Consider the following 144,179-nt stretch of genomic DNA (forward strand, 5'->3'; position numbering starts at 1 on the left):
TGCCGGTAACCTGCCTCATCAACCTGCAACAGCTGATTTCTCTATAGACTCTGCATTCCATTCACTCAGCGGTGACAACATCACTCTTACGGTACTGCGGCATAAGGTTCAATAAGTACTATGCCTGGTGAATCATGTTAACCTCGCGCGGGGATATAACTTCCCTCTAGCGACCAGGAATTGAACTATGGTCGCCATGGAAACGATGTAAACAAACGGTGTCGACCAATACGGGAGGACATAGTCGCAATGGTGTCTAGACCGCCATGGGGTGAACTGCTGCTCTCCGATCACAGGAAAAATACAATGAATAGCGAAGAAAATAGATTAATAACGAAAATAGGGGATAGCCGAAAGTTGATAGTAAATAATAGGAAGAAACAGTTATCGATTTACTATATGTCCTCGGGAAAGTAGTACTATACAGTAGGTAGTAGCTAGGTAGTTAGGATGAAATAGTTGTAGAGGAGATGAGAACGCTGTGAGTTTGAGTGATCATTGAGTAAATATGAGACATTACTATAGGGTGATTCATAACTGAGGATCCAGACGTACATAATTATTAGTACTGCTGATGCCAACACGTATTTCGTATGCTTAATGATATTAATATAATAATGGTTGCCGTAACGAGGATGGCCGGCCCAAGAGCCACCTAGATATGAATTTGTTGAAGGTGTAGAAGCTCTCACCAACACAACAACCACACCCTCAGTTAACGAGCTGCATGACCCAGTGTCAAGGAATAGTCCGAGAAGACCGGACAACACGCCAACTGCACTGGCTAACCATTACCCTGGAATACGATCCGAAAATCGATTTACGTCCAGATTCCCAATTACTGCTGGGTAGACAGAGGCAAATGGCGTAAAGAAACTTGTCCATAGTTTCACCCTGCCCGGGATCGAATTCGGGTCCGCTCGCTTGCGAGGCGAGCGTGCTGACCATTATAACACAGGTCGCCGTTTAATGATATTCTCACACACACACACACATACACACACACACACACAGACACCCTCCCACACACACACACACACACACACAGACACTTCCACACACACACACACACAGAGACACCCTCCCCACACACACACACACACACACAGACACCCTCCCCACACACACACACACACACACAGACACTCTCCCACACACACACACACACACACACACAGACACCCTCCCACACACACACACACACACACACACACCCTCCCCACACACACACACACTCACACACACACAGACACACACACACACACACACCCACACACACACACACAGACACTCTCCCACACACACACACACACACACACACACACACAGACACTCCTGCACACACACACACACACACAAGAGACACCTCCCACACACACACACACACACAGACACCCTCCCACACACACGCACACACACACACACACCGTACGTCAGTGATGATGGTATACTCGTCACAGTGGTAATACGTCATTATTTTGTTCATTCATAAGTACAGTAGGTGTGAATGGAGGCCAGTCAACACGTACTCAGGTGGTGACGTCACGTTTATGGAGGTGTGACAGGTAAGGTGACGTGTTCTGTTGTTTCTTGGTTATTTTCAAGGGCTCGGATTAACCACCCTAGCACTAACGCTAACCTAATCTAATCTAACGTTATCCTAATCTAACCTAACGCTAACCTAATCCAATCTAATCTAACGCTAATCTAATCTCACGTTAATCTAATCTAATCTGACGCTAACCTAATTTGATCTAACGTTAGTCTAATCTAATACTAATCTAACGCTAACCTAAGAAGAATGTGTGTGAAACTAGTGGTAAATGGAGGTTGGTTGTGTAGTGTACTCGTGGTGCTGGCGTCCGGTATGGATAACATGAGCCTCGCAATGTCTCTCTCTCGCTCACCAACACAATTAACCCAACCGTATTAGGCTGTTCGTTGACACACCCTCTCCCCCCCCCCCTCACCTATACCGCAATAGAACCACAATAAAAATAAGGTTGTTACATAATACAGTAGTCAAAAATGATGATTATATTTTGTGGTTTGCTTTTGAAAACTTGTGAAGAGGATGTGTCGTCATGTCCGCTAGCAGTAAGGTTGATGGTGTGGAGTGCGCTGTTCACTGTTGGATTCGTGAAGGCGCGGTCGTCAAGAGCATACAGCATTTACTGGTCCTGCACTTTCATTTAATTTTTTTTTTTACACCTAGACTTCCTACCCTGTAATACTTTCCTTCCCTTACCTTCTTCTTCTTCAACAACTTCAGATTTCGTCATCGGCCGTTTTGCCAAGTGGAAATTATCCTCAGCCTCCATCTTCACCTACAGGAAGGACTTTTGGGTTCGTCTCCTAGATGCAAAAACGACAGGAAGGGTAAGTTAGGCATTATTCTCACACACAGTTTGCCTAAGCTTCACGTAATCCAATCTTTATTATGACATACAGTGAGGAGACAAAATTTGGCATGGGCGCTAACGTAAAAAAAGAAAAAATGCGAGATATTTCAGTGTCAATTAAAATAAATCTAATTAGTGATTATTAGTTTTTTGTACCGTATCTACGAACTGAGCTATTTATTACGACAAATAAAACACAAATCACCACAGGAACTAGAAACTGCCCGTAAAGTGTTATTTTTTTCCCGTATATTATTGCTTATTTCCGTGTTGTGTTAAGTCGGTTCTTTTACCTCACCCAAATTAATGATTCCTTAAGGTAAATGTAATGTGTGTTTTGCTTACCCTGTGATGCAAAGGTGAGGAACTACTGTACTTCGTGTGGATTTTATTTCATTATTACCACGTGATAGTGATTTTCTAGATTTTAAACATTATGAAAAAATAAAAAAAAGTGACACACAAAAAATCAAGTTGTCCTGATAAAGAACATCTTAAAAGGTTTCGTTCATAAAGGCGGGAGGGTCACCACGGCGGAATAATAAGTGAGTTTCGTCTCAAGATTTCGTCCGCCATTGTGAGTTTCTTCTCTTCATATCTAAGTTATACAAGATCATCATCAGCTCCCTTTTTTGTAGTTCACTCACGTATCCCTTTCTTTAAAAAATTTCGGTATTAGAGGTGCCAAAAAAACTTAATTTCTGACATAACCCCAGAAATAAAAAGGTCAAGGGTGAACGAGCCTATAATAATAATGGGAGCCCCTCGAAATCGAGGATGGCCGGCCCAAGGGCCTCCTAGGCGTGAATTTGCTAAGGTGTAGAAGCTGTCGCCAACACAACAACCACACCTAAGTTAACGAGCTGCATGACCCAGTGTCACGGAATAGTCCAAGAAGACTGGACAACTCGTCAACTGCACTGGCTAACCATTACCCCGGAATACGGTCTGCAAATCGATTAACATCCAGGTTCCCAATTACTGCTGGGTAGACAGGCAAATGGCGTAAAGAAACTTGCCTATAGGGTGTAGCTCACAAACAACCAAAATCCCAGTGCCGAATGGGATATTCTGGACACTGCCATGGCAAAAACCTGCAGAGAGACCCTCGGCCAGATCGAAAGAATACACCAGGACTGGTTTGAGGAAAATGACCCGGCAATCAATGTACTCGTCGATGATAAACGTGCTGCTTTAACTGACTGACAGAACACCCCACAGTCTCTGACCAAAGCTGATACCTTCCGCAAGAAGAAAGCGGCAGCCAAGCGTGAACTCAGCAATCTAAAGAACGACTGGTTTTAATAAAGCACGTGAAACACAAAAAATTGCATATCAGCACAAGATGTGCGAACTTTTCAATTTCATTAAAACATTTTATGGACCAATCACTCGTGGCGCCGCCTGCCTCCGCTCATCCGACGGTAACTCCCTAATTAAAGACGATGAAGGCATCCTTCAGTGCTGGAAAGAGCACTACCATTCACTGCTCAACCGAAACACCGACGTGGATGTCCTGACTACCCAGCAGGTCCCTCAGCACCCAGAGCTGACCCACCTCAGCTATCCTCCATCCTTGGATGAGGTAACTACTGCCACCAAACAAAAGAAAAAATAAAGCCTCAGGGCCTGATGGAATCCCAGCTGAGGTGTATAAAGCAGGAGGACCTCTGTTACCAGCCGTCTCCATTCTCACCTGGAGAATATATGGGAAAAGGAGGAAATCCCCCAATCTCTTAAAGACGCCTACATCGTCAATATTTATAAGAACAAAGGTGTCGGCAGCTTCCATTACTGAACTTCAGTATGCAGACGACTTCACCCTTGTTGCTCACACTGAACGCGACCTACAGGAGATCCTGAACACCTATGCAGATGTGTGTGCACACTTTGGCCTTGAGGTGAATGTAGGTAAGACTCAGATTCTCTTTCAACCTGCCCCTGGTTCAGCCACACCTCCACCATCCATCCAGCTTAATGGTACCAGCCTTTCAAATGTTAACCACTTTCGGTATCTCGGCTCCCACCTGTCCACCACAGCGGACATCGATGAAGAGATTCAGCATCCGATCAGATGTGCATCTCAAGCCTTTGGCAGAATCCGAAACTGTGTCTTCAGCTGTAGGGAGCTGAAATTATCTACAAAGTTACACGTATATCGAGTAGTGGTCCTCCCCGCCCTCCTATATGGCAGCGAGACATGGGTCATATACAGGAGGCGCCTCAAGGTACTTGAAAACTTTCACCAACGTAGTCTACGTTCCATCCTTCGAATTCGCTGGGAAGACAAGAGATCAAATGTCAGTATTCTTGCTGACACCAATGGTTAGAGCATCAAGGCTACCATTATCCATGAACTACGCTGGACTGGCCATGTTACCCGCATGGATGACAGTAGGCTACCAAAGCAGCTACTTTACAGTCACCTAACGAATAGTAAGCGTAACGCTGGTGGGCAACTGAAAAGGTATGAGGATAGTCTTAAGAAAAACCTGAAAAGTGCCAAATCGACCCCCTCACTTGGGAGACGATCACTCCACACCGTGACGCTTGGAGGAGAACAATGCAAGAAGGTGTCAATACTTTCGAGTTAAACCGACTGCAAAACGAGGCAGACAAGCGCCAACGCCGGAAAGACGCTGCCATCGCCCCTCCCGCCCTAGATGTAGCCCACCACATGTGCAACATCTGTGAACGTATCGGCCTCCTTAGTCACCTCAGAACTCACCAACCTTGGTGACAACCTTAATAACTCATATCATTGTATCATAGCTGGATGATCGTCATACTCGATTCCGAGTGACAGCAAAGTAGTGTAGTAGCAGCGTTTAAGATTATAACCCGCTGAAAATATTCTTGGCCACGTGCCGTTCGATCAAATCATTTTTGAAAACTTGAGGTATGCTTGAGATTACCCTTCGGAATAAATAATTAAATTACGTTAAGTGAGATTACGTCAGATTAAGTTAGGTTAGATTAAGTTAGGATATTAGGTTAGGTTTGGTTTGGGTAATTACTTTTTATCGAACTACACATGCTAGGAACATTTTCAGCATGGTAATAATCTCAGCACGTGACACCGGCTACACCGCCCTACCCAGCGACGAGGCAACTGACGGAAGAAATCGGTAATAAAAAAAAATATTACGTCTTCATTCATTATCTTCTTTCTTTCACAATTCTCACCAACATACCGACTCCTATATCCCCAGTCGCCTCTCTCTACCTTCTGCCTCAACATGGTGGACATTTCTTTGTTGTGGGAAAGAGGAAAACTTTTACAACGCCTTTTTTTACGACATATCTTCATACCTTCTTACTCAAAATAGTGGAAAAGATATACTGTTGGTATAGAATGAGAAGATATATAATTCAGCTTAATTAAATGATCTGTTGTCCTTGGTAATAAAAATCATTTCATTGATGCCCAAACCACAAACCTCAATACCACAAAATCATGAGCACCAATACCAAATTATTCCCATGTCGTGACTGTCTTGATAATACTAACTTACCTTTTTGTCTCGCAATAAAATGAGAAGGAATATGAAGAATAATTTAATCCTTGAAAATTTGGGTTACCATAAATTTTATAATATCGTAGCGTTTAAGTCAAAGGGGGTGACATCGTCGTTCCCAGGGGGTTAAATTATCGTTCTCAATCATCGTTCTAAAAGTTAAATCATTGTCTTTAAAGGAGATGATGGCAGTGATAGACCAGCAGGCGTCGTAGCAGACAATGCCAGTAATAAACCAGTAGTTGCCGCAGCAGATGATAACAATTCAGCAGGCGTCGTAAACAACAGATGGCCCCCCAAGCAGTCAACATGTTGGCTTTGTGTGCCTATATCCTGTAGAATGATGAACGGATGCACCACGCCTTCGGGAGGGATATGACGTACCCCCAACCACAGTTACACGATACGTAGACTTTTCTTAGACGAACCAAAAGAACAACAAATACACACACGAAAAAAAAAATCATACTGAAGTCTTTTTAGAAGGAAGCCATTTCGTAACTACAGCCTGATTATTTTATCTTCAGTTTCCGAGAAAAACAATTATTGTCGGAATTCACTCATATCGAATATCCTGACCTTTAAAAACGAAACGACACCACCGGAAGTCATACTAAACCTTGAAGAGAGTGCACTTTTTTTTGAGGGGGGGGGCACTGAATGCTCTTTAGTCAGCTGCCTGTAACACCATAACAACAACAACAACAACTCTTTACTTTCGTTGTTATTTTTGTTGTTTTATTTCTATTTTTCTATTTTTTTTTAGATATTTCCATCGAGTATAATTCCAGATTCTCTCGTATCCTGAGTACAATCTTGATGCTGAGTTAACACGAAGAGGGAGGTATCAGTGTGGATGATAAACTATTGTATACTGTCCTCGGAGAAAACAAACTAAGGATGCGAGCAAGTGCGTGTGTGTGCGTGTGTGTTCCTAAATTAAAACTTTCGACACGTGCATTAGACAGACCAAACAATCACTAACATTACCTTGCTAACCTTGAGTGCATCTTCTATTCCTGTCTGTCTGTCTATCTCTCTTAGGGATGGAGGTGGTGGTGGTCGTCAAATACTCATCTTGTCTCTGCTATTGGTGCTGCTGTCTGCCCAACCCACTAACATGCAGGTAAGTAAATGGTGATCGTTTTCTTTAGTATTATGGATTGATTAGGCATCACCGTTCATGTAATTTTGTCACCTGATGATTAAACACCTTTAACCTAATTTAAACTAACTTAACTTTCCCCATAACCTAACATAACTTAACCTAAACTAAACTAACTTAATCTAACCCATAAATTAATCTCACTCAACCCATAACCTAACTTAACCTAATCTGACCTAACATGGCCTAGACTAATGTAACTTAACCTAAACTAACCTAACATAATCCACCCAGGTAGTGTTAGAATGTTTAATTGCCAGGTGAGCTAAGCTGGGGTGCCTTATCTTCATGTCATTTTTTTCTATATATTTGGAACAATTTTCTTACAAAAGAAGAGTTAAGTGAGACCTACTCGCTCAGGGGCGCGCGCGCGCGCGTGTGTGTGTGTGTGTGTGTGTGTGTGTGTGTGTGTGTGGGTGTGTGTGAGTGTGTGTGTGATAAAACTAATAACTATATACAGAATATCATCATTGAAAATACGAATTAAATTTAATCTAAATGTATACGAGCAACTGTACAACACACCCACCCACCCACCCACCCACCCACACACACCCACACCCACCCACCCACACCCACCCACACACACACCCACCCACCCACACACCTGAGAAAGCTAATTATTATAACCTCTCTTTATTACCACCACATGCAGACAGACAACATGGAGGACACTGTCGTAAGCAACACAGAAGCCGAGAAGAATACCAACCTTTATGGCAGTGACACGCCCTTCAGTGACACGCCCTTCAGTGACACGCCCTCCAGTAACATGCTCTCCAGTGACACGCCCTCCAGTGACAAACTCTCCAGTGATGATGCACTCCAGTGACACGCCCTTCAGTGACACGCCCTCCAGTAACATGCTCTCCAGTGACAAACTCTCCAGTGACATGCTCTCCAGTGACACGCCCTTCAGTGACATGCTCTCCAGTGACACGCCCTTCAGTGACAAACTCTCCAGTGACATGCTCTCCAGTGACACGCCCTTCAGTGACATGCTCTCCAGTGACACGCCCTCCAGTGACATGCTCTCCAGTGACACGCCCTTCAGTGACATGCCCTCCAGCGACATGCCCTTCGGTACTACTACTGAAGTCATCAATTCCCTGGGTAAGTGAACTGTATATCATGTAAGAAAGTAATAATAATGATGATAAAGATGATGATAATAATATAATAACTTTGTCTGTCTGTCCCAAACAAAACCAGAACACCCACACCGTCACTATGTTGAAATGAACTGTAGTTTGAGCTTTTCCCCATCTAGTTATTATATATCTTATTTGTATCACTTATGTTACTTGTATATTATTTGTAATTCGAAACCCATTCCCCAAATATGTAACTGTATATTTTCAGCCTTCTGTAGCGCTGAACAACCGGACGCTACATGATATTTACTTATCAAATTTGAAGGGAAGTCACACACACACACACAGTAGTAGACAGTCACCAAACAGGGAGGTACTACCGCCTGGGAAGATATTGGAAGCATAATGTGTTGCCTAATGATAGACCCTGCTGCCATACGGCGTTACGAAAATTGTGATCAAGTTTCAAGTTGCTGATCTGACTTTCTGCCTCATTTACACTCAATTGCCAGGTCTCAATTGTTTGTTTCTCTTACCATTGACAACACAACATACATATATTGTTAATCATTTTTGATCTTTTTTTAATTTTTGTATTTCTTTATGGTTCTTTATTATTATTATTACTGCAGTGTTGTTATTATTATTATTATTTTTATTTATATATTTTTTATTATAAATTTCACTTATCTGAATTATTATTATTATTTATTCGCCTCTGGGCCCTGATTTGGGTCAGTGCCCTGTGCCTGGGTGGCTAATACCCTTAAAAAAAAAAAGCTAAAAAATTTGTGGTCAGTTTCTCATTATTTTGTCACAATCCTTATAAGATTCGCTACGAAATTATGCTGAAAAAAAAGTGATATCAACTTTTTTCTTCCAATTACCTGGTTTTAATTGTTTTAAAGGCATTTTCTACCACCTGAGCATGCTTTATCTATCATCACCTGAAGATTAGAAACCTCAGGTCATTTCCACCCTAAGATTAACCACCCTAACGAACCCTCACCTAATAACTAACTGTAAGAGTGTACCATCGTACGATATGTTTTCCCAGGTTGAGTGGGGGGGCTTGTCCTTGGCAGCGCCTGATGGCCAGTGCCCAGCTGACGCTGTTATAATAAAGTCTATAGAAAACATGGTCTATGACTCCAACCTCTCACATGGCGCACAGTGAGTAGGATATGTCGGGGCCCGACACGCCATTACAGCCCTGACAAGAACGCTGACATGGCCCCTACACGTCCACGATTCTCGACGCCCTCAAGGGGACGCCAGGGCTTCTCTACACCGGCCGGGAACACCACGCGCGCCCAGCAGCAGGCCATGAGTGCATTGATGGCTCAGATGGCGTCTCTAGGTGCTGGCGGTGGTCATGCTTCTATGCCGGTCATGAAGCCCTCAGCAGCTGTCGCTCCAGAGAAGTGTGAGGCAGAAATGCCAGCAGCTGCGTTTAGGACATGGAGGCGGTCCATGGAGTCATGGGTGCTGCTGAACGGGTGGCCACAGCTGGTGGCCACACTCCACATTCGCCTGAACTGCGTCCCCGCACTCCAAAGAGTGATTGACTCGAGATACCCCAGCGGTCAGTGGGAGCAGCTCTCGCCCAAAGAAGCCCTGGACGCCATCAGTGGAATGGTTCTTCAATCTTCAAACCAAGCTGTGAAATGGAACGAGTTTTTCAACAGCAAACAAGGTGAAGAGGAGCCCATGAAAAGGTATTTTCAATGATGCTTCGCAGAGGCAGTGGAGTGTGAATTTAAATGTCCCACCTGTGATAACGACCTCTCTGAGTACATGCTATTACGTAAAGTTATGGTGGGCCTGAGTAACCCAGTGTTGAAAAGGGAAATTTTCCAGGGGTACTCTAGTTATAATAGTGTTGAAGTGCTTAGAAACAAATGCATGTTATTTGAGGCAGCAGTGAGAGATGCTGGTGTATTGTGTCGTACGTCTGGCCAGGCAGTGGTGGGAACAGTTGCGGAGGCAGTGGCGGGTGGTGATGACGTCACCGGTGAGCCTGAGGTAGCTGCCGCCCGACCTCCACACCCAAGTCGAGGACACTGTGGTAATTGCGGCGTGTCACATGCACCTGGTAAAAGTAACTGCCCTGCAAGTGGGGCTACATGTCGCAATTGCGGTAAGGTTGGTCACTTCAAAAGGTGTTGTAGGAGTAAGTCAACCCTAAGTGCTCCTGTGGATGTGTCAGGCGCTGTTACAGTGGCAACAGCCCAGCTATCCCGCCACCCCAGGTTACAAGTGTTCGTGTCCCAGGCCGGGGGCAATTCCCCCGCCACCCCTGTGCTGGCTGTAGCCGACACGGGTGCTATGGTGTGTGTGGCAGGCGCATCCCTGCTCCGGGACATCGGTTTGTGTCCGGGGCAACTTCGGGCCCGTAATGGCTTAAGGGACGTGGCGAACAAACAGCTCAAGTGTCTGGGGTCCGCCCCCTGCCGCCTCGGTGTGGACGAGGGGTCCACCGTCCAGGAGGTCTACTTCGTGCAGACAGCCAAGGCCCTCTATCTGTCATTGGAGGCCTGCAAGTGCCTCAACTTGGTGCCTGTCGACTTCCCGCTCCATAGACGTGCTGTGGCTGCCGTGGGCGATGGAGGGGAGCGGCACACTGCCGACGATCTACCTCCGAACCGTTTACCTGAGAGCAGCCGTTTCCCGCCGAGGCCAGTTGAGATACCCTTGCCTCCTTTGGAGGAGAATGTGGCCAGGCTGGAGGCATGGCTACTCACGCACTTTTCGTCTACCGCATTCAACACCAGCAGGTCCCCACTGCCAGTCATGACTGGTCCCCCTCACCGTATCCACCTGACGCCCGGCACGACCCCCTACGCCTGTCACACACCCGCTCCCGTTCCGAAACACTGGGAAGCGGAGGTGAAGGCCCAGTTGGAGGAGGACGTCAGGAGAGGCGTCATCCAGCCAGTGCCTGCTGGTGAGGCTACGGAGTGGTGCGCCAGGATGGTCGTGGTGGCCAAGAAAAACGGTCAGCCCAGGCGCACTGTGGACTTCCAACGCCTCAATGCAAGCTGTCTGAGGGAGACGCACCACACACCTGCACCATTCGACATGGTGTCTGGGGTGCCAGTGCACTCGTTCAAAACCGTCGCCGACGCCTTTTGGGGATTTCATCAAGTGGAGTTGGAGGAGGAGAGTAGACGCCTGACCACATTCATCACGCCGTGGGGACGTTTTCGATACTGCAGGACGCCCATGGGACATTGCTCAGCGTCAGATGCTTACACCAAGAGGTTTGACGACGCTATTCAGGATGTGCCCCGCAAGTACAAGTGCGTGGATGACACTCTCCTCTATGACTCCAGTGTGAAGGGGGCGTTCTGGCACACTTACGATTTTCTGGAGACCTGCGCTCGCACAGGTATCACGCTGAAACCAGAAAAGTTCTTGTTCTGCAGGAGAGAAGCTGAGTTTGTGGGTTTCCTCCTGGGGTGGGACCTGTACCAGCCCACTGCCCAACGTCTGTCAGCCATCAAGGACTTCCCCATGCCGGATCAGCCATCAATCACTGACATCAGGTCCTGGCATGGCCTGGTTAATCAGTTGGCTCCCTTCCTTGCCACTGCACCTGTGATGGAGCCCTTCCGTGAGCTCCTCAAGAAGCCAGTGGGCAAGCAGGTGTATTGGGACGACCAGCTGCGGCTCAAGTTTCGCCAGGCCCAGGACACCATCTGTCAGTTGGCCAGAGACGGCTTGGTGTACTACGACAAATCCAGGCCTACGGCAGCTGTCACTGATTGGAGCAGGGAGGGCATCGGCTTCGTCGTCCTGCAACAATACTGTGCCTGTGCCTCTCCAGAGACGCCCTTCTGCTGCAGAGGAGGGTGGCGGTTGGCTCTGTGTGGTAGCCGACATCTGAGCACGGCCGAGGCCGGTTATGCTGCAGTAGAAGGGGAGGCCCTGGCTGTGGTGTGGTGCCTGCGCAAGGCCAGGCTGTTCCTCCTTGGCTGCCCGAACCTCATTCTGGTGACGGACCACCGCCCCTTAGTTGGCTTGCTAGGGGACAGAGCCTTCACGGATGTGGCGAATCCGCGCCTGTTCAGGCTCAAGGAGAAGACCCTGCAGTACCGATTCACGGTCAAATACTTGCCAGGGAAGCGGAACTGTGCAGCTGACGCCCTATCCCGCTTCCCCTCCCTCAGGGCGGCGCCTGATGCGGAGGACATGGACCAAGAGGAGGACCTGTGCGCTGCAGTGTGTGCAGTCACAATCGCAGCACTGGATCAGGATGGGTGCATCACTATGGACGAAGACACAGTGTGCAAAGCGGCTGCGGACGACCCAGTGTACCAGATTCTAGTGTCGAGGGTGCTGGCGGGCGACTGGCACCCCCACAAGTCACAGGAGGTGGCCTGTCTGCGCCCGTACTTCTCGGTGAGGGACAGGTTGGCTGTGGTCAGGGGTTTGGTCACCTACACCTTTGACCAGGGCTGCGTGCGCCTTGTCATCCCCGACTCCCTCCGCCACCGGGTCGCCGTTAACCTGCATGTGGGGCACCAGGGCCTCGACTCAATGCTCAGGCGGGCCCGGCAGTCTGTCTATTGGCCTGGCATGGAGGGTGACCTGCAGTATCATCGGTCCCGGTGTGCTGCTTGCGAGACCCACGCCCCTTCCCAGCCTCCGGAGTCGTTGGTTCTGACCCCAGCGCCAGACTATCCCTTTCAACAAGTGGTGGCCGATTTGTTCCACCTGCAGGGCCGCACGTACCTAGCATATGCTGACCGACTGACAGGTTGGCTGGAGATCGCCCACTTCCCCAACGAGGCCACCTCTGGAAAAATCATCGCCAGTCTGCGGGCCTACTTCACGAGGTGGGGGGTACCTGAGCAGATCTCCACAGATGGAGGTACCAACCTTGCCAGCCTTGAGATGACAGATTTCCTCAAGTCATGGGGGGTCGAGGTGCGCCTCTCGTCGGCCCACTTCCCCCAGTCCAATGGCAGGGCAGAGGCTGGGGTCAAGGCTGCCAAGAGGCTCCTCAGGGATAATACTGGGCCCGGGGGTAGCCTGGACTGCGATAGGACATCCCAGGCCCTCCTCCAGTACCTGAACACGCCTCTGCGGGGGGTGAACAAGTCGCCCGCCCAGCTTGCCACCGGCCGCCAGCTCCGTGACGGCGTTCCCGTGGCCAGACAGCACTATAAGGTGGACCAGCACTGGCGGCGGGCACTTCGTATGAGGGAGGTGCGCTTGGCCGAAACACAGGATGGGGTCCTGTCGCGGAGGGAGGTATCCCGCCAGCTGGCTCCCCTAGTCGTGGGCACGCAGGTGCGTGTGCAGGACGCAGCTACCAAGCTCTGGGACAGGACAGGCATAGTGGTGGAAGCCCGCCCTCACAGGCAGTATGCCGTCAGGTTGGGTGGCAGTGGCAGGGTGTCCATCCGAAACAGACGCCACTTGCGAAACGGCTCCACACCTGTGCCTACTACTCCGGTGGTGCACCAAGCTGTGCCTCCTGGGCCCCCTTCTGCTGTGCCCTCCATACCCGCGCCCTCCTCCGCACCCACGGCCCCTCCCCAGTCGAGCGCGGCCAGGCCCAGGAGAGGCCGTAGGCCTCCGGGCTGGTTGACGGACTACGTGGTGTAGTGTATGTGATGTAAAATCAGTTTAGAGTTTTTTTTTGTTTTTGTTTTGTTTTTGTTTTTTTTTCCCTTTGTTTGACTGGTTTTTCCTGCATTATTGTTGTTTTTATGAATGCATTGTTTTCCTTTTGTTAGTTCAAAGGTGCATTGTCATTTCCTTTTAACTTGGGGGGGAGATGTAAGAGTGTACCATCGTACGATATGTTTTCCCATGTTGAGTGGGGGGGCTTGTCCTTGGCAGCGCCTGATGGCCAGTGCCCAGCTGACGCTGTTATAATAAAGTCTATAGAAAACATGGTCTATGACTCCAACCTCTCACACCTAACAATCTAACGTAACTAACCTAACCTAACGTATGGGTTATCGGAATACATCATACAGCCTATAACGTTAAGTGGACACTGAATATGATAAATTTTCTTCCGTAGCTACGATAGAGTTACGACTGAGAGAAGATGACAACTGGCTGAGCGTAACATGGGATCCGACAGACCTGTCAGGAGAAGGGTAAGTCGTTCATTCAAAGCTTTCCCTACGTTATTTATCCATGTTTGCTTTCTATTTGTACAATACCCAATTTCTCCTTATCTCTCTCTATCTCTTTCTCCGTATGTGCAACACTTTTAGAATACCCTCTTTGTTTTCAGGCTATCTCTTCCTCCCCATTATCTCTATTTCTTTACCTATCTCTCTTTATCTCTATGTGCTACACGTCCATTTCTTATCCACATCCTGTCCTTCATTTAGTATAGAAGTTGACGTATATTCATCATTTAATAAATCCTTCAACTGCAAGTCTCCTTTACGTCCACATTCCAATCTCAGTAAGTTGTCTTCGGCTGTAGACATCTTCATTCATTATCCCTGCTAACCCTTCCCACCCAGCGTTACTTAAAGTTGAGAAATTAGGTTTTTTTTTTTTTTTACCAATTCTCATAATCCGTTTTGATATTCAATTCTCTACTCTTCCTCCCGACAGGTAATTCATCTTCATAACCCTCCCTTTCTTAATTGCAAATGCCTCTCAACAGGTAACCTCTGCCATTAGGTACAGGTAACCCAATTCAACAGGTTAACCCTCTCTCAACAGGTATAAAGTATGTGTCCTATGCCAGAGAGACGATGACCCTTGTAACTGCGGAAATTGCATGAATCCCCCAGAGAAAATCACCAACGAAACCACCATCAAGTTTCAGACCGAACCTAGCACCAATTATAGTGTGTGGCTCACTCCTCCTGACGCTCTGTGTAATGGTAATGGAAGTGATGTCTACTCTCTGACGACGAACCATAGCAGTGAGTGAGGGATGAACGTTGGGGGTGTTGAAGGGAGGAAGTGGGGGAAAGAGAGAAGGGGGTAGGTGGGAGGGTGATAAGGGAGGAAGGTAGTGGAAGAAGGGAAGAGGGAAGGAAGGAGGGATGGGGAAGAGAGTTGGGGTAGGTGGGAAGAGGAACTGTGGAAGGTGAGAAGAGAGTAGAAGAGGAAAGGTGGGAAGGGAGGGAGAAGGGAAGGTAGGGAGAAGGGAGGGAGGGGAAGAAATGAAGAGGGTAGGGAGGAGTTTTTTTTTTAGTTTAACAAATTTATTGGCAAAGCTTGTAGTACAGTTTGCCTATTCTGAGTAATTCAGTCAGGTCTTGACACTGAGGGTAGTATCACTTCTCACTGCCACGCAGGACAGAGGTTCACACACAAAGAAATACATCATATTCATTAACAGCTATATATATATAGAGGTCAGATTCATGTGGGTAATGTCACTGTTCACTGCCATGCAGGATAGAGGTTCGTACATAAAGAGATGCATCATATTCATTGACAGTATGCATACACACATATATATACACATATATATACATATACACACACACATACATAGGTCAGATTCATGTGGGTAGGGAGGAGTAGGGATGGGGAAAAGAGTAAGGATAGGTAGGAGAGAGGGGGAAAGAGGGACATGGGAAGGAAGGAAGGGAGGGGAGAGAAGGGAAAGGGGTTATATATGTACTGTACAATTAACCTAACTTTCTGTCATCTTAAAATATTCTTACCATTCTTTCCCCAGATCCAAGAGAGCCAAATGTCACGTACAATCGTGAAACTAGCCCGGTGCTAAGCTGGGAGACTGGCTGCCCTTATATTGGTCCTGTCAAATACACATTACTCATAGATGGCGTCGAGTTTAAGTAAGATGTTCGTCTGTCTGTCTCTTGTCTGGTTGTCAACATTCCTCGTACTGTTTATGTGTTATCACTATCATCTCTCTGTCTGTGTCTGTCTCTCATCTTGGGAATCTCTTTCTCTCAATGTTATAAAACCAAAACCTTGTTACTTTAATATTATTTTCGGGATCACCTGAAGATTAAACACCCTAAAGTTAACCTAACCTAAAATTACCTTACCTAATATGACATAACCAAAACTAACCTAATCTAACATAACCTAATCCAGCATTACCTTAACTAACTTTACTTAATCTAACACAACTTAACCTATTCTAATATGAGCTAACCTAGTCTAATTTAAATCAACATAAGCTAACCTAATCTAATTTAAATCAACATAAGCTAACCTAAACTAACCTAATCTAACATAACCTAAAACCTATTCTATCATAACCATACCTAATCTACAGGTAATATAACCCAACTTATTCTAACCTAACCCAACCCCCACAATTATCTTCAGCGTATTTAATCATGAGCTGAAATAAACAGAGGGGGGGGGTTGTAGGGGCATGAGATATTGGTTCACACTCAGGATGGGATGGAGAAAGGAAACTCACAATGTGCTCACTGTATACATATTGTATTGGATGTACAATGCAGCTTGTTGCTGGGTAGGTAGCATGGTAATAAGCGTTGAGTAGAGAGAGCTGGGTGGTGAGGGTGCCCGGAGTGAGGGCACGCGGCTTGAGGGACGCCAAGGTCGCTGGCGGGAGCGGCAGCCACAAGGCTGATGCGGAGGAGGAGGTGTTGCTTGCTGGTGGCACTGGGTAGAAAGAGACTGGTCACAGCGGTGTCAGGCCTTATAAGGCGGGGGTAGGCGTGGGTAGATAGTTGACCCCCGCTCCGTGGGTGGCGCTGGAGGCGTAGGCTGGGGAATTCGAGAAGGTTCGGTGCTTGGAGGGGAGGAATCCACTACAGGGTGTCCAATTTTCAGCACAACACATACATACTTCAGTTAACAAATCATCATACATTTCTTTTTTCTAATTTTCCTTGCAGAATACACACCAACAACTCCTGTAACTACGAAGCGAAAATCATGGAAAAGTTGTCACCTGCCACCCGGTATAACTACACCCTTAACACACAGATACCCGACTGTGTTGAAGAGATTAACAGGAAGTCAGTAGAAGGGTCAGGGTCAAGCAGCACTCCTTCCATGTCAGATGAAAATGAGTCGTACAATGGGACAGAGACGCCCGGAGTTGGAGACAATCCTGCCAGTATCTGTTATGACAAGTGTGGCGTATGCGGCCAGGGGACACCGATCATCACTCCTCCTAACAGTAAAGTGAACCTCAAGCCTTTGTACAATGCCCAATTGCCCATCTCACCCTTGTCCCTTTATTATTATTTTTTTATTTAACATTACTGTTCATTAGTTTAATATTGTTATTATTATTATTATTATTTTCTATTTGCTACTTCTTAATTATTACGATTATCATTGTCGTTTCCTTTATATAAATACTGTAATTTCTTTCTTCACCGCAAGTTAATATTATTATCTTGTTGCTCTGTCTCACACAAATACTGTAGGTCTCGTTTTGATAATTCGAACCTAACCTAACCAACTTAACCCAACCAATCCCACTTAACTTACCAGATCTAACTAATTAGCCTAACCAAACCTAACAAACTAAGCAAACCAAACCTATAAATTAACTAATCTAAGTAACTTAACTAACTAGTCTAATAAACCTAATTTAACTCACCTAATTAACCAACCAAACTTTAACTAACCAAAATCTAACTAATCAAACTAAACTAAACTAACCTAACCAAACCAAACGTAACTAATCTAATCTACTTGGTGCCTCAATCAGACGAGTCCATACCTCAGAATTTAATGAAAGAGGGGCCAACCTTAGCCGATGCAGACCCCAGTTCTCGCATGGTGAAACTGACCTGGAATGACCCTGTGCATGCCGGGGTAATGGACGAGTTTGTCTTGAAACTAATCCACAAAGAAAATGTTACGAAGGAATGCTATAGTAAGTATGTACAGTGAATCCTTTACCCATCCCCATCTCATTTTGTCCGGACTTAACCCTCTCTCTACAGACAATGAAGGTATACAGTTCAGCATGTATACAGACAAAGCATGTACAGTATATACATTATACATAGACCATACAGGTAAACAAACAATGGTGAACAGTAAGGCATTTGACCAAGGTTTGTTTCCAGTCAGGTTCCTTTGTGTACAGTACTATAGATGTGAGGTCAGGATGTAAGTGAATATTGTTATTATGTGTTGCATTTCTCTTGTTATCTTAGTCCATTCCTCTTATTGCTACATTTATTATGCACTGTTCTTCTCTCATCATACCTTCCTATCTCTCTTCTTCTCATATTATACCTTCCTATCTCCCTTCTTCCCCTCTTTATCAGCCCTTCCTACTTCCCTTCTTCCCCTCTTTATCAGCCCTTCCTATCTCCCTTCTTCCCCTCTTTATCAGCTCTTCCTACCTTCCCCTCTTTATCAACCCTTCCTATCATCCTTCCGAAAAAATCCCACCACTTACGAACCTTTGTGAATCGAGTATAATTATCATGTCACAAGAGTCCTATAGCTACCCCATAGAAGTCCTTATTTCATTCGTCAATTTTAAGACTAAACAAGAAAGACAGGTGTACTAAGTGATCTCTATTTACTTCCAGTTAGTAATAATGGCACGAACGATTGTGGCTGTCAACGGCACTCCTGTAGTCTTCCGGTGAGAGCCAGGACAACATACACGTGAGTACAACTTAAGAATGATACGTAATGTTTGTGTATTGATTTGATCTGATATGCCACGTTTACGTACTGTATGTTCGTGATTATTATTTATCTTTTATTTATATATTAATATTCTAATTATGTCATCCACAGAATAAATGTCGAAGCCTTGAATAAGGATTTAAGATTGAGAAGCAAGCCAGCAATAGATATTCTGCATGTGCAAATTGGAAGTAGGTGTTGAAGCAGTTTTCTCTTTCTCTCTCTTTAACTCACAATCACTTAATCTCTTGAGTATAATATGTTTAACCTTTTGAATACAATGAATTAATTCCTTGACTACAACATCTTTAATCCCTTGAATACAATATCGTTAACCCTTCAATATGACTTAATGAAGTGGGTTAAAAATTATCATTGTATTCACAGCTGTTCATTTTCCATATCTACGAAAAAGTAAAAATATATAATTAATCTATCTTTAGCGTTCCTCTCCTTTCTTCTTTACTTTCAGCGCCTTTCTTCACGGGCCCACCAATGTTTGAGTTTAAGAATGGCGACGAGTTTGATCTCCACAAAGAATATCCCATCTTGATAGACAGTAATACCTTCAGCAATGACAACGGCGAAGTTGCGTAGGTATCGAGAGAGAGAGGAGAGAGACCACTTCCAAAAAGAACACAAAAATCCAAATATCCGCCAAAGTTAAAAACTGTGTCAAAACTAACAATCCCTTTCTATAATAATGAATATTTGTCTGGTCTCTTGTATTAACTGGCCACATCAGCAACACCTAAATTGAAATCGTAACAATGGCCACAGTTACCTCCATCTAACGGACAACGATCTCCTAAATAGTCCTCCATTTAACGGACTACTGCATTTGGTAGATCACAGGCCATTTGATGTGAAACTTTCATTCAACTGACTATTTAGGAGATCGTAGCTTAAATAGTGCATTAAATGGAGTTTTCACACTGAGCCACTATAACCTACATCTACAGTACTGTATATATTCTTCCGTCTAACTAAATATATAATATATAACCCTGGGATCTCCTGAAGAATAGACACCCCAGCTTATTTCACGTGATGATTAAATACCCTAACAGCTAACCTAATCTATTCACGACTAAACAGACCCTAACCTAAGATAATCTAACAATATAAACTAACAGAATCTAAGCCAACCTAATCTAGCCTAACCTAGCCAAGTCTAACCTAACCTAACCTACTGTAAGCCAACCTAACCTAGTCAAGCTTAACCAAACCAATAACCTACCCAAATCTAAACTAACCTAATCAAAACCAATCTACCCTAGCCAAGCTTAACCAAATCTAATGCTAACCTAAACCCTCCAGGTGGTATTAGGGTACAGTACAGTACAGTACTTAGATCATCATGTGAAATAAGCTCTTTTGGGGTCAGGGGATGTATCTATGCTATTCTGGTGATCACGACCTGTAATGTCAGCTTACCATGGGTTCGATTACCTTACATGGAGGATTACAATTAACTATACCCATATTAAACAGATTTTAGGTGATTGGAGTGTAATGCCCACGTGTCTCTTACTCGACAGTGGATACAAGATATTTGTGGAGAAAGGACATGGTCAAAGGAATACCTACAGGTGGATGGTTTGCCACAATCTCATCAAGGATTTTAAAAAGTTGCTTATCATCGGTAAGTTTTGATGTTGTAATTATCACTCATCGGTGGTTGTTTACACAGCCACTGTCTAATATAATGTGAAACCTATATCTTTTAATGGATTATATGGAATGGGGGGGGGTAGTCCATTATATCATGGTCTATTAGATGTGACGCCACCTACTAATGAACTACGACTGTGGTATCACTGTATGAGGAAACAAGTGGTTGGCTGTAAAAATTGGATAGGTCCTTCACAACACCAGAGTAACCCTGAAGACACCATAACTTTGGACATATCACTTAACTTAACCTAATCTACTGTAAGGTAACACAATCTAACATACTTAAATTTAACCTAACTTCACTTCAAATTTCCTAAACTAACAGAATCTAAAAATAACATAATCTCAACCTAACCAAACATAACCTAAGCTAACCCAACCTAATGTACCCTAAGCTAACTCAACCTAATGCACCCTAAGCTAACCTAACTTTATTTAACCTGGCCTAATTCTCTCCCCAGGTAGCCTTTGGATGTTTAATCTAATCAATTCATCAGATGAAATGAACTAGGGTTGCCTAATCTTCATGTGAACTACAACACTTTATTTAGAAAAACTAACAGAATACTGCCCTCCTTCCTTTGCTATGCCCATCTCTAAATAGAGGTGGTTTCTACAGAAGAACTCCACCATACTGCACTACAAAAAAGACTAAGTGCCCACCTTACTGCACTACAAAAGAAGATTAAAAGCAAACCCAAAGTTGTTTTAATGATATCTATTGCAGGTGTTGGCTCACCACAGGACACTTGCTCAAAAGACAAGATCTGCAACCCACCACTCACCCCTTCTATCAACTACACTGTAACCTTGAGCATTTACACCAACAAGGCTTCCCAAAACTTCAGCCTGTTTTTCACCACCGCTGGCAAGTAGATTTATTCCTGAAACTTATCTCCCTCAGTTATAGTACGTGTATATTTATATTTCAGTTGTTTACTTTTTATATTTATTCTGAGGATTTCAATTATTTGTCTATACCAACCACTTAACACCTTATCACTGGTCACTTGCATGGGATTAGTGGTCACTCACTGGGTGTTAATGGTCGCTCACATGGTGTTAATGGTTACTCACAGTGGTTACTGGTCACTCACAGGGGGATTGCTGGTCACTCACAGGGGATTACTGGTCACTGACAGAGATAGCGTTACTGTCTCTTACTCAGGAAATGTTACAACCGCTCAAAACTGGTAACTGGAATCACACTCACAAGGGTACCGCACTAAGGATAAAACTCACAAGGGGTTAATTTATTCTTGTTCTCTCACAGCTCAACCAGTGAATTGGCTGACAGTCGTGTTCTCATTGATTCTGGCTGTATTGCTAGTGGTAGTGTTGTCAGCTGTGTCCTACTACTGGCAGCGGTTTCTTCCCATGTAAGTCCGTCTTTATCATCATAATCATTGTTAGAACTATCTTTATAACTACTATTACTATTCTTTCCATTACTATTACCAGTGTGGTTATTATTACTATTATTATTATTATTATTATCATTATTCTCATCTTGTGTTTCCAGGAAGCGTAGTGAATCCCTGGATATTCCAATGGTGGAGTCCCTGCCTCCAGACGTCAGCATGGAGCATAGGATAACTCTCTCACAGCTAGCCAACACCGTCCACAAGCTCCTATCCAACTGTGAGTCTTTCTATGATGATGGGGGTGGGGGGAGGTAAAGGATTGGCCAAAAGGGATAGACCCCGGGGACTTAAGGATAAGATATATCATGGAGGTTAAGGTCAGATGTTACCGGGGTTGTGAAGGTGAAGCTAAGTGTGTGTATGTGTGGTGTTACAGGTCAGATGGAACTCAAGAGGGAGTATGCCTTACTCAAGTCAGTTTCGCCATCAAAGCCTTGTGAGTATGCCAATCTGCCCTCAAACAAAGTCAAGAACCGCTACATCAACATTCTACCATGTAAGTACAACTTTGTATGTATGTATTCATTAAAAAACTACTACCATACCTATAAATATAATAAAGTACAGCCATGATTCACCAGGAACCATAAGAGTAAAAAAAGAATGATGGCGATATCATGAGACCGTATTTAAACAAAGCAACACAACATTCACACATTTAACCCTCCATAAACTCACATGATTGCTTATAATCGGCAAATAGTCGGTGTAATTAATGGTAATTAATTCTATAATGTAGACTGGCAAACAAGTATATTACCATAGCGCCCAAATTTAAGCTTAAAATGACGAGAGTCGAGCGTGATGGGTCAACTTGCGATAATTCTAAGCTTATGTTTCCTCTACAGTTGACGAATCGAGAGTAGCCTTGAAGGAGTACCGTTCCATCCCCTGTAGCGACTACATCAATGCTTCATATATACATGCAAGTACTCACTGGTGCCTCGACTATAATTTCATGCACATATATTGTACATCTTCTCAAGTATGCACACACACTCTTTAAAAGTATCTTTATGGAAGGGTCCAATGAATTTAAAAAAATGAACACTGTGACTCCTGTTGTCTCAGTAGGGTTGTCAGTGCTACGGAATAAGTACCAATGTGTGCCGATACTCATCCCCTTCCTTCCCCCTCCTCTCCCCTGCAGGGTTACAACAAGTCCAGGGAGTTCATCGCTTGCCAAGGTCCTACAGATGATACAATTGAGGACTTCTGGAGGATGGTGTGGGAGAAGAACGTTCACATCATTGTCATGGTCACACAGTGCGTGGAGAAGAACACGGTACGTATGGTGTGGGTAATGGAGGGGTTGTATGGTGTGGGCGATGGGGGTTGTATGGTGTGGATGATGGGGGTTGTATGGTGTGGGTAATGGAGGGGTTGTATGGTGTGTGTGATGGGGGTTGTATGGTGTGTGTGTGTGTGATGGAGGGGTGTATGGTGTGTGTGTGTGTGTGATGGGGGTTGTATGGTGTGTGTGTGTGTGTGTGATGGGGGGAGTGTATGGTGAGGGTGAGGGAAGTAGAAGAGACAGACCTCACTTAACCTTACAAAAGCATAAACTTGTACATTGACCAGCTTGTAAACCAGTAAGATACCAGTAAAATAATGAATTTCCCAAACTAAGAAAATGGACTAAATTCACATTTGTAGGAACCCAAATTTGTATCACCCTTGACAACTCAACCAAGTGCACACACACACACACACACACACACACACACACATATATATCAATGAACGGGCCTAATTAATAACGAATAGCTTGCTCTGAAGACTACTCATATACAATATTTTAAGCATTAAATTACAGCATATTTTACTTGTAGCTTTCACCTCTTATCAGCTTACTAGCTGTTTAAGCGGTTGATCTATCCAGTGTTAGTACAGGAGAAAACCAGAGACCAGGAAACCCTTGATGTTTGGTAGTGAGGGTCATACTGGGTAATACCCCTTTCACGTGGAAAAGCCACTTTTAGTATTCCATTTAGCTAACTCCAGGTCCATTTTATTCAGCTCAGGGGGGAGCCTGTACACAAGGGGTTATGAATAGACATTACATAAATAAGATGTTCTTCAGCCATAATACTGTACATTTCTCTTCCACCAGAGGAAATGTGCTAAATACTGGCCAGACAAGGAGGAGGAGAAGGGGCTGGTACTGAGGCAAGCCATGCTGAGAGTGACGATGCTCCACCAGGCCTCAAACCAGGGGGAAGGTTACATCATTCGTAAATTCAAACTCTCCAGGATACCGGTAATAAAATTATCTGTTCGCATCTTTCTCTTTTAACTTAACGATTTATCTGAGTGTAAATCCAGTACAACATTCCCATGGTAATCAAAGTATCCATTATTCAAATGTATGTTCTGGGCTGTTACTATTGAACTAGGGGTCCAACTCTTAGATTACTTTTGCTAATGGTGGAAACAAACTAACCAGGACTAACTTAACTTCTCCTAACAATCTTTGATTAACTTTGGTTTATATTCTATATCACATGCTGTGGTTCACTGCACATAGACACTGACCAGACCAAATTCCTGTGTGACAGAAGTTTAATTTGCTTGCAGGTTATGGCATACTCAATTATCAAGCAGAAATTATTTGAGAACCTGCTGCCCTGGGTTTGTGGACACATTCTACTTCTGTTTTAACTTTCCAGGACCTGTATATTATACTGTACAGTATGCAGACGTTTACGAGACTATTTGTAACATACACAAGGTAGTAGACAATGGACCCCAGTTCTAATATATTGTAGTCTTCAACCTATTATGATTGGATAGTTATAACAGGATTTGATTCTTACCCATTTTAAAAGTTAGTTTAGATTAAGCTGGGCCACATTAGGACAGGGTTTATCATATTAAGACTAAGGCATCTCAGACAAAACCGAGGGGAGCGGTAACAGGACTGACGGCTACTAGGATAGAGGCCTGTTAGTGCTAAGGCCCATTTAATTTACTTCCCAAGCATTCATCTTACCCATGACTTTGCAGAATTATAGTTCGAGGATTGTCCAGCACTTCCACTTCGTGTCGTGGCCAGACATGGGCTGCCCGGATACCCCCAACCACTTGATCAACCTGGTGGAGGCAGTGAGGAAAGCTGTCCCTTCCTCCAGTTCCCATGTACTTGTCCACTGCAGGTAAGTCCTCACTAGCCATCTTCTCTCTTACCATTTTGTCTCCCATCCCGGTCTCTTCTTGTTTTCTTTATCACAGATTGATTAATTGATTTCAATTCATTACAAGTAAAATAAAATACAGTATGGATATGATCAACAATTACAAATAAACACTTTATCATATAACACATAATAATCGAACTCCGAGGATTACACGAAAAGTTTGAAGATTTATTTCAACTGTGGTCCTTAAAAACAACAACTAAATACTGTACCAATAACCCTAAACTTTAACCTGACCTCCGTAAATGGACCTTACTTTTGACAACTAGATCTTACGAAAGTACAACCAAACCTTACAGAGCCATTAGACCATACAAAGCCTCAACCAGACCATACCGATTTACGACCAAACCTTACAGAGCCTCAACCAGACCATACAGATCTACGACTAAACCTTACAAAGACTCAACCAGACCATACAGAACTACGACCAAACCTTACAGAGCCTCAACCAGATCATACAGATCTACGACTAAACCTTACAGAGCCATTTCCCAACTTCATTAACCATTCACTCACTCACAACCCCAGCGCTGGTGTGGGTCGAACTGGAACTTTCATTGGCCTGAACAACATGATAGACGAGATAGCTGAAGAAGATAGTGTAGACGTCTTCCACACTGTGTACAAGATGCGCATGCACCGTACAAACATGGTCCAGACTGAGGTAAGACCCCTATTAAAAGTCTTTTATTTGGTTCACACTGAAAATTGGGTTTTGTTGGATCCTTGGGAGGAGAGAGAGGGGGGAGGTCATATCTAAGCTGGGTTGATGGTTTTAAATACATTGTCAGTTATAAATACTGTACACCATTGTTTACTATAAATATATACAGCGCATTACATTGAAGAAAAGGAACATGGATATACCTGTGATTCACTTTTTAATCAGTTTTTGTAAGGAATCATTTGGGTTAATATATTAGTATGTATCAGCTCCATTATTTTCCCTTCACTTCAGGCTCAGTATGCTTTCCTCTACAAATGTGTCCTCAAGTACTACAACAACAAAATAGGTGAGTCTTGAAATACTGTATACTACCTCAATAGCTTACTCATAACTGACTCAACAAAACACACAACCAGTTTAATTAAAATGAATCTAAAAATACTGTATATTCTTTTTAAACTCAATGAAAGTAGTAAAACAAGGAGAAGTTGCTGTAGATTGATCTTTCAAGTTTCATAATTTTTGGTTTGTTTTTGTTTTAGGAGAAACTGAAACTGAAATATTTGAAAGGAACAGGAATCAACCAAGGGATATCCCAGACGTGATTACCAATACCCCAGAAGCCAGAAATTCTTCCCCAGAGACCGAGAGTGACGACACTAGTAGTAAGACCTCGACACATGACAGCGCTGGTGTAATAGGCATAATACCCCTTTATTCTCAACTTAGTGAGACGGAATACATTGAGGACAAGGATCTAGAGCCACATTCAGATCTAGACGACGAAGAAGACAAACAACTGATTAAAGAGAGCCCTGAACCTGAAGACAAATCCAGTGAGCACTGACACCAATAACATGAAACTCAGTGGAAAGGTAACATCACAGGGAGCCATTTTTGATCCTATTACCTTTGTTGATAAAACAAAACAAGGGGGGGTGAGCTTAATACTGAGAAGGATTCACAGTAACTTTTACTTTTATCCTCTTCGCCACTGACAGGCCTGTTAGCCACTTGGGCAGTCGGTCACATCACTCTTACACACTGTTGGCAGATACTGGGCATGAACTGGCTCCTGAATCTATCGGAACCTGCTCCAGTGTTGGTCAAGTTTGGCCTTGTTTGGGCTCACACTCGGTGCGGCCACAACACTCTGGCAGATTGTTCCAAGAGTTCACAATTCTCACTCCGAAAAAGACACAAGACACAAAGTATCTTTTGTTATGGCCATTGTTTACTCTTCCAAACCTTGAATGTCTCTACAGTGTACAGGTACGTTAACACTGATACAGTACTGTATACAGTAATGGCCTTTTTTGTAGTATTGTTGAACACTGGTCAAATGCACAATAGTGTTATAACTAACAGCTGAAATTATGTTGCCAAGAGCACTAAAAAACACACACAAAAAAGCCCTAAACAGCAACAAATGCATTTTTGTAAAGCCTGTGTCAACTTCCCATTTGTATGTACAGGGTATTCACATATTATAAACTTGAGTTTTAATTAACAAATTAACAGCACTGTACATACAACATGGCTGAACTTCCAGGGTGAAACTATGGGAAAGTTTCTTTATGCCATTTGCCTCTGTTTACCCAGCAGTAATTGGGAACCTGGATGTTAATCAGTTTACAGAACGTGTTCCAGGGTAATGGTTAGCCAGTGCACTTGGCTAATTGTCCAGTATTCCCAGATTCTTCCTTGACACTGGGTCATGCAGTTCGTTAACTCAGGGTGTGGTTGTAGTGTTGGCAACACCTTCTACACCTTAAACAAATTCACACCTAAGTGGCCCAAGGGCCGGCAATCCTCGTACATGAGGGGCAACCATTTTATATCCACATTTCTTCTTGCAGGTCTTTAAGAATGTAAATACTGTATATATCTAGTATATTTGTATCATAACATGCACTGCACTTAAACCATTCACCACATCCTACAAGACTTTTCTAAAGTTTTGAATATTAAAAACACACAAGAAAAATTCTTCTTAACTGATAATTAATTGTTCCATAGGTCAGAATCACTCTGGACTCTCAACAAATGTCTGGATTGAGTTAACCTTCGTCTTAGGGATAGTAATTGATGGTGCAGTAAATGGCATAATATTTTTTAATAATTTTTAGTGTGTTGATTAACTTGTCTGTACACTATATTGTGAACTTTAACCTTTTATAGTACTGTATGTGCTTATTTTTTTATATAGAAATGTACATTAATATGAAATCTAAGTACAGTACTGTATAGTATTTAAATTCCAGTGATCTCTACCTTTACAATACTGTACTATGTATGTACAGCATTATAGAAATCTTATGAATCTATTGGACAAAGATCAGGAGTAGGAAGGGTTGAGCTTGACCCTAAAAATCAAATAAAATGAATTCCACAACAGGTTCCAAGAGTAAGTAGATAATGGTTTCACAATCTTGCCTTTACTATGCTAAGATCTGGGATCACATGCTAAAAGCATATGAAATTCTGTTTTTAACTTGTTTCCTATAATATTATAATTTTATATGTTACTGAGTAGTTTATAAATATTGTCAGGAAAGTGACATACTGTATTGCCCTGACAATGAACCGTATCAGGAAGGGGAACTATCACTCTTATTATGGTCATATTAATATCATCCTCTTCATCAGTGAGATAAAGAGTTTTGTATGTACACTGTATAGCAACATGACTAAAACAACCTTTCTTGTACATTGCTTGTATACATGTACTGTATATAAACATGCTGAACCAACAAGAACTGTTAAAGCTATTTTACATTACAGGTACCAAGTAAATATTTATCTCTATCTACTGAAGGGTATGTATACTGTATATGCATAACCTAGGTTTACGAGCTACATTTAAGAAACCTGATACACATAATATACTAATTAGTCAACTGCATGGCTCCATCCTTTCTTGTCATACAAAAGCTCAATGAACTAGAGCCCCGCCATCACCTCACACTGCCCCCCCCCCCCAAAAAAAAAGAAGTCCACTTACCAAGTTTCACTAAAATCCATTTCTATTAATTCAATCTATCGTGTTCATAAATTCCTGAACAGATGGACACAGTAGTATGTCTATGTCCCCTGCTGTTCACCTCTGGCATGGTGGGGGCAGTACTGTACTGTAAAAGAATAAAATAAGTCATAATGTTATCATCTGAATCCTATTTTAAGCATTTTTTTTATATATACATTAGGTTAAACATTTTTATTTTATGTTTACAGAATTTTATTTTCCAAGTCTAACGGGATCTGATTAGAAATAAAAATGGAAACAATCTGTGGTGAATCTATAAATTTGACATGAAATCTATTTTATTGTAGGTGTTTTATGATAGTACTGCCTGCCATATAAAATTGATAATTTCTGTTATCAAATGTAGACTATTAGATTAACACATTGAAACATTAATTTCATTAATGTACAGTACATGTACTGTAAATATTTAATAAATATTCATTAAAATGATAACTAAAAAAAGGGAAAGAACGTCCCATGATGTAAAACATCAGTATTACGACAATAAATTATCCCGACAAAATTTAAAAAATCTTAAATTTCTTTAAATTTAATTTCAATTGGATTCCTTTTAAAATATTTTATAACCTGTACTTAAAATTTAAGAAGTATTTGCTGACCATTCTTAAAAAGTTTCTCTACAACCACAGCCGCACACTTTCACCAGAGTCTCTATACAGTAGTAGATATTTAATAATGAAGTATTTAAATATCAACCTACAGTACTATTGTGCACTTTTTGCTTCAATAGATGCTTACCTGAAGTTGGTTTGATAATACCATCAACACTTTAAACATAAACCATCCTAACTACCGTAAAAAAAATAATAATACAAATAAATAAATCAATACATTACCAATATACCTTTTTCTTCTTATTTTCAGAAATTTGTCAGCGGGGGTCATAAAACATAAAATAAAAAATGTCTGGCCTTAGTTAAAACCTTGATTAGTTATAACACCCAATTTATATGCAGATTACATAAAGATACAACTTTTATATGTGGTGATAATATACATGTTGACAAGTACAGTACGTAACTGGAAATAACTTACCAGACAGTGAGGAAAATCACCAAGGTTTGATGATGTTCCTTCTTCAGACAACCTTACAAAGTGATGTTTTACCTGACAGGTGGAAGGACTGCATTGTACAATTAAAGGATCAACTTCTTGAATACTATTGGATTAGTCACCTGTATTGTGTAAGTGTATCAGCTAATTGAATAAGTTGATAAATTATTGTATGTTTTTGCTATGAAGATGATTTTTTATTTTTTTGTAATCATGTGTAAGTAATGAGTTCCACAATGTTCTGTAAATACATCGGTAATATTATATAAATGCTTCTATATGTGTATCATGTTACAGGATCACTGAGTGCTACACACATACAGTATATCCCAGCATTATGTTCGTCTTGTTTTATTATTTCATTTATTTATACTCGTACTTCAAAACCAACCACATTAGATGGATACTAGACATGCTATACCAAGTCAACTTGTCTATGGCCAGCTAATTCTGGTGTCCCTGGGATATGTGAATGGATGAATTCCTTGTATAATGTGGATAAAATAATTCCATACATGTGAATGAATGTATCAAAGAGAAATAATGTATATATCCTTGCATTTAGCAGGCTGACTAGTTATTGTGTCATATACCTTGAGATAATCAACCTTAGTGTTCATGTAAGGGTGACTGATCAAATGACCTGTTCCAATAGGTTCCAATCTCACCAATGGGACTGAGGGTCTACGGCTAATGATAAAATTTACCTGTTATATATATTAAAAGTTGATACATCACTTATAAAATGATAATGTATAACTCTAGAACAGTGGGTCTATTTATCCATTACCCTTACTTCTTTTCCACTTGCATAAGTTGAGTCCGTTATAACACAATCCTTGAGAAAAAAAGGGGAAGTGATAGTAGTAACTGTCTTCCATTTAACCCCTTCACTAATAGCAGATGATTTTATTCAGCTCAGAGATGACCTCAGACACAAGGGGTAAGGGTGAAACAGTTTTCTGCAATCAGTGTTCTCACTCATTTTATGCAAATAGACAAGTTAAAGGTTTCTTGAAGGGGGATCAGTTGCTCCTATATAGGGCATCATTTCTTTATACCGTGTAAAACAATATTAATAGTAATGATATTACTGCTGGTGCAAGAACCACAAACAGCCTAAGAGCTGACGCTTAACTGTGAGGGGCTGTGTTCATAATTATTTGCCAGCAGGTTGGCTATGATTCTAGCAACAGTGGCCGAAAGTACAGTACATTACATGTGGGTAGATCTATTACACTGTGCATAAAGTGTGCTGTCAACAATCATTTGTTCTGAGTTAATAACAAAATAAAGGATACTGGCAAAGGGTGGCCAGCATCCAGAACAACTCTCTCCTTTAAGCATTTACTCAAGGTATTGTAAACTTGTAACACATGTTCTCATATTGTGTTCTTTCCCATAACTGCATCAAACAGAATATGTCGAGAAACTGTGTTCTCTTTCTAATGAAATAAATCATAGGTTGGTAGTACTATCCACAAACCTCGTTTCATTTAATAATTAAAATGGTTACCGGTACCCGTTTCTTTTTCAGTAAAATTATGAGGTCATGGAGAAAATATTTCTTACAACAGCTACCATACACTATAAAACCACTGTAGCTCGTTAAATAAGGAAATGAGCAAGTATGTGTGGGTAATTCTGTTTATTGTCTTACCATTTTCCTGATACTTTTTTTGCACAACACTCCTGTTCCTGTACTCCTTGGACCATTCTACTCAAAAATGAGAGAACAATAATGATTATTATATTTTCTTTTGCAGGATAAAACTTTGTGTAAAAAATTAATAATATGGGTACATTAGCAACTCAAGAGAAAAATAAGTACAGTACAGTATTGCTGCAAAAAATGTCTATCTACTTACTTAATTTTAACCGATTTAATTGAGCATACTGAACAAAGGAGTCGGGCCTCTCCATACACCTTCATTAAATTGCTTAAATCTAACCAATGATTTTCTCCAATAAACTTTACTATCAATATTAATTTTCTTCACAAGAATTAATCGTGTAAGAGACAATGCAGATAATTCTTTTATACTGTAACTATACTGTACAAAGTAATTCCGATATATTCATGTTAAAGTCTTTATCCTTTACACAGTGATAAGTCATTGTATGTCTTAAACTATCATACTTACAACAGTACTGATCAACATTATTTATGAATCAAGATATATTTGGGATACAAAATACTGTACTATTGTTTCAATAGTAATAATACTCTTTATGAAGTGGCACTTTTCACTCAATTTATTTGTTATAAACTTAAATGCATACTACCAGTATAGATACTGTACTATATATATACTGTACTGTATATTAATATATATGCACATAAAATTAGACAAGTTTTAGCAGGTATAAATTATGTCCATTTTAGAATATAAATCAGTTTATCACAGAGCTTTGTGTTTGACAATTTTAATAACAAATTTCAATATAAAGAATAATGTAATTACTAAGGCTGCACATTAAATGGACTCTAGTTCCAACAGGGCACAGTCCTAATAGACCTGAATTAACCATATGGATTTGCCCTATTAGGACTGGAACCACTAAGTCTGGGTTCTAATCCTACTGGTTAGGTTGGGTTACGTCAGGGCCAATTAGGACTGGTGTCTATCTGACCAGTCACCAATTCTAAGACTACAATTATAAAAATATAAAGTACAGATATTCCTCTTCTCCCACCAATGGTTCATTTGACTGGCCACATCACAGTTCACTGCCACCTTCAAGCCATATAATGTAAAGGGGCTAATCCGGGACTTACAATTGGTGGCAATTCCTAAAAACTCAACAAATCTCACTAATACACATCTATAAGGGTCTGGCTAACACGTAATAACACCAGTCTTTTATTCCAATAACTTTGTGTTTATCAATGGCTGCATTGCATAAAAGAAAGTGAGGTGATACCTTGTTTCAACATGGGTCAGTGTTCCCCACATGCTGGAAATACCAAATGCAAGAATGGGTGGCTGGATTTGCTTCAGAGCTGCATTATTCTTATCAACACTGTATTGCACATCTGAGTGATCTGAATCTGGCATGGACAGTTGTTTGTTCATTCCAATCAAATCATTGGGTTTGTGTGTGTGTGGTTTTTTTTTATGGTCCAATTGATTCATATAAATTTTGGCCTCTATTAAATCTACTCAAGGAAGATGCATGTTCAAGCCAGACAGCACCCTTTTCAAAGTACTACTGTAAAGAACTTTGGGGTTAACAAACTTAACTTCTCTAGGGGATGCTATGGTAAATATATATACAGGGTGTACTGTAATTTCAAGTTGTGCTGTAGATAGAGACAGCATAAAGACTCCTATTGACACTTTGAACCGAGGCTTTGGAAACACAAGCCCATATTTCCTACAATAAGTAAACTATCAGAGTTTCCTATGTTTTACCCCTTCTGTCTTAATATTTATCCATTTATCTACAAATCTTCTACTGTTCTCTGTGTTTACTTGTATAACAAACCACCACTTTTTTCACACAATATTATTCCTAAAATGTACGCAAATGAGCAATACTTTTTGTAAATAATAGCCAAATCAACACAAATTACTTCTATTTGGTTTTAAAGAAGGGATAAAGTTATTTCCCTGAATATTCAATAAAATTATAATACAGTGCTTATTTATGCCCATGGATCCTTTTTTTTCACCACAATTGCTCAACAAAATATACACGATTAATTTTTTCTTTGGGTTTGTATAATATTTTACAAATCATCAGGCACAAATGAAAATCATCTTTCGCTACGAGGATACCGCCTTTGATATTTTTTTGAGCTAATGTCAGATGATTTTATTCAGCTCAGAGGCAGCCCCATACACAGGGGTTAATCTACTAGTTCAGTCAAGCACACAGGTTTTTATAACACTCAGCAGCTCCCTTTTCTAACACTGCAGTGGAGTCACTGGAGATCAGAATGCAAATTGCTGGGTCATTTTTGAAGAATCTGCAGAAGCTTCAGCAAATTCTTTGAAGGTAAGCTTGATTGTAATGATATATACTGTATATACACAGTACCGCATCTGTGTCAGTTAATGAGTGATTATTAACTGACGCACAAGTAATCCAAGTAACCTTCCCTAACATATTATACAATACAGTACCGTACTGTATTTGAGGCCAATAGTATGTCTTACTGGCAATTTCTTGAGAATCAGACCTCTATCACAAAAACTTCCAATGTTTGAAAAGGTACATCAACATTTCACTGTCTGCCACACTCAGCATCAGCAAGACAAAAAACATAAACACTTGCATCACAGGATCATTCGTTTACATCAATGTGATATTTCCTGACATACGTGGACCATTTATGGTACTGCACTTACTTCACTATGTGGTTACATCAGTAACCCCAGCATTCTCCAGTTCCATCAGGACACTGTCTAGATAAAACTCATCAGGATAGCCATGACCACTAACATTGGACAAGCAGTTTGTCTTGTGGTGAATGTCATTCCATGTGATCACATTGTGCAAACCAGTAGTCATGGATGTACCAACCGTGAAGATGAGACGCCGTCGCCATGCCTCTTGTAAGAACTTCAACACCTGCATTAGAGCCATGAGGTTTACAATTAGTATACTGTACTGTACAGCAATCCAAACATCAAAATACATATCAGCTGCTAATTCAACAAATTTTCAAGTCAGAATTCATTAAAATATTCCTAAAACAAATTGTCATTTCTATATATATACAGTATATATATATATATATATATGTGCGCAGTACTAGGCATCAATCTGAAGAATTTCAAGATTGTAGAAATTTAAAGATTCCTGATATATCACCTAATAACAAAACACACGAGCAGGCTAACTAATAGCACGAGTATCTACATGGAAGTAGGCGAGGATTAATACAGAATGAAAATCAAGGTGGAAGCATCGTTGAGATGTATTATTGTGACAGCATATGTAAACAAATTAGAAAATCAACCCTGCATTAATTACTTTATTCCATAAATTGACATGACAAATGGTGAAGACCGCTGCAATAATCAATCCTCGCCAATATAAAGTCACATACAATTAACAAATAACATATCAGATTTTATGAAATTTGAGGCTTGGCTGAATTGATTTTACTGATGCATAAACACAAGCTTGGGGGCACCACACACTTAAGACCAGTTGTGGAGATCCCTGAGCAAGTCAAACTTCATGGTAAAAATATGAACTCCACCAAATATGGCCTATGTTAGCCTTGACATAACAAAGTGGACATCTCACATAGCAAGATACTCGTAAAAGCATGCATCTGATTATACAGGGGATCCCCGGGATACGAATGGGTTCCGTTCCTGAGGACATTCTTAAGTCAGAAATGTAAGTAAGTTGGAGCACAAGCTATGTGAATACCGTACAGTACTTACAGAAGAATGTTTAAAATCCCACTACTTTATATAACAGTCGAAGTCCTTATATACATCTAAAACCACTTAATTTAAGATAAAAGAAGAAATAGAATGACAAAACACAATAAATGAAAGTAAAAATTAAGTCATCAGGTAAATAAAATACAGGTATTGTAAATTTTAAGTTTAACCCCGACTGTATCAGTGAGCGTTTGTAAGTCAGGGACCCCCTGGACCCCCTGTATTGTAAATAATGAACTCTATAATCTTATTAAGCGTCAACACTCTGTCTATAACACAGGCTATACACATACAGACTCAACTATAGTATAAAGAACAGTATATATCTACCTTGTTTCCTTTATAACTAACTATAGTATAAAGTACAGTATATATCTACCTTGTTTCCTTTATATCTACCTTGTTTCCTTTATAACTATCGGGAAGAAAAGCAATACGGGGGAAACCAAAAGCTGTGTACATCTCTCCTGGATTTGGGTGCTCTGGTCCTTGTGTACCATTCTGAAAACTGAATAACATGGACTTTTACTTTGTGGTGTGTTGATTTTTCTGAGAATAGAAAATCAAAGGATTTCATGAATTTTGTTCAAAGAAATTACATATTAAGTTTGATTGCAACACACCTAAAAAATTTAAGTTATTGTGTATACAGTTTGTTTACTACTGAGCAGGGTTTAAAATTACTAGAGTACCCCAGGAATTTTTGGTTGGGGGTCATAGTATTAAATGAGACAGACCCACATCAGCATTACTAAATTATAAAATTCCCAGAAGACATCTTGAATAACTGTGTTACCCTAGAGGGCCTTCATCACTATTACAGTATACACAGCCACACACACTCAACACCAATAGAAAATTTATTAGATCAAATACAATCTTTGGATGGGAAGGTTTACTGGCTTCTTAAAAAGTATCTAATATTTTCTGTCTACACTAACTTCCTTGGTCTACTATGGATAGATCAAGAAGAACAAGAGGACAAAGTCATCTTCATTCCCTGATATTCAAATTATAGCTTCCGTACTTAAATCAGCATCTCCTTTTCATCAACAATATAGTAATAAAAAAAAACTATCAGATATTTGTAACAGTTATGCTACACAAAAGAAACTTCAATGTGTGTATTAACCGACCAACGTACGGACACCATTTCTAAGGCCCCTAACAACTTCAGTGAATCATATTTAATCTCTCTCACACAGACATCAAATTCCATTGTATGACAGTTAGAGTTTCATTGTCCCCCCCAAAATATAAATCCCTCATACATTTCACACCATTATGATCTACAGTACACACTTAAACCCAACAAATAACAATGCTTGTACTGTGTGTGTATTATTCATCTATTTATCCTGCAATAACCTGTCTATTGTCTTTTTTTTTATACAGTACATTGGAATTTCCACTACTTTAAAACTTATCACTAATCTTAGATCAACAGTATGGGCACACACACTCCAAAAAGTATCTTTACGGAGGAGTCCGATGAATTTCAAAATGAACATTGTGACTCGTGTTGTCTCGGTAGGGCTGTCAAAATCTTTCGTCCGTTGTGTCGTACTGTCTGCCACAAAATCATAACGATAATTTTTGGAGCGTGTGTAACTAATTCTTATTTACATTACTAATCTAACATAATCTTAACACAGCTATTAAGTACAGTACAACAGTATGACCACCTTACCTATACTCTATGATAATTGTGCCACAGTCAGAATGCCCTGGAAGACTACGACGTATTCTACTGGTTTTCATTTTGCCTGGAGGTTGATTACCTTCTCTAACTCCATGTATGTTCTTGCAGTATGGACAACGTAAGTACTTAGGAAAGGTTTCCACCATTTGTTTCACACAGGCAAAGTGGAAGATATGGTTACAGTGGACCAACTGGACAGCACCACCGTCATCACAAGAGTCTGGGAAATTTAAAAGTTTTTGCTAATTTACAGTACTGTACCAGAGTAGACCTCATCTGGTGAGAGAATAAATACAAATACAATGAAACTAAAACAAAAACAACAATAATAATAATAATAATAATAATAATAATAATAATAATAAAAATAATAAAAATTACAGTATAATAAAAATTAAATAATAATAATAACCACGAATATAAAAAAATAATAAAATAAAAATAATCAAGAGTGAGAAACAATATATAGTATGTACTGTATGTTGTGTTGTCAAAGTAAGAGAAACAATTAAGACCCTACAATTGTGTGTAGATGAGGCAGAGAGTCAGATCAGCAACCTGGGACTTGGTCACAATTTTCGTGATGTCATATGGCAGCAGGGTCTACCATTAGACAACACATTATGCTTCCAATATCTTCCAAGGCGGTAGTACCTCCTTGTTTGATAGTTGCATACTACTGGTATATACTGTACTATCTAAATCATTATACAAAATATGGAAATAAGTGAATTTCCTTCACTAGTTTAATATAGAGCCCAATTCTTAGTAACCTGAACCCCACCTGGATGATCCAACACTGCCACTTGTACTTTACCAAAAGGGCTCGAGGAAAACGGTGAAAACTTACCTTGTGACTTAGATGTATTCCCAGTAGTATTTTCCTCAGTTTCTTCCTCAACTTCACATAAACCAGAAGCCTGCTGCAAGCTGACCATACATATTGAACACAATTCTTCTGGTGGTGATGATACAGGTCGAGTGTATTCCGTCAACAACTGTGGAGTTTATAGTACAGTACCGTATGTCTTAACAGAATTCAAAATCTTGTGTACATGTGGTTTTGATGGATACAACATGTAAATAAATGTGGAGAGAGAGAGAACGAGAGAGAGAGAGAGATGCATTTTAAAATACAAGCCTCAACTTCTCACAATACTGTACAGTATATCAAAGATTAAGAGGGAAAAAATGAAATCAATCAATACTTGGAATTGTAATACTATATAGCCATATAAAGTCATGTAAACAGTAGAACTGCAACATATTGAAGGATAAACAGGTGTATGTACTGTATAGTACAGTATTTACATTACCTTATCTACACCAGATATGGAGCTGGATCCTTCATGGTCTTTTAGGATGATCACCTCATCATCTCTGTGCAATAGACTGTTTGTTAAACTTGGAGTTCTGCTTCTTAAGTTGTAGGAATTTGTTCTCCCGATATTGGTCTGCAATGCATTAATGTAACCGATTAATAGACACGGCTAATATTCCACAAACACTGGCCAGCGTGCTTAAATCATAAGCCAGTGTCGGTTTATGAGCCTAAATTGTATGCCAGTGTTTTGTGGCATAATTACCATACCCAGCAGATGAGTTAATGGTCAGGTTAGGTTCTTTTAGTTATGTTTTTAATTCCATATTTTCCAAATGCTTTGAAGTGCTGGCCACATCAACACTGACAGGGTGAAAGTGGGTCCCATAGGCATGGCTGCCCATTAAGGAAAGTGTAGATACAGTACAGCACACCGTGTACTAAGCCTTCAATATAAGAGGAGGCAACATGGCCAGTACTACACTCTACTGCATTCACTTCCCCAATTTGTAAACTTGGTAACCATTTACGGCTGGGGGAAAAGAGAGCACCCAGGTATCGAACCACTGACCCCTGGAACAAGAGGCAAGAGCTATATCCACTCTACCACTAGGAAGGGTCATAACTCAATAATGATGCATTTCTCCAAACCTTCATTATCGCCAATAGCAATATTCAGCATTAAAGGCTGGATTAAAAAAAAAGGTTGATTTTTATGCCTAAATTATTTGCCAATGTTTGCAGAATAATTACCAAAGACATTGGACAGAAATGATGGCAATAAAATATCTAAAGTAGGTTGGGTGCTACCATAGCATGTGGTCAACATTTGTCCAATACAGTACTTTAGAATATATATAGAATCACAGTTTTCTAAAGTGATTTACTATTTTTAATACAGGTACAGTATTTAGTATTTTTTAGTTAAGGATAGGTTAGGGTAAACTAATATCTTTGGAGTCCGCAAGCTACTGAAGTTTTCAGACACCTTTGGTGTCTGAAAACTTCAGTAATTTTGGTTATAATTTACATTTTGGAAGAATGACTTGTAAATAAATACTTTACTGCATGAGCTATGGCACAATATTTTTAGCAAAATCAACAAATATTTTCTCAATGCAAAAACAGGCAGGGGAGATTAGAGGCTTTTGTCACTACCTGTATGGCATTAAGGAACTAAGTTAGGAAACTTTCAAAAGATGAAAACTTCTTCAGCTTATCAAAAACATTCCCAAAATGGCAGAGGATATAATTTTTTGTCAAATAAAAAGACCATCAAGAACCTAACCTAATGACTCAAATATCAGTATGTCTAACCTAACGACTCAAATATCAGTACTGTATGTCTAACCTAATGACTCAAATATCAGTATGTCTAACATAAAGACTCAAATATCAGTACTGTATGTCTAACCTAATGACTCAAATATCAGTATGTCTAACCTAACGACTCAAATATCAGTACTGTATGTCTAACCTAATGACTCAAATATCAGTATGTCTAACCTAACCCCCCAAAACAGAGAAGGACCTGACCTAACCTTCTATCTGGACCCCTCAGTGGTCCGACTCATTACCCAAATGTAGCCAAATATAGCCGGAATGCAGTCAAATAATGGTCCTACATGAATAAATCGGAAAACTTACTTTAATCTGAGTTAATAGATCGCGTGCATGTACTGACGGAGCGAGGAATTACCCAAATGTAGCCGCAATGAAGTCAAATAATGGTCCTACAAGCGTAATTCGGGCTGTGAATCATTTCTCGATTATTATTTGGTGTCATAAAGTCAAAAAAAATTGGTAAACTTAATTTAATCTGAGTTGTGTTGTGTTAGGTTAGGTTAAGTACAAGCACTTGATCTATTAACTCAGATTAAATTAAGTTTACCAATTTTTTGTGACTTTCTGACACCAAATACTAGTCGAGAAGTGATTAGTAGTCTGATTTATTCATGTAGGACCATTATTTGACTTCATTCCGGCTATATTTGGCTACATTTGGGTACATTTGGGTAATGTCTGACCCCTATGGCAACACACTTACGTATTTTCTACGGCGGGAGGCACTTCTTGTGTTCATTACGGCGGTACAGTTATTCTTTCTTGTTGTATCTTTGACTTTTAATCCTCTTCACCACACTAGTTTATGATAATGTATTGTAGCTCTCTGGTAGTATCCCCCAAGGCTGAGGACTGAGGAGTTACTGTCACACAATCAACTCACAAGTGTTAGGAGTAGGACTTGAGAATCACTTGTGTTTAAACGCCATAAAAACATTTCACCCATACTTATTATAATCATTGTTTCTTCTTCAAATTAGCACTTAACTTTTTTTGATTTATTAAAATATGAAGGATTAATCCAATATTTTGAAAAATACACTTTAAGGCAAAATATTCACAAGGAAAAAAAGTACTGGCACAGGAAAGCAAATAATGATAAATTACTGTTTCTATGTTTTTTTTTTAGATTATATTATCCTAACATGGTGAATGTGGTAAAGGGGATAAAAATAAGACTTAAAAAATTACATTGAAGGCAGACGACATAAACCAAACTAAAACTAACGGACCATTTGGTCAGGTGTGGTAATTTAGCGACAATGATTACCTCAGTAGCCGCACTTGTTAGTGTAGTTACCTGGTACAGTACTTGTTACGGTGGACGGGTCACAAGGTTGGTGATTATCATAGGATGTGATTGGATGATTCACTAATCGATATGAACGGAATCACATGATAAAGTTGATCAAGGTGTAAGGCAGGACAAATATATATTATTGTTTCAAACTAACGATTGGGAGAGGTATTCTGGATAACTGCACTTTGTTTAAACCACCAACACGGTAGTATCTTAAATTAAAACTACTGTAAGTCAGCATCATCGTTGTTACACATTTCTTATACAGGCTATTGAGAATTTTTCCAAGAACTAAGACTATTTTGTTTTTACAGGGCCAAGCGTTTTGTTTCCACTATTAAGTAATTATTTGTTCATTTTCCACCAAGTTTGTTTTGACTCTTAATCACTTTGCTAGGAATTAGCCAATCAACCACTCAGATGCTGTTCGTTACACTACCTGTTGTCCACGGAACAGACAATAGGGTACCAGTGGTGAAGGCAGAGCTCCGCCATATTAGTCTTATCAGTTTTGGTTCTCAAGCTCTATAACTTATTCTAATTCAACCCGCCTACAATTCCCAAGTCCCTGATATTTATGTTCTTACCTCTGGTTTCATGCAGGAGCACTTGGATCCCATTATTTTCCTCAGATATCACTTCAGATTTTATAAATATTCAGGTAACATCACAGCTTGTGTTTTATGGACATCTAGGTTCAGGCACGGGGGTGTTGTCACTGCTCGAGGCTCGTAGTATGGCAACATCAACTCTGGGAATAGAGCTAAGCCACTTTCCGTCAAGTAATTTTCACAGAGGTCAACATAGAGCTAGTACTTTAGTTTCTTATATATTTGCATTATGTGCAAGCCGAGATCCGACGTCAGTGCATGAAGGAATGTTTGCTGTATGATATTTTTCCAGCACCGGCCAGTGTCAGTTCAGACTAATTTGAGGAAATTAGCGTTATTGCCTTCACGACTTACTATCTCAATGTGGATATTTAGATAATTTTAAACAGCCACTTTTCGTTATCGCTTCATGGCTACTGATGGTGTAACAAAAACATAACAATAAATATATTCCATATTATTATATGCTGTATGGGTTGAGTAACAAGGCAATAGGCTTCTGAGGGGACAAGTTAGAGGATACCATAATTATAATTATTGATTTTCCCTTACTGCAGTGCTATGTCATTATCACTATAATTCTTAACTAGAATTTCTCTTACCGGGGTTCCTTCATCCCTGCCAGGCGTATGATGAATGACGCAATGATCCTTTTTTTCTTTTTCACATATGCAGTATATTTTATTAATTCATTTACCTTTTAAAATAGTATATTTTTCGAATATTAGCCACGATTCATGCTTAAATTACGTACAACGTTTTCAAGTATCTGAAGGAGAGATAATCAATGAATGACGTCACCAACACCACGTGGATCATGTTTACACCTCACAGATGTGTTGCGACGCGTAAAACAATGTTAAAATAAAACCACTTAAACCATTTATTATTATTCCTAATTTAAAAGTGGACAATGATAACCAACCCAACTTGAGGTAAACACGTGTACCATAAGAATGTAAAGTTAAATTAGGTTTATTAACTTTATGTTAGGTATTTATTTTAAACTTAATTCAACGGTCGTGTTTGCGAGACGTGAATTGTCGGTTCCGACCAAACTTCCAACAAAGTTCATGCTCTTTTGTAATCCATATACTGCACATAACACGGAAGACAAAAGGAACTCTATCTTTTTTAGTTAATAATATACACCGAGATTGTGAAATAGATAAGATATTCAGAGCTGGCTGTACCTACGTCAGCAAGACAGGAACTTGACAAAAGAAACAACCACAGCCATACCTGGCATAATACAGTATTGATGACTGTTCGAGTATAAGGTGAACGAAAGAAGTCACAGGTAACTGTTACATTTATTTAAATACCATTAACAAGTAGGTAAATTAATATATATATATATATATATATATATATATATATATATATATATATATATATATATATATATATATCATGTAGATCCACAATGAAAACGTGAATAAGATAAATCTTGATAAAATCACACGAGAAAAGGGAAACAACGGAGCACCTTAGCTTTTGTCTTTATACAAGACATTGTGAGAGGTTGGAGTCATAGACCACGTTCTTTGTAGACTTTATTCTAACAGCGTCAGCTGGTGACTGGCAACCGGGCACTGCCAAAGACAAGCCCCCATCTCAACATGGGAAAACATATCGTACGATGGTAAAATCTTACAGACATCTTCAGAGGCAACTGGATTACATGGACAGAGAGAGGCTTAAATATACAGGGTGACCTTAAAAACATGAGGTCAGGTCATAATGATGTCATCCACTAATCCCCACACCAACACCAACACCAACACCAACACACACGTAGAGGAGCTTAAGAGAAGGGGGCGACGTGACTAGTCAGGTCAGGTCACAAATAGGGGACCCACAAAATAACTATCATACATCTAGATCCAAGGTTTTCAAAGCATTTTTAACCTTGGGCCACTGACAAATTAATTTATGTAACATATATTAGTTTTGGACTGACCATCACTAAGGTTTATGGGTTTTAATTCCTTAATCAAACTAGCTTCAACCAGAAGTCTTTCTGTGACACAAGATGATTTGAATATTTCTAAGCTTTTTTCCCAAGCAATGGGATGATTATTATTCCTAACATGAACGAACAAGGCACTGCTTTCAGATGCTGTTCTGATATTGTACTTATGTTGTCTGATTCTGAGCTGCAATGTTTTTCCTGTCTGTCCTACATAATGACCATTACATTTGCTACATGGAATACAATAAACACTTCCATTTACATTCAAACTTGGGCTATTTTTTATTAACATATTGGTAATGGTTGAGTCATACTTGAAAACAACATTAATATTTAGTAGTTTGAGGGACCGAACTAACGAGACAAATTCATTACGATAGGGCAGTCAAAATATTCTTAAGTGTAGGAATTTGTCTGGTTTGAGAGGAATGAAAGGATTTTTTAGCCCCTTTAAAACAACGATCAACAAACACAGAAGGGTACCCAAGTTTTTGTGCAATGGAACGAATGTGTTTCAATTCATCATCAATAAATTCAGCGTCACAAATACGCAGACATCTTAAGAACATAGCAGAAAAAACTGACATTTTGGTAGACTCCAGGTGATTCGATAAAAAGTGTATGAAACTGTCTACCTGTGTGGGCTTTCTGTATACCTTAAATTTGTAGTTTTGGCCATTTCTCATGATAAGCATATCAAGGAATGGAAGAGAACCATTTATTTCTCTTTCAATTTTGAATGTGATACTTGGGACAATATCATTAAGCTTGTCTAAAAATTCCAATGGGTCACTGTTTCTAGGCCAAAGACAAAGAACATCATCTACATATCTATACCATGGAGGAATAAAGTCCACTATATTGGGTAGTAATCTAGCCTCAAAAAACTCCATATAAATACAGGCTAGAGGAGCAGAAAGACAATTACCCATGCTCATGCCAAATATTTGCTTGTAAAACTTCCCATTTGCTCTAAACACATTGTCAGTTACGCATAACTCTATCAATTTGAGAAAAGTATCATGTTCAATAGTTAAATCTAACAGTTGTAATTTATCTTTAAGAAATGAAAGTAGGCCTTTCACAGGTACTCTAGTGAAAAGTGAATTTACATCAAAACTTATTAATTCACATGGTCAGTGGCTAGAGCGTTTGCCAGATGTAAACAAACACACATTTATCACATCATATTAAAACTTCTGCAATGGCCCCCAAGGAACCTGGCAGTCGTAGCCGGACTAAAGATGCTAGATAAGCAATCCATATAGTTGTCACATCTCACAAAATGCACCAGTACTATACCAGGCATAAGTGCAGACTATTGTACACTACGAAAACTATTGTGATAATTAGAAAGTGGCCGAGTCCTGCAGCAGAGGATCTGAGAAGATTTAGGGCTGCTGGGGTTTAAGGTCTGACTTGCCTGTTGTAAATTAAAAAAAAAAAAAAACTTGGCTAAAACAGAGGCTCTTGGGAGATGAAGTGAATACCTACCTAATTTACCACCACTAGTACAGTAGAGGTGACCTTGACAGAGGGAGGAATTAAGGTGATGACCTGTGTAGGATTCCACTCATTGCTCTTGATAATGTTATTATATAAGGACTGTACTGTAGCCCATTACTGGTCCTGCTTCATGGCCTCAAGCTGGTAGACTGTGTCCTCTTGCATTAGTAGAGTTCAACATCTTGAAAAAGTGATCTAAGTTTGTATCTTCCATCTCTTTCAGGTTACCGAGTGCGCTTATAAGGTCCACACTTACTGAAGAGGTGCCAGCCTACTTGGATAATTGAGATGATTTGGTTCAGGAATAATCCCAGTCACTGTGTGGTGCCTCTTGTGGGGGTGTTATGTCTTTCTCCGAGGTATGATGGTTCCCATACATGAATTTTTCTATTGATGCTTTACTCCACAAAATCTATCTTCCCAACACTTTTCGCTCCAATTACCCTTTTCTCTACACTCATCTGATAGTTGTCTACGCTGCGCTATCATCCAATAATTGCCTACACTATCATCCAATAATTGCCTTCACTATCATCCAATAATTGCCTACACTATCATCCAATAATTGTCTACACTATCATCCAATAATTGTCTACACTGTCATCATATAACTGTCTTCTTATGTAATCTTTACATTTCATAAATTTCGTCTATATTTCCCTTTATCATAACTTTCTTCTTCTATTCATTCTTTATCCAGACGTTTCTGTCTTCAGTTCGTTTATCTTTGCTGTAGTCTCCCATACCTAGATCTCACAATAAAGCCGTTTTCTTTAGTTCTTTTCTCAGCAGCTTACCCGTGGCAGACTTAGGGATCTCGTTTATGAAGACGACTCCTCCCGCCAGGTGCTTATGGGGTGCTAGTTTCAGCTTCACAAACCTTCACAGATAAAATTTTAAGTTATATTCTTATACGTTTACCATTTCACAAAAGCAAGGGACAGATACAAGAATAGAGGTTACAGAAAACACCGTGTAAAACAGGTTAATAAGTATCCTGTAAATGTTGAAAAAGATGTATATAAAAATATAGTGAGTAATGACTTATGAATGATTAAGGTGTACATAAAACAAAGGTAAATACTGAGAAGTTCTATTACTGATGTTGTAGAGTTAAGTGATGGGGATGAAAGAGGCCGCAACAGGTTCTTTTTTTTTACGAGGAAAACTTAAGAAAAGTGACCAGATGTATTTTACAATGAGCTAGAGGTATTTTTCACACTATTTACACTTTATGAACAGAACACCACAAAAGAAAGTTTCTCTACTGCTGCACAGGGAAATTAAGAACCAAACAGACTGTGAAGAGCTGCAGAAAGATCTGTATAAGCTTCAAAATGATCGAGGAAATGGCTGCTAAGATTCAACGTCACGAAGTGTAAGAGGCTGCACCTGGGTTGCACCAATAGTAAGGAGGTGTATCTTATTTTCTTTTATCCTCTTCGCCACTGATCGGCTCGTTAGCCGCCCGGGCGATCGGTCACATCTCTGTCACGCACTGTTGGCAAGTATTGGGCATGCACCGGCTTTTGAATGTACCTGAACCTGCTCTAGTGTTGGTCAAGTCTTGTCTTGAAAGAGCTCACACTCGGTGCCGTCACAACACACATGTCCCAACAGGACGAAGAGACTGCATTAACACAGATCGAATGTTAAAAGGACCTGAGTGTGTATTTCGACAATGAGCTTAAATTCTCGGGCCATTGTAAGAAGGCGAATCAGGCAACGAAACTAGTTGGTCTTATAAAAAGGTCGTTTAGGTATGTGGATGGTTCGTCACGATCTTTAAGAGTGAGGTGCTTCCCCGTCAGGTCCCCGATGAGGTGTGCTATAAACTGTGAGTTAATTGAAAATGTCCAAAGGGGGGCCACCAGACTGGTGCCTGCTCTACGGAACCTCAGTTTACCCAGAGAGATTGGAGCACCTACCTAGATTATACTACAGACGGGCGAGGGGCGACCTAATCGAAGTGTATAAACATCTCAGGGGTCACAGCTCAAGGTTGAAGAAGCCACAAGTCCAGAAAACTGTGCGGATAAATTTTTTCGGAGTGAGAATTGTGAACTCTTGTCAACTGAGGGTCATCTTTGAATGAGTAACAGTTAGTTTGTTTGTGATTATTGTCATTGCGTGAGTAGCGATCACTGGCAACTCAGGGATATATATACCAACGCATCAGGCAGGACGAGCGTCCCCTGACGCCGCCCCAACGTTTGTTCCAGGTATGTTTATGTGTAGCCATTCAGTTAATTCAGTGAATTGTAGTGAATATCAGTGTTCATCAGTGTTCATGCTTTAACAGTTGAATTGTCATTCACCCAGTGTAAGAGAAGTAATATAACGTAATACGTCTGTCATCTAGACGAGATTTGTTTGTGTGTTGTCATGCTTCCCAGTCCGTCCCCTGACGCCGCCCCAACGTTTGTTCCAGATCCCATTGTGATTCTTGCATCACTCAACAACTGCCCCGGATGTAGTAGATACCCAGCAGGGAGCATATATGAAACGATGGCACCGATGCGGCATGATTAATGTGCTCCACTGCCTCGTTGGGCCAGACCCCAGACTCGCCATGTGTCTGGCTACCACACACAATAACAACGGTCGTGAATCTCAGTGTTCTACCCTGGGACGCACCCTGGAAGTATATGTCCACAGTGAGTGTTGCAACATGTATGTTAGGGATAATTAGTTGGAAATAATTATCCCATGTTGGGTAGTGGACCCAGGTATCTGCTGATTTCATTATTAACGTGTATGTTGAGTAAGATCTTGTAACTGTACTGAGAAGTACCACTTGGATGTTGAGTAAAGTAATCTGCAATGAATGCCAGGTACTATGTATTGTGAGTAGGGCCAAGGAACTGGTCCTGCTATGCCATGTAATGTAACACCAGTAAGGTTGTGTGCAGTAAGAGTGTAAGGTCTGAGTAATTACTGTTGAGTAAAAAAATAAGAAAATAAGTAAAGAAGAAAGAACTGAGTCTGCAATAAGCCCAGTGTAATGACCACGGTCTTACACGTCAGTTAGCGCCAAAAATCAAATGATTCATATTACGCTCAATAGCCCACAAAACATGTACCTCGGCTTTCGTTTGAGTCCTCCATCTGAGGAGTCCGTTTTCTCATCACTTCAAGACACCTCAGTCCTCCGTTATCCCATTTTCTCTGACTTACTGAAACCAACCTCTCTATAAAATGGATTTGAGTGTGAGAGAGAACACCCTTGTTTTGAGTCAACTTAGATATGTCTGTTTACAGTTGGAACATTCAAGATCCATTGTGAGTGGGGTAGAATGCTTCAACTGTCCTCATCGTTAGTAGAACGTGTCAAGTAAGTGAGTGTCGAGTTTGCCAGCTAGAGTGGCGTATTTTATGTCGTCCGTGGGGGTATCCATGAGTTTCTGATCGCGCCTGAAGTTATATCATTTTGTCGCCCCGACATCAGAGAATCTGATGTTTATAGTTTAATTAGTGTCAGTTGTCTATTTGAGAAAGTCATTAATCTCCTGAACTATTCTGTCAACTGGTATAATCTCCAAGATCTAGCGCCTCCCCGTGAATAGCCCCTTGTTCGCCTCAGGCCTGAGCTTGCAGAATTAATGTTATCGACGTGTATATTCCACCTTTTCCTGGCAAGCTCAACCTCTGATTAGATTATATGAATAGACATAGGAAATTACCCTGATCAAGAACACCGGAGTTCATAACTAAGTATACAGTGATCCAAAATGATAGAGAAGTTATGTTGTTGGTAAGATCGACCCTTCTGGTATGAATATGGAGGCCCAAGCTGCCCAGCAGGTGCACATATATACCTCTACACGAGGGAGAATCACGCATTCGTGACTTCCTCAACGTCTCTCCAGGTATGTTAACGTGTGTTCCCGCCGCCTATTAATTCAGTTTAACTTAGTCAATTTTGGTGAATATCAGTGCTCATGTGTTAACATAGTGAATTCTGTGCCAATTAAGTCGAGTAACGTAGAGATTTAGATATTGTCTGAACCGTTGCCAGGCGTATGTTTTGTATAGTTGAAGTTAGACCTTTACGCATTCGTGACTTCCTCAACGTCTCTCCAGTGTGTTGAGCTGAATACTCATCAGCTAACGTGGGGCGGTAACCGGGTTGGACGATGCCGTTAATTCGACAGGACTGAACTGGGAAGTCCGTTTCCCGCAAATCAGGCGCCCACTCCCTGAGCGTGTGTCGGTCTACAACCGACCCCTAACAGCGATCTTCATTTGTTGTAGAGACCAGCGTTACCCTGGGGCACTCCTCACAGTTACATAGGCCTAAGTATTATGGTACCTTGTTTGGGGGATAACTAGCAGAAATATAGTATCCCAGGTTAAGTATTGACCCACTGAATGAGAGTTAAAAGTGCCATGTTGTTCCTTGTGAATTAACAGGAGGTATTGTATGTTGAGATAATTGTGGAGTTGTCCAGTGTGCTATGTATTCATTGGTAGTGACCATGAAATGATAATCTGAGAGTATAATGATATAACCAAGAAGTGAAGAGTTAATTTGCTACTTGGTAAGGTAAGACCTGAGGGTCCAGTGATATCTGGTGTATACCCAGTACTGAATATCATTTGGCAGAGTGACAATACCACAATTGTCGATTGAAGTAATAAGTATTTGGAGGTATTTAATGAGGTAATAAGTTCTTGAAGTGTTTGATGACTTAAGAAACAAATTGCAGTTCTGTTTTGTCTGAGTGAATCTAAGATGCATCTTATCCAATCACTGTGTTAATAAATATTGAATTAGTAATCTACGTCTACGAGTATCACCACTCTATCCTTTCCCACATTGGTTCTCAGAAAATAACTAACTCACGTGCCTAGAAGCTCGCTACCTAACAGTTAACTAAGAGATGTTATATTCTAGAAAATCCTGGGTGGTGGCAGGCTACCGTTGTAAGTATAATAAGTGTGGTAATAACAAAGACATGGTTTCCCAGGTTAATCCATGGTTTAGAATATAACTAGAACAAAATATATGGATGAGATCATAATATATGACAGGAAATGAAAAGAAAGAACATTGACTTGGAGAACATAAGCAGAGAAGCATAAGAGTTACTTATATAAGAATATATAAGAATATAAGGTATATAGAGATAAAGAACATATAAGAATATAAGCAAGACTATATAAAGTAAGTATGTGTGTAAAGAACTGAAGAAGGATAAGTATATAAAACGGGATACTCATTGAAAAGAATAACTGGATGGTAAATTATTGAAAAGAGGAAACTCGGCCCGTTACACCAGGAGTTGAGCCTGATAGTTATATGATTAATAATATATTTTTTTCCCTTTGATTTCATATTAATAAATTTGTTCTTAGAGTACTTTAGGTGTATTCATTTCTCCCACAGTATTTTACCTTTATTTCCGTCCAAGTGACTTGATACCAGAATTACCTTACCCATGTGCCTAGACCCTCGACCATGCTACCAAAAGAATAGGTGACAGAACCGAGTAAGAGTAAGAACTAAGATAAGAGAAGTAAGTAAGATGAGGGTGGTGTAGAGGTGGTGGAACACACGCGCCCTCACACGATATATTCAGCAGGTGCATGCCCAGTATCTGCCAACAGTGTGTATCAGAGACGTGACCGATCACCCAAGTGGCTCACGGGCCGATAAGTGGCGAAGAGGATTAAAGTAAAAAGTAAAAGGATGCCCTTACCAATTGTAAACCTTTATGACAATATTACTATATAATTATTATTATCTCAAGTACTGTATAAATGAGAACAACCTGTAGTCAGTATGAAGAAAACAGTAACTATAAAAAAAAGTCTTTGATGTTATGTACAAATTTCTTTATTAATGACAGTGACTCAGACCAGGAAGCTATGCACTTACTCTTTAATATCAGTTTCTGTAGTCGGTGCTGAGGTGACGACGTAGGCGCGTGGTGCCTCCCCAAGCCTCTCATCCGGCACCCCCACCACGCCCACCTCCACCACTTTGGGGTGTTGCAAGATCACGTCCTCCAGTTCAGATGGCGCAACCTTAGGGGATACGTCGACAGGATCAAAAATTAATTAATTTAAATATTGCAGTCAAGGGGAGCTATCCTCTGTGGGAGTAGCCATGGCAAACAAAGATGGCTTCCTGTTTTAACATATTCTTTGCCCTGTCTATTTCTCTTACTCCTTTCCCTATTTTTCTCTCAAGATGTGTTAGAAGAAACATTTAATTTGCCATTGTGAGTTTTTTCTCGTGATGGAGGTTTTCTTCCACCCAACACACTCCATGCACCGTGTCATGCTACCCTCTGCCCAAATGGTTAACGAGCCGGTCAGTGGCAGAGAATTTTCAACCTTGAGCTGTGACCTGTTGGAAATACAATAAGCATTCTACAGTAGTTAGTGGATGTGTCAGCTTTAAGAGTAGATATGAATACTGGTTTCTTTATTTTATGGTCGTCTTGACATTGCTGAATCATTACCTGGAAGTACAGTATAAAATGCTTAAACTTTTTTTTAAAGCAACTCATTAACTACCTCTACAAAACTCTGCTCATAAGAAGGCCAACTGAGGATGGAAGCCATTTTTGTTTCCTATTGGAGTTGTCGGATCTGGCAGGTGGATTAAATGAAATCTTACCTGTAGAGCCTTGACCTTAATGAGTTCCTTAGTCCGATCAACAATGGTAAAGAAACCTTCCTCATCATATCTTCCAATATCTCCACTGTAAAGCCAACCTTCTTTATCGAAGATTGCCGAGGTGGCGTCAGTATTTTGGAAATAACCCGACATCATCTGGAAGAAAGAAACTCATACTGGTTAGATTAGGTTAGGCTTTGATTTCAGTTTAATTCGTGAAAAAGAGCACTATGGAATAACACACTAAATGTACTGGCAGTATTCCATATCAGAAAAGACATGTATGATGTAAAAGATAAATGGTTGAGTAGAAATAAAGCAAAGTATAATAATTACACAGGGTGTCTTAATACAAATCTCTCCATTATGGTTGGGTGGTAATTCTTCTCCCGTCACGGTATCAACAACCTTGGCTGACACATTAGGCAGGAGGCGACCACAGTTTCCTATCTGCTGATGAGTTTTTGGAGTTAAATGTGTAAGGAGCACTTCTGTCATCCCATATCCTGTCAAAGAAATGATTATATACTACGAATATAAAGGCAGACGATCAGGATATTCAAGAGAGCCATCATGCATTACTTTCTCATCATTGATCTGAGATAGGAGAATATTAGAAGTCCATGCTACAGAGATCAAAGAAAGGAGATGATGTAATAAAGGTATATTGTGGCTAAGATGAAGTGATCAAGAGTGCCAACTAATTGAAAATGTCCAAAGGATCGAGGACCACCACAGTGTTGCTGGCACTCAAACATGTCATGTAACAAAAGAGATTAGAATGTCTACAACTGCCAGTTTATATTAAAGAAGGGCAAATGGTGAGTTAACAGTGGTTTATAAGCATCTTAAACATTGCATTACTCAGTCAACTGTTCATATATGCAGTAAGAGGATGGCTGGCTGCTCCACTACAAACCACAGCTTCAAGTTAAAGAAGATAACAGCACAGAAAACTGTAAGTGGTAACTTCTTCGGAGTAAGAGTTGTGAACTCTTGGAGTAACCTGCCAGAGACTGTTAGCTCTAACTTGACCAACACTGACACATGTTCAGGTATATTCAAGAGCCCATACATGCCTAGTACAGTGCTTGAGACAGTGCAAACAACACTTAACTTGCTAGTACAGAAGAATGAAAAGTGGTAAAACGGATAAACAAATACTGGAAGCATTAAACTTCACAGGAACTTCCTCTAATAAAGGATCAACTTCTCTCCTCCACTGTTTTATTGTCAGCAGATTAAACACACAGGGGTAGTGGTTGACGTGGGGGATAATTAACAAATGGCAAAAATTCTTATATTATGATCTATGTACTGTACCTTTTTCATGTATAGCCGACATCATCCTTGGATCAAATTTATTCCTCTAAAGAAAGCATTTTATACTCCACTGTAATATTTACAAACTTCAGTATCTTTAATACCTTCTTGGAAGATGATGGGTCTCCCAATTTTCTCCATAAGTGCTTGTGCAGCTGAGAGTGCAACAGGGGCAGCACCGCACAAAGTTACCTCAAGAGAAGTTAGTGCCTCAGGGGTGACTGTAGGAGAGTGGGCCAAGAAGTTGAGCACAGTAGGGACTGTGTGCAGGTATCTCACCTGCAGGGTAGGAAAGTTTTTGTGAGAGCCTACACAGCATGTTAACTGGATATGTACAGTAAAATTATTTTGATATATCATTAAGATTAATCCCGTCATTATAATATCATTTTCTCCACCAATTTTTCCTAGGCCGAAATTCCACATTTTACTGAATCACAGAATCTTCTATGCTGTACTTTATACCATTCCAAAAATCTAACAGACAAACTTCTAAATCATGCACATTGTATTAACATTCTCGCTACTCAAAACGATAACCTTCTTTGTAAGTTTGAAGGCTGATGAAGTGCTTTATCTCTCCTAGTGTCGCAGACTGTACATCCTTATCTATATCATTAGCTTACAATACAAACCTTGATAATTAAATTTACTTTCCTGTAGTTATTCAAAAGTGTCACATATTGTATTGCTCAGACAATACCTAACACACACACACACACACACACACACACACACACACACACACACACACACACAGAGGCATTAGCATCACCACCAAATATATGAATCAAGTCATATCTCATTCAGACTAGCCTGACATCGACAATAATTTTATTAACATTGACAACTCTAAACCATAGATATATTAAGCATCATGGTGGCATACCAAACAACTTACCTTGTAGTGGTTAATGTCTCTGGTGAAGGTGTCGGGGTTAAACTTGGGCACACACACCAGTTTTGACCCAGTATGAAACGCTGCCATAATTTTGACAAAAAATCCATACACATGGAAGAAGGGAAGGTAACCAAACACTGCTTCTTGGTATGAATCTGAATGAGAAAATATTATAATGTGTTAACAAGACATACCAGCAACAGTTATCTATATATTGTTATTATTGATGAAAGAGTTAACTAACAGTACACGTGCAGCCATTACACCACACTTGGACATAAGAAAAAACTAATTCAAATGAAGTTATACTTATGATTTTTTACCCAAAATAGAGTATAGCTTAAAATATTTACTGTCAGAGTTTCAATAATCTAAGTGAAAAATAAAACTTCAAAAAATTAAAAAAAAAGCTCAAAACTGAATGAAATTTGGCCAATTTTCAACAGCCACAAGTCAGCACCCCATAGCTGTCCTGGGATTTTTTTGGGTAATATAATTATACAGAATATTTGTTAAACTGTCTATCTGTCATTGGTCTGTGTTCTGACAGTCATGGTAAATAAATGAATTCCGTAAACTAAAATTCCTTCAGCGGCTCAAAAGAACCACGTAGAAAAAGTAAAGAGTGCAGTGTTGTACAGTACTGGTAATAAACTTATGAAGTAGCCAGATAAACAAATTTATTTGATAAACTTATTGATTTAAAACAATATCATTAAAATCTATGAACATTCGGTGGAGCCTTTGTTTTCTAAAGATAAAAAACTTGTTTGAGAAAACGCAAGTCAAATTTATTCTCATAATTATGCAATTACTGAGCATTATTGAGACTAATTAGTGTGCATGATGAGATATGTATTGGATATGATCAATAAAACATTGTAGCTGATGGAGTTATGTGACGGGTGTACACTTGTGGTATAAACCTCGTCACTGGGGCATTATTGAGACACCTGTACTGGTATTGATATCCCACGTAAAACAACTATTTCTTATTCATAGTTGCTACCAAACAATGAATTGCAAAATTTAAATGAGCCTGAACCGTGCAATAGAGCCATAAAGCAACAATGTGAGTATCGCTTCCCAGTAGGTGAAGGGCTCGAGTCCTGCTGTGATCAGTCTGACACTCACCACCAAACAGGTTTCCCAACTCCGGTTTCCTCCTGTACTTACACTGGATAAACCAACTGCCCGTACAACTAGTAAGCTGATAAGTGGTGAAATAAATAAATAAATAACTATAATATTAACCTGTTGTCTCAGAGATTTGCAAGAAGTACGGGGATGTGTACATGTCAAGGTTAGAGGTTAAAGCACCGTGAGAGATGGTCACTCCTTTGGGGTGTCCAGTAGTTCCACTTGAGTAGGGCATGACTGCTATATCACTCCGGGAAGTCTAGAAAAGGACAAGGAATCATTATTGTTCAACTTTTAGCTTTTATATATATATATCAACCTCTCATGGACTTATGGGCTGGATTAATTCTGACAAAAATAATCTTCCGAACTTAATAATTCACATTACTGACCTCTACAGGATCAGCAAAGGAGACAGCTGTGTTCTCCAGGACGTGTTGCAAGTTAATGGATCCAGAAATAGACGATGGACCGTTCATCATCAGGACAACTGGCTTCTTGTGTAGTGCAAGGGCAGCATCTAGGTTCTTCTCCAAGCCTGTGTCTCCAACCACTAATTTGGGATTGCTAACATTCAGGTGTCGACATATTTCCTCTGTGTGACAGAAAAATGTCCGATGAAAACTTCAACAAGAGAGAAGCTTCAGGGATGTACAGTATCTAAATGCAGTACAGTACAGTACAGTACAGTACAGTACATGCATCCTGTAGTCAGCGAAAGGTGTTCTGCATATGGCATCTATAATAATTAAATAATTATTATAATGATGTCTTTTCTTTTAACTTATGACACTTCCCTCCCACAGGAAGCTCCTGTTGGAGGGTTTAGCCAAGACAGAAAAGCCTTCCTGTGACCAACCATCCAAGCAGCTGACAGGGTGTCACCCGCGGTGTTCTCGACATGTATCAATATTTATATGCCTGATATCCCACAAGTCTGAAAATATGACCACTTACAATATTTTCGGAATCATAAACCCACTGCAGTATTACAGAGTGACTTGCCTGGTGTGGAGGATGTGGAAAGTAAATTTGCAACTGCCCCAATGCTGGCAGCTCCCAGCAGTACAATGGGGTATTCTGGCCTGTTAAGCATCACTATCGCCACAACATCCCCTTTTTTGACGCCCAGTTTAGTCAGCATCCCGCCCATTCTGGCAATGTTGTCCATCAGTTGAGAGTATGTAGACTGGCGGCCAGTCACTGCACATTCCTATAAATTTCCATAAAGTTCTCATACTTTATTGAAATGGGAGATGACTCCCAAAATTTTTTGGCCACAGCTGTAACAAATACTGCAAAATAAATAAATAAGGAAAATAAACCACTAGCAACATTAGCTAGCTACATGTGAGATGCTTCTCATACACAGGTACAGAACTGTACCTGAAGGTTCTGTTCCTGGCTAAAGTGGAGGACTGTTGTTCCTCCTTGCATACTATGGTAAACCCTGTACTACACATAGCAAAAAAATGTATCGTGCAGGCAGTCTGCCGACTTCCGTGATGATCCATACTTCACCTGATGTGTTCATATTCAGTTATACCATCAACTATATACACAGCAGGATATGTCGCTAGCAACAGATTATGTGAGGACATCCTCAGGTAAGGACAGCAGGACTACCACCATAACACTAGCCATCGTCCGTGGCGTCATAAGCTTGGCACGTGCGGTACCCTTTACTGTGTGTATACTCAGTGATCAAATGGCTACACTATTGGGTGTGCTTGCTGATGATGGAACAATGTAGACAAACCTGCTAGCAAAGAGACGAGATTATCTACTAGCTACTGATTTAAAGTGGAACAACCCTTTGGTGAACTAGCATCATGCTGAGGAGGTGCAGTAATGTACTGGGTGTTGAACAGTGATGGAACAAGCTTTCCGTGAAGTAGAACCTACAAGAACATGCTAATTCACCTACTGTGGCAACCCTGTTGGCCCATTTGGATGAATTCTTGAAGACGTGGGTGACCAGGTTACCAGGGACCACTTCAAGATCTGGATACTTTGATGTGATGATGTTGTGGGCAGACCAGCTCGTGCAGATGTGTCTGGCTCCTGTCCTGTGTGGTCATGGGAGGAGGGTAACTTAATCACCACCCAAAGAGCGCAGGATCATGAGTCTTAAAATGATGGTGAAGTTAAGAGTACTGTAGTAAACATTATCAGAGGCAGATTAGGATCAAATAAGGTGTAAGATGAGAGAAAATAGACACCAAACAATTCTAGACACGACCAGGTACTGTAGCTCAATTCTGAGAAAGTTTTTAAGGTCTCAGGAGCCCCTACAGGGCCTACACTCAAATAATTTAGGATTCAATTAAAACTTTTTGGGGGTCGCGATTATAAAATAAATTGTCAGCCAGCAAGCGTATTTACTGCACTCACTAAATATTTCCCAATACAAAAGACCAGGTGGCAAAAACTGTACAGTACTTTGTTTGACCAAAATGATCAGTGGAGGAAACAAATGAAGGGAAGAAAGGCAGATTTCCGCTCCTATAAATGGTAAAAATATCTTCGAGATGTCTTGAAAAGTATCCAACTGACATAACTAAAGTGCGTCATATAGTTCCGTTGCTTCACCAGAGAGAGTGAGGATGTAGCACTTTGTACAGTATTTAGCACAGTAACGTATTTTTCATTTGGTACACACAGAAGCATCCTGGCTGCCACCGCATGTTCAAGCTGCTCTCTGAAAGCATGTACTATCGCTGGAGCCTCCAGAAGCTTAATGTTAAAAGCTCTTCTGGAGGCTTGCTGCCTTCGCCGTTTTGGGGTGACGTGAAGTGAGATCTTGGCTCTGACGAACCGATGATCAGTGTCGCAGTGGTCTGAGCCACACATGACACGTACGGGTGATGAGGACTTCTCGGCGACCTCTTTCTCTGACAATGTGGTCAATAAGATGCCAGTGTTTGGATCGTGGGTGTTGCCACGAACCCTTGAACTTGTCGGCCTGCCTAAACAAGGTATTGGTGACAGTGAGGCTGTGTACAAAACACTTGCTGAGGAGGAGTAGGTGTTGGGATTACACTTGCCTCGTCCATTTCTCCCTATGATTCCCTGCCAAATGTTAGCATCTCTGCCAACTCTGGCAATGAAGTCACCAAGGAGCACAACCTTATCTTCTCTGGGGATAGAGGTTAGAACTCAGTCGAGGTCGGCGTAAAAGGCCTCCTTGATGTCATCCTCTGCATCCAGTATAGGGGCGTATGCACTGATGGAGAAGGCATGACGTGGGGATTCAGTGGGAATCGGAGCGTCATGAGGCGCTCGTTGATCCCAATAGGCATTTCAGTTAGCCTGTGTAGGATGCGTTGGCGGATGGCAAAACCAAGTCCACAAATGCGGTTTCTCTCTGCAGCAGGCTTACCCTTTCAGAATAAGGTATAGCCAGTCACCCGTTCTGTGAGTTGACCCTCGTCTGGGAGCCGGGACTCACTAATGGCTGCTATGTCGATATTAAACCTAGCCAGCTCTTTAGCCACAAGGGCAGTTCTTCTTCCAGGACGCTCATTTGTGCCAGTATCCAGAAGGGTCCTGACATTCCATGCAGCGACCATAAGAGGTTGTATACACACACACACACACACACACACACACACACACACACACACACACACACACACACACACACACACACACACACACACACACACACACACACACACACACACACACACACACAGTCTTACTAATTCGTGTACACACAAAGAATGTTTATAACACCTAACCTCGTGAGAGTCCTCGTCGCCAACACTCCTCGCCCTGATGCTGCTGTGACCCATGATGTCATCGCTATAGTTCTGTGGAGGAGAGTGAAAGTTTAGTTGCACTCGAGGGTGTACAGTACTGCTCCACTATCTACACTACTTATCTGTTTACTGTATTCCTAGATAAGTAATTTGTGTAGACCACATATTTCTATATTCTTCCTGCCGCCCTCTTGTTCAGTGCTCTTCCCAATATTAATGAGATGTAGATGTTGACGAGTTATTATTTTAACTACCCAAGTGTGGACGGCACAGAATGGGAAGGAAGAAATAGTAAACGCCCATTACAGGTCTTCTCAGTTCCAGACTAGAGTTCGTTGATACAGTATATTGTATGTAAAAATGGTTGGGTTGCTGGTCATGGGGAATTTGCGGTGTTTGGTGAGCTTTATTTATAGCTGTGTTCACAACTATGCTTAATTTTGCTAAGGACGGAGGATCATGGCACCTGGGGTATATTTCTAAAGGAAAATAATTTTTTCTTGCAATTACGTAATTTGAAAATTTCTGATGTAATTTACTGTGTGTAGCAACGCACTTCATTACATAACACCTCTCAGTGGAAGCCAGCAGAGGTGAGCCTTTGGGATCTGAGCAAGCAGCACAACTATCTGAGATAAAAAATATTATCTGGGCTATTAAAGAATATCTCGGTGATACTGATCAAGTAGGTGATCCTTGGTAGACGGAATTATAAGCTGTTGCCTTAGCTTAGTGGTTCTCAAACTCGGGGTAATTACTGGGGTAAAAACTACATTTTGGCTGGGGTAATATGCTTCTGTTGGCACGATGGGGTAACCTCGTATTAAACACTTATAAGTTGAGAAATGATTCCGTGACCCGTAGCACATTCGACACTGTCGAGGATATTGATTCTTTCTGGCTTTAGCAAGGAGCAGTGGGATACCCAACTCTAATGACTCGGGCTATCGACGTACTTCTTCCATTTCCCATGACCTATATGTGTGAACTTGGGTTCTCGGCACTGTACCACATCAAGTCCAAGACTAGAAACCGGCTCGTTCCAAGCTCAGATATGAGGCTGGCTCTGTCAAAGACTAAACCACACATACAAAATCTGGTGTCGACAAAACAAGTTCATCCATCTCACTAAGACTTAGTCTATAACAGCACTGTAACTGTTGCACTATTATTGATTTTTGTATAAGAAGGACTAGAATTGTACACTTGTGTTTTTTATATTAAACTTTATTGAATAAAAAGAAAGGAGTAAAATATTACGTTGGGGTAATTCGAACCTGTCAGACTTTAAATAGGGGTAAAACTGTAATTTTTTTTGAGAACCACTGCCTTAGCTGGATCAGTCGAGGCCACTAAACCATCACTACCTCGTAGAAACAGAAGGTAAACTAATAGCTCTAACACGCCACAGTTTCCCCCAAAGAATATTCTCAACTCCTGTAACTTGTTGCTACAAATCAATGTGTTGGTTTGAGAAATTATCCCTAGATATCTAACTAAAGTTGGATGTCAATAACCTACTGACTGTACATTGTTTATAATCTGGTGTTATTATATAAGGCTTAATGTAATTTACGTACAGCGGCCGCTTGGTGGCGTCACATTCGGGGGGTGAACGCTCTCACCCCATAGTGCCCCATCCTTCTAGTGTGTAGTACCCTCATCACGTGTGTCCCAGGCCGAGGACTGAACCCAAGACAGTACTGAGTTAGTGTATCCCGAAACAATATATTTACGTGTCTACCCAGTGATTAGTTATTGTTTGTTATTTTATACATTCATTTTATTTACATACCGTGTTTAGTTTACATGTGACAACAGCCGAAAAAGTTGTGTACAAGTTTTAAACACGAAGGAACATGCGTCAAAACGGACATATTATTTGAACCTGTTTTTAAGACGTTTATATCTTGTCAATGGGCCTTAAAATAATCTGAATTACCAAACGTCTGAACTTAAGCAAGAGTTCCTAGTGATCACACAACACAATACTGACAACTACTACTGTACGTATTCATGATCCGCGTATTTTAAAGTCTAACATTAACATTAATACTCACATCAATAACGTCAAATACTTCCCGGGAGTAAACAGAACAGTGTGCTGTGTGTTGAGGCTTCTGTGTATCACCGTAGCGTCGACCAAACTGACGTCAGTTCAGTGGGCCAGGTCCTGCTCGTTGCCCGCCATAATGGTTGAAACGCACTAGTGATTATTATTCTGTCCAGGGTTGCCAACTCGGATTTTCAAATGTCGCTAGGCTGGTACCTAAAAGTAGCTAAATGTCGCTAAATCTTCCATGGAAAGTCGCTAGCTATTATTCCCCCCCTTCAGTAATTTGATGCAAATAATATTTTCATAATGACGACTATAATGGACGGAGTATAAATAAAATGCATTATGTAAAAATAAAAATATTATTTTTTTTTAAAGTTTAATGTGCACACTTACCAATTATTCAATAGTAATTGCATCCCAGTCCTCTTCGTAGTCGTTGGCAGTGTGAACAACTGTAGAGCTGGAAGCATGTGAAGTGCTTGGTTCAGGTTCTCTTGTAACTGTATGCCTCCACAGTCCCTATCTTTCTTAAAATATCACTAGGAAGTTCATAACTTGCACAACAGGTGTTCTGTCTTTTTAACCCATACTTTATTGTAAGAATTGCCTTTAATGTCGATAGTTTCATTTTGTTGCGCAATTTTGATTTCACAAAGTTCATATTACTAAATGTGCGCTCTACATCTGCGTTTGAATGCGGAAGAGATAAGGCAGCGAGTGCAATTTCAGCCAGATCATGGTAAGGGTTTTCACCTGTCGCATCTCTGTAATTTGCCACTTCTGACCACAATTTTAGGGTGTTAGATGCATGGACGGGCTGACATCAAGTGATCAGGAAATAGACGTGTCCCTCCTTCTGTACCACGACCCGTTCAAATGTATTAAACTTTTCTTATTATTTATTGTCCCTGTAACCCCGTTGCTATATATTATGGCTCGAAATTAGGAAAACTGAGTTTTCATGGACAGTCCAAAAGTATCCAGAAAGTCGCTAGATTTCTGTGGATATCTCTAGATTTGCGACAAGTCGCAAATCGCTCTAAAATGTCGCTAGAAAAAAACAAAAAGCTCTAGATCTAGCTACAAAGTCGCTAAGTTGGCAACTCTGATTCTGTCGCGATATTTAACTCAACTACATTTGGTTTTCTAGTACTTTAACTATATCTTGGAAAATGTTGCCAGTTGAGTGAGTGATCGCATATATACAGCATACAAATATACACTGAACCTGACCGGGCGGTTACTAAAGCACTGTTCATACTCGTTAACCAATTAGGTACGGGATCCCCTGTGCTGAGTAAAGTCGCCTGGCGTTAACTAAAAGTACCCGTAGTGAAGTGGTTAATTTGTTGACCTACCAGCCGTCACTCTATCATTCTGAATTTCTTAATATGATATCAAGTAAAATAGAAGTTGCATTTTGTATGGTGTAGTGCACGTTGTATTAATCCTACCATAAAAAAAACCCGTTAAAAAAACTATTCCAAATTTTGTGGCAGCCTGTGAACTCTCAAGTACTGTGCTGTATATGTGAACTCTCAAGTACTGTGCTGTATATGTGAACTCTCAAGTACTGTGCTGTATATTGACGAGTGCAGCACATCACACAATGTCTGCTAGTGATATAAATCTGAAAATAATTTGGAAACTGAGCTTGAATTTAAACCGACTGACCCTAAATTTTTTAATATCTTGTATGACTAAAGATAAACTTATATTCAGATAATTACATACAAAAACAACCCCCAAAACAACAGAATACTGGACAAAGTAAACCACGGTCGGGACAAACAACATATTAATTCTCACTCACGGGTATGGTGGCTTACAGAATTCAAGTTCTTGGTGTAAAGGAACTCTTGTTTATGTCTAGTCACACTACGCCCCTAAACTCTGGTCTAACCTTATTACACAGTTTTATTATTCTAAATTCAAGGGAAATAAATTAAAAGACAAATGAATACAGTAGTTCCTTATACTTTTAGAGGAAACTATGCAGTTATTACCATGTTAGAGTAATATCCCTGCAGTTATGTCTTGCTAAATTGAAGTCATTACCGATGACATCTGGAGTAATTACCAGAGGAAAAAAAACCCTTGTCCATTCATGATCTAAAATTTATTGATAAATGCCCAACTGCAGGAGGCGAGGTGGTGAGGACAAGACAGCTTTACATATACAGTACAAGACAACTTTCAACCCACAGTTATAAAATCAAATCTTCTGGGAAAGTAACGAAAGTTTGTCCCATAAAACAAATCGACAAACATTAATGTGTGTGTGTGTGTGTTGGGTGTGTGTGTGTGTTGTGTGTTGGGTGGGTGTGTGTGTGTTGGGTGTGTGTGTGTGTGTTGGGTGTGTGTGTGTGTGTGTGTGAATCTAAGAATGCCACCTCAACACTAGGCTATACGAACTAATACCGTAGAAACAATAAATAAATTTGTACACGTTCCTTCCTATACATGTCAGTATTTTTATAACTAGAAGTGGAATCCCTTGTAGAATGCCCTAACACAACCCTAGTGCACATAACCCAACAACAGGGACGCTGGAGAGACTGTATCCATGACGCATCTATCGTCCAATTAATACTAAAGATTGTCTAATTTCGAGTTTAAATCGGTATTCTATTGGTCACCACTCCGCTATCCTGGGCTGCTCCTGACCAACAGAAATTTTACTCCCTATTTTCCGGATTGTCATTCAGAAACGTGAGATTTTGTACTGTTTGGTATTTTAGTTTTCATTTTTTTTATGCGTTCATTATTTCTGAGGCAAGACGGTTTGTATTATTCAACTTAATGTTACGTAAATTTTTGTAGGGATGAACCGCAGAACCATGTGAAGTTGTATGTTAAATAACTGTTGTTACCATGAGAGTATTATTAGGAGTCTTATTTTACCAATGAACAACGAAAATAGTAAATACTTTATAAAACACTTAGAATCATTTGGTCCCGGGCGTCTAACATAAACAAACCAATGTATTAAAAACTTCTTCATTCAATAATTTATTAATCAGTGTTTCTAAAAGGGGGGAAATTGGCTCTATACAAACATTCTGTGCAATAATTGTTGTCTTTTGTAACCTAACCAATGTCTTTGATAACATGAGCTGGATATTGTCTACCATAGTGATATAAATTATGTCTAGTAATGCTGCTTATCATTAAGTTTATCTTTGTATTAGGGTAAAGTAGTACAAAATCAGCTATGGTTGTTAACTTCCAGCTCCCACCTTCATTGTTTGCCCCCGTGAGCGTTTAAGTTATATTATGATAGAATTTGTTGATTCTCTCAGGAGCGGGGAGAGAAATCTTGCCACAATGACGATTACACCTTGGCCTCCCTGTTGTGGATAATAGCTGAAATTTTCACCACCTGACTTGAAGAAGGACCTTCCTCTCTCATCCTTATACCTGGAAGCTTCGTGTAGGAGTAAATCTAAGACGAATAATTTATGTTCCAGAATGGTGTCACTGAGGGGGGGGGGTGAGATCTGGGGTGGTGGTTGTTCTACACTGACGACTATTAGGGAAGTTTCTTCATTCCAGTCTCCTCTTGGTGGGCGGGACGAAGTCAGATCTGTAGTGTGCGCTGACGAAGGGCGTTGTGGGTGCTGCTGGGGCCTCCTCCTGTTTCTGTGCCCTGCGGAGTCTGATACACAGGACGCCGCATGCTGCTGTTAAGATGCCCACCACCACAGCCACCATACCTGCAGCAGTAATAACACAGGTAAGTTTTAAGTGATATTTAAGCAAGAATCGTGTTTTAGGGTTTTGTAAAATAAAAGCAGAAACTCTTTAATTAGGTTAGATTAGATTAGATTAGGTTAGGTAGGGTTAGGTTAGCCTTAGGTTAGGTTAGCGTTAGGGAGGTTATTCTTAGATGTAAACTAAACTAAACGAGCTAATCTTAAGGTAGTCCACAAACCTTAATGTAAAAAGCAATCCCAAGATGTCCCCCAGAGTGTCAAAATTACATAATATATTGGAAGACATCTATGAGACAAGACCAAAACGAGTAAGTTACCAACGCCCTCACATCACCAGGTACAGCAGTAAGGTACTAATTAGACACACAACGAAACCTTAACAGTTGTAGTCTGTTGTTGAGTCTGTTCTATGGGAGGTAACACTACTTAGCACGGAGGTAATCTCAACACACTATACACCGGGCCTTAAATATTACTACAGTACAGGTATATGTTGTGGAAAGGAGGTAATATCCACTCACCTGCCAGTGCTGAAAACGTTCCATTCTTGAGGCAAACGTTCTCATTATCAGTGTCTCCTGTTAACGAGAAATACAATATTATTAGTTTGTGTTAAGTCATTAAGTCTTTGTACAGTAATCTTCGCTTGGTACACGTGATGATCTATGGATGGAATGGGTAGGTTGGGTGTTACCTCCTCCCACATTTTTATCCCTTAATAAATTTACTCCACTGCTTCAGGTTAGGTTAGGTTAGGTTAGGTTAGATTAGGTTAGCTGAAGTTTGGTTAGGTTGAATAAGATTAGGTTACGAGGAATGAAGTTATGTTAAGATTAGATTAGGTTGAATAAGGTCACGGGAAATTAAGTTTGGTTAGGTTAGATTAAAGTTATTTTGGCTAATTTAAGTAACACCGAGGTAGGGGGACTTACTAAGGGCTGGTCGCAGGAGCTGGTCATCACGCACTACCTGTATCGACTGGAAGAGGCTTAGACTCTCAGACACGTTGGTATGTGCACCCCCGAGGTCCTCCTTCTCCACCGACCGACGCTGTTTCTTGGTGCTCCTCCAGTGGCAAGGCTGAGTCTGTAGGAGGGGGAAGAGGGGGACACGGGAACCTAGTTAGTGGTCTTGCTGTGGGAGTCTGTGCCTGACAAGGGTATCGTTATGTTCTTTCACTCTCTCTCTCTACCCACGCGTCATTTTTTTATCCTTCACACCTCACACATCACCCCACACCCCTCACACATCACCCCACACCCCTCACACATCACCCCACACCCCTCACCCCACACCCCTCACACATCACCCCACACCCCTCATACATCACCCCACACACCTCACACATCACCCCACACCCCTCACACATCACACTACACCCTCACACATCACACTACACCCTCACACCACACTTACCGGACAGTCACCATGACACATCCTCACATCACACTCAATATACAGCGCCGGGGAGCCAGTGAACCGGAATGTCTTCATGAACGCGTACACCTGAGTCTCATACACCCCCTCGGCTGTACGCGCTCCCTCGAAGTGGCTGATCAAGGACTCATCCAGAGGGCACCTGACGAAGGCAACGATATAGTGAACGGGTGTTGTGGGAGGAGGATTGTGGGGGTGGTGTTGTGGGGGTGGTGTTGTGGGGTGGTGTTGTGGGGAACGGGTTGTGAGGGTGGGGTTGTGTGGGATAGGATTATTATATAGGAGAATATAGACATATATTTTCAGGTTATGGCTTCTGTATATGTTAGTAAACCTTTATTATTATTATTATTATTATTATTATTATTATTATTATTATTATTATTATTATTATAAGCCGGTGAACACAGGACTTACCCGTAGTGGTCAATAAGAGCGATCCGTTTGTTGCCTCCGTTATGAGCGTAGCAGTCACTCACCACGATATCAAAGCCCTCTGGTGGTAGGAGAGAGAAACACATATGAAGCCACGATATCAAAGCCCTCTGGTGGTGGGAGAAAGAAACACATATGAAGCCACGATATCAAAGCCCTCTGGTGGTGGGAGAAAGAAACACATATGAAGCCACGATATCAAAGCCCTCTGGTGGTGGGAGAAAGAAACACATATGAAGCCACGATATCAAAGCCCTCTGGTGGTGGGAGAGAGAAACACATATGAAGCCACGATATCAAAGCCCTCTGGTGGTAGGAGAAACACATATGAAGCCACGCCCTCTCTTATTACACAAAAAGAAAACCATAAAGAAATGAAAGGTTACACATGATTGGTCCAGCTGTCATTTCTGCTGGAGACTCAGATGTTATTATACCCTAAAGCCAATTGTTAAACGAGACAGCTTCTTACACACACACACACACACACGAGGTTAACTTACAAGGTTTCAGGATTAGCTGTGGTCGTTGTATGCTAAGTGTGTGGTGAACAGAGAGCCACAGTCACTGATAAGGTTTATCAAATATTACTCATAGCTTCTATATCTGTGTGTGATGATCTGTATCTTGTCAAAATAATCAAGACCCCTAACGCAAACAGACGGATAGACAGACAGACAGACAGACAGACAGACAGACAGACGGACAGACAGACAAAAAAAACCACAAGCGACTAAATACAAACTGGATATATATCTAGATTTATTTGCATACCAAACTCAGAGCGCATGTAGATAACGAGTGTGAGGGGGTCGCCAACACGTACTGGACCCGTCACTCTGCTGCCTGTGGTGCCAATGCCGTAGCGGATCTCCATGTGGCACTCGGGTGGGGTCAGGGTGAAGACGACAGGATTCCCCGTCTGTACCCTGGTATAAAAGACGGGACATAGGGCATCAGTGGAGTGTTGATGTTGAGGTGTTATCTCTCTCTCTTTTTTTCATGATTCCCCTTTTTTCCTGACCTTCTTCCCTCCTTGACTTTTCTCCCTCCTTATCTCCAGTTTTACCCTTCTTACTTCTTATCATTTATTCCCTTCACTCTCAATCCTTTCTCTCTTCTTTCTCCTTCATTTCTCCCTCTCCCTACTTCCCTCATCCCTTCCTCCCTCTCCCCTTCAGTCCCCTCCTCCCTCTCTCCTTCAGTCCCCTCCTCCCTCTCTCCTTCAGTCCCCTCCTCCCTCTCTCCTTCAGCCCCCTCCTCCCTCTCTCCTTCAGCCCCCTCCTCCCTCTCTCCTTCAGCCCCCTCCTCCCTCCTCTTCCCCCTTAAAACTTACTCCACATCCAGGAAAGGAAAGGTCACAGTCTTCCAGAAGTCGTAGCCATATTCACAGGTGACCTTAAAGTGCTCGTCCCACACCTCCTCGATGAGCGGGTTATACTGCACCGTCAGGGTATTCCACATCATGTTCTTCTGCAGGAGAGAGAGAGCAAACCAACACCTTTATACACAACAACAACAACAACAACAACAACAACAACAACACACATGGACAGTGATGATCATTGGTGTGTGGGACTAATGTACACATCTCCTCACACACACACGCACACACACGCACATCCCAGTACTCACGGAAGGGGTACGTCCTCTGATGTCCTCTCTGCCCTTCTCGTTGCCACTTAGAGTACCACATCGATTCAACTGGATAAAGAAGTCGTAGGAATGGCGTCCCGACCCATTCACATAGATACAATCCCCGTCGTACGCGTAGCCTGTAAGATGTTGATATTTTAGGATGCATTACAGTGCGTCGTTTAGATAGGTGTAAACAGGTTGTAAACAAGAGATACACAGCCAGGATACTTAAACATACATGTGTGGGAATCCTTCTAAAAATACTTAAACAAGAAGCGTAAATCCTCTGGTACTTCAAGTAAGAGTTCAACATCAAATAAAATGAAATAACTACTAAGAAACATGTGTGAGCGGGGACTTGTGTTAATCCGCCCAAAATATAATGTAGTTTTAAGTCGTCCCTCTGGTCACTTGTAAGATCTTCGAGCCCGGAGGAACGAAGACGCTGTGGGATCTAAGGATTACCTGAGGAGTAGATGAGGCCGCTGAAGGAGCCATTAAACTGGACGTGTATTCTCATGAAGTCATCTTGACATTCAGCCTCGATATCTGTGGGTGATATACAGGTCAGGCCAGGTCACAAGTTGTTACAGGTAGCTACACAGGGCAAGAAATTATTACAGGTAGCTACACAAGTCAAGGCAGGTCAGAAATTATTACAGGTAGCTATACAGGTCAGGGCAGGCCACAGGTCACAACACCACAACACAGGTTACTCAACATCCACGCTTCTGCAGGGGTACTCACTAAGAACTCTGGTCATGTTGTGATGAGGTCGCTTGAGTACACCAGGACGTGTTGAGTACAAGCTGAAGAAGGGGTCCTCCTTGTCGATGATGGAAGCTCCGGGGGGCAAGAAGTGAGCGGGGCGGGGCCGGGGCGGTTGACGGGGCGGCAGGAGTCCATAGGGACTTGGTCGATAGAGTCCAGGGTTGTGACGTGACCCAACCTGACGATAAGAGAGAGAACTCGTGACGTATTCGATTTGTTGTTGTTGTGATAACTCGACAGATAAGTCATTCAATCTTATAGGATCTCACAGATAATGGACCTAATGTTCTATAACCCAGGTAAACCTAACCTTCCTCAACACCAACTTAATCTACTTTAACTTAATATAACCTACCTTAACCTAATGCAACGTAATCTAGCCCACCTTAACCCAAGCAAACCTATCTTAACCCAACCTAACCTATCTTAACCCAACCTAACCTAACCCAGCCAAACCTAACCTAACCTAACAGAGCGTCTTCACCTTTGACATCTACATAAAACAAACACACACAAAGGTAAGTGACGAAAATAAACAAAAAACCTTCTAACTTAAACCATAACCCAACTGTAACTCATCTATGTCTCAACAAACTCTGATCACCTCTAAATCCGTCTGTATATCGTTTCGACTTTCTGAACCACGAGAACGGTCAAGGTACTCCTCCAAGACACCTCCGCTTCTGCCTGTGGTGTCGAGAGGGCCGCGGAGGTCGTGATCGGTGGCAGTAGTGGTGGTGGCGGCAGTATTCTTGGGTCGTGAGCGGGTGTTGGGGAAGAGAGCTTGATCATCTAATCCGCCAGAACGTTCCGAAACACTCGTCATCAGATCTGGGATGAGTGAAGCAGCTTCGAAGTCGTCCGCTAAGAACACCATCTGTTAATGTAAGGTTTTATTTATACTTACGCCATTCTGGGTGCTGCTCTGACATGTAAACACTGATTTTAACGGAAATTGAAAAAAAACAAAAACACTTAGGAAGATAAAAATGTTTCTAGTTTCAGTTAATTAAAAACAAGGCTAGCAAAATGTTCTGGGTAATTTAGTTTCAGTGACGCTTTCCATGACGCAAGCACAGTACGTAACAGGCAGAGTCACTTGGGGGATATACCTGTTTTGTGTGTGTAGCAGTCAACTTATACATTATATCTACCTTGGTTTCCTTAGGTGGGAGGCGGAGGAGGGCAGATCTGGCTGCGCCGTGACCTTCCCGAGACACAGGAGAGGTGATAGGGTTGTCTGTAGTCATCTCCTGGTCCTCCTGCAGGTCGTAGACAGTGTGGAAGGTGGGCACCGCCTCCACAGGGGTCGGGAGGGTGACGAAGAGTGTGTGGTGGCCATTGGGTTGCGTGGCGGCCGCTAGAGAGACGCTCATGCACAACGCACTCGAAATCTATCACAGGAATATAGAATGTTAGAAAATATCCACAAACAGAATCATCGAATAATTTGTTGTTTATTAAAGCAGACGATATGAACCTACCCTAACCAAACGATAAATGTGGCTGGGTTAAGTTAGATTAGATAAGATTGGTTGTAATCTTCTTATCATCTCCCTCCCACCAGACAGAAAAAGTAAAAAAAAAAAAAATATGGTAAAAGTGAAATGATAAAGATAACAAATTCTCCCAATAAATAATGTTAGTCACTTGCATGTTATTAAATGAAAGCAGAAAATTTACCTATGAAAGAAAAACCCATCAATCCCATAAAAACAGATAGACAAATAAACAACAACTCCTCCTTCATTACACATCAAAGTCTTTTAAAGGAGAGAAATAATGTTGACCCATGTACGCTCAGACAACAGGAACTAACCATTACCACCACCATCACCCACGCTGAGGACGCTGACTCCCTCCTTCCCGCTGAACTTCTCCCTCGCTCCTCCATCACTCTGTTGGTGTAAACACAAACATCTGCATTAAAAGATGAATAATTAGTAACTGTTATATTCTGTCTAGGACCACTTGGGGGTTGAAGTGCCTTGAATGAGTCGATTTGGTCATTTCACGCATGCGCACTGAGCCACAAAATACGACATAGAATACCATGATGTTTGATCATGCATCGCCACACACTTTACAACTAGAATGATCAAACTTTAGTTGGTGTCTGGTACGCGTCGCCTCAACACTGGGTGGCAACAGGAGTAAGGAAGCAGCCTGTGTATGGCTATTATACATGCTCTTGAAACAGAGACTTCAAAGAAAAAACGAACAAGAAAATTATGGATGAATGAATGGCACAGACAAAGACCCAAGTTCTCTCACGACGCCCTATTAGTGGTGTCATCTCCTCGACGCCCTATTAGTGGAGTCATCTCCTCGACGCCCTATTAGTGGTGTCATCTCCTCGACGCCCTATTAGTGGAGTCATCTCCTCGACGCCCTATTGGTAGAGTCATCTCCTCGACGCCCTATTAGTGGTGTCATCTCCTCGACGCCCTATTAGTGGTGTCAATGGTGTCATCTCCTCGACGCCCTATTAGTGGTGTCATCCTCGACGCCCTATTAGGTGTGTCATTAGTGGTGTCATCTCGACACCTTATTAGTGATGCCATCTCCTCGACGCCCTATTAGTGGTGTGTCATCTCCTCGACGCCCCGCCCTATTAGTGGTGTCATCTCCTCGACGCCCTATTAGTGGTGTCATCTTCTCGACGCCCTATTAGTGGTGTCATCTCCGACGCCCTAGTGGTGTCATCTCCTCGATGGTGGAGTCATCTCCCTCGACGCCCTATTAGTGAGCCATCTCTCGACGCCCTATTAGTGGTGCATCTCCTCGACGCCCTATTAGTGGTGTCATCTCCTTGACGCCCTATCTTGACGCCCTATTATGGTGTCATCTCCTCGACGCCCTATTAGTGGTGTCATCTCCTCGACGCCCTATTAGTGGTGTCATCTCCTCGACGCCCTATTAGTGGTGTCATCTCCTCGACGCCCTATTAGTGGTGTCATCTCCTCGACGCCTTATTAGTGGTGGTGTCATCTCCTCGACGCCCTATTAGTGGTGTCATCTCCTCGACGCCTTATTAGTGGTGTCATCTCCTCGACGCCCTATTAGTGGTGTCATCTCCTCGACGCGCTTCCGCATTAGTGGTGTCATCTCCTCGACGCCCTATTAGTGGTGTTTTCATCTCTCGACACCCCTATTAGTGATGTCATCTCCTCGACGCCCTATTAGTGAAGCCATCTCCTCGACGCCCCTATTAGTGGTGTCATCTCCTCGACGCCCTATTAGTGCCATCTTCTCGACGTCTTGGCTAGTGGTGTCATCTCCTCGACGCCCTATATTAGGTGCTTCATCTCCTCGACGCCCTATTAGTGGAGCCATTCCTCGACGCCCTATTAGTGAGCCACTCTCGACGCCCCATTAGTGGTGTCATCTCCTCGACGCCCTATTAGTGGTGTCATCTCCTTGACGCCCTATTAGTGGTGTTTTTCATCTCCGACGCCCTATAGGTGTCATCTCCGACGCCCTATTAGTAGGCCATCTCCGACGCCCCATAGTGGTGTCATCTCGACGCCCTATTAGTGGGCCATCTCCCTCGACGCCCCTATTAGTGGTGTCATCTCCTCGACGCCCTATTAGTGGTGTCATCTTCTCGACGCCCCATTAGCGGTGCTATCTCCTCGACGCCCTATTAGTGGTGTCATCTCCGACGCCCTATTAGTGGAGTCATCTCCCTGACGCCCTATTAGTGAGCCATCTCCTCGACGCCCTATTAGTGGTGTCATCTCCGACGCCCCATTAGTGGTGGCCATCTCCCTTGACGCCCCATTAGTGGTGTCATCTCCTCGACGCCCTATTAGTGGTGCCTTTCATCTCCTCGACGCCCCTATTAGCGGTGTCATCTCCCACGCCCCTATTAGTGGTGTCATCGCCCTCGACGTTCTATTAGTGGTGTCATCTCCTGACGCCCTATTAGTGGTGTCATCTCCGACGCCCTATTAGTGGTGCCATCTCCCCGGACGCCCTATTAGTGGTGCTCATCTCCCTCGACACCCCTATTAGGTGATGTCATCTCCTCGACGTTCCCATTAGTGGTGTCATCTCCCCTCGACGCCCTATATTAGTGCGTCATCTCCTGACGCCCATTAGTGGTGTCATCTTCTTCGACGCCCTATTAGTGGTGCCATCTCCTCGACGCCCCATTAGTGGTGCCATCTCCTCGACGCCCCATTAGTGGAGTCATCTCCCTCGACGCCCCTATTAGTGAGTCATCTCCGACGCCCCTATTAGTGGTGTCATCTCCTCGACGCCCCATTAGTGGTGTCATCTCCTTGACGCTCCCTATTAGTGGTGCTTCATCTCCTCGACGCCCTATTAGTGGTGTCATCTCGACGCCCTATTAGTGGTGTCATCTCCTCGACGCCCTATTAGCAGGCCATCTCGACGCTCCTATTAGTGGTGTCATCTCCTCGACGCCCTATTAGTGGTGCCATCTCCTCGACGCCCTATTAGTGGTGTCATCTCCTCGACGCCCCTATTGCGGAGCTGTCTCCTCGACGCCCTATTAGTGAGCCATCTCCTCGACGCCCTATTAGTGGTGGCCATCTCTCGACGCCCTATTAGTGGTGCTTTCATCTCCTCGACGCCCCATTAGTGGTGTCATCTCCTCGACGCCCTATTAGTGAGCCATCTCCTCGACGCCTTATTAGTGGTGTCATCTCCTCGACGCCCTATTATGGTGTCATCTCCGACGCCCTATTAGTGGTGCCATCTCCTCGACGCCCTATTAGGTGGAATCATCTCCTCGACGCCCCATTAGTGGTATCATCTCCTCGACGCCCTTATTAGTGGTGCTGCCACGCCCTTCGACGCCCTATTGCGGTGTCATCTCGACGCCCTATTAGGTGTCATCTCCGACGCCCTATTAGTGGTGTCATCTCCTCGAGTCTTATTAGCGGAGTCATCTCCTCGACGCCTATTAGTGGAGTCATCTCCTCGACGCCCCTATTAGTGGTGCTTTCAAGCATCCTCGACGCCCTATTAGTGTGGTGCCATCTCCTCGACGCCCCATTAGTGGAGTCATCTCCTCGACGCCCCATTAGTGGTGTCATATCCACGACGCCCCATTAGTGGTGCTCATCTCCTGACGCCCTATTATGGTGTCATCTCCTCGACGCCCCATTAGTGGTGTCATCTCCTCGACGCCCTATTATGGTGCCATATCCGACGCCCTATTAGTGGTGTCATCTCCTCGACGCCCTATTAGTGGTGTCATCTCCTCGACGCCCTATTAGTGGTGTCATCTCGATTCCTAGTGGTGTCATCTCCTCGACGCCTTATTTATTAGTGGTACAGGTACAGTAGGGGTGGAGGGAGGCACATAGGCAAATCCACGTAAAAATAAAAAATAAAGTTTGACCAACATATTTGATAGTGTGTGGGCGTCTTAACCTTTTCGTTTTTGTGCTTCGTATGTACTGTTATATATAATTATTAAGGTAAACAAACTATAGCAGGGGATTGTATCAACGATCTAACGAATTTCTTTTTTATTTCAATGATTCTGTTCCCGGGCGTGTATCAGCAACTCAAGTGTTTCAGAACTCGCATGAATCTACCTAACTATACGAAGTCGCGGTTACCAGACGCCGTAAAGATCGACATTAAGGAAAAGTAGAATAGAGGTAAGGCCTTCATTTTCTGTTTGGCAGCGTAACGCATATGCAAATCAATGGCTGGGAGGGGAGAGGCGTGTCACTGTGTGGGCTGAAGTGTCGAGGAAAATTCATGGGTGGTATAAAGTGAATCACGCCAGAGTTATATCTCCCTCACACGCGAGAACAGAAAAGGAAACGCAATATTGGATCATCAGAAGATTAACCTACAAGCTTATGTCACTTTAAGATTAATCAACCAAATCTAACCTAACCTAACCTAATCTAATCCAACCTAACATGAACTGAATTGAACCTACCTAACCTACGAGGAACTAGTCTATCAGTCGCATGTTGTTTATTAAGTAGCTTGTTTATTAAGTCGCTTGTTGTTTATTAAGTCGCTTGTTGTTTATTAAGTCGCTTGTTGTTTATTAAGTCGCTTGTTGTTGATTCATTCGCATGTTGTTTGTTTATTCGTTTGTTGTTTATTAAGTCGCTAACCCTACCGGGGATAAAATGCAGCTGAGAGTCAAGAGATGCGGGACTACTTTACACAGCGAACTACTTCACCCGGGCGCGGAGGCCTCATTACCACCAGCGTGTGGAAATAATGTCTGCTCCGCAATTCACGGCCCATGGACAGACACCCTAACATTGTTACTTGATCTCTCGCACCTCCAGCTCATGTTATTGGTTTCTCATCACCTGTCCGCTAAAATCTCATGGGCGCTGATGTATCGGAAGTGGCTACTAACACCAAATGCAATAAATATTTCTTTTAACCGCTATTTACTCTACTGTGACAATGGCCAGTATATCACAGCATGTCTCCACGGTTACGCTGGTGACCACTTTGAATAACATGTAGCTTAAAGTTCTACTCGTGTCTGCCTCCTGATGCTACCAAGGTTCTAGACAAGACATATCCCGTTCAGTGCCAGATTTAGACCTGTGGAGGCCCATGGGCAGCCTCTTTGTGGAGGCCTCCCTCATTATAACTACCCAAGAGGGTGGGGTGGCGAGTGAAGCGAGCCTAAACATCTGGGAGTTCCGGGGGGCGCTGTAAGCCCCCCGGGAAAACTGTGAAATTTGAACACTTCTTTGGAGAATGTTGAAGCCATATGCAGTTATATTGAGGAAATTAGAACATATTGTAATATGTGGAGGTCCTGGGCAGCTGCCCACTTTGCCCACTCCTGAATCCGGCCCTGATCCCGTTTTGGTGAACAGATAACTTTTTCACCCAAAGTGGTATAAACTTGCACGGAGTCCATGTGTATTAGGTTGGAGCTTGATGCTGTTAAAGTACTATAATAAGATACTATTAACTCCTTGCAACACATCCATGAAGCGTAATCAAGTGGAGGGACATATCTGTGTTATGCATCGGGCGTGACTGACAGTACTGTATTGGAACTGATGCGGTGCTACGTCTGTCTCGCTGTGTGTCCAGGAGCCTCGGATTTATTTTTACTCTCGTAGTTTGAGAGATTCTAAAAAAAAAATGTTGATACAATATTATATAAAACCTTCACATATACTATAATAATTAACATAAAGCGAAAAAATCATAAATTCAAGTTTAAGAAAACAGCATATCTCTATTTAGTAACTTATACACAAATGACTTTATCAGTTCAGCTGTTGAGTTTACTAGGAACTTGTCCAGATGTTTTCGTGAGAACAAACAGTGGCGCTTCAGACCAGACACACACCAAATATTCGTGAGGGAAGAATTTTTATAGCATCTTCATATCTCATTTAACCGCCTAAGAGATTATAACAACTTAGAATCACTTAACGATTATCCATACCATCTTATTTCACCTAAAGACTAACCACCCTCAACAGTATTTAGGTTCGGTTAGGTAAGCGTTAGATTAGACGTGCTTGAGCATTTTTTTGTTTACAATGAAAATAAAAACGACTTATAACATTGCAAAAAAAAAAACACAAAAAAACTAAATAATATTAATAAGAATTCTAAAAAATCGTTACTGTGTTTCTTTAGTCTGTACTTGAAAAAACAAATGGGGTAACAACAGCCATCAGTAAAATCAGTTATAGTAGATTCTTGGTTACTAAAAAGAAAAACCCAGCCTAAAAATACATATGAATATTCTTACTCCAAGTAGAACTGACAATAAAACACACAATGACACGCGATACTACTGTGATACATCCAAGGGAGTCGCCCGCCCATCGTGGTTCACCCAGGCGGTAACCCTCAGCTGCCTCGCCCTATACTGTGTTTATTCTCAGGATGATCTTAACCTCCTTCACTCCCTTCCTTCCTTCCTTCCTTCCTTCTCATCCACGACAGGTCTTTGGGGGTCGACCGTAGCTCTATGTGAAGCAAAGGCCACAACAATAACACCACCACCAACAACAACAACAACGGACAAATAAGACAGATTCTCCTATCATTTTTTTGGGGGTAATATTGACGACTTACCCGCCGACGAGTTATTTGTTTTGTTGTTTATATGTTTATTATATTTTCAACAGTAAGTTCTAATGTGATAATCATATTTTTGAAAATTGCTTCGTTTGGTAGATAATTAAGGCAACTAAGAGCGAACTACTTTGTCTGGCGCACACTACCATGGGTCAGTCGGCAATAATTACCTTAGGTTTGTATTTCAATGTTGTATTATGAGGTCTCCTGATTACCCTGTAACAATGTGAGGATGTAACAGTGTGAGAGGACAGTGTGTGTGTGTGAGTGTGTGTGTGTGTGTGTGTGCATGATTACCACAATAATTATAACAGCGTCGTTCCCTCCTTCGGGATGAGTTCATTATCTATAATTATCTTTTAGTACACCTGAGACGATAACGCTTCACTCGTCTTAGATAAATATTAAGCGTAAAGTTGTTTAAGTCCTTTGGGTTAGGTTAGGTTAAGGTAGAATTAGATTAGGGTACGTATGTTAGGTTAGGTTGGGTTAGTTTAGGACAAGTTAGGTTGTAGCAAAATTTCGGCCCAATTGACCTACTACAGCCGTCATGAGTATTAAGTAGAACACCATTATTACCGCTGATCTGATCTGCCGTGGAACTGATACATGTATTCCTATGCGTGAAGCCGATCTCTCCTGTAGCTGTAGGAGTAATCTATCCCCTGGTGAGGTGAAGATTAGCCCCCACTACTACTACTACTACTACTACTAGTACTACTCTCTCTTTCTCTCCATTGTCTCTAGTGGACAAGCCAACCCTTGAACTTTCCACCCTACGTAATCTTATCGTAATTAGGCATTGCTACGTTTATGTCAGGGTCACTTAACCTACTGAGATATTGATGTTCTATATACTGTACTCTCACAATTTTTTTTTTTCCCAGCATGACACGGATTCCCCCCCCATTATTATTCAAAGCCATTCATTTACTTCTATGGTGGTTTAAACACAATATAACCCTCACTCACTAATTCCCTATCACCTAGTTGAAGAGGAAAACACTTAAGGTTGAGTGTGGTTGGTGGGAGGATATTATATCAAGCGTGAGTTGCCAAGGGTCGGTGTTCAATGATGTGAGATAACCACGTACACGGTCCCCTGCCTAAAGTAATAACATGTTTGCTGTTGACTCTCCGGGTATCACTGGCCTGTACCTTGACAATGCAGGTATACAAACAATGGTAAACAATAAAGGAATTCGACCAAGGACAGTCAACAAAAGACCTCAGATGATTATTCTCAGTCAATTATTGTAAACAAAAACACCACGGAAAAAACTAACTGCATGACGTCATCACTATCCTCACAGCATGACGTCATCACTATCCTTCCTGCATGACGTCATCACTATCCACCCCGCATGACGTCATCACCACCCCTCACCGCATGACGTCATCACTATCCAGAAAAGATTAACTATTGATCTTTTAACTCTGGCAAGGGTATTTAATGCTTCCGTAATATGTAAATAAGAGTCATTATTAATCTCAAGGTTAAATAATAGTGCTGATAATGACGGTGTTGTGTGTCTGTGTGCCTGTGTAAGTATTCCTATCTACTTTACGAATTATGAAAGATTAGTAGCATAATTTCTGTCTTTCTGTCTGTCTGTCTGTCTGTCTGTCTGTCTGTCTGTCTGTCTGTCTTTCTGTCTGTCTGTCTGTCTCTTGATCATTACTTGTATCCTCACAGTCACAAATATTTCTCCCTTCCACCCACGATTCAACCCTTTCCACCCGACCCATCACGCGTAGGTTGGGTGGCGTTACGGCAGGTCCCGCCTATAGTACTGTTATCCCTCTCTCCCTCCCACTCACCTCCCTCCCACCCCTCTCCCCTCATTCACCCAAATTCACTCCTTCCGTCTCCCCTTCCCTCCTTCATTCCTATTCCTTTTCCCCCCCCCTTTCTGCACCATCTCTTCCTCACTCACCCTCCATCCTTCCTTCCCTCCTTCACTTTTACTCACCCTCCTTCTCTTCCTTAGCCACTCACTCCTTCCTTCTCTCACTTCCTCTCTTCCTCACACCCACTCCTTCTCCCGCCCCCCATCTTCTTCTCACTCATTCTCTCTGTCTCCCTTCTCACTTTCTCTACTTTGGACAAATTTAACACACCTAAACAAATCTGATCCCCCTATAATAATTACTTCACGAAATATCAATAAAACAAATTATCATTATACCGTGATATTTCTGCCATCACAATGAATAATATAATGAATAACAATGATCTCTACGACTCTTGATGTATAAGAATCACCAGTGCATAACGACGTGAAGATGTAGAATCATTCACGACACTATACAATGAAACGGGGAGAAACGGGAAAGTCTTATAGAATGAGTTTTATAAAGGTTTCAATGGTAAAAGGCATGATAGTGTGTGTGTGTGTGTGTGTGTGTGTGTGTGTGTGTGTGTGTGTGTGTGTGTGTGTGTGTGTGTGTGTGTGGACTTTCTCGTTAGTGGGTATGATAGGAGATAGGAAGGTATGATAAAAGAGGGAAGAAGGGAATTAGGAAGGGCGATAGGAAAGTATAATAAGAGAAGAAGAAGAAGGGAGATAGGAAGGGCTGATAAAGAGGGGAAGAAGGGAGATAGGAAGGTATGATGAGAGAAGAACAGTGCATAATAAATGTAGCAATAAGAGGAATGGACTAAGATAACAAGAGAAATGCAACACATAATAACAATATTCACTTACATCCTGACCTCACATCTATAGTACTGTACACAAAGGAACCTGACTGGAAACAAACCTTGGTCAAATGCCTTACTGTTCACCATATTGTTTGTTTACCTGTATGGTCTATGTATAATGTATATACTGTACATGCTTTGTCTGTATACATGCTGAACTGTATACCTGCTATGTCTATACACACTATTAAGTAAAATGCGTATGTCTTATTGGATAAAAAAAAAACATGTCCTATTTATTTAGCGTTATGACATCTGTGGGTTGGAAGGAAAACTAACGTCTATAATAGTGAGGTGGCAGAAATATTACTGTATACATGATTAGTCTGGTGATACCTAGTCGGGGTATTTCTTTAACATTGACCGTCCACCCTAGAAGCGTCTTCAGAATTTACGAACGTCATTGAAGTCGGATTCATTGTTGACGTTACGACTGGCGGGTGAAAAAAAAAAGAGAGAGAGAGAGAGAGAGATCCAGCTAACGGCAACAGAAAGGGCGTGGGAGGGAGAGAGGGAGGGGGGTAAGATGTATTGAATATAGAACAAGTGGCGGGTTCGACAGATAGACAGACAGCTCATCATCAGCACCACCACCCCCAGAAAGGCGGTCATCCGGCAGCCGACCTTAATATGCCACATGTGTATTACCAGCCACTGACTACCACTTAATCTTAGGTGTTTAATATCATAATGTAACGCGGCAATGTTATAACACCCTTAATGACTAACTGTACGAGCTATAGAGATGTGATTAGTGAAACGTGATGTATCGTTTCAATGGGAGCATAATATTTACTTGCATGGCGGAGTATTGGTGTTTTAAATCGGTGTTGCGTAGCTTTTGGCATTTTAAACACACAAACACACACACACACACACAACACACACACACACACACACACACACACACACACACACACACACACACACACACATACACACAACAACACACACACACACACACACACATGTATACTGAATATACTTTGTGTATGTGTTTGTTTATCTTCTTTTCTATCTCTCTTTCTCTATCTCTGTCTTTATCTCTCTCCCGTCTCCCTTTCTCTCCCTTTCGTTTTGTTTCTCTCTATGTCTCCTTCTAACATTGTCTTCTTTTCTATCTCACTTTATTCCTTTCCCCCTTCTTCTTCTCTCTCTCTGTCTCTACCTGTCTATCTGTCTTTCTTAATCTGTCTGTATCTTCCTGTCTCTCACACAACTCTTCCTCCACACAAAACAAAACACCATCATCCCTCTGTCCTCTCCTGTACACCTGTGACACCTTAACCAAACCATCAACACACTAATTAACACAGACTCACCTGGGCTTGGTGGTTGGGGAGGGAGGAGATTGCTGAAACGTTCCTCCCAAAACAAACTGATAGTAAGTGTATTTTCTCGTCAAGTTAAAAGGGACTTCACTAAGAAACTTTGAATCTTTGCCTCTGTAATGTGTTCAAGTCACTTTATCCCAAGCACGAGTCTTTAAGAAATCATTATGTTTGTTTGATTGTCAGAGCTAGGAGGTGTGTGTCTGCTTTTTTTTGTCACAGCAGAATGAGGGAAGATTTCTGCTTGGTTTTAGTTTTAAAGCAGATGAAGAACACAGCCTGCAAGCACTCCACAGCAGAACCTAGAGGCTGTTTATTCGTTCCAAGATATTTAGTTTGTCTTTGTTGTAGTTGTTTCTGTACACTCGTGAGTCCTTCTTCACACTGGCTATAACTCGGGGTCAAGAAGTCATTTTTTCCTACTAGTACGGCGTGATATTTCCCTCGATCTGATCCAAAGTGGGAAAAAAATCGAATTTGTTCTCGGTGTCTTAGTCAATTGAGAGTTGTAAACACAGCATGACCAATGTTGTGGTTTTCGAGATTATCTGAGTTTTTCTATTTTTAGTTTAAATTTTGATAATTTAGTATTTTTCTTGTTTGACAATTTAAACTTCGGTAATTTTGCAGTTTGTGATGGAGATTTTTGTCTTCTGAGAATTACGGAGAGATAAAAGTTACTGGATATTTGGTGATAAAAAAGAGGCACGGGCGTAGGAGGTCTTTAAACACAAGCTTGTCAACGCTACACGAAGTTCACCCGGGAAGTGCAACGGAGTGCGGCCAACACCACCTTTTCTTATTCCGCCACGCCCGCTTAAAGACCAATGTTGAGAACAATCCCACGACCGGAATCACTAAAGCTGACTAAACCCCATATACTGAATTCACTGAAACCTAACTACTGTATACCAATCTAACTTAGTTTAACCATCCCCAAAAATAGTTTTGGTTAGGTTAGATCACTTTTTAACTTATTTGTCTCATTAGAAAGTCAATAAAAATCGTATAGTGGTCCTGTTCGAAGTAACTTTTTAACATAGTCTATATATATAATATTTTCTTCCCATGGCGCTCACACTTACACACGAGGCGGGAAACTGGGTTGTTGACTCATTACACCGATAAACATTATATTTCTCGCCCTTTAGACCCTCAAGTGTGTGACTGATGGCGTCTTAGGATATTGATGAGGCGTGAAAGAAGAGAAACAAGTTAAGATTTAATGTGTATAAGAGATTTAATTAATGACAAGTGATGGGTGAAGGAAGGGTGGGAGGAGGAGAGGGATGGGAGGGGAGGGAGAGGGATGGGAGGAGGAGAGGGATGGGAGGAGGAGAGGGATGGGTGGGAGGAGAGGGATGGGAAGAGGCCCGAGTACTAGTAGGCCCCCTACTAGTAGGCCCCTGTACTAGTAGGCCCCCTGTACTAGTGAGGCCCCTGTACTAGTAGGCCCCCGTACCAGGCCCCTACTGTAGGCCCCCTGTACCTAGAAGGCCCCTGTACTAGTAGGCCCCCTGTACTAGTAGGCCCCACTACTAGTAGGCCCCAGTACTAGTGAGGCCCCTGTGACTAGTAGGCCCCAGTACCAGTAGGCCCCAGTACTAGTAGGCCCCAGTACCTGCAGGGGCCCCAGTACTAGTAGGCCCCAGTACTAGTAGGCCCCAGTACTAGTAGGCCCCAGTACTAGGCCCCAGTACTAGTAGCCCCCTGTACTAGTAGGCCCCCAGTACTAGGTAGGGCCCCTCAGTACTAGTAGGCCCCAGTACCAAGTAGGCCCCCAGTACTAGTAGGCCCCAGTACTAGTGGTCCCAGTGTAGGCCCCCAGCATAGTAGGCCCAGACCAGAGGTCCCAGCACTAGTAGGCCCCAGTACTGCAGGGCCCCAGTACTAGTAGGCCCCAGTGCTAGTAGGTCCCAGTACTAGTAGGCCCCCTGTAATGGTATAGGCCCCCAGTACTAGTAGGCCCCAGTACTAGTAGGGCCCCTGTGTACTATAGGCCCCAGTACTAGTAGGCCCCAGTACTAGTGGCTCCAGTACTAGTAGGCCCCCAATACTAGTAGGCCCCAGTACTAGTAGGCCCCAGCAACTAGTAGGCCCCAGTACTAGTAGGTCCCAGTACTAGTAGGTCCCAATACCTGTAGGCCCCAGTACTAGTAGGTCCCAGCACCAGTAGTAGTGGGCCCCAGTACTGTAGGTCCCAGCACTAGTAGGCCCCAGTACTAGTAGGCCCCAGTACCTGTAGGCCCCAGTACTAGTGGGCCCCAGTACTAGTAGGCCCCAATACTAGTAGGCCCCAGTACTAGTAGGCCCCAGTACTAGTAGGCCCCAGTACTAGTAGGCCCCAGTACTAGTAGGCCCCAGTACTAGTAGGCCCCAATACTAGTAGGTCCCCAGTACTAGTAGGCCCCAGTACTAGTAGGCCCCAGCAACAGTAGGTCCCAGTACTAGTAGGTCCCAGTACTAGTAGGCCCCAGCAACTAGTGAGGCCCCAGTACCAGACGTACTAGTAGGTCCCAGTACTAGCAGGGCCCCAGTACTGTGCCCCAGTACTAGTGGGCCCCAGCACTAGTAGGCCCCAGTACTGTAGGCCCCAGTACTAGTAGGCCCCAGTACTAGTAGGCTCCCAGTACTAGTAGGCCCCAGTACTAGTAGGGCCCCAATCAGTAGGCCCCAGCACTAGTGAGCCCCAGTACTAGTGGGCCCCAGTACTAGTAGGCCCCAGTACTGCAGGCCCCAGTACTAGTAGGCCCCAGTACTAGTAGGCCCCAGTAGGCCCCAGTACTAGTAGGCCCCAGCACTAGTAGGCCCCAGTACTAGTAGGCCCCAGTACTAGTAGAGGCCCCAATACTAGTAGGCCCCAGTACTAGTAGGCCCCAGTACTAGTAGGCTCCCAGTACTAGTGAGGTCCCAGTACTAGTAGGCCCCATAGTAGGCTCACAGTACTAGTAGGCCCCAGTACTAGTAGGCCCCAGTGACTAGTAGGCCCCCAGTACTAGTAGGCCCCCAGTACTGAGGCCCCCAGTACTAGTAGGCCCCAGTACTAGTAGGCCCCAGTACTAGTAGGCCCCAGTACTAGTAGGTCCCAGTACTAGTAGGTCCCAGTACTAGTAGGTCCCAGTACTAGTAGGTCCCAGTACTAGTAGGCCCCAGTACTAGTAGGCCCCAGTACTAGTAGGCCCTGATTACACGTATATCGATCCTTCTTAGGCCTTTTCCCTTGTGTGTCGATAAGTGAGTGAAGGTGTGAGTGTGAGTGATTGAGTGTGAGTGATTGAGTGAGTGAGTGATTGAGTGTGAGTGTGAGTGATTGAGTGTGCGAGTGAGTGATTGAGTGTGCGAGTGAGTATTGAGTGATTGAGTGTGAGTGATTGGAGGTACGAGTGAGTGATTGAGTAAGTGAGTGAGTGATTGAGTGTGAGTGTGAGTAATTGAGTGTGCGAGTGAGTGATTGAGTGAGTAGATGAGTGTGTGAATCAGTCAGTCAGTGAGTCAATCAATCATTTAGATAGATAGATAGATAGATAGATAAATAACACAATGAACATCTAACTCAACCGGTTCCGTCAGTCATAAAGTTCCTTAAGTGTTACGTTACGTTACCAAATGAGGAGTGACGTTCGCCTTACCTACGACAGGTGCACTTCCCCGTTACCCCGGAGGAGGTGGTGTGAGGCGGCGGAAGTGACGATATCCTCCCTGTCACACTCTCTAGTCAGAGAGAGAGAGAGACATAAAGCTGTCCAGCGTCTCTATGTGAATCTAACCCATGAGTTCCTTTCCAGTCTGTTTTATTTCTGGGAGGGGAATGGGAGGGTATAGGAAGGAATGGGGAGGGGAGAAATGTATGTGTAGGGAGGGAAGGAAGAGAGAAGGATAGGAGGAGGAAGGGTAGAAGGAGGGTAGGAGGGAAGGGGTAGGAGGGAGGGCAGGAGGGGCGGGGTAGGGAGGGGAGGGCAGGAGGGGCGGGTAGGGAGGGAAGGGTAGGAGGAAGGGAGAGGGAAGGGTAGGAGGGGAGGGCAGGAGGGCGGGTAGGAGGGAAGGGCAGAAGGGAAGGGTAACGTAAGGAGGCGAAGACGAGGAAAATCACGATACTGTTGTTGCTTTACGCCCGACCAGGCAGATAGGAAGTTCGCCTGGCGCTAACATGAGGATTAAATACGATAATAAACCAGTGCAAGGTTGAGTTCTTGTCCTTGTTCGTCACTTATTATTATTATTATTATTATTATTATTATTATTATTATTATTATTATTATTATTATTATTATTATTATTATTATTATTATTATTATTATTATTATTATCACTGTACCAGATATAAGTGTAGGCGACTGTACCAAAATCTCTTGGTAAAAACAAAACATTCTAGATATTGTATTATTTTTCCACGGTGAATAAAATTAACTGTTAGGTTTATTCACCTCATAGTGATAATACGGAAGTAGGAATACAGGGTTGGATACGCAAGAAGCCATCAAACAGAAAACGGTTCAAGCAATTTGTATAGAGGAAAGTGCATAAGATGTGAAGGTTTAAGTAAGGGAGGAGATGGGTGTATTCTGACCTGGGAGGACTCATAAAAGCTTCCGCCCTCCTTAAGACAATTAATTATGCTCAGAGTAAGTACTGGGAGGGGCAGAACCGTTCACTTAAAAGTTCCTGTCGTCTCCCAACTCCCGTTTCCTCCTTCTCTTCCTCTTCCTCTTCTGTGACAGTCAGTCTTCATCCCTCCACCCAGTCACCTATTGTCCTCAATTTTCTTTCTCTTTATTCTCTATAGTTCTTTTCCATTTCATTCCCGTTAACTCTTGTACACATCTTCATCACTATCACAGGTAAATTTCTGTATAATTGATTCCGTGTGGTTAATCTGTTAAAGTGATCCCGTTAAAGAAACCCAAACACAAGAACATACACTCGCGGGAGAGAAAGAAAACCGTAGCGTAATTCAGGGGAAACTATACTGTACTCTGCGATCATATGCATCTACTAAATCACGTGATATCTCTCCTTCGCGGTGGTTATTTTACACTTAGAAGTGAACTAATTATATACCGGAGGCCCGTAAATGCAGTTATTTGACAGAGTTCCTCCTGAAGGCATTACTATAATTCACATAGGTCGGAGTGTCTAGCTGTAGTGCTGTGAGTTATGCCTCCTGTATCTACTGCTAATAGTGTTTTCCTGAATATTAAACCGCACCTGAGGATTTTAAACTACCTTAATGTTAACCTAAACTATCCCTACTTAACATAACATAATTTAACGTAACAACCCCCCTATTATAACAACAACAAAAACAACACTAACAAAACAACAACGCCAACAACAAAATTTCATCGGTAACAAATACATGAATTAGTTACGCTGATCAAGCATAAAATAGGAAAAAAAAAATTGTTACATCAGTTTAAATAACACAATAACCGTACAGATGTGACCCCTGATAAGCGTGTGAGAGGGCGTGTGTTTGTGTGGGCGTGGTCGTGAAATCAATCGTGGAGGGCGTGGTTACAGTACCTCTTCTTCAACATTGTGCCATGAAGTGTCTATTATCAATACTATTTAATCCAATTCTTCGTGACTAGACCGCATCTGATTATAGGTCGAGTCTCAGTGTAATTTTGTCACCATTTAGGAATCAGTTAGACGCGTTCTCACATCACCAGTTATGAGATTAATGAACGTAAGTGTTATTAAGAATGGAACTGATATTAGGTGTATGGTTAAGTGATTCCTATATGTTCTCAGAGACGCAAATCCCGATGACCAGGTGAGGTAAAGTTAGGTTAAATTAGGTTAAAGTTACGTTACACAGGGTTAGGTTTGACTGGGTTAGGTTAGGTTAGATTAGGTTTGACTGGGTTTGTTAGGTTAATTTAAAGTTATGTTAGACTGGGTTAGGTTAGATTGGGTTTGGTTAGAGTAGGTTAGATCAAGTGAGATTTGGTTAAATTTAGGTAGATTGTGTTAAGACCTAGAAAAACTTAGACCAGACCAGACCAGACCAGACCAGACCAGACCAGACCAGACCATATGAGCCACACTAGGTCATCAGATAAGAATTACGACGGGACTCTTCTACGCTACCTTGCTCACATTAATTACAGGTAGATCTACAGGTAAATTACAGGTAGACGGGGTCGTTTATTACACATCTGTCACTCGCTTAATCTACTCGATAAATCGCTCCTCGTACGTCACTTGTTTTGGGTTGTTGTTGTTGTTGTTGTTGCCTGAAGACGATGCTAAGGTCCATGATTTTTTTTGCTATTCCCCTGCCTTAAGAATTAATATATAAGAGAAAGATATAGAGTTACCCCTGTCTGTCTATCTGTCTGTCTGTCTGTCTGTCAGTTCATTCATCCATTATAATTGCGTCTCCATTTAATAGCTTGGAAAAGGCATCGTACATTGGAGTTAAATCTGGTTTGGTTTGGTTTGGTTAGGTTTGGTTAGGTTAGGTTAGGTTAGGCTAGGTTAGGTTAGGTTAGGTTCGTATTCTTTTAAAATTGGTTTCCAACAGCGGCCATCTTATAACTGTGCTTCCAGCTTTATCGCCGCAAAACGATTCTCTGCTTCAAATCACTTCACGAACGAAGCACCGAAGCACGAGTTGAGCTGTGAGTCAGGGCTCAGTCTATAGTCATTTTATAGAGGATTTATGTCATCCTAAACGACAGAAGCGACCCAGGGCGATAATATCATGCGACTGGTACACAACACGTAATATATCCCGTTGGTTACGACTGAACTTACTGGAAACGAATCTTGGGAGTTGAACCCTTGAACCCTTGAACCCTTGAACCCTTGAACCCTAATGAATGTTTTCCCGGTACAACATCCATATATCATTATTCTGACACACACCAAAAACCTTTCATCTCTAACTGTGGCTTTATCAACAATACAATATAAACAAAAAATATCTAACTATTAAATATATTATTGTCTTTCATATAATTCGGTAAACCATTCAAGTGTTTTGTTGCTGTAGAGAATAAAGTGTTTTTTTCATTTTACATGACCGCTACACTATAGGTACAACAAAGTCCGGTTTACCTTCCTCACTACCTAGTTAATTCATCTCCCTTATCCGGACAATGTTTTAGGCAAGATATTCTGGACACACAAATCCTCGACAACCTTAAAAAAACACGACTATGTATTTTGTTTTATTCCATCTAATGTAATAAAATCCCTTTATTTTTATACGACATCGTGGTTAAAAATTCTGAATTATTTTTGTTACAGGTAAATAGGTAAATAAAAGATAATTAGTTAAGAATATATTCATAATATTTCGTTCCTATATATATGGATCCACTGTCAACAAAGTCTTTCGTTACCCAACACAGATTACGATTTATTTAACGAGAGATAAACGAAACAGATAGGTTAGTCCTCGATAAACAGTGAGCCATCTTATACACGAGACATTTTCTTTCTTACGATAAATTCCACATAATAAATTTAACGAAAACAAAATTCTTTATCTACTCCTACTAATAACATTATTGTGAATGACTTAACTTAACCTAACTTAATCTAACCTAACCTAGTCCTAATCTAAGCAGACCAAATTTAATCTAATCTCAACTAAACGAAACTAAGAGAGAGAGAGAGAGAGATAAGAGTATAGAAATCTCTCTCTCTCTCTCTCTCTCTCTCTCCGTATGTATCACCCACATCTCTTTCTCTTCCAATCTGTCTATCCCCCCCTTCCTCCTCCTCCTCTCCTCCTCCTCCTCCTCCTCCTCCTCCTCTTCTTCCCCCTACTCCTCTTCATTCTTCCTCTTTTTCTTCCCCCACTCCTCTCCTTTCCTCTATTCATCCACCTCTTCCAAGTCCTCTTCTTCCCCATCCATCCTCTTTCTTCTCCCTCCTCCTCCTCCTCTTTCTTCTTCTCCCTCCTCCTCCTCCTCTTTCTTCTTCTCCCTCCTCCTCCTCCTCTTTCTTCTTCCTCCTCCTCCTCCTTTACCCTGCCACCCTGGATCGCGGCGCCCTTGGTAATAGCCCCAGCCTGCTCTCTATGCTCGCTCCTCCATCACCAAACTCAGTCTCAAAATCTAATTTGGTAACAACCTTAACCCGTCCCCACAATTGAGGTGGTCCAGGGGCCAACACAATGCCATGCCACACCGGTCTAAAGGCTCGAAAATCCCCCTCGGCTGACGTGGGTAATTGGTCTTCGATGGCAGGTAGCTACGTGTGGCGAATCTCTGCTCAGTCTGGTACAGTGAACGCCATGTTTCTCTTTAACTCTTTCACTCTGGTTAAATTGCGTTCACAAGCGTGTAAGACGAATAATGTGCCTCGTGGTAGTGGGCCAGAGATGGTGTGGTGGTATGATGTATAAAATGGTAATTATGATGAGATATATGAGGTGGTATAGTGTAATGTGTGTGTGTGTGTCATAGTATTTAAGGGATCAATAAATCTTACTCAAGGGGGTTAAATCATCAAACTATAACTGCTGTTAATAAAATCTCGATTCTGAATCACCATACTTGGAAAAAAAAAACACATCAACAATCGTACTTAAAATCAAATATCAAGGGATCACAATCACACATAAAGGGGATTAAATTCTTTATAAATAATACGAGTGATGATTCTTTACCCTTATGATCCCTTGTACCTCCATTTATGGCACATTGAGGTGTAGAATTACGCTCTAGGAAATGTTTAGAACGATTTTGAAGCTTGTGGGGATAAACGAATCACGAATTTACGATGTTTACAAGATATGCAGATAGAATGATGTCATGACGTCATATGAAAGGACGGCTGTGATTGGTTTACGGCAGAGGAAGTCTTTATTCACTAATAGAAGGGTAAAAAAGCGTTAAATTCTCTTTCTCCTTTTTCCTAAACCTCTCTTAAACACCATAAAGGGAGAAAAATACCCCCTAGCTCCCTTAAATTACCATTACAACCCCAAAACAGATTAAAACATCAAATTTTAACACCTGCTGTGGATTTATATTCAGGATACCTATCTCGTCATAACACTGCCCAAACACCTTACATATTAGCGTGAAATATTAACATTATCCATTATTTTATTGGTGTAGGTCGAGGTGTAGGTCGAGGTGGAGGTCGAGGTGGAGGTCGAGGTGTAGGTCGAGGTGGAGGTCGAGGTGGAGGTCGAGGTGGAGGTCGAGGTCTTATCGGTCATCCTCAAACATCAAAACTAACACTCGAACAATATTTCCCCGCCCGGTCAGACAACGAACAGATCACACCATTGAAGAGTTAATTAATATTTCCTTTATTTTATCTTATTCTTTATTTATTCGTATTTTTTATTTATTGTAATTTACCTTTGTTTATCTGTTTATTTATATTTATCGCTCGATTTATCAAGTACAAGTGTTTTCAGCCTTCCTAGATGTAATAATAATAATAATAATAATAATAATAATAATAATAACAAAAATAATAATAATAATGATAATAATAATAAATAACAAATACTACTACTACTACTACTAATAATAATGGCAATAATAATATGAATAAATTTAATTCAATCTCAGATTTTTAGAATAACAGTAGCAATGGAGAGAGAGAGAGAGAGAGAGAGAGAGAGAGAGAGAGAGAGAGAGAGAGAGAGAGAGAGAGAGAGAGAGAGAGAGAGAGAGAGAGAGACTAAATTAAATAACAGAGAGAAAGAGAAAGAACGACACACACACACACACACACACACCATATTCTACATGTTGACGACAAACACCTCCTCCACCAGTTAGAAATTAGATATGCGAAAGTTTAGTCGACAAGTTGTCTGAGTTAAGGCGGAAAGTTTTGTGTGAGGTGAAAACATACTGACAAGACCCGGGTGAATGGTGTTCCTACAGGAGCCGTCAAAATATGTGTTCAAGTGAGGAAGAGGAGAGAGGGGAGAAGGGGGAAGGAGGGGGGAAGGAGAGGGTAAGGGAGGTGAAGAGGAGGGGAAGGAGAGGGGGTAAGGAGGGAGGGAGAGAAGGGGTTGAGAGGGGTAAGGGGAGGTGAAGAAGAAGGGAAGAAGGAGGGGAGGAGGAGGACTGGGAGGAGATGGGGAGGGGTGGTAAAAGGAAGGGAGAGGAGAGGGAGAAAAGGAAGAAGGAAAGATTAAGGGAGGGGTAATGAAAGGGGAAAATCAGAAGGGAAGAAAGGGGAGAAGGCAACGCGGATATAGTACACTGAACACATAAGACACCTGTATATACATTAAACCCTTTCACTTCCCTAATTAAAGTCAGGTATACCTATTCACACCTGGGGGGGAGGGGGGTCGAACCAACGACCTCTATAGGACAGGAGACGAGTTTTGTATCAACTCAGCCACCACACCTTCAACGATGACCTGTGCTTAAATGACCACAGGTAACAAGACCACACAGGTAACAAGACCACACAGGTAAGAGTTCTTTTAATCAAGGTTTTGGGAGTGAGTCACCTGTAGATGATGAATTAAAAGAATGATTATTTACCAAAGTTAGTTTAGTATATAAGCACGTAAATTTTTCGCTAATTTATCAACAAACACCTACACCAACACTACACATTATTTCACCAACATCAATACACCACTAACACCACTCACCACCATACCACCACCACCACCACCATACCACCACCACCACTACCACCAGACCACCACCACTACCACCACCACCACCATACAACCACCACCACTACCACCACACCACAACTCACCTAGGTCGCCTCCTGTAAGTGAATCGCGCAGGAACAAAGTGGGAATATTCAGATGATTACCTCAGAACACGACACACACACACACACACACACACACACACCAACGATCGGCAACAGTAATTAGCCATCATTTACATATCTTTTACAATAAATACCACCACTGTAAATGATATAGATTACCTGAGGGTTTGTAATCAGACTAACCTTACCTTTTACTATTTTCGTCTTCCTGCTCGCCCTCCTCCTCCTCGCTCCCTCCTCCTCACCCTTCCTCCTCCTCCTCCTCACCCCCATCGGATGAGGAGAGAAAAAAGACCTAATATATATCCTAAAATTCTATGAGGGACTTTTTTTAACGCGTTAGTTTCAATCAGGAGTATATAGAAGCCATTTTGCATTTTAGATTTTTTCCTCCCCTCTCTCCTCCCTCACCTCCTCCTCCCTCCTCTGTGTTCCCCCTCCCTCCCCCTCTTTCACCCTCCTCCTCCTTCATTCCCTCCTTGGGTGAAATGGTGGTGGTGGTGGTGGTGGTGCAGAAGGTATACGAATCCGGGGCGGGATGGTTATGGTCTCTGAACCCGAACCTACGAACCCTAATCCTTGAGCCCTAGGGAAATGGTAGTGAGTGGTGGAGAACAGGGGAGGAGACGAAGAAGAAGAGAAGAAAGGGGAGGAGTGTATCGAAAGAGGGATTAGAAGATGGAGGAAAATGAAAAACAGAAAAGAAAATGGAATCACTTATAAGAAAAAAAAATAAAGGAGTAACTCTCATAAATATTGTGAACCGGACATAATGAGTAGAGAAGGAGGAACTGGGGAGACTAGAAGAGGAAAGACGGATAATGGAAGTAGGAGAGAGAGAAAAAAAGAAAGAAAGATAAGAGATATATATATACACAAGACTGATTACATAACACACACACACACACACACACACACACACACAGACACACACACACACACACACACACACACACACACACAAAATCTTCACTTATATACCAAACTTTCTCACCGTCTTCAGCAGAACTTGACGATATAATATTAAAAGTAATCAACAGAATCAGTCCAGGACGTTTCAATATCTTCTGCCAGACTAATAAGCTAAAGTTTGCTCTCTCTCCCTCTCTCTCTCTCTCACTTCTAATACCAGACATTAAAATAATCAAAGACCTATCTCTCTATCTCTCTATCTATCGGTATCTTTTCGTTTAATTATCTCTTCGTATAAACAAAACAAAGGAGGAACGAAGGTAAAGAGAATAAGAAGAAGAAGGAGGAGAAGGAGGAGGAGGAGAAGATGGCGGGGAGGGAGGCAGGCCGGAGCGTCAGGTAAGACTCATATGTTCACTACAAGAGACGGTGGGAGAGTGAAGCCCAGTCCTCTCTTCTTTCTCTTCTCACTCTTCTTTACTCTCACTCTTCTTCTTATTCTTCCCTTCTTCCTCACTCCCTCTGTTTGATCTCTTCCTTCTCTTAATCTGTCTCCTTATCTCATTATTCCCATTCATTATTTTCGATTTTTCCCCTTTCTCTCTTTTTCTTTCTCCTCTTCTTCCTATCGCAAGCTGTGTGTGTGTGTGTGTGTGTGTGTGTGTGTGTGTGTGTGTGTGTGTGTGTGTGTGTGTGTAGGCCCGTTGTTGTTTATGCGTCTCATAAAAGACCTGCCAAGTTATTCAGGGAAATTAAGAACCAAACAGACTGTGAAGAGCTACAGAAAGATCTCCTCTATCAGCAACAGTAGAGAGGCGTATTACATGACCCAACGGGATGAAGAAACAGCATTAACGGAGACCAAATGTGGAGAGGATCTAGGTGTGTATGCTGACAACGACCCTCCCCCCCACCCTATTACAAGTCACAGCGCTTAAGGTTGAAGAAGCCACAAGTTAAAAAAAAACCTGTCAGGGCAAACTTTCAAAACTTAGACTTGACCAACACTGACGCAGGTACAGATACACCATGGAGCCAGTACAATACATGTCCAGTACTTGTCAACAGTGTGTAATAGAGACGTGACCGACCGCCGATTATATTGGTGAAAATTATAAAGTACAGTATGATTATTATCTTGTTATTATTTTATTAACATTTTCATTTCGTCATTATTTTCTTATTAACGAAGATGAATATAAATGATATTTTTCCCTCTAATATTCTCTCTCTTTCTCTATCTGATTATCTTTCTTTCTCTCTCACACTCTTTGTTTTTCATTCTTTCATTCTTCCTTCATTTTCTCTCTCTACGTTATTACGATAATTTAGGTTAAATAGGTAGAAAGGTAATTATCACCTTTACCTAATGGGTGAGGTAGGACAGGTGTCTCCCTTACCTTAGTTGTTTGGGGTAGGACTCCCTCCCCCCCCTCCCTCCCTTAAGATTGTGTAAGGTAAGATTGGCTCCTCCTCTTACCTAGCCAGAGTGTGTGTGGGAGAGAGTGTGTGTGTAGGTGGCCGTGTTTGCGAGGGAGTGTGTGGGAAGGAGTGCTTGAGAGAGAGTGTGTGTGTGGGAGTGTGTGTGTGTGTGTGTGTGTGTGTGTGTGTGTGTGTGTGTGTGTGTGTGTGTGTGTGTGTGTGTGTGGTGGGAAGGAACGGACCTAAGATCTTTAGTAAATGGTCCTATAAAGTTTTAAAGTACTTAAAATTAGGGCAGGTGGTCTTGTCCCTAATTATGTAAGGGGGGTGGGAGGGGGGGTGGAGGGGTGGGGGCTGGGAGAGGTGGGGGAGGGGGTGTAGGGTTGCATGGGAAGGGGGGAGCAGTAGCCTTGACTCCTAACCTAACCTAACCTAAGAGTTATTGTTAATATAAGAGGATTTGATTCTATTTCTTACAGATCAAAACAAAGCGTTGATCCTATCTTCTTAGTCGATGGAGAATGGCTCTCTCTCTCTCTCTCTCTCTCTCTCTCTCTCTCTCTCTCTCTCCAATATCAACAAAACAATGGAAGCGAGATTATAGGAATCTCTTCATTTTCCCTCTTATAAAAAAAAAAATGGAACAGTGTACAAATCATCGTGTATTCCTTCCCCTTGTCCCTTCCTTCTTTCTCTCTATATCCATCCCAGCAGGCAGCATCCCCTCCCCTCCCATCCCATCTCCCTCCCTCCCTCCCTGCCTCCCTGGGAAACGCTACCTTTGGCGACACTGACAGGAATCAATAAGGGAGGGAGTGAAGGGGCCGCGTCTGAGTCAACTACCGCGACCCAGCGAAGGAAAAATGAAAAAAATCGGGTTAAAGGGTTTAGTTTGCACGAGCGGGCGGGCGGGCGGGCGGGCGAGCGGGCGGGCGGGCGAGCGGGCGGGCAGGAAGACTCCAGACCAACCGATGCTGTTTTTAGTTCCTCGGGTGACGGGAGAGCCCACTGTTGCCTCCTCCTCCTCCTCCTCCTCCTCCTTCTTCTTCTTCTTCTTCTTCTCCTCCTCCTCCTTCTTCTACTACTTCTTCTCCTCCTTTTATTCCTTCCTCCTTCTCCTCGTCCTGATCGGGTTTATTCGTCAAATAATTATCTCGGGTTTAATATTTTGACTCCACGGTTTATGGTTTAAAATCTTACGGGATAATATATTTACTCTTAAGACTTTTTCGTCAGAGGGTTTAAGTTTTAGGCCTTGGGGTTTATAAGTTATCATTAGGGTGAAATAAAACAATGAGGGTGATTAATCTTCAGGTGCCTCCAAAACCACACTTGTTACAGTTATCTTAAGAGATTTTAATTAACTTGCGTTATCCTAAAATGGGTTTGGAAGTAACATTAAAAAAAACAGGTTTATTCTTATTTTTTTTCTTCTGTAGGTGTACGGGTTTATAATGTTTTTTAATCGTTTTATTTGTTATTCAAATTAATTTTTGTTCTTGTTTCTATTTTTTTGGATATAGTTAATTTTTTAGGTTTATTATTTTTCTTTTGTCTTTTATTGTTATTTTGTTTTATTCGCTTTTATTCCTTTGGTTTATTTTTTTGTTTTATTTTATTTTTCATCTCATTTTCGCTTTGGTTTTTATCTCTGGGTTTATATTATTCTTTTCTTATCAATAATTTTGTTTTATCAGATCTTTTTTTTTCTTGGCTTAAACGTCAAATTTTCTGTTTTTTAATATTAATTTCCTGCTTTTGTATCGTTTTAACTGATTTATTATCTTGGTTTATATGAATTTTATATCCATCTTTGGGTTTAATTCTATTTTGTGGTTTAAATTTATCCTTAAGTCGGTTATTTCCCCGTTGGTTTATAATATTTGGTTTTATGTGTTTTATTTATTTATTAAGTTTATGTCTCTGTTCTCTGGTTTATTATCACCTTTCTCTTATTCTTTGGTTTATTAATACGTCTCTCTTATTCCCCATTTATCACTATTATTCTCTTGTTTCTTCTCTTTGTGTAAAAACTAAAGACCCTGCCCTATAATTATCGCCAGCGTATAAAAAATAAAGACCCTGCCCTATAATTATCGCCAGTGTGTAAAAACTAAGGACCCTGCCTTATAATTATCGCCAAGACGTATAAAAACTAAAGACACTGCCCTATAATTATCGCCAGCGTATAAAAAATAAAGACCCTGCCCTATAATTATCGCCAGTGTGTAAAAACTAAGGGCCCTGCCCTATAATTATCGCCAGTGTGTAAAAACTAAAGACACTGCCCTATAATTATCGCCAGCGTATAAAAAATAAAGACCCTGCCCTATAATTATCGCCAGTGTGTAAAAACTAAGGACCCTGCCTTATAATTATCGCCAAGACGTATAAAACCAAAGACACTGCCCTATAATTATCGCCAGCGATAGTAAAATAAAGACCCTGCCCTATAATTATCGCCAGTGTGTAAAAACTAAAGACACCGCCCTATAATTATCGCCAGCGATAAAAATAAAGACCCTGCCTTTATAATTATCGCCAGTGTGTAAAGATGATAAACTAGCCCTATAATTATCGACAATTTTGTGAATACAAAGACCCTGCCCTATAATTATCGCCAGGTGTAAAAGATGATAAACTAGCCCTATAATTATCGCCAGCGTATGAAAATAAAGACCCTGCCCTATAATTATCGCCAACATAGATACTAAATAAAAAAAAGACGCAATAAAAATGAAAAAAATAAAAGAAGAATAAATAGAGAAACGAAATAAACGAATAAACAAATGTAGAATGAAGAAGAAAAAGAAGAAAGGGGAAGAAAGAAACTAAAGGAAAAACAAAATAACAGATAAAGAAGGAAATATAAGAATTAAAAGATGAAAAATTAGAAGACAAAATAGTGTAAGAAATTAGCAATCATCAGCAAAATTCTGATAAACCAATTCTTCAATTACTGGAGGAGGAGGAGGAGGAGAAGGAGGAGGAAGAGAAAGGGGGGGGGAGGAGGAGGAAGAGGAGGAGGAGGAGGAGAAGAAGGAGGAGGAGGAGTGCGTGTGGTCCCTCCTGTGTGTGTGTCCCTCCTGTGTGTGTGTGTGTGTGTGGTCCCTCCTGTGTGTACCTGTGTGTGTGTGTGGTCCCTTCTATGTGTACCTGTGTGTGTGGTCTCTCCTGCTACAAACATACGACCTAGGAATTCTGATACCCAAATGGTCTTTCATCTGTCCACAAACACAGGCTCTTTTAACCCCTCTCCTTCTCTCTAGAGCCACCAGTAAAAACTATAAAGGAATTACTCAAGGGAAGAGGACGTGACCCAGGAACCTCTTGCGACCCCCCGATTAACGCTCCCTGAAGCCTTTGATCTTGCTAGCTCCTCCTACTCCTTCTACTCCTTCTTCTCCTTCGTCAGGGTGGTGATAGAGGGGGGAGGGGAGGTGAGGTGGAGGAAAGGAAATCCAAAGAAATGAATAGAATGAAATCTCTGCTGGTGGGGGAGGAAAGGGGGGGTGAGGGAGGGAAGGGGGGAGGTGGAGTGATGGAAGGAAAGGGAGAGAGAGGAGGAAGGAAGGTGAGAAGGAAAGATAGGTGAAGAAGGGGTTGGTATAATTATGTGTGTGGGTTGCCATTTTCTCTCTCTTCTCTCTCTCTCTCTCTCTCTCTCTCTCTCTCTCTCTCTCTCTCTCTCTCTCCGTCTTCTTCCTCAACTCAGCAATTATTGTATTCACTCTTGGGTGCCGTAATTCACTTCAGCATTTCAGGCATCGTGTGGCCAAGGCAAGGAGGGGTCGGGAGATCGGGGAGAAGAGGAGGAAGAGAAAGAGGAAGAGGGATAGTCAGAGAAAGAGGAAGAGGGATAGTCAGAGGAAGAAGGAGAAGAGGAGGAGGAGGGGTCGTCGTCAATGGGGTTATTATTATCTTCCTCCCTCCTTCCTCCTCCTCTCCCTCTTACGCGGCTACTCCAAAATTTTAAAATCCATTTCCATTCCTGCCGCGCGCAACAAAATTTAACCAATAACCGGAAAGTTTCTTCTCCACTGTTGCAACAAAGGCAAGAATTCAATTTCCATTTGATATCTGGGAGATGGCGGACTGTGCTGATATGTGGTAGAGGCGGCGGTGGTGATGCTGGTGATGACAGGAGGGGTGGTGGTGTTGTGGGGGTGGTACAGGAGGATGGTGATGATGGTGGTGGTTATGGTGAGGATGGTGATGATGGTAGTGGTAGTGGTGGTGGTGGTTATGGTGGTGATGGCGGTGGTGGTGATGGCGGCGGTGGTGATGGTGGTGGTGGTGGTGGTTATGGTGGTGATGGTGGTGGGGGTGGTAGAGAAGAAGAAGAACAACAACAACAATAACAACAGAAAACAAGAAAAGGGAAGAGAAAAAACACCCAAAATAAGGAATAGAAGAGAAGAAAGAAAGAGGAAAAAAAAAAGGTTCATATTTTCCTTCGTTTATTTTCAGCTGTTTGTTCGTCCTCATTAAAGAGTTATAAGACCTCACGTTTTATTGACCTACGCTCCTCATATTCAACTCCCCGTCTCCTTACTCACGCCGACACGACCCAACATTCACCAACATTCATCTGGAGGCTCGAATAATCGTTCTACCTCACAGCCGACGTAGTAAAGCCGACCTCACATTCTTCCAGTTATGTATCTCGACTTTTATCATATGTTTCAAACCACATTCGATACATAATAGTATTTATAATTTTTTGTGATAATTTTGAGGATAATTCTTAAGATATGGATTATAGTCATTATTGAAGTTTAGTATTGAATTATAGATACGTGAAATTACTATATAAATTACCAAAGAGAAATTAAATGTGATTATATTATTTTCTTAATTATTTTCTTATATGGGAGAATACTATAGCGCCTGGATGATCTAATATGGCGGCTGTATCTCCATTATGACTGAATGGTTGGGTGATTTTATATCTTGAAAGCCAAGGTCAAGGGGTCGAATTCAGTTTGGGGGGAGGACTGATAAGTTGTCTTTACACACAGACAGACAGACAGAGATACAGACAGACTGACACACACGACTCCACCATTGGGATCAGCGTCAACAATTCTGCTCCCGACTATACCGCCCTTCAGGATTTATTGAACAGTCTCCAAAACTGGGCCACCAACAACCACGTCACCATCAACCATACCAAGACCATGGTTATGCGCATCAACTCTCTCCGACATTGTCCCAATTCTTCCATTACTCTAGGTCCGAACATTCAGGTTGTAGATTCCACGAAGCCCTCGGCGTCACGCCCATAGACAACAAACTAAATTGAAACCACACGTCAGTGAAGTTGTCAAATCCTCCAGTTTGCCTCCACCTCTCCGTCAGCCGACCTGTCCTCGTAGTTCCTGCACCTGAGCTCCTCAGTGTTTACTCAACATTCATACTTCCCAAGCTCACCTACGCCTCCCCCACCTGGTCTTCCTCCCTAAATGCCACACAACGTAAACACCTAGAAAAAAGTGCAAAAGAGGGCATGCAAGATTATTCTCTCCCCTTCCTACTCCACATATCAAGAAGCGCTCAACACACTGACCCTCTCGACTCTCACTGACCATCACCACGACCTCATCTGCAAATTTGGTAAGAAGCTTCTGCACCATCCTCGACACCGGCTCCTACTACCACCTGAGATCCCTAGTCCGAGAATTGCTGTTCGACACCACAACCGCATCCAGCCCATACGTGCACGAGAACTGATCGCTATAAGAATGCCCAGTCCCAACCATTGTAAAAAATTTATCAATAACTTGTATTAAACCAGCGTATTCACCCCAGTAAATACCACTTTGCACTGTCACTATGTTGAAATGCCCTAGTCGAGCTCCCCATCTAGTTATTATATATCTTATTTGTATCACTGGCGTTACTTGTATATTATTTGTAATTCGAAACCCATTCCCCAAATATGTAACTGTATATTTTCAGCCTTCTGGCTGCCAAGCTCTTTCAATAAACCGTTAATTATTATTATTATTATTATTATTATAAGACTGACACACACGTAGACAAACAGACACACACACACAAGTAGACAGACAGACACACGCAGACAGAAGACAGACAGACAGACAGACAGACAGACAGATGATCAAGCTGTGAGTGACTGTCATCTCGTCTATAAGGAAGCCAGGGGTGAGGGCTTTGACTTTCTTAACCTGACCTAACCTGACCTAACCTAGCTGACCTGACCTGACCTGACCTGACCTAACCTAACCTATAAACTAGTCGGTATTTGGTGGACGAGTGGAACAAGCTTAGCAACTTTGTAGTAAGTGCGGGAACTCTGGAAAGTTTCAAAAGGAGGCTAGATAGATTCATGGATGATAGAGAGTGATAGTAACTCTCGACAGGAGCTGCCATGCACAGGCCAACCGGCCTATTGCAGACTCCTTATTTTCTTATGTTCGTATGTTCTTAAAAGAGCATCGACATAAACAAGGAAGGAAAGAATAAGATATAAGGACACGGTAGGAAGGAAGGAAGGAACGAAGGAACGAAGGAAGGAAGGAAGGAAGGACAGAGCAATATAAGAACGTGGCAGCTAGGTTCCTTGCTCACCTACTCCAGAGAGAATAGGTGGGTGTTTGTACAAGGGACGAACACTGTGAGTAGGAAGAGGAGGAGAGAAGGAGAGAGACGAGGAGAAAGAGAAGGAGGAGGGGAGAGAGGAAGATCAGAGGAGGAGAAGAGGAAGAAGAAGAAAGAAGGAAGAGGAAGAGGCCATTGAGTTTCTTCAGGAGGTACAGCACCTAACCTCCCCCCATTGTACCCAAACCACACATCACATCTCTACGTAAATTTGTTTATCTATAAAATACGAAATAAGACGTGAGAAAATATATATCCCTTCATTATAAATATTTTATGAGGTAGATGAAATATACTGTAAGATATACTGTATACATATAACACTAACAAGTACTGATAACTTCCAAGGCTGTGTGGGGTTCAGTTATTACAGAGAGAGAGAGAGAGAGTAGGGTAGGAGAGAGAGAGAGAGAGAAATTCTCTTGGGTTGGTTGAATTAGCGAAAGGCTGGACAGAGAGGCTCGTTGGGGGTGGGGTGAGGGGGGAGAGGGGGGTGAGAGAGAGGGGGAGGAGGGGCGAGTCTGACTACTATTCACAGTTTTCTTTCAGAATTTTCCCAAGACTTTTTTTTGGGGGGCAGAGGGGGAGGAGGGGGGAAGGGAAGGGGGGAGGGGGGTTAATGGAGTGTGTCTTTGTGCCTTTGTTTATTATTTGGGTTGATTAATATATTTGTTTATTTGTTTTGTTTATTTGATTTTTTATTGTTGTTTATTTAATTACTTAGAGGATTATATATATATTGTATTTATTGAGTTATATAATTTATAATCGATTTGTTGTTGTTCATAATTAATTTCTCTCTATAATCTTAATTCAATTTTTTTACTTAGAAATACATTAAGAATTTTTTTAATGAATTTATATTTTTAATTTACCATTGTTGAGTAAAATGGATGATTAATTTGGTTGATATAATTATTAAGGTAGAAAGTGGGAATAATTAATTGTTTTTTATTTTTATTTAATTGGTTTGAGTTATCTTATATAATTATTCTATTTATATTAACGAATAATAATTCAGTGTTAAGAAAAAAGTCTCCTATGGTGATCTATATAATTTCTTTCTTTAAATTTATCGAATAATCTTAGTTAATTAGTTATTTTTTATCATAGTTGGATATTTAACCTAACCTAACCTAACCTAACCTAACCTAACCAATATACAGTATATGGCCACTTGCAACAGTATGTAATATAAGAAGGGAATTAGTTAGATTAGGGGAAGTGGCGTTCCTAGGCAGAAGGCAATGGGGTGAAGGGGTGAAGGGTGAGAAGGGGTGGGGCATGGTAAAGTGGGGTTAGTAATGGGTAGAGGTGGGTGAAATGGGTTAGCGGTAGTGGCTCGAGTTAATGGTAAAAACATATATCGTAAAGCACAAATAAATCCCTAATAGGTGACTGATGAATTAAACTGGGATGTGTTTAGATGAGGCGAAGGTGTGTGTGTGTGTGTGTGTGTGTGTGTGTGTGTGTGTGTGTGTGTGTCGTGATTACCTTGGGAGATAAGTTTTTCGTTCGTTTGTCTGTCTGTCTGTAGCTCTCATTCTCTTTCCTCTTTCAATCTCCTTCTTTCACACACACACACACACACACACACACACACACACCTGTTAGACCCCGGTGCCACCTGTCGAGCACGAGCTCCCAGTAACCATCTCTCGCTACCCAAATAATTAAGCGGAAACATCAAGGTCGACCTCCAACCTCCCCCTTACGGAAAATCATGACGTAATTGGCTAATAAGGTGGTAAGTGAAACTCAGGGGGGGGGAGGAGGAGGGGGAGGAGGAGGAACTGGTCGATGCTTAAGGTGTGTGTGTGTGTGTGTGTGTGTGTGTGTGTGTGTGTGTGTGTGTGTGTGTTTATAACCTACTAACATGCTAATAAGCTGACGGTGTAAAGGAATGATGATCTGACGAAATAACATACTGACAGACTAACAATGCTGACGGGGGCTGACAAGGGCTAACGGGGCTAACGGGGGCTGACGGGGGCTGACGAAGGAGAGAGACAAACAAGGAAGTCTTAGAAAACTTTTGTAATTCTCTCGTCCTTCCTCTGGATCCGGTCATTATCAACTTCGCTTCCCATTTCATCATTAGCGAGGTGTCTGTTTTTCTCCCTCCTTCTGTTTTCACATAATTTGGTAACTTTTTTGAGGGAGGGGGAGGCGAGGGAGGTTTTATTTTTTGGCGGTTCTGTTGTGTTTTTTTGCGGTTTAATTGTGTTTTTTGGCGGTTTAATTGTGTTTTTTGGCGGTTTAATTGTGTTTTTTGGCGGTTTAATTGTGTTTTTTGGCGGTTTAATTGTGTTTTTTCGCGGTTCTGTTGTGTTTTTTGGCAGTTTCGTTCTGTTTAGGGGTCATTTTTTGTCAATTTCGTTTTATCGGCGAATTCGTTGCTCGGCTGCTGTGTTTTTCTAATATATATAAAATCACGTTATCTTTATCGTGGTTTAATTTCACGACTGTCTTAAATAAATCTGGATTCAACGTTAATTTGGTTTATATGTTAGTGTCTTAGTTATGGTTTAAATGTTAATGAATGTTTTAATTTGGTTTATATACCAGTGTAGTGTGTTAATAGTGGTGGTTTAAATGTTAGTGAATGTTTTAATTTGGTTTATATATTAATATAGTATGTTAATTATGATTTATATGTGAGTATAGTGTCTTCAAAACTAGTCTAGTGTTTTAAATTTGGTTTATTTGGTCAGTAGAGTGTTTTAATATTGGTTTAAGTGTGTGTATATGTGAGGCGTTTAGGTTTTTTACTCACAACATGAAGCTGGGGCAGGCAGGCACCATTTTGTTGCTCATCCCCTCTGTTTGTAACCCCTCGTTTGTTCCTCACCTCCCCTCCTCTCCCCTCACCAGCCAGCCACTCACCCTCTTCTCTCCTGCCACACTCACTGCACCTTCCTTTCTTTTATAATCTCTCCTTTTTCTTTTCTCTCTCTCTCTCTTCCTTCACTCCCTCATCCCTTCCTCCCTCCCACTCTTCACCCTAACTCTAACCCTAACCTTTCCTTCTTACTCCTTCTCCCTTCCTCACCCTCCCCCCTCCTCCCTGACCCTTCACCTTCTTTACGTCTTCTCCTTACCCCTCCCTCACCTCCCTCACCCCTATCCAATATCAACAACATAATAGTATTGATCAGGTGTGAGGCTCCTTCACCTTACACACATTACTAATTAATTGAAACTCGGTAGCCTTTGTACCTGGCTCAGGTGAGACGCTAAATTAAAACTTTTTAATATATATATATTTTTTTTTTACTCGCCGTCTGTTGCTGCCCATACCTTGCTGCCCCCCCCTCCCCTCTTCCCCCTCCCTCCCTAACCCCTCCCCCTCCCTCTCCATCTTACCTCTTTCCTCTCTTTCCCCCTCCCTCCCTCCTTCCCTCATCCTCCTCCTCCTGCCTCAGATGTTGGTTAACCTCATACCTCCATAAGGACTAATTGGTACCTAAAATAGGACCAATTAGTGTCATAAATTCGGTACTAATTGGTGTCACAAAAATAGGTTTTAACTCTATCACAAAAATGATGTTTTCTTCAGTTTTCTATCTATTTTTGAAACCTTTATTTTTTATAGATGCGATTTTGTTTTACTTCAACATTTAAGGGATAGACTGAAGTTCATTTATAGATACGGGGATTCTATTATTCCATCCCAAAAACAAAACAAAATCGAATCGTCTTCCTAAACCTTATTTACAGATGCGATTTTTTTCCCATCATTTATAGATAAAGAGATTCCAATATTCCCCACCCCTGAAAAACAAAAAGCAAAAACAAAACGTATTCTAATCCTTTTAAAAGAGATTAAATTCCCCTTCCTTGTGTATAATTAAATTCCAATAGCTTTCTGTTCTAACTCAGGCGGGGAATGTCGAAATCTTGGTCTTTGGTTGTCCATAATCTTGACCAATCTGAAATTCTCTCCTCGTCAGCCGCCACAAATGAATATCTCTCAGTCTTGACACCACAGTAATTCCCTCCGTCCCTCACCACCTGCCAATATACTGGTATTTCTTAACCCCGGGACTAGAATTGAGTTTGTCTCCATCTTACGCTAGCTGACGACAGATAACTGGAGGCATATTGTTGGAAAGGTAGATAGATCTCCCTGGAATTCCCTAGAACTCCCTGGAACACTCTGGAATTCCCTAAAACTCCCTGGAACTGCCCGGAACAGACAGACACACGGAAGATAACAGGGAACTATTACTTCACCTCAACAACAGTGATCTTTAAACGTTTATTTCTAAATTAAATAAAACAGTTACCAATAATTACACATCAATATAGACACACAGTTCTCTTCTGATTAGGTGAAAGAGAAGGTAGGAAAGTTTTTGGTTTCAAGGATGGGTTAGGTTAGGTTAGGTAGGCACTGTGTGTAGAAGGAAGAGACTTGTATTTTTAATATTATGTATTTTTGTGTATCAATACTTAAATACGAACTTTATTACGTATTTCAAGAGAAGACAAGATCACTTCATTATTATTGGCACGTTATTATTGGCTGCTGTATGAGGTAACTATACATGGGGCTAAATGTAAGGCCGTTGTTTAAGGCTAAAGACATATTAATATAGACAGAGACGAGAGACCAGCCACATGATCCCAAACTTGTTAGCGGATTTAATAACAATACAAAGAGTACTTCTGTGTTTCCTGGAGGATCTGATACATTATGGAGAGGCGGGGGGGGGGGGGGGGTAGGGGGTAGGGGGGAGTCGTGAAACAAGTGAGCATCGCTTACAATCCCGCTACTAGACGACACTGTTAACGGATCACCGAGATATTCATAGAGATGTCGCCTGCCCGTGTTTCCTTGTTTTTAAAATACTTTCCCGACATTTATCTTACGTCAATATATTATTTATTTATGTTTGAAGATATAAATAAACACTATAAACACCCATTAAAAAAATAACACTGGGAGATTATCGGATTATAACTCTACCAAACTCAGGATATAAATAAGAGAATTTGTGCTGGTTGTATCCATGTCTTCCCTCAGCAAACAATGGGGCCAGAGGTACGATGTGTTATTGTCTATATTTCAGTGGTTGTTTTACGCGGCCTGACCATCAAGGTTGTAGCTTGTACGATGTTGCTCTTATATTCCTCAGTCGATTATGATAAATTGTAAGTGGTAGCTGAGAGGGAGGTGGAACATGTATACTTGCTTGTGTGTGTGTGTGTGTGTATATGTGTGTGTGTGTATATGTGTGTGTGTGTGTGTGTAGTATGTATGTATGTATGTATGTATGTATGTATGTATGTATGTCACCAACAGTCGTCCTCAAATTAACAAACTAATAAAAATACTTAAAAAAGTAAAGATAAAAAAATCATACAAAAACTCCTTAAAAACTTTGACCCAGAAAATATTAACCAAATTTTATCATTAAAAAAAAAATAGGATAAAAAACTACTTCCTAAATTTATCTTGAGGTTGTTTAAAACTTTTATTTATTCTAACAACAAAATAAATTCTTTTCTCTGGACCTTTTACTTGTATACTCCAGAACAAACAATAGTCAACAAGATATTATTATTATTATTGTTATTTGTTGTTGTTATTATTGTTGTAGTTGTTATTGTTGTTGTTGATGCTGCCTCATTATCAACCAATTCTCACTAGGCCTTCACTCCTTTAAGTAACTCGTTATGTCAATAGATAAAGTAATGGTCTCTCTCTCTCTCTCTCTCTCTCTCTCTCTCTCTCTCTCTTTCTCTCTCCATAGCCATTAGTGAAGAATTCTCTCTCACCAACAAATAAAGACTCGCTTATAAGCCGAAGGTGTCCTCCTCCTCCTCCTCCTCTTCCTCCTCCTCCTCCTCTTCTTCCACCTCTTTCTCTTTCCTTCCTCCTCTTTCCCCCACTCTCTTTCTCCTCCTCGTCTCACCTCTTCCTTTCCCTCCCCTTCATATTTTTACCTCCACGATTTCAAGACCTCCTCCTCCTCCTCCTCCTCCTCCTCCTCCTCCTCCTCTTTCTCCTCTAACCATCAACACCTCTTCTTCACCTTCTCCTTCTCTCCTTCTTCCCCTCCCTTCCTCCCCTTCTCCTAACCTCCACCACTTCTTCACCTCCCCCCTCCTTCACTTCCAACCCTTACCTCCTCTTCTTTCCCTTCTCCTAACCTCCTCCACTTCTTCACCTCTTTCCTCCTCCTCCTCTTCTCCCAATCCTTACCACACCTCTCCCTCCCTCCTCCTCCTCCAGGGACCCGTCAGCACCGGCCTAAACCCCTGCCATCACCGCGGCATTTTCCCTCCATCACCTGGGAGCCTTTACCACCGGGACGTCCATTATCAACACCCATAGTGAGAGACTTCCCCCATCACCAACCTTTGCCTGTCTTCCTCGTCTGTCTGCCTCGTCTCCCTGTCCGTCTGCCACTCGTTCGTCTGCCATTCGTTCTTCCTTGCCGCATCTCCCTCTCTGCCGCATCTCCCTCTCTGCCGCATCTCCCTCTCTGCCGCATCTCCCTCTCTGCCGTTCCACCTCCAGGTCTGACGTGGAAAATATTGAAGATTTAATTTGTTCGGGATTTCTTTTGAGCTTCGATACCTGATTGCTCCTCGACTCCCTGTCTCGTTAAGGGCTTCGTCGAATTGTTTCAGCATCGTTCTATAAGGCTTCGATGGCTTATAACTAATAGCAGCTAAGGTTTATGGATGGTTCTCGCTTCATAACCATCCAAGATCCGAAGTATTTTATGATGAAATTTTACGATGAGATGAAAGCCAAGGAAATAATGGTCGCCATATTCACCAGGTTCGGATCACCGCTGCTGTTCACTACTTCACGGACAATGAGCACCAGAAAGATTCAAAAGCTTCGGATCCTTTTTCCATATAAAGGGAAAATTGGTTCAGATGTCTCCAAAGTCAAGTTTCCGACACTCGAAATATCAAGAGCAAAAAACAAAAAACAAACAGTGTTATTGAATCCTAACCTAACCTAAGTTAACCTAACCTAACCTAAAATGATCTTGATAAACTTTATAAAGATCATCTGAGAACTTGATTGAACTTACTTGACCTATACGGGATCCTGATGGCCCTGAATCGTGGACGGGTTGTGTACGAGATCTAAACATGACCAACATTGGATTCTGAAGGTAAGGGACTTGTGATCTTGAGGGACTTGAGGCTGTCATCTTGAGGGACTTGTCGCTTGACCTTGACGGACTTGAGGCATCAGGTGAGTTCTGCAATAAATTACTCAGAGTTAATGACGTAGTTTAATCATTTATTACCTTAAGTTAGTGTATCAAGGAGTCACTATTAGGGGAAGGGTAGGGTGGGAAGGAGGAGGGAGAGTGGAAGGAAGAAGGAGAAAGGGAAGGAGGGGGTGGGAAGGAGTAGGGAGAGTGGAAGGAAGAAGGAGAAAGGGAAGGGTAGGGGTGGGAAGGAGGAGGGAGAGGGAAGGAAGAAGGAGAAAGGGAAGGAGGGGTGGGAAGGAGTAGGGAGAGTGGAAGGAAGAAGGAGAAAGGAAGGAGGGGGTGGGAAGGGAGGGAGAGTGGAAGGAAGAAGGAGAAAGGGAAGGAGGGGGGTGGGAAGGAGGAGGGGAGAGAGTGGAAGGAAGAAGGAGAAAGGGAAGGAGAGGGGGGAAGGAGAGGGAGAGGAAGGAAGAAGGAGAAAGGAAGGAGGGGGGTGGGAAGGAGGAGGGGAGAGTGGAAGGAAGAAGGAGAAAGGGAAGGAGGGGGTGGGAAGGAGGTAGGTAGGGTGGGTAGGAAGGAGGAAGGGGTGGGTAGGAAGAAGAGAGGGTAGTAAGGAAGGAAAGAAAGAAGGAAGGAAGGACAGAAGGACGGAAGGAAGGAAGGAAGGAAGGAAGGAAGGAAGGAAGGAAGGAAGGAAGGAGTATATCAAGGGGTTTATTTTTTCTTAGTTATTCATTGTTCAAGTGAAAGGTGAGCATTGTATAATGTGAGAGAATAGTGAGAGAAGTGAGAGAATAGTGAGAGAAGTGAGAGAATAGTGAGAGAATAATGTATTTTAAGTTTTAGATTTCGTTTTCTTGTCTTGTATAAATTATTGACGTTCTGGAGAGAGAGAGAGAGAGAGAGAGAGAGAGAGAGAGAGAGAGAGAGAGAGAGAGAGAGAGAGAGAGAGAGAATATACCTGACACACCCTACCACCCCTGCAAGAAAAAAAAATAAAAAAAACGAAAAAATAAAAACGGAACAAGAAAACTCGAGCCAGCTGACACACCTCATTACGAAGAGAGGGAGGGAGGGAGGTAGGGAGGGAGGGAGGGATAGGAGGGATAGGAGGTGAGGCACAAGACACACCAGCTGACGTAAACAACAACAACAACAAACAACAACAAGGTGGAGGTGGTAGGAGAGGTCGGGGTAGGGGGTAGAGGGGTTGAAAGCGCCACTCCAGCCACATGGGGGAAGAAAGACGAAGACTATCATCTGAGGTTGGGTGATGTAGTCTCCTCTCTGTTCCCTAAGTTTTGATAACAAGGCTCCCTGAATTGCATACCCGATGTGTCTTGGGAAATGGTGAGCGAGAGGGAGTGAGAGGGAGTGAGTGTCCTTCTGGCCCAACACCACAGATTGGTTGGAGACCCTGGGAACATCTTGTTGTGAGTGGGAGAGAAGGAGGGAAGAAAGGTGGGTAGAGGAGGGAGGAAGGAGAGAGAGAGAGAGAGGGAAGGGTAAATCCTCCATCATTATTAGTGTCCTCCAACCTACACCAACAAGACCATCTTCCAAAAACCTTTCAGAAAATTCTACTCCTCATAAATAAAGATTTGATTTTTACCGACAAGTGTAGTGAGCATTTGTCGAAAATTGGCGGAGGACAACTCGATCATGTTCCGGGAAGCTATCAAGAGGCGATGGCTAGCGGGTGTTTATTTATCATTTGTCATCTATATTCTGTGTAAATAAACAATGTTTTATCAGCAGGCAGGTAAAAGATATGGAAAAGGCTCGTGTTGAGTTAAGAATCACATGAATGTTTAAACTGTGTGAGCCAATATACTTGATTAGACTACAACAGTCAATAAATGAAAGACAAATACCAACACGATAATGCCATTCCATTTTAATCAAGCGAGGAACAGACCCTCCCGCCCCTATACCTAATGTAGTCTAAAGATAACGTAGTATGGTATATATTAACCTATTGTATAACTGTACTACAACAATAACACTTTTTAAGCATGTATTCTAAGCTTGAACATACACCAACAATTCAATAACCAAGAAATATACAGCTTTGTGGAGGAAGGATCGTGGCCATACTTGAAAAAAATACCAACAAATGGATTTTATCTTTGATCTTATCCTCCTCAGAAAAAAACACTAACTTAACTTTCTTTTCGATATTAATTAAACACAATGTTCTTTATTAACAATTAGTTGGATGAGAATTAGTAATGTGTGTTTAATATCTGATATGAGGTTAAGAAGTGAAATTAAGGATAATTGATCTGGTAATGGGATAATGACGGAAGTATTTGTTTAATGGCAATCGTTCAAATCCTTCCAGCGAACAGCCGACCACCGTCTCAACCACTTGTGTATAATTCAATCAATGATAAGACTCTCTTAGGTAATTATATTTATAGAATTAATTATAGGTTTAAATCGATTTACATTTATAGTCCCTGTTGATGCTCAAATGTATTACTACGCGTCAATAACTCGAGTCTATAACCGCATATATTAGGTTAATATATAAAATAATCATCAATAACATCCTTACACATCTTTCCTCAGCTCAGGTACTAGTTCTGAGGCCCACTATCGATTAGGTGGGATTTATTACGTGTTGAGGGGGAGAAGATGACGACGAGGCACTTGTTTGACCTCCGTACTCCCGGCAGATGTGAGGAGGAATCTCAAGCTATTCATCATCGTGTGTGTGTTGTGACCGCTGGATGTCTGATTCATTTTATCTACGAACTTTAATTTTTCATCAACTACCACAATAATAAAACCAACAACAATAATAAAACAATAAATAATAATAAGAACAGGATCTAGCAGGATGCCCATTAACACTGCAATTCAATGAGATCAGAACCCATATACTGTACAATAACACTGTCTATTTTGTCCTATTAGAAATGTGAAAATTCCTCTAGTGTTTTGTTGTCACTTATTGAATACTCCCAACAAGTACACGTACGTTGTATATCATGTCCTTCCCACGTACAGTACTTGAACTCTATCAGTAGTCTACTATGTATTATTATTATTATTATTATTATTATTATTATTATTATTATTATTATTATTATTATTTATATATATTATTATTATTATTATTATTATTATTATTATTATTATTATTATTATTATTATTATTATTATTATTATTATTATTATTATTATTATTATTATTATTATTATTATTATTATTATTATTATTATTATTATTCTGGGGTTCAGAAGCGTGATTATACTGACAGGCAAACGCCAGTCTTTGGTCATTGGCCAGGTTGGTATTTAGTGAAACACAAGTGATCGCGGGCCCTTCGTGCCCAGTGAAAGTTTGAACGCTCGTGACAGCGAATGAGGGTGCGCCAAGTTCGTAGACTTCCATGGTTAATTAGGGTGCGCCAAGTCCATAGACTTGCATCGTTTTCCATCTTAAATAAAATGGTTAATTACTGCCTTCCTAAAGAAACCATCGACATGGGACCAGGTTTGTTCCACTCTACGAATTTTTTGCGATTTTTCCACCAAGTTTGATGAAAAACGATTGTGCCGTTTCGGCTGCCCAGAACAGACAGACAGACAGACAGACAGAGACACACGGCTAGTCCTATAGTATATTAGATGATTATAATAACAATTAATAATAATAATAATAATAATAATAATAATAATAATAATAATAATAAGAATAATAATAATAAATACTGGAGTTTAATCATAACAAAAAAACATTAATCACAAAATCAATAACAACAATAACACCTCAAATAAAAAAAATATCGAAATACAAACACAAAGAAATTCCCCTAAAAAATAAAATAAAATATAAGAAAATTAAAAAATTCCCCGCCATCCAGTGAGAGAGGGAGAAAAAGTGTCATGGCCGGGAAGGAGTCTCACCCGCCCGTTAATCAGGAGCATAAGGAGAAAAGTTGGCATTTAATTTTGAAACAGACGCCGAGTGCCAAGCCAGCAATTACTCACGAGGGAGATTTAATGAGAGATACTCGGAGCTGCTTTATGGTCTCGCTACAATTACCTTCGCTCAGGACTAAATTAAAGTGATATTGCATCCTTACGAGTAATTCATCAGATGTATATTCTCGTCCGGGCGCAATCTCGAACGGCGCGCGCTTATTATATATCCCTCCAGCTCGCTCTCTCCTTCTTTCCCCACGAATTGGTATATCTATATATTTTGGTTTATTTTCTCAGGGATTTATAGGTTATTGAGGCGTTTATCTCCATGTTTAGATTATTCCAAGGTCTCCAGGAATCGGGATGGAGGAGATATATTGGGATAATTGTCGGTGTTAGGTTATAGAGGTCGGGGGAGCAGCAACTTAATCTGCGGTAATGTTCAGGTTAGTGTCCTTAGAGCCCCTCGCCAGCCACCGCGCCTCGGGTAATTTAGTGGTGACGACCGACTTGCTAACTTATCCGTAATTGTGTTGTTTCTCATAATTGAAAATGAGACGTGGTGTATCATTAATTCATGTGTGTCGGAGATTTTCTTCTCTAGGAGCACGGGATTGTAATCAGAGACCCTCAAGTGGCCCTGATGATAAAATTTGTTTAGTGTTATTTTTAATTTTATTTCGTGTTTTGTTGAGGGTTATGATTTTTATTATTTGTTAGTAAATATTATGAGGAAGCATATGGTTGGCGTTCATCCTTGTAAACAACATATTTATCGGTATTTCCAATTTTGTTAACAGGATAGATTAATGTGTTTGTACAAGGCAATATATTTAATCTAATTAAATATTTTTCCCTTATAGATTTCGTTACCAATTTCAGTATATATATATAAATTATTATTATCATTATTATTATTATTATTATTATTATTATTATTATTATTATTATTATCACGAATATTCTTCTTTTTCTTACACAAAATAATTAAAATAAATCACTGCTACCTTTCCTTACCGCTCTTCTTAACTCAGGAATCTCAGCGCCTGTCACTACTCCTGAGAGATAGTGTCACTGGGATTGTTTTTTCCCCAGACTAATTTCCTCCCAAGAAATAAAAAAAAAACTACTAAATTTGGAAAAACTTTGACCCTCCCCAAGAAATCTTATTTCTATATATCGTACTTTTAGTAGGTTGAAGTTAACAAAATAATGAAAGATTAAGAATTACAGGGAATAACAAGAGGAAATAACAGGAGAACTAACATAAAATAAGAAGAAATATGTGCAAATAGTAAATAACCCAAAAATAAAACCAAAAGTTCAGAAAACACAATAAATAACAGAAAATAACAGCGGAAATAACAATAAATATGCAAAAACAACAGCAAATAACACCAGAAATAACAAAAAAATACCCAGAAATATTTATTCTCCACCCCACCCAAAAAAAAAAAAGATGAGACAAAATATCACAAGGGAAAAAAATGGGAAAAAAAATATCACTGAGCAGATAAATATTGATTAATTTCCTAATTATATACAAAGTGGAATATCGTAGGAAAAAAAATACAATAAAAATAAAATATGAATCACCTTATCCTAAAAAAACGAAAAAAAAAATAAAAAACAGAAAAAAAAGATTAACTAACTTATCAAGGGGGAGGAATATAGCTGAAAAAAATTAAACAGGTAAAACCAATTAATTACTCCTCTATTATACCTTAATTAATTAGTAACCCTAAATAATTAAATACTTAACATCCACGAGCATTATTACAAGGCTATACTCTTAATATACTCTAATATGCAAATTATTTTCTCAAACTACACAAACTATATCACCTTAGAGAGAGGCTTTACCGATGCGTTGTCTGTATAGGTAAGTTTACGCCGCATTGGTTTAGACTAATGCGTAAATGCGTATAGATTCTTCAAGCATATAGATTATTTAAGTTAGATAAATGCGTATGTGAGTAGGTTCTCTGTCTGTCTGTGTCTGTGTCTCTGTCTGTCTGTCTGTCTGTCTGTCTGTCTGTCAGTCTGTCTGTTTGTCCTTGTCTATCTTTTTATCTATCTATCTATCTATCTCTCTCTCTCTCTCTCTCTCTCTCTCTCTCTCTCTCTCTCTCTACTCAGTACAGTACCCTCACTTTCTTTGTGTGTGTGTGTCTCTCTCTCTCCTTCTCTCCCTTCCTCTCCTTCCCTCCCTCTCCTTCTCTCTCTCCTTCTCTCCCTCACCCCAGGCTAGCCAACGAAGGAACTCACGTCTTAGTCTTCAGCCTTCAGGCGCCGTCGATAACAACATGTCTTTGATCAGGGGTGAGGGGAAGGAGGGGAAGGAAAGGGGGGAAGGAGGGGAAGTAGCGAGAGGGAAGGGAAGAGGGGAGTAGGAGAAGGGTGAGGGAAGGGGTGAGGGGGTAGGAGAAGGGGTGAGGGAAGGGGTGAGGGGAGGTAGGGAGTGAGGGGGTAGGAGAAGGGTGAGGGGAAGGGGTGAGGGAAGGGTGTAAGAAGAACACAACACAGTAATCACGACACGTAGCAAACAAACATTGTATATATGAGAGAGAGAGAGAGAGAGAGAGAGAGAGAGAGAGAGAGAGAGGGGGGGGTGATAGGTGAATTTATAGCCCTGGGGAGAGGGAAGAGGAGGAGGGAGGGATGATGAGGGAAGAGAGATGGAAGAGGAGGAGATGAGAGGAAGATGAGGAGTCAGGGATAAGAGGGGAGTTGATAGAAGGCTTGATGAAAGAGGAGGGAAAGAGGGAAGGAGGATGATGGAGAGAGAGGGGGGGCTACAGTGAGGGGTCTTTTGACTAGGTTGTGAGGGGAGGAATAAAGGGTGGGGGGGGGTGAGGAGGTGAGGAGGTGAGGGAGGAGGTGGTGGGATGAGGATGGGTGAGGGGTGAGGAGGTGAGGGGGTGAGGGGTGAGGAGGAGGGGGAGGTGAGGGGCGAGGAGGGTGAGGGGGGTGAGGGGTGAGGGAGGGTGGGGGGTGAGGGGTGAGGAGGGTGAGGGCGAGGAGGGGGGGGTGAGGGGTGAGGAGGGGTGAGAGGAGGAATTTTGCAAAACACACGTTAATGCGGGAGTGTATTGGTATGTGGTGTTATTTGCTATATATGAAGAGAGGAAAAGTCCCTTATATCGAGAGTCCGTTAAATGTGGCACCTCCATTTAACGGATTATGTGGAGAGGAAAAGTCCCTTATATGAGGGTTTCACTGGAGGTGTTTCTGAGGCCACATACACACACACACACACACATACACACACACACACACACACACACACACACAGAAGCATTAATATATACGAATACTACACATTTATTTTACATATATACATACATATGCATAACCATGTATGTGTGTATATAAGACATCTATTATATTACATTAATATAAGGAATATTTTTAATGCATAACCGAATACTCTCTCTCTCTCTCTCTCTCTCTCTCTCTCTCTCTCTATCTATCTATCTATCTATCTATCTATCTATCTATCTGTCTATCTATCTGTCCTTACATAATCTTAATTAGGTGCAGCACAGTATATGATTTTTGACAATATAAACACTTGATTTTTCCAGACGCCACAAATATTACCTGATCACATGAGTCTTTGCCATACTTGATCACAACCAACAACAACTACAACAACAACTACAACAACAACAACAACAACAACAACAACAACAATAACAACAATAACAATACTACTACTACTACTACTACTACTACTAATAATAATAATAATAATAATAATAATAATAATAATAATAATATATACAAATTAATATATATAACAATAATAATGACAATAACTAAACAAAAATAAGAACAATTTCACTCAGATCATAATTTTTCTAAAGCATATAATTTACCTAATAAATATATCCACCTAAAATACTCACATATTAGAAAAAAAAAACCCATACAGCAACACGAATAAAACTCATCTCCGAGATTATATTAAAAAAAAAAAACAATAATTACAATACACATTTTTTTAACAATTTCATGAAATAAAAATAAGCGCTTGGGATTACTTCTATGTTTATTATTGTTGTTTTTTTTTAATGGAAATTTGACCAATGAGAAACAGTCTTTATTTACCCTGATTGTATGGCTGAAAACATTGGGATTTGAACCTATAGCCTGTGGGATTACTGGGAGGGATTTAATGCTTGTTCGTTTTGGGGAATGACTCTCTGGTAACTCTTGGTGAGGGAGGGAGGGAGGGAGAGGGGGAGAGGGATGGGGAGAGGGAGGGAGGTATGTAAGTAGGGAGGATAGAGAGAAGATAGAGAGGGAGGACGAAAGAGGTAGGGAGGGAGAAGGAGGTGGGAAGGGAGAGAGAGAGAGAGGGACAGAGACAAAGTGGGACAGAGACAGGGAGGAACAGAGAGAGAGAGAGAGGGAGAGAGAAAGAGAGAGAGGACTCAGCGCTTCTCATTTAAATTATTGGCAGTTGGCTCAGCATTAGCGCTTGTGGTCACTGCTAGTTTTCTCTCATTATTTATTGAGGCACTGACCTGGAGCCTCTATTGGCGAGTGAGGGAGGAGGGGGAGGGGGGTCAGTGAGGGAGGGGGGGAGGTAGGGTGTGGGTAGGGATTGAGGGAGGAGTTAGGGTGGAGTGAGAGAGGGAGGGGAGGTGAGGAGGTCAGTGAGGGAGTGTTGGGGCGTGAGGTGTTGGGGCGGTGAGGAGGGACCAACGCCGACAGCCGAGGAGGCCACAGTGGATGGGGCAGTAAAGTACAGATGCCGTTGACTTCACTTTCATCTGAAGGGGAAGGGGGCGGGGGGAGGGGGCTCACAAAGCTCTTGCAAATGAGAGATGAAAATACAAGGGCGGGCGTAAGCCGCTCCACCGCCGGCACAGTTACCACATCTGTAAGTGCCAACGCATCCTGACAGGAAAAATTGATTGGTTGGCAGCTAGTGTCCGCCGACCAATCACACACCAGCATCACACATCAATACCGACTTTCGTGTACAGTCCGAGCCCCGCCCACTGGCCAATCAGAAGACAGAAAAATGTAAACAGTAATGGCCGCCTTTTTTCCAGATTCCATTTGAGGCTGAGCGAGGTGCCAGGTGCACGATGTACTAGGCCTCGCCACCCCGCCCCGCCTCGCCCGCCTCGCCGCACCTTCTCAACTATGGCCTCTACAAATATTTCAAAGCGAAATTTATTGACAAGTGATTATAACAATATTCGAAATTCCTAGCGACGAGTTCAATTGTCAAACAAAATGGAGAGCGGTTTGCAAATAAGCGCAGTAGAGGCGGCGTCTCCATTACACACATCGCGTCCGAGATTTTTCCCCGCTTTTTTCTCCGACTTTCTGAGAGGAAAATCCGTAACGGCTAACTTACACTACATCCTGTGGGCAATGTTTACTAAATGAGGTGTTAAGATTTACCGCCTCTTAACCTGGTAATTAACCCTCAGGTGACACACACGCCAGGTGCTCCTCGGCTCATGACGACAGTGTACGGGTGTCGGGTCGGGTCAGGTCATGGCTGTCCCGCCTCGGTGCCGACTTTCAGCCCGACAGACCGCTCACCTCCGCACTACAGGTGTAGGACTGGCCAGGTAAAGTAAACGAGGGGTTAATTATCACCGCTGGGGTAGTTGTCGTTGGGTAAGCAGGTGTCAGCAGGTGTCAGCAGGTGTCAGCAGGTGTCAGCAGGTGTCAGGGTCAGCATGAATATAAACACTACTGGTGGGAAACAACGGTACTTATCGTTAACTCATGACAGACCAACCCATGACAGATTAATCCATGACAGACCAACCCATGACAGATTAATCCATGACAGACCAACGCATGACAGATTAATCCATGACAGACCAACCCATGACAGATTAATCCATGACAGACCAACCCATGACAGATTAATCCATGACAGACCAACCCATGACAGATTAATCCATGACAGACCAACCCATGACAGATTTATCCAAGACAGACCAACCCATGACAGATTAATCCAAGACAGACCAACCCATGACAGATTAATCCAAGACAGACTAACCCATGACAGATTAATCCAAGACAGATCAACCCATGACAGATTAATCCATGACAGACTAACCCACGACAGATTAATCCATGACAGATTAACTCATGACAAGTAAAAACAAAAAGAGTACATCAGTCATTTCATCAAACGTTATTTACACCTGATAAACACTGACAAGAGCTTTTATACTTTGTAGTACTAAAAGTAATTAAAGTTTCTAGCCCAAATATTGAACAGGTGTAGAGAGGCGTTAGCCTATACGAACAACAACTAATTACTATGACAACTACCTGCATCTACTTTCACTAACTACTCAAACTACTGTGATTTAACTCATCTACTTTTACTAATTACTCAAACTACTGTGATTTAACTCATTTACTTTTACTAATTACTCAAACTACTCGATCTGTTTTTAACTAAACTACTTTCACCATTTCTAATAACTACTTTTATTCTAATCATCAACTTTCACAAACTATCATTTCTACTTTTTTTTACAATATACTTTTAATTAAGATTATTTGTCTATCTAAATCAGTGGTATTTTTTTCGGCAGTGCCTTTTAGCATTTACTAGTGAAGTAATTATTTCAAAGTTTGTGGAAAGTTTCAAAATATACTGAGAAATCATAGCTAAGGTGGTCTAATTATATAGTTATTTTCCACTATATAAATTATAGCTAAAGTCTTATTAAATTATCTATATAAATCACAGCCAATGCCTTGTTATTTTTTTAACTATGGAATAAATCACAAAGGTTATGTCATTGTTGAGAGGAAAATCACCCCCCCCCCTTCCCTGTCCCCCTAAAATCACAAAATAAAATTCATAAATACATTATCCCCCAAAAATCATACAATACCCTGAAAAATGCGTAAATTTTATCTGCATTTAAATTTATATGAATTGGATTTTTAAATATGAGAAAATACAACTCCCATTTTTATATATTTCTTTTAATTTACGATTTTTTATTATTAATTTTTTACCTTCAAATATTTAATATAATTGTAAAAAATAATTCATAAATTACCTGGGTTTTTTCAGAATATTTTAATTTATAAAAAAAAAAACATTAATATTTCCACCCAATCATAAAAAACAAAAACAATTGTAAATAAAAAAACCCAGACATATTAAACAAAAACAATAATCTAATGAATTACAACCAAACAAAAACAATTCTATAACGACAAAAACACTAAACATTCTAAACTAACGACAAAGACAATCTCCCCAACCTTAGTCATTTCCACAGGTGTATTGGGGATCTACCTGTAATCTACCTGTAAAATTAATTAGAGTTTAATGGTGTAATTAAGGTAAGGTGAATATATTAGTCATTAACCATCTCTCTCTATTGTGTGCTATCTATCTCTCTTATCTCTCTCTATCTCTCTGTATCTCTCTTATCTCTCCTCATGGGTAACTAATCATTATTTCTTACCACACACACACACACACACACACAGACACACACACACACACACACGCACACACACACACACACACACACACACACACACACACTCATATATTTAATATAACACTACTAAATAAAAATAATAACAAATACGAATAATAAAATAAATAATAAAATACGACTAAAATAAATATTGTATTTTTTTATTTAATTATTTCTTATTATCGATATAATTTTGAGGAATTTAAAAAAAAATCAATTAATACATTAAATTATAATTTACAAAATGATTAGGAATTTTAATGAACCGATTGGAAATTGTTAGAAATAATTTAACAAGTTTTACGAATCACCCAAAAAATTTAAAAGTGAACAAATAACAATAACAACAATAATAACAGCAATCATAACAACACAAACTTTAGAAAATGAACAACTACAATAAATAACAACAACAACAACAACAACTAAATCAACAACTACAACAACAAAAATAACTCCCAACTTCAATTCACAACAACAACAACAATCTATAAACTGGAATTATAGGTCTAACATCACATTAAATTATCCCCCTCATCCCTCCCTCAGAAACTCAACAGGTAAATAGAAGATAATTAATCCAACTTAATTAGCAGCCAACCTCTTAAATTATTCAACAGGTGTTTGATAATTACGAACAGGTATATTATCCTTGGGTGAGATTATTAGGTGAGGGGTGTGTAAGTGAGTGGGGTGTGTAGGTGAGAGGTGTGTAGGTGAGAGGTGTGTAGGTGAGAGGTGTGTGTGTAGGTGAGAGGTGTGTGTAAGTGAGTGGTGTGTGTAAGTGAGTGGGGTGTGTAAGTGAGTGGTGTGTGTAAGTGAGTGGGGTGTGTAAGTGAGTGGTGTGTGTAAGTGAGTGGGAACTTCAACACCCATACTACACTCATAACCACAATCACTACAACAACGATTCCCATCAGCCAAAACCACTATTACTACCTACCAGTACCCACAACAATTACCTACCAACATACACCACCACCAACCACCACGACTATTCAAATTATCACCCACCAACATCGTCTACCACAATCATCACCACTACCTACCACCACCATCTCTACCTTACCACAACCATTCTTCATCACCAACTACTACCACTATCAACTACCATCAACCACCATTCTAAATTCCCTTCTACTAACCAACCACCCCCCCCACCTACCTACCTACCACCCCCCCCACCTACCACTATCCAGGTCCTCTTCTTCAGGGACTCCCGAAGATGCCAGCAGACTTTCGTGGTAAAATTCCTCGCATTTTAATCTCCAAGGCGGTGATATTTAAAACGATCACAGACTAAAAATTTTTCCCGATTTGTTAAAAGAAAAGAAAAGGTATTATATATTTTTTTTCGTAGTGGAAGGTCGTGATGGTGGTGTGTAGAGTCGTTCTGTGGTCGTGGTTTTACTGATACGACTAGAAGAAAAGAAAGAAAGAAAGAGAGAGAGAGAGAGAGAGAGAGAGAGAGAGAGAGAGAGAGAGAGAGTCATTATTATAAAGAATTTGAGGAATTTTAGTGAAAGATCGTCTCCTGGTTTCTGAAGGAGAGGTCGTTCGTCGTTATCAGCTGTTCTTTCTTTCTTTCATTTCTTTCTTTTTAGTTATCAATAGCGCATTCTCCCTCTTTATCTGTCTCTCTCAATATTCTTTCTCTTTGTCTATCTATGTCCCACTTATTATCTGCCTATATTCTCTCTTTATCGCGCTATCTATTTATCAATCCTAATTTCTCTGTCTCTCTTTCTCTCTATTTACTTATTTATTTCTTCTCTCTCTCTCTCTCTCTCTCTCTCTCTCTCTCTCTCCCGTTCCAATTTCTAACTACCAACAGTACTGCAAATCAAAACAACAGTAATAACTAACGCCAACGGTAATACAAACCCAACAACAAAAGTCATATTCAACAAAAACAACAACGGAAAAAACGGAAAAAAAGGGTTGATCCCGTTAACAGAGGCGGGCAACGCAACCATAGCGCCGCAAGCCTTGGCAACAGACGCTTGTCAACCAGCGTAATTCGATCGAGAGACGCCGTTAGGCCGGGAATATTAAATTGTGATCCGGTAGGCCTATAGTACGCTGGATTCTGAAGGCATTAAGTACACATTTACGAACCTACGCATCTTACGCACTTGGTATGTACTGTAGTAGGGTTATGCGATATACAGTGCATATAGTATACGCATTTGGTATGGTGTATGTGAAAATATTACGCATTTATTATGAAGAGTTTATGAGGATATACGCATTTCATAATCGTAAGGTTTAGGTGGAAATATACGCATTTCTCATGTAAGGTTATGTAGAAATACGCATTTGGTATTTAGAAATATACGATCATACGCCTTGTTGTATTAAGCTGTATACATGGTCCTGAGGGCGTATATAAAGTTGTATATATGTATATTGTATGTATACATATAAGTTACTATGAATCCATACATATTAAGTTTGAATGTGTATATATGTATAAATGAATAAATGGTGAAGGTATAGTAATGTATCTGTATAGGATCGTGAGTCAATATATACATACTGGTGTATATATATATGTATACATCTTTGTACATACAGCGTAGAGTGATGTGTGGATGTATAAAATAAATTGAGGAACTAGAGAGATTCTTGGATGATTTTAGAGAGAGACGTAACGATTTTGGAGACAATTTTGACGATTTAGAGGCAAATTTAGACGATTTTAGACTTTTTTTTTTGGTTAATTGTTGAAAGTTTTGACAAATTGGAAATAAATTTTGACGATTTAGAGAGAAACTTAACAATTTTGAAGACAATTTTGACGATTTAGAATAACTTAGTTGGTATATTAAATTCAAAGAAGAATTAATTAAATTAGATATATCATATAAACGTTTAATAACTTAGTGGGAAATTAAAAAAAAAGAACGGAATGAGGGAGAAAGAGAGAATGAGAAGGAAGAAAGGAAGGAAGAAAGGAAGAAGAAAGAAAGGAAGAAGGAACAAATGAAGAAGAAAGGAAAGAGAGAGGGAAGAAGACATAAAGGAAGGAGAGAGAAAGAAAGAAAGGAAGAAGGAAGAAAGAGAGAACGAAAGGAGTAAAAGAAAGGAAGCAAGTGGCAGGAGGAGAAAGGACCCACAAGCAAACATTAACTAAAAACATGAATAAGAGAAAGACACACACACACACACACACACACACACACACACACACACACACACACACACACACACAAACTGGTCTCAACCTACAAGCAGTGAACAAGTTTTAAGGTTTCTTTGTTACTGAACGAGTTTAAAGCTACCACAGGTGTTCTGCCTCACCACCACCTTAAATAACTACAAAATACCTCAAAAATCTACATAAACATCCAATTAACACACGTAATTAATCATATCTACATAATTCTAATTTCCATATCTAATCTACATAACCTAAAGTATATAATAATTAATTGGTGATATAATTTCTTTAGGTTTTCTCAAGTTAACGGGTTTGATTATTATTAGATGCGTCATGCAGTCTGCTTGTGCCCTGAAGAACTGGTCCTGCACCTGCCCGACTGAACAAGTTTGGTGTGTGCATGAGAACTGGTTTTAAACTGTATGATGGTGGTAGTAGTAGTGTGAAGTATGTGTGTGTGCATCTACCTGAGTGTGAATGGCAGTCAAGCATAATATCTAAATACCTTTTTTAATCAACACAGTCTCTCTCTCTATGTATATCTATAGTATAAGTTAATAAGTATATATGTATAATATATATCTATCTTTTATTCAATATTAAACTGAGGTAATTTTATCCCCGTATCAAATTTAAAAAGCTCTTCCATTGCTCACAAGTCCCTCGAGTATGGAGGGAATTTGACCGCTTTTATAAGAACCTTTAAATAGTATATTATAATTCTTACAAGGAGTTCTTATCCAATACTTATTAATATGGGGGTTGAAGGGGGAGGAGGAAGAGGAGGTGGAGGAAGAGGAGGTGGAGGAAGAGGAGGTGGAGGAGAGAGGAAGAGGTAGTAAGAAGAGGAGAAGAAATAACACAGGCCTCTAAGCTTCATCACTCAACCCCCCTCTCACTCTTAGATGGGGGGGTGGGAGGGGTGATCCATAAGTAGGGGTGAAGGAGGAGAAGAGGGGAGAGAGATAGGGGTTGTTTAAGGGATGGGGGGGAGGTAGAGAGGGAGGGAGGTAGGGGGGGGAGGTAGAGTAGAGGGAGAGAGAGATAATAATAATAAATAATAACTAAAAAACAACAACAACAACAACAATAACAACAACAACCATCAATAATAACCAAAACAAATCAAAGTTATTAAGGTATACAGGTAATTAACTCACCTAATCACATCAATAACAACTCACAGGTAAAACAGAACAAACCTTAAAGTGATTTAGGTGATTTAAGAGGAAAAAAACCCTACACAAGTAGTTTATAGTCAGCCATTTTATTCGTGTGTGAGGTTACTGCGTGAAGCTCTTCTGATAGTTTGTGTCATGAATTACTGCGTATTTTTTGTAGTTTTTGTTGTATTTGTTGATGTTGTTGTTGTTGTGGTTATCATCATCATCATCATCATCATCATCATCATCATCATCATCACCACCAGCACCACCAGCACCACCAGCACCACCACCACCACCACCACCAGCACCACCACCAGCACCACCAGCACCACCACCATCATCAAGGTACAACTTAAGCTGCTATCATGATCTTGAACGAGCCGGAGGATAACCTATCAGTTAACCTCAAGAATCTCATTTCAAGGGTGACACTCCTGACATAGCGTTCAAGGTGGACCTCCAGACATGAATTTGAATTTTTATTGTCCCTGGTAGATGGAACCAAACACCCATCAGGTCTTGTGAGAGAAAAATAATTATTTAAGAATTATATTTGGCGTAATTACCACAGGTATAAATGGGATTATAGATGAAGGAGTCATATTTCACGTCTATAATAGGGGGGGGGGGGTTATATTTACAGTAAGAATTATAGTGAGAAATGATAATTATATTTACTGTATGATAGCCAAGGATAAGAGTTATATTTATAAGTTGCTGTAAGGAAAAATAATCATTATATTACACTAATTACATAAAAAAATATAAAGGTAACATTCATCTCAAGATAACTCAAAGAAAAGATAGAATTACATTTACCGTATAACAAAAACAATTACATTTAACGTAAGAAAAACAAAAACAAAAGAAAAACAAAAGATAAACAAAAGAAAAACAAAAACAAAAGAAAAGAGTGGTACACGTTACACTATCCCCGAGGTATCGTATGGTCGACCCGGAGTTAACAGAGAGAGGCGCTCTACCAACCCAACCTAACTTAGCCTATACTAGACCAGCCAGTCTTTATACAGATACACCTTCCTTCATTCCTTCCTTTTTCCGTCCTTCCTTCCTTCCTTCCTCCCTTCTTCCTTTGTTGTGGCCCTCCCTCCTTCCTTCCTCCTTTCTTGTCTCTCTTCCTCCCTCTTTATGGATCTCCCCCTTTCCTCTTTGCCTCCTTCGTTACCTCCATCTCTCCCTCCTTCCTTCATTACTGCCTCACTCTTTTCTTCCTTATCTCCTTGCCTCCCTCCTTCATTCCTTCATTCTTTATCCCACACCTCCTTCTTCCTTTCTTCCTAGTCTCTCTCCCCTTCTTCCTTCCCTCACCCCTTCCTTCCCTCACTCCCTCCCTCCCTCCTTCTCTCACTCCTTCCTTCACGACCTCCTCAACATATATCAAGTATCCGACGGAAAACTTTCAGCGCCGCTCCGTCACCCCACGCAAAATACCTCCCCCTCCCCCATCTTCCGTATATTCCATCAGACGGACCCGGCCAACCTGGGGAAAGATAGATACACCATCGTCTGGCTTTTTCGAGATGGATCCTGGGAGAAAAAAATGAAAAAAAAAAAATCAGACGATGAATAAAACATAAAATGCAAATGATGGAAATTCCTCGCCGAAACAATCTACGGCCATTATTCTTTCTATGCATTTCCCGAGCACAAATTTCTATCTTCCTCCTGATCTTCCTCCTCCTCCTCCTGATCTTCCTCCTCCTCCTCCTGATCATCCTCCTCCTCCCCCGATCTTCCTCCTACTCCTGAACATCATCATCATATTCCTCCTCCTCATCCTCATCAATTTTCTTCTCCTTGTTCTCTTGATCTTTCTCCTTGTCCTCCTCATCTTCTCTCCCCTCCTCCTCCCCTCTCTCTTCATCTTCCATCTCCTCTTCCTCCTCCTTCCCTACGACACCTCCTTCCCTCCCTCCCTCCCTCTTTCTCTCACTCTCTCTCGTCTTTCCTCCCTCCATTTTATTTTTGTGAACTCTTGTGAGGCGAGGTAGGAGATGGAGCTAGGTAGATAGGTAGATGGGTAGATAATAGGTAGGTAGATAGGTAGATGGGTAGGTACAGTAGGTAGGTAGGTGTTCAGAAGATCAGTGTTGGCTCTCTCTCTCTCTCTCTCTTTCTTTCCTTCTATCTCATTCTTCCTCCTATCCTTCTTCCTTCCCTCCTTCCCTTTCACTCTCCTTCCTTCCCTTCTACTCTCCTCCCTTCCCTTCCACTCGGTACTTAAATTAGTCAGCCATATAAGGTGTGTTTACAGATGTCTCTCAAAATCAGAATCTCCCGTCAAAATTAGACACTTAGTTAGAGATCATAAAATTAATCTAAATAAATATATCAAGTCTTCGCAAATGTATCAAAATGAATAAAAAACAAAGAATTACTAATTATTCTTTTTTGATAAACAACACAAAAATAAAAAAAAGTTAATTGAGAGTCAATTATTGATGTCTTGGTTTGTAATGGCGGAAAAAAAAGTCAAATGAGAGTCTATTATTTACTTCTTGGTTTGTAAAGGCGGGAAAAAACATCAAATGAGAGTATATTAGTTAAACGTCAAATGAAAGTCTACTAAATAAACTTCATATAAAAGTCTTACACTAAAATCTCTGTTTGTGAAAGTACAAGAAACCCGCCGCCGACATTTCACTTTCTAAATCTCTATTCTCAGGCGGGTAAACTTTCTCTCTAAAAAGAAAGTAGCCAAAGAAAGCGAGTGCCCAGAGGAAGTAATTACGTCATCGTTAGCAACACCTGGATATGGTAATTAGACACAGACACACACACACACCTTTAACGTCAGCCCAATACAGGTGTCAGCCCCCGTCAGCTCCCGTCAGCCAGTTCTTAATATCTGGTGTTAGAATGTCAGTCTTGTTTTTAATATTTAGTGTCTAAGAACCGGGTGCCAAGAGGGCCTTAGAACCGGGTGCCAAGAGGGCCTTAGAACCGGGTGCCAGACGAGTAATTAACACGTCAATCAATAACGGACAGAACAAGTAGGTCAGAAGACTCTCTGAACACCGCCGCCGGGAAGTGAGTCTCTTGCTAAGGCTCTTCAGGTAAATGCCTTCAAGAATGATGAGTAAATTAGCGTGTTTTTTTTTTAATTGAAAACTCACAGGTGTCCAAATTCTTTAAAATAATAAATTACAGGTGTGAGAATTTTCTAATTAACTTACAGGTGACAAAGTTCATCTAAATATTAACTCACAGGTGCAAAAATTCTTCAAAATAATAAATTACAGGTGTGAGCATTTTCTAATTAACTCACAGGTGACAAAGTTCATCTAAATATTAACTCACAGGTGTCAAAACATTCTTGGAGATATACTTAAAGAATAATTAGAATTTTAAGTGAATTTAACAGTAAACTAAGAAGTTACTTTTTCACTCCGTCGAAAAAAAAGTCAATTTATATTACATATTTTTTTAACATGAATCTGTTTTCGTTGTTTTCGTCTTATAATTTTTTTTACAAACAGACAAATAAACACTGTTAATTATTCCTCTCCTTGATAAACAAAACAAACAACTTACTGTTTATTTGTTTCTGTGATAATTATTTTAAGTAATATTGTTTATTTATTATTAATTAATTGGGTTAATTTATTCTGTTTACAATTTGAAGATAGATTATATTTAATTAATTTTTATATAATTAAGTTATATTTCTCGCTCATATTAATTAATTGATAGATGCTGCTTCAGTATCTTCAAGAATCTGTATTTTTGAGTAGACATACATACAGACATACATACAGACATACATACAGACATACATACAGACATACAGACATACATACATGCAGACATACAGACATACATACATACATACATACATACATACATGCAGACATACATCCATACATACATACATACATACATACATACATACATACATCCATACATACATACATACAAATATATGTATAACAAAATAGACAGACAGACAGACAGACAGACAGACAGATAGACAGACAGATAGACAGACAGACAGACAGACAGACAGACAGACAAACAGACAGACAGACAGACAGACAGATACAAAAAAACCCGCCATAAAACAAGATCCATTTTACCATCACCACAAATAATAATTAAAACTCCTTTACCTGTAACACTGATAATCCGGTCCGTTAATCACCAAACAAGACTCTTAATTAGCTCTCCACATTATCAGGTGAGGAGGTGAGGAGGGGAAGGGGAAGGAGGGGGGAAGGAGGAGGAGGAGGACACAATGGCTTTCTCCCCTCCTTTCAAACCCACTACCCCCCCTCCCCCCCCCCTACCTTCCCAAGACAGAGTCAAGCTTGAGTTAAAGATAAGATTAAACATAATAACGATAAGAGATAAGACCCTGTGTTAAAATACTGTACACACACACACACACACACACACACACACACACACACACACACACACACACATCCACACACACACACGGTAATGATATGGACTAATTAGACGTCATTATAATTAATCTTATCTTAAATTATTAGGTAAAGAATACGCTATAAGAGGTCTTTTGTTATATAGCGGTTATATTACCTGTGTATAACGGAGGCTATTGTTTGTTATATCAGACCTGTATATAGCGTGTGTTTGATCTAGTGGTCATGTTTATATAGCAGATGGATATAGAGTCTTATAGATATGGGTTATATTATCCTCTACCAGCGGTGACCTCACTATAGCGGGAATTTCTATACTCTGTAGACTTTATATAGCGGTATTGATTGTTATAACGGTTAATTATATATTATGATGCCTTGATATAGCGGTTACATTTACATTGTTTAAAAACTTGTATTAGCGGACACTCTCTATAGCGGAAATTTTAACCATCTCAGACCAGTAATGTATATAGCGGTCACGTTGTTCTAGCGGTCACCTCGTTATAGCGGTCACCTTGTTCTAGTACCCACCTCGTTATAGCGGTCACCTTGTTCTAGCGGTCACCTCGTTATAGCGGTCACCTTGCTCTAGTACCCACCTCGTTATAGCGGTCACCTCGTTATAGCGGTCACCTCCTTATAACGGTAATTAACACTGATAGCGACAAATATAGTAATAAATGTTAATATATGTTTATATTAATTACTTATATGTTATGTTAACTTTAATAATTTATATTTTAGGTTAGGTTAGGTTAGGTTAGGTTAGGTTAGGTTAGGTTAGGTTAGGCTAGGTTAGGTTAGGTTAGGTAAGGTTAGGTTAGGTTAGGTTAGGTTAGGTTTTTTACTGAGGGAAGCGACGTTTGAAGATGGCGACCTACAATGAACAAAATCGAAATTGACTTTAAAATTCACTAAATTGGGTCCTATTAAGATGCAAATAAGAATAAATAGAACTTTGATATTTTGTAATATACGAAATTTTAATAGGTGGTGTTTATAGGAGTAAATAGGGGCCTATTGCTCATATAGGCCTTTATCCTTACCTATTAAGAAGGAATAAAACCGATACTAAATGGGAAATAGGATATTATACAAAAGCACGTAATAGGGATATATACAAAATAGTTAATAATAAGCAAATCAGTCGAATTTTATCGGTATATGAATATTAGTCGTAATAGGATAAAAAATAGGTAAACCAGGTCAAGTAATAGAAAATTATCAGCATAGGACGTAAATTGGGCGTAATAGGATATACACAATAGATAAATCACTAGAATTTTATCAATTATAAGATGAAAATAGGGTAAAAATAGGTTCTTACAGGGATAAACAATACAGTATTAGCTAATAGGACAATTACTCGAATACCCACTGCCATCCACAGTAACATACCCGAACAATACCCAAAGGTCACAGGTTAACAGCCTTGGGCACGGGTCACTGGGGTCACTGCCAATGTTAACACAACCAGGTGATTCCCTTCATTAAACACTAAGGTAATTTTCATCATCTAATACCTTAACTAACCTCTATCTTAATTTCGATAATTATACAATAACATACATTAATATATCTGGAATAATCCCTATGATAATCTATATAATTTCTCTCTACGTTTTTCTCAGGTATAATTAGGTAATTTTAGTCGTATCACCTGTGTCTTAATATTAATCAACTATAATAAGAATTTAATTTATATCCTTATATTAATTTTAGTCAAGAATTATAACTTAAAATCAGTCTTTATGTAAATGCTTAGTCACAACAAACAATATAATTCCATTTTAAGTCTAATGTCGTGTAAAACATTTCTAAAAAGTCTAATATTAAATTACCAGGATATACAAGGGACAATATTTACACGAAAATCACATACAGTACAGTAGTCCATTCTGGGAAAAAAAAATATCACTCGTAAATCAGCAGTCGTTCACATACGGTACAAAATCACATTAGTTATCAGTTAGCAGTCGTTCACATACGGTACAATCTCACATCATTATGTCGTAAGATAGATAAATTCTCTACTTTATCACCATAAACAATAATGACACTATCACTCACTATCACTGGTGCACCATGAATGAGAAAAAGGTCAAATGAGATACTTCATTCTTAACTACGTGTAATATACTGTTATAAATGTATATCTATAGTTGTGTATACATAATGTCACTATACTTATCTACGTATATACATTTATATCACGGTCTATATGCATTATTATACAAGAATTCTTATAATAATTGAAGATGAAAAGAATATATACTGTTGCAATTTCTTATCTTATTTCCCGTTGTCATTGGGTGATTACGTCTTGGAACTGTCTAATTGGCTTTGATTAATTGCTATTCCTGTCTGATTTATTTTTTTTTTGCTATTTTATCACTAGTTATTTCCTATTTATCTGTCGTGATGTGTGTGTGTGTGTGTGTGTGTGTGTGTGTGTGTGTGTCTGTGCGGTAAGGGGTGCGTCAAGGTAAGGATCTCAGGGAGTTTTCTGACGTGGGTGTAAACGACGTGTGACAAGTGTGTGTTTACGATGACGTGGTGACGATGACTATGTGACAAGGTGAATGGTTACAACCGAATGACAAAGACGTGAATGACAGTGACGAATGATGATGGGGGACGATAATGACGACGATGACGAATGGTGACGATGATTTGACACTGTATGATGAACTATGTCGATAATGAATATATAAAAATAAATGAATGGGTGAATAAATAAAGCCGCCCCACAAAAAAAACAAACAAACACAAACATCAAGACGGACATACGATAACGGACTGACAAACGGACGTAAACAAAACGAACGTAGAACTTACCCACCCGCTTGAGGTAAATATGTGTGTGTGTACTGAACGACGTGCAACACAAAACTACCCACAAGTAGGTTGGGCTCTTCCTCTTCCTCCTTCCTACCACCCTCCTTCTCCACCTCCCTCCTCCTTCCCCTACTCTCTCTATCTCACCTCTCTATACCCCTCTCTCTCTCTCTCATCCCTTGTGTTTGGGTCATACTCCCACTTTTTACCTTGCACGGGGGGCCATCCTTTGTACGTGGTAGAGTTTTTGTGTTGCAGGGTCGCTAGGAAGTCCCCCGGCCGTCACTCACCCCGACCCGTGCCTCTCTTGTCAACACCCGCGCCTCCACCCCGTCACCCATAAGTACAAATTCTCTCTAAAAATCCTCCCCCCCCCACCCACCCACCCCAAAAAAAGACTACCTTAGGATTTATGGATTTTTATTAATTACATGTGGATTTTGGAAGGGGTTGTTTTTAAAGGGATATTATCGGTGCTGTGGATATCGGGCGTTGACGGCACCGAAATATCGGATGGAAGAATCTCTACGGGGGATTTTTTGCGCGGTGTGCATGGATGGCTCGAGTGTATGGTGGAATATGGTAATGATGGCAACATGCCCCTCCCTACCTCCCTCCTTTCCCTTCACTCTCACTACCGACCTTCCTACCCTCCCTCCCTCCCCCCCTTCCTTCCTTCCTCCTCCGCCTCTTGCCCTCTGCACAACCTTTCACATATGAATAAATTAACCCCAGGTCTTGTCACCACCTAACTGCCATGTTGAACGCATATGCCAGTTAGTAAGTGAACAGTCATATGCCAGTCTACCCCTCCAGGTAACGCATGACACGAGAGCCAATCAGGTGTCAATTGGTGGTCAGGAGAGAACCAATCAACGCCTCGTAAAACAGATCATTATGGCAAAAAGTAATTATCAAATATATGAATTAGATCAATATATAACTTAAAATAATTCTTAATATAATTCTTGTTAAAAATTATTAATAATATATTTTGTGATGGTAAATTATTATTGTATGTCTAGGAAAGGAATTATTTCAGTGTTTGGAGATAACTATTTTTTTCAAAGTCAGTTGAAAGGTGTACAACAAAGATGACACACACACACACACACACACACACACACACACACACATACACACGGGGTTAAATGGTCTCAGGACACAAGCACACTTTAACACACACACAAAAAGACCCCAAGCAAACCTGCATGACCACGCACATGACTCGACATTCATCCCATTCACTCGCATGCACACAAGCACATTCATCCATGCACACGCTCATGGCAATAAAAACACGCACACACACAGTTGCTCTCGTGCATGGATATAAACACACACACACACACACACACACACACACACACACACACACACACACACACACACACACCATGTAACCCTTGTATTAAACTCAGTCATGAGGTTTGGTTAGGTTAGGTTTAAAATGAATTAGTTATTTGTTAATGCTATAGGGTGTTGTTTTGGTGTCTTGAGTTTGCTTATAAAATGGCCACTGCAACAGACAGACAGACAGACAGACAGACAGACAGACAGACAGACAGACAGACACACACACACACACACACACACACACAAAGACGAAAATAAATATTAATCAAAACAAATATCAACATAAAAAAATAATATATATAAATTTACAAACAAAAACCTACAAAAAAATAATAAATATATAACATAAAAAATAAGAAAGGAACAAAAACACTAAATACCTTAACATGAAAAAAGGAAAAACAAACAAACTGGCAGACAAACACACACATTGAGAATAAAACAAAAAAAAGGTTAAATACGGGTAATACGGGCAAAAAATAAAACAAAATGAGCGCTTGACCTGACCTGACCTGACCTGACCTGACCTCATAAACGTCACTGACTGCACTCACAATAAAAGGAAATAATTAATATGTACTCTGTCTATTATGTACTCTGGCTGTACTCAATTATCAAAGGCATAAGAGTTTTGAATCTTATATAACCATTTAGTTAATTATTAGTTAATTATTTACTGTTTATTTCTGGAATTATATAAATTACCTGAATGAAAATATATTTAATCATAGTTAAAAAATCTATATTTACCACAAAATATAATTGTAAAAATTAAATAATAGAAATATTCTTCTTTTGTTTCTGTAAAGTATCCGAATACTACTACTACTACTACTACTAATAATAATAATACTAATAATAATAACAATAATAATATTAATAATAACAATAATAATAATAAAAATAACAATAATAACCTCAACATAAAATTTACACGATAAAACACAAATAAAAAAACAGAAAAAAACAGAGAGAGAGAGAGAGAGAGAGAGAGAGAGGCGGTAAAGTCAAAGGTGCAAAATAATAGTAATTTTCACAAGATAAATGATTCTTTTAATTTCTTACAGTAAACTTTTCCATCATAAAAAAGTCGTCGCTAAACCTTGAGAATATTGTCAAAACAGTGAATGACTTTTATATTTAAGTGAAGAAATAAAAGTTCAAAAGTTTAGGTAATTTCTTATGTGTGTGTTGGAGGAGAGGGGAAGAGGGGTGAGGGAGGGGGAAGAGGGAGGGGGAAGAGGGAGGGGGAAGAGGGGAAAGAGAAGGGGGAAGAGGGAAGGGGGAAGGAGGAGGAGGAAGGGAAGGGGTGTTAAGTTCACTATCTCGACTATATTGTATAGATAAACTTCTATTGATTTTTTTTATATAAGAAATATATATATATAAAATATATTGTTTTTATATTCAATTGTTTCTTTGTTCAGACTGGGGAATTGTTTTTTTGGTTATATTGTAATTATATAGGAAGTGAAATTATGTTGTTTCTTCAGAGAGTCGTTGATCAACCTGGGGAAAGAATGTTATTATTGTTATTGTTATTATTATTATTATTATTATTATTATTATTGTTATTATTAGTATTGTTATTGTTATTATTATTATTATTATTATTATTATTATTGTTATTATTATTATTGTTATTGTTATTATTATTATTATTATTATTATTATTATTATTATTATTATTATTATTATTATTATTTGCTCTTAATGCAACCATCTTCCCTGACCTAAGTGCCCAATAATACATAAACACCTCGATACACCACAACAATCCATTTAACATACATACATACATACATACATACATACATACATACATACATACATACATACATACATACATACATGCATGCATACATACATATCAATTTATTCCACCCATGAATTTTGTCTATATTCTGAAAATATGGATGTGTTTGTACATTTACATATCCATACGCAAATTAGGGAGTTGAATAGTGAACGAAAAAATGTTTTACAGTGAGGCTTGTGTGTGTGTGTGTGTGTGCGTGTGTGTGTGTGCGTGTGTGTGTGTGTGTGTGTGCGTGTGTGTGTGTGTGTGTGTGTGTGTGTGTGTGTCATTCCCCGACTCCACGATCCTTCAACATTGTCTAATATCAAAATTAAGTCCTCGTGTCTGTCTGTCTGTTTGCCTGTTTATGAGGCCATCTAGGACAACCCCAAGAGGAAAATGGCCAACTGGAGGCATTAAAACACACGTAGAAATTAAACCCGGATAGTATTACAGCTGTGCTTCTGGTAATTGGTCGTTTAATTAACAAATGTTCTCAAACTTCCGGAACCCGTGAAATGCAGAACTTGATACTTATCTATATCACTTCTCCTACGTTATTTCCTCTCCATTTTTATATACCATCACCTGAGAATTAAGTTAAACTATTTTACTCAATAAAAATATGTACTAAACATACCATAGGTCGTTAATTGATAGTAAAATACCCGGAATAACATCAACGGTGCATCACTGGTCTAGCGCTGGCAGTCTGTGAGGGTATTAAAGAAAACTGATTTCTTGAAGGCGTAACTAACGTAAAGTAAGGGGTGGCACGAGGGCTGTCTTTTCCATACGATACAGTGATGTCGTTTTATGCCACAAATTGTTCATGCGGTGAAATAACTGATGTAATATGGTACAGAAATTAATGAATAGATTGTAGGGGATATATTCATGCGTGGGGGAAGATAGTGTGGATAGATTCTTAGTAAACAATTAATAATTTAGGGGGGTGTCATATAGCTTACAGTTCGCGGGTGGTATAGTACAGTTACAGCCATAGAACCACTAGCTTGGGGGGAGATACAGTTACAGTGGTAGAATTACAGTTTAATGTGATCTATCAACCTACTACAGTGTTCTTGAAATAGTTCTTAATGACTGTATCCTGTAAAATCAAGGTTACAAATTATAATTGTTCAGATACATTTATATGAACTGTTTCCTCATAATAATCAATAAAATACAGTGAACAAGAGTAATTTATCTACAAGCTAAGAAAAACAAACACAATTCTAAGACATTTTCACAAGGTTCGTCTCCCTTAACACTACATTAAAAAAGGTGAATAAAAATGAGCTTGAGAGAAATTGAAGAAAAAAAAAAAGAAAATAGTCATGTCAGTTCAAATCGTCCTCATCTATTTCCCAAAATGGCCGGTGGCAACATGACGATGATGGCCTGATATAATAGTTGGGGAGAAGGGGTGAGGGGTGAGGAAGAGGGGTGGTAAGAGGGGTGGAGGAGGGGTGGTGTTGAGGTAATAGGGCAGTCACTCAGAAACATTCACAGGAGAAATGAGAAAACCTATTCAATTCCCTGCCGAAAGTTGGTACGTCAGAATATTTGAAGGCGCGGACATTGGCCGTGTTGAGGCGGCCTTCACGGGATGAATAATGATACGAAGTTACATATAAACATCAATTAAGGAATAACTCATGGAGATTTTTTTTTTGGGGGGGGAGGGGGTGGGTGGGAGGGGGTGGGGGGTGGGGGTGGGGGCAGGGGGGAGGTGGGTGATGGCAATTTGTCCGAGCCAGCCCGTGATAACATCTACGGCCAGCCACTGAGTAGGTTCTCTCACAATACGAGTTTTTTTCTTCTCTTCTTCTCCCGTTTGCCTCACAAGTGAAGCACCAATTGCACTTTCCGCTTCCTGTACGTAAACAGATTGTGTACAGCAAGTGTAGGTCGAGGGAGAGACGCGGCGCTGGAGGACATATTGAAATGTGTAGAGGCGGGCGAGGTACTGACGGAGGAGGAGGAGGAGGAGGAGGAGGAGCATCAGGAGGAGGAAGAGGAGGAGGACTAGCAACAGGAGGAGCAAGAGGAGGAGGAAGAGGAGGGGGAGGAGCAACAGGAGGAGGAGGAGGTGTGAGAAGGTTGTCCTCCAATAAGGATTTAAGAGTAGGAGTTAACGACCTCTCGACCTTCAACAACAAAAGCAAAACTACCTCCCTTGATTATTCTCTCTCTCACTAACAAACCAACTGGACAAAAACAACAAAAACTCAAAAATCCTCACAAACAAACAACAACAAAACCTTTCAAAATCTAACAACTTGTCCTTAGTTATTACCACCTATTAAAACAAATAAAATAAACAAATCCACCTATACCAAATTTGTGAAAAACCTTAGAAATTAAAACTCACATATTTTATTTAAGCCAGAAATTCAGAGTCACAATAACACTGTAATCACCTGAAGAAACTCAAACTCAGTGAATAACATAAAGTGTATTATGAACAAAAAAATCTATACATTGCTGGAATATATTTACTAGAAAACAAATGAATTATCACCCATATGAATAGACAAACATATACATTACAAATATTAACTAAAAATGAATACAAATACATACGTAAAAAATAAGCAAATAAGTAAATGAAAACTAATTAAATAAATAATAAATAAAAATATCAATAAATTAATAAGTAAATAAATCCATTAAAAACTAAAAAAAACTAAATAAAATAAATGAAGAATTATTACCAGATAAAAAAAACTGTACTGTGATGAAAAATTATTGCCATGTAAACAAAAGTTCTACTGTCCACGGATGTTATTTTTTTTATATGGTAACAATTTATGCTGTGTGATCTAATGTTGTTTTGTTATATTACCCACAAAAACGAACACAGCAACACGAACACAGCAACACAAACGAACACAGCAACACAAACGAACACAGCAACACGAACGAACACAGCAACACAAACGAACACAGCAACACGAACGAACACAGCAACACGAACGAACACAGCAACACAAACGAACACAGCAACACGAACGAACACAGCAACACGAACGAACACAGCAACACGAACGAACACAGCAACACAACACAACACAGGAAATTAGTGACTTGCTGATCCATTATCTACAACACAGGAGACATTATATATATGGGTTCTCTGATGTATTATTCCTATATTAAAAATTTGGTTATTTTTTATCTATATATCGACCAATGATTTGTTATGGCACTTTCCTTAACATTAGACTATAGGTATGGTACTTCCCTTAGCATTAGACTATAGGTATGGTACTTCCCTTAACATTAGACTATAGGTATGGTACTTTCCTTAACATTATGACTATAGGTATGGTACTTCCCTTAACATTAGACTATAGGTATGGTACTTCCCTTAACATTAGACTATAGGTATGGTACTTTCCTTTACATTATGACTATAGGTATGGTACTTCCCTTAGCATAAGACTATAGGTATGGTACTTCCCTTAGCATAACACTATAGGTATGGTACTTCCCTTTACATTATGACTATAGGAATGGTACTTCCCTTAACATAAGACTATAGGTATGGTACTTCCCTTTACATTATGACTATAGGAATGGTACTTCCCTTAACATAAGACTATAGGTATGGTACTTCCCTTAACATAAGACTATAGGTATGGTACTTCCCTTTACATTATGACTATAGGTATGGTACTTCCCTTAACATAAGACTATAGGTATGGTACTTCCCTTCTCATTAAGAGTATTGGTGTGACCTGTTTGACCTCTGTGACCTGCTTGACTTTTGACCTGTTAGAACTCGTGACCTGCTTAACGTCTCTCTCTCTCTCTCTCTCTCTCTCTCTCTCTCTCTCTCTACAATGACTGCCAGGGATAATGTTAAAGAGCCGTATAATGAACTGGATAATGCCAATTGATGACGTGTATATTAACTAAGGTCTCGGTGTCATTTTCACACTTCAATATATGGTAATTAGTAACAATGATAATTAACACAAATTAATAATATTCCAATAATATAGTTTAATATCACAAAGAAATTGATGTTTTTGTTTTTCGTTTTTTCTTTGCCAGTTCCACACCAGCCGTTCCTCTCTCTCTCTCTCTCTCTGGCCTACCTAAGACCTGCACCACCTAAGACCTTCACCACCTAAGACACCACCTAAGACCTGCACCACCTGCACCACTAAGACCTGCACCACCTAAGACCTGCACCAGCTGGAGCCTGCACCACCTAAGACCTGCACCACCTAAGACCTTCACCACCTAAGACCTGCACCACCTAAGACCTGCCCCAAAGACCTTCCCTCCCCCAGCAGGCAACAGACCCTTCACGTCACCTCCTGGGGGCACAGGTCGTCAACAGCAACATGAGAGAAAATCAGCAGGCTATAGAGAGGCAGTATAGGCCTCCTAAGAAGGAAGGAAGGGGGTAGAGGGAGAGGAAGGAAGGAAGGAAGAGGGGGGGTGGGTTAAGGGGTGCAAGAGGGCGTGGGAAGGGTGGTAGTGTTGAGGGGTAGGAGGAGGGGGGGGTGGGGTAGGGGTGGGGTAGGATGATATAGGGGCACACACGTTGGGCTATTTCAATACCCCACGAGACCCTTCACCGCGGCGTCGCTAGAGTTGCAAAAACGCAATCTGAAACTGTCCATCTGCCCCCTCCTCCTTACCCGCCATCAACACACCCCTACCAACGCTAACACACACACACACACACACACACACACATTACGTCTCACTTCTCACGCCAAATAACTTTTTATCATTACACCAAAATAACTTCCTTCCCCTATTCCTCCTCTTCGTATAAAAGTAACTTAAAGGAATATATATTACAGGAAATAACCTAATATCTCTCTCCTGTGAGATGATTGAGTACTAAGAGAATATCTCCCATCATAGCTGGTTCCTGTAGAGAGAGAGAGAGAGAGACGTTGGTACCCCTGACTGATTGAAAGAGAGAGAGAGAGTGAGTGAGTGAGCGAGAGAGCAGGAGGCCTCACCCCACCATTGTACCTCAGCAAGGGTTGATTAGCAACAAAAAAGCAACGCAATAGATAAAGAAAAAAAATTATATAAAGCGTAAAAAAAAAACAGATAGGCGAGTGGTTTGTGTTGTAGCGGCGGGCGGGCGGGCCGGGCGGGCGGGCGGGCGGGCGGGCGGGCAGGCGGTGGAATATTTCACCAACCAACATAATGATTGATGGTTGGAAAGGTAGAATGATGGGCTAGGGTGTCATGGCTGTGTGTGTGTGTGTGTGTGTGTGTGTGTGTGTGTGTGTGTCAATCTTTGCAGTCATTATGGATATAGAATTTGTGCGTTAACGGGTGGATAAAGACAGATAGATAGATAGATAGATAGATAGGTCCCGCACCACGTTGCTTTCATCAACCAGGGGAAGTATAGAAAAAAATATATACCTATTCACAAGGAGGCATCCCCGAGTCCTTCCTTCCTTCCTTCCTTCCTTCCTCCCTTCCTTCCGTCTCTCCCTCCTTCTTTCTCTCCCTCCTATCCGTCTCTCCCTCCTTCTTTCTCTCCCTCCTATCCCTCTCTCCCTCCTTCTTACTCTCCCTCCTTCTTTCTCTCCCTCCTTCCCTCTCTTCTTCCTTCCTTCCCTCTACTTAGGGCAGGGCGAAGAATGACCCAACCCTGAAATAAAGAAAATGGTTTGTGTCTATACTGTACTGTACCTCTCTCTCTCTCTCTGTGGTGATGATGAGTGGTGTTATATGTAGTGATGATGGATGGTGTTATATGTAGTGATGATGGATGGTGTTATATGTAGTGATGATGGATGGTGTTATATGTAGTGATGATGGATGGTGTTATATGTAGTGGATGATGGATGGTGTGATATATGTTGATGATGATATGTGATGATGGATGGTGTTATATGTAGTGACGATGGATGGATGTATGTGATATGTAGTGATGATGGATGGTGTTATATGTAGTGATGATGGATGGTGTTATATGTAGTGATGATGGATGGTGTTATATGTAGTGGTGATGGATGGTGTTATATGTAGTGATGATGGATGGTGTTATATGTAGTGATGATGGATGGTGTTATATGTAGTGACGATGGATGGTGTTATATGTAGTGACGATGGATGGTGTTATATGTAGTGATGATGGATGGTGTTATATGTAGTGATGATGGATGGTGTTATATGTAGTGATGATGGATGGTGTTATATGTAGTGATGATGGATGGTGTTATATGTAGTGATGATGGATGGTGTTATATGTAGTGATGATGGGTGGTGTTATATGTAGTGGTGATGGATGGTGTTATATGTAGTGATGATGGATGGTGTTATATGTAGTGATGATGGATGGTGTTATATGTAGTGATGATGTATGGTGTTATATGTAGTGATGGATGGATGGTGTTATATGTAGTGGTGATGGATGGTGTTATATGTAGTGATGATGGATGGTGTTATATGTAGTGATGATGGATGGTGTTATATGTAGTGATGATGGATGGTGTTATATGTAGTGATGATGGATGGTGTTATATGTAGTGATGATGGATGGTGTTATATGTAGTGATGATGGATGGTGTTATATGTAGTGATGATGGATGGTGTTATATGTAGTGATGATGAGTGGTGTTATATGTAGTGATGATGGATGGTGTTATATGTAGTGATGATGGATGGTGTTATATGTAATGATGATTAGACAATAAACTAATAACATTTTAATGCTAAAAAAATAGACCTTGCTGTACCGTTGTAGTGGAACTTACATACACCGTTAATGAACTATTGGTGGAAGAAGACGTTTTGGGGACTGAACAGTAGTTGCAAACAGGGAGTTGCTCAGAGAGACAGACTACTCAGTTGAAGTTCTGGTGAATTTCCTTGAAGAAAATGAGCCTCACCTGGTGCCTGATCAAGCAAATGCTTATGAACAGATCTTGCAAGCGATACAAGCGGAGCAGGGAGGTATGATCTTTCTCGATTCACCTGGCGGGACAGGAAAAACATTCCTGATCAACCTTCTGTTGGCCACAATACGTCATCAAGGGAAAATTGCTCTTGCTGTGGCATCCTCAGGCATTGCTGCAACACTTCTAGAAGGAGGACGTACTGTCATCACCTGTGGAGGCCAGGCAGCCTGTGGCCTCACTCTGAACCCCCGTTACTGTCATCACCTGTGGAACTTTCGTGGCCTCTTGAACGTTTGTGACCTCTTGGTGAATCTTCATCACTTTCGTCTCTCCGGGATCGTTTGTGACCTGCTGGTCGTTCGTGACCTCTTGGTGAATTTTCATCACTTTCGTGATCTGATGAAAGTTGGTCGACTAATGATGAATCAGAATCACTTTCCTGATTTGATGAAAATTCGCCGCTTGAAGGTGAATCAGATTCATTCTCGTGATTTGACGATTTTTGGCTGGTTGACGTTGATTCAGATTCACTGTCGTGATCTGGTGAACTTTCGCAGATTGACGCTGAATCAGAATCATATTTGGGAGTTGGGAGTTTTATTCTTGTGCCCATACCCAAATTTTCCTCATCTGTGGGGCCGCGGCTCCCTGACGTTAACTCAGAATCACTTTCCTCTTCTGAGGAAGTCGGGTGTTCTGAGATAGGACTCACTATTAGGTTTTCTTTCGGTGAGTCAAACACCCACTCTGAGGAGTCACATTTGTTGGCCGAGATTGATTCTTAAACATTTTCTTCATTCGTGACTCGTGCCTCAGTTTCTTTGTTTGAGAAATATTCACCTTTTGGCTCATCAGCCATTGTTGTCAAATTCGAGGTGTCATAATTTTCCTTCTTTTTCGATTTTTTTTCATTGACGTCAACGTTTTTCCGCTTGTTTGGCTGTATCTTATTCCGGTAGCCGCTGGCCCAGATGTTGGTACTTTTTCTGGCCAGTGCAGGACCAAGGTTACTCCACAGACCAACTTGATAAGGAGTTAAAGGATAATCTTACTCCACCAGGACCGGCGGACACATTTCGTCTCCCATAACTAATATATTATGCAGTTCGGAGGCAAATTGAGCCCTGAAACTGTCTTAGAAGGATTTGTTCAAGTTTGCATCTACAGGTAAGAGCAGACTTGGTACCAGGTAAACAAAAATCTCATGGTTATCAACAGCGAGCCACTCCCCTTGTCCCTCCTCATAAATTTATCTTTCTAACTCTTGAATCATTCCGAAGAGTTTTTCCACACTTGCATCACAATACATGTATGCTGTATAGTGATGCTGTTTACTAATATCCAGATCAGTACTTCCGTCTTCAGACTCGCTGCTCACGCCCTCAAGAGTACACTTCTCATCATACATATCTTTCTAATCGCCACTCTCATCCCTCACGTAACCTTTGTCTTGTTTCTTGGTCCTGAACAGAATTTTTCTCTTGGTTCTAAGTCGTGTCTTTTGTAGTTTTTTCTCTTCCTCACTGCTGGCTGTACAGCTTAATTCGTTTATAACTATTTATTCGGTGGAACTCAATGTAAATCCACAGCTAAACGCGAGCTTGTGGAGGTGGCCTAACAGACCTCCCCCAGGTTGCCCGATCTCGACCAGGTGCTGTAGGTGCAACAAGAATTTCTCCTTCGTCATCAACCACTCAGGGATTTTCCAGGTGACTGAATCATAGTGTTTAATATAAACTATTCCGGTGTCTTGTGTCACCAGGTGTTGTATGACCCTTCTCACCTGACCACACGATATGATGATTTAGTAACTCCTCACCATAGAAATTCTGATTTGCTATAGAGGCACACCAGTGGTTGCATCGAGGTCAGGAAGGTTCAGCAGAATGATACAGTCGATAAGATGATTCACTATCTCCTCGTCTATAATGCGGTACCTGCAAGGTTTGTCATCCTTCCGGAAACGCTTCACCAACATGGTCTGCCCTCTTGCTGCTAGTGATAATGTCGCTGCTATTAACGTCAGTTTCTCTCTGCCCCTCATGGTAGTGTCGGTCTCCAGGCAGAACTCTTGGTTAGTCTTCCTGAGCATCACCTCCAGCATTATCGTATCACTCAGCGTTATCTTTGGGATAAACATCTTATTGACGGGTTTATTTGGCTTAAGATCTTTCAAGAACTTCAGCAGATACCGTGGGAGAGATTCCCCGTCAAAAGTTGCTGTCTATGGCACCCAAAGATCCGTGTAGAGGAAACTATAATAATCTATTTTGATGTTTCCTGACGAAGGTGAACCTGCAATCGAGTACTTATGACGTTCTCCCGCATACTTATTCATACAGTATAGTAATACTTCCCGCGTGTCTTGTATGATGGTGTGCACTATACCTCGGCTCTCAGGACTTATCACATTATTGAATTTTATTAATAGTCGTCGAATCTCTTTTCTCCTCTCTTTTCTTTCCTCTTTGGTGAGAACTTGATCCGGGTCGCGATTTTTAAGGTCTATCAACCTCGCTCGAATCTCCTCCTCAGTCACAGGCTCACGCATGGGCACAGGTTAAGGGTCAGAACCCTACTCAAATTCAGGCTCAGGGCTAGGCTCAGGCGTAGGCTCTCTATTATTGGGAGACTCATCCCCTTCATCATTTTCGTTATCTAACAACTCATTTCGTTATTGATATTTCTCCAAAAGTTCGAACAACGACAATATACATTTCTTATTATCCACGTAATACCTAACCACCCCTTCTCTTACATGGGGTAAAATGAGACGTAGTTTATAAAGGACTTATAATTTCTCCCCCAAGTTCTCGAAAGGAAGACGGAGCGCCATTTCCTCCATCGTCTAAAAACAAATGTTACCAACACAGGAAAACACATGGCAGGTATCAGGAGGTAAATACCACCTCAACACGGCATGATAGAGAGATACGTACCCCTGGGAGGTCTTGTATTCCCTACTATCATTATATTTAGGGAATTTTATCCCAGGTGCTTCATTGATTACCTCACCCCCTCCTCTCCTCAAACGCCTATTCCTCTCCCTCTTCACTAACAAACTCACAGGTATTTTATTACCTTTTATTGAATCCGACATAATTAGTAATGTTTTAAATAAGGTAGAAACGGTGGAACTGATTAAATATTGTAGATATATTACCAGTGTGATGACATAAGCGACATAATATCACCTCTTGGTAATGTAAACAGATTGGAACACTGATATTACTTTTACCCGGTGTTTATATTTTGATCAGACAGTAGTGAGGGTGAAAACTAGGGAGGGAAGTAGAGAAGATAAAGTAGT

The 144,179-nt window shown here is 40.9% G+C and overlaps 5 protein-coding genes across 12 annotated transcripts; 1 reads left to right on the forward strand and 4 right to left on the reverse strand.

Moving 5' to 3' along the window:
• The first annotated feature begins 2,116 nt into the window (after nt 1-2,116).
• Nucleotides 2,117-31,339, forward strand: LOC121879407. 5 transcript variants are annotated; one of them, XR_006091325.1, is made up of 24 exons: nt 2,117-2,379; nt 6,965-7,046; nt 7,741-8,198; nt 14,220-14,298; nt 14,882-15,087; nt 15,855-15,975; nt 17,017-17,303; nt 17,844-18,011; nt 18,682-18,760; nt 18,896-18,975; nt 19,257-19,377; nt 20,326-20,429; nt 21,189-21,329; nt 21,735-21,840; nt 21,984-22,102; nt 22,262-22,381; nt 22,734-22,810; nt 23,036-23,170; nt 23,999-24,145; nt 24,892-25,040; nt 25,614-25,749; nt 26,044-26,098; nt 26,295-27,024; nt 29,666-31,339. XR_006091325.1 is itself a non-coding variant. In XM_042386036.1 (24 exons), the coding sequence occupies exons 3-23, from the start codon at nt 7,802-7,804 to the stop codon at nt 26,597-26,599; spliced, it is 3,132 nt and encodes a 1,043-aa protein (XP_042241970.1). In that variant the 5' UTR covers nt 2,117-2,379; nt 6,965-7,046; nt 7,741-7,801; the 3' UTR covers nt 26,600-26,627; nt 26,754-31,339. The 5 variants fall into 5 exon arrangements, 4 of the variants coding, with proteins under 4 accessions (XP_042241970.1, XP_042241972.1, XP_042241973.1 ...); XM_042386036.1 differs by having other exon boundaries at nt 26,295-26,627; nt 26,754-31,339; XM_042386038.1 differs by having other exon boundaries at nt 26,295-26,627; nt 26,807-31,339.
• On the reverse strand, nt 28,757-41,824 carry LOC121879408 (probable E3 ubiquitin-protein ligase DTX2). 3 transcript variants are annotated; one of them, XM_042386041.1, is made up of 8 exons: nt 41,517-41,824; nt 40,333-40,481; nt 38,281-38,418; nt 37,815-37,962; nt 36,953-37,184; nt 35,662-35,770; nt 34,210-34,432; nt 28,757-28,883 (listed from the first exon to the last, which is right to left on the reverse strand). In XM_042386041.1, exons 2-7 carry the CDS (start codon nt 40,366-40,368, stop codon nt 34,214-34,216), a joined length of 882 nt encoding a protein of 293 aa, XP_042241975.1. In that variant the 5' UTR covers nt 40,369-40,481; nt 41,517-41,824; the 3' UTR covers nt 28,757-28,883; nt 34,210-34,213. The 3 variants fall into 3 exon arrangements, with proteins under 3 accessions (XP_042241975.1, XP_042241974.1, XP_042241976.1); XM_042386040.1 differs by having other exon boundaries at nt 28,757-34,432; nt 41,517-41,823; XM_042386042.1 differs by lacking the exon at nt 40,333-40,481 and having other exon boundaries at nt 28,757-34,432; nt 41,517-41,821.
• Nucleotides 41,825-44,944: 3,120 nt separating this feature from the next.
• On the reverse strand, nt 44,945-60,971 carry LOC121879387 (probable 4-coumarate--CoA ligase 3). The gene is made up of 12 exons (XM_042386002.1): nt 60,838-60,971; nt 58,757-58,828; nt 56,941-57,082; nt 56,019-56,226; nt 55,406-55,608; nt 55,128-55,272; nt 53,874-54,028; nt 53,077-53,251; nt 51,986-52,155; nt 51,650-51,805; nt 50,903-51,051; nt 44,945-45,901 (listed from the first exon to the last, which is right to left on the reverse strand). Exons 2-12 carry the CDS (start codon nt 58,816-58,818, stop codon nt 45,775-45,777), a joined length of 1,692 nt encoding a protein of 563 aa, XP_042241936.1. The 5' UTR covers nt 58,819-58,828; nt 60,838-60,971; the 3' UTR covers nt 44,945-45,774.
• A 1,969-nt stretch (nt 60,972-62,940) lies between these two features.
• LOC121879413 lies at nt 62,941-107,851 on the reverse strand. Of its 2 annotated transcripts, none has more exons than XM_042386049.1 (14): nt 107,683-107,851; nt 70,653-70,731; nt 69,988-70,227; nt 69,438-69,710; nt 68,810-69,011; nt 68,528-68,611; nt 68,060-68,199; nt 67,761-67,897; nt 67,199-67,353; nt 66,407-66,485; nt 65,969-66,131; nt 65,485-65,638; nt 65,074-65,130; nt 62,941-64,552 (listed from the first exon to the last, which is right to left on the reverse strand). In XM_042386049.1, exons 2-14 carry the CDS (start codon nt 70,725-70,727, stop codon nt 64,383-64,385), a joined length of 1,929 nt encoding a protein of 642 aa, XP_042241983.1. In that variant the 5' UTR covers nt 70,728-70,731; nt 107,683-107,851; the 3' UTR covers nt 62,941-64,382. The 2 variants fall into 2 exon arrangements, with proteins under 2 accessions (XP_042241983.1, XP_042241985.1); XM_042386051.1 differs by lacking the exon at nt 107,683-107,851 and adding an exon at nt 80,930-81,694.
• A 33,253-nt stretch (nt 107,852-141,104) lies between these two features.
• Nucleotides 141,105-142,277, reverse strand: LOC121879410 (clumping factor B-like). Its single transcript, XM_042386044.1, has 3 exons — nt 142,223-142,277; nt 141,710-141,892; nt 141,105-141,547 (listed from the first exon to the last, which is right to left on the reverse strand). Exons 1-3 carry the CDS (start codon nt 142,275-142,277, stop codon nt 141,105-141,107), a joined length of 681 nt encoding a protein of 226 aa, XP_042241978.1.
• Nucleotides 142,278-144,179: the final 1,902 nt, after the last annotated feature.

Source organism: Homarus americanus, unplaced genomic scaffold (genome assembly GCF_018991925.1).
Source record: "Homarus americanus isolate GMGI-L3 unplaced genomic scaffold, GMGI_Hamer_2.0 scaffold30768, whole genome shotgun sequence".
Classification (NCBI taxonomy): domain Eukaryota; kingdom Metazoa; phylum Arthropoda; class Malacostraca; order Decapoda; family Nephropidae; genus Homarus; species Homarus americanus.

What these genes read in the sequence shown, in the direction of transcription:
- LOC121879407 (XM_042386035.1), top strand. Translation starts at nt 7,802, where the DNA reads ATGGCAGTGACACGCCCTTCAGTGACACGCCCTTCAGTGACACGCCCT. An exon ending in ATAGATGGCGTCGAGTTTAA is followed by an intron (nt 15,976 to 17,016) that starts GTAAGATGTTCG and finishes TTTTCCTTGCAG; the next exon opens with AATACACACCAACAACTCCT. An exon ending in CATGTACTTGTCCACTGCAG is followed by an intron (nt 25,041 to 25,613) that starts GTAAGTCCTCAC and finishes TCACAACCCCAG; the next exon opens with CGCTGGTGTGGGTCGAACTG.
- LOC121879408 (XM_042386041.1), bottom strand. Translation starts at nt 40,368, where the DNA reads ATGAACACAAGAAGTGCCTCCCGCCGTAGAAAATAC. An exon ending in CCATATCTGGTGTAGATAAG is followed by an intron (nt 37,963 to 38,280) that starts GTAATGTAAATA and finishes TAAACTCCACAG; the next exon opens with TTGTTGACGGAATACACTCG. An exon ending in ATAGTTATAAAGGAAACAAG is followed by an intron (nt 34,433 to 35,661) that starts GTAGATATAAAG and finishes GCTCTAATGCAG; the next exon opens with GTGTTGAAGTTCTTACAAGA.
- LOC121879387 (XM_042386002.1), bottom strand. Translation starts at nt 58,818, where the DNA reads ATGACATCATGGGTCACAGCAGCATCAGGGCGAGGAGTGTTGGCGACG. An exon ending in CCTTTGCTGATCCTGTAGAG is followed by an intron (nt 55,273 to 55,405) that starts GTCAGTAATGTG and finishes GTCCTTTTCTAG; the next exon opens with ACTTCCCGGAGTGATATAGC. An exon ending in TTTGTATTAAGACACCCTGT is followed by an intron (nt 51,806 to 51,985) that starts GTAATTATTATA and finishes TCTTTCTTCCAG; the next exon opens with ATGATGTCGGGTTATTTCCA.
- LOC121879413 (XM_042386049.1), bottom strand. Translation starts at nt 70,727, where the DNA reads ATGGAGGAGCGAGGGAGAAGTTCAGCGGGAAGGAGGGAGTCAGCGTCC. An exon ending in GGGTGATGGTGGTGGTAATG is followed by an intron (nt 70,228 to 70,652) that starts GTTAGTTCCTGT and finishes TTCCTGTGATAG; the next exon opens with ATTTCGAGTGCGTTGTGCAT. An exon ending in CAACATGACCAGAGTTCTTA is followed by an intron (nt 68,612 to 68,809) that starts GTGAGTACCCCT and finishes TATCACCCACAG; the next exon opens with ATATCGAGGCTGAATGTCAA.
- LOC121879410 (XM_042386044.1), bottom strand. Translation starts at nt 142,277, where the DNA reads ATGTATGATGAGAAGTGTACTCTTGAGGGCGTGAGCAGCGAGTCTGAA. An exon ending in CAGCGAGTCTGAAGACGGAA is followed by an intron (nt 141,893 to 142,222) that starts GTACTGATCTGG and finishes CTCCTTATCAAG; the next exon opens with TTGGTCTGTGGAGTAACCTT. An exon ending in AATGGCTGATGAGCCAAAAG is followed by an intron (nt 141,548 to 141,709) that starts GTGAATATTTCT and finishes CGACTTCCTCAG; the next exon opens with AAGAGGAAAGTGATTCTGAG.